At 38.6% G+C, this 120,750-nt stretch overlaps 1 protein-coding gene across 2 annotated transcripts; it reads right to left on the reverse strand.

Annotated features, from left to right (window-relative positions):
* Positions 1-22,166: 22,166 nt before the first annotated feature.
* ZNF366 (zinc finger protein 366) lies at positions 22,167-55,269 on the reverse strand. 2 transcript variants are annotated; one of them, XM_079330031.1, is made up of 6 exons: positions 55,112-55,269; positions 36,774-36,910; positions 34,338-35,666; positions 32,101-32,292; positions 26,311-26,485; positions 22,167-24,392 (listed from the first exon to the last, which is right to left on the reverse strand). In XM_079330031.1, the coding sequence occupies exons 3-6, from the start codon at positions 35,634-35,636 to the stop codon at positions 23,857-23,859; spliced, it is 2,202 nt and encodes a 733-aa protein (XP_079186157.1). In that variant the 5' UTR covers positions 35,637-35,666; positions 36,774-36,910; positions 55,112-55,269; the 3' UTR covers positions 22,167-23,856. The 2 variants fall into 2 exon arrangements, with proteins under 2 accessions (XP_079186157.1, XP_079186156.1); XM_079330030.1 differs by lacking the exon at positions 55,112-55,269 and adding an exon at positions 40,167-40,293.
* Positions 55,270-120,750: the final 65,481 nt, after the last annotated feature.

Raw genomic sequence — 120,750 nt, forward strand, 5'->3', positions numbered from 1 at the left:
ACCATAACCAAAAACTCATGTGAGAACTGAAATCTATTCCTTAGAAACACCTGAGCCATCCTGATTCCTCAGCTTCTAGCCAGAAACACCAAGGGTCTAAGAAGTAACATTCATGTGAAGGAATTATTCCATGTATTTTATGGATAAATATGTACTTACAGCCAAAATGTTGGTATCTGCCCCTGAAAATTTAGGGGCAGAATTTCAGATACTGTTTCATGTGGGTTTTCTATGCTCCCTGGCAGCTCAGAAAATTGAACAAGGTAAGGTGTCCCAGAAATAAGGCAGTTCAGACTGGATGCCTTCCTTCAAATTGTTGTCGACAGTTTTGGCTGGCAGCTATATGTATCTTGGTGAATTCTTGCTGTGAAATTAATTAATAGCTCTTGGCAGTGAAGTCGCAATCAAGTCACTCTAAGTGTACTTAACCAGGGTGGTTGACTTCACAAGCCATTCCTTGTGCCAGAAATAAATGTCTGTAAGGATGATGGGAAGCACTGTGGTCTTGTATTTTTCTCACATACCTTGTAAATCCAAAGATCATGAAATCTTGACAATTAATCTAAAAAGTCCATAAAACATACATTATTTTGAAATAGAACTAATTTTGTCTTACAGTATTTCTGATGACTTCATTGAGATACGTGAAGTACCTGGATTTTTGTAGAAACTCAAAAAAATATGGAAGTCAGACACATTGGTGTACATTACTGTGTGCCACTTTGCTTCATTTCAGTTCAGTTCTACTGTAAGAGAATTTTTCACTGGGTTCACCAAGCACCCAGTCTGTAGACCTTGCAAATGTGTTTAAAAGCCCAGCTCAGCAAGTGCTATTGTTTAAACAATAAGCAGAAACTTAATACAAGAAAATGCTTCCTGTTTCTCTAAATGACCTTAAGGACACAAATGAAAGTATAAAAGTGAGAATATCAGACATTTCTAAAAACTGCCTTTTTGAGTAATAGAGACAAATTCAGTCCAGAAACATGGGAAAGAACATAGCAGATGTGCAATTGATTGCACAAACCTAATTTGGCCTGGTCTAACTTAACTTATTCTCCTCATCATGTGAGTCAATAAATGCCACATTTCTTTTCCCTAAGATTCATGCCTCATCATTGGCAAGGTTATTTTGGTATGCCCTGACCTTCAAGGAAGCAGTTCTCCCTGCATTGATATTTATCTGTGCACACAGATTTCTCTTTCTCTGTGAGGGCAGTGTTACTGCTCAGCACTTTCCCCCTGCTCTGCAATGGAAGAGGCAGAGACTTTTACCTTTGCTGTAGAGGGATCTTTCTAAATACACTGCACAACTGCAGCTGCTGCTGTTGTATCTGCAGCCATTCTTTATTTCTTGTTCCTTTATATATATGGACTGAATTGAGACTCTGGATTCACCATTTTTACAGCAAAACAGTGGTAAAGGTGTCTTGTTACATCTGGACGCATCTATGTCTTTTTCTGCAAGGCTAGGGAGAGACCGTGATAAAGTTTACTGATGGATTCAAATGTTTGAAAACTAGTAAGGCCAAAGGGCTTTCTGAGGAAAAAAAAAAGTTCTGCTTGCATACTCCACTGAAGCCAGCTGGTGCTTCGTGCACTTCCTCTCCTTAATGATGAATGTGACACTGCTGTTCTGGCATAGAACATCTATTTGTCTGCGTAAACTTTACACTGTGGTTGTAGGCTATAAATTTTGGCAGCATGGACAGAAACTGGGCAAATCCACAGAATGGTGTTTTGCTGTTTCATGGGACCAGGTAATTGCATGTGCATTTTGAAATATGGTAAATGAAATAATGTGAGATCAGCTTACAGTATTACAAAGCATTTACATCTGGAATCAGACCTGGCAATACAGATATCATAACCATGCTGAATCAGCAACAGCAGAAGGCAAATGAAGGCAAGACAAAGACAGAACTTTTCAGGTAATGAAAAAAGAGCTGTATCTCAGACTGACCAGTTAGAGCAAACTGTATCTACACAGGAGAAACTTTCTTCAGCTGGAGACCCACACAGCAAGTGCTAGTTTTACTGGATATTCTGTAGAACAAAATCTATACATACAGTCTAAAAAACCCAAACCAAACCAAAACAACCCACCCCCTGGAAAAGCAAAACAAAACAAAACAAAAACCAAACAACAACAAAGAAGAAGAAAAAAAACCACCACCAAAAAAACCCCAACAAACAAACAAACAAACACCAAAAAACCACAGACCAAACAAAACCAGAAACAAACAAAAGCAATAACAAAACATTAAAAACCACAACAAACCCCAAACAAACAAACCCCTAACAGCTAGAAAACAATGTTTTATTTGGCCAAAACATACTTAAAGTTTACTGTGTCTGTTGCATGACATATAAAATTAATTATTTACAAACTTTGGATGTAAGGAGGAATGTAGTTAATATTTTTTATGTGTTAGAAGGAGAACTGCAAGTTTGTCATTGACCCAGTAAGCACAGTTTACATAAGTCAAATTACTTGCCATATTTCAAGTGATGTATTAGGTTTGCATAGTCTGGTTTTTGGTGGAAAGTGGGCCACAGAGGTGGCTTCTGTGAGAAACTGCCAGAAGCTTCCACCACATCTGACAGAGCCAATCCCTGAAGGCTCTGGGGATGGACACACTGCTGGCCAAGCCTGGGCCAATTAGAGATGTTGATAATGTCTCTGTGATGACATATGTAAGAAGAAATCAAAACAAAAAGTTATTGTGCAGCTGTAATTGTGGCCAGAGAAGAGCAGAGTGAGAACATGTGAGAACAACCCTGTGGACACTGAGGTCAGTGAAGAAGGAGGAGCAGGAGGTGTTCCAGATGTTCCAGATGTTCCAGATGCTGAGGTTCCTGTGCAGCCCATGGTGCAGCCCATGGAGATCCGTGGGGAATGCAGAGATCCATCTGCAGCCCATGGAGGAGCCCATGCTGGAGCAGGTGGATGCCTGGGGGGAGGCTGTAATCCCATGGGAGATCTCTGGAGAGAAGGGCTGTGCTCCCAGGCTGGAGCAGCCTGTCCTTGGAGGACTGCACCCCGTGGAAGAGTGACCCATGCTGCAGCAGTCTGGGGAGGACTGTGTGCCTGTGGGATGGACTCACACTGGAGAAGTTCATGGATCCCATGGGAGAGGACTCCACAGTGCAGCAGGAGAAGGAATCCTCTCCCTGAGCAGTGGGAGAAGCCACGGGTCATGAACTGACCATAACCCCACTCCCTGCCTCCCTGTGCTATGGGAGAGGAGGTGGAGCTGGGAAGGAGGAAGGGTAGGGGGAAGGTGGTTTTAAGAGTTTATTTACTTCTCATTATCCTGCTCTGATTTTTTAAATAGTTAATTCACTTCATATCTCTAAGTAGAGCCTGTTTTGCCTGTAGTGGTATTTGGTGGATGATCTTTCCCAGTCCTTGTCTCAACTTATGAATGCAAATTTTCTCTCCTCTGGGCATTTTGCAGAGGGAAATGAGTGAGTGGCTTTGAGGGGTGCATGGCACCAGCATCAACCCACAAGATGCATTTTCAACATGATTCTTCTCTCTGTTCAACACCTGTACATGAATATTGCTGTTGTGGATACTTTACAGGTAAATAAAACCTTTGGTTTGTATTGCATAATTCTGAATTCTATAATTTGCTGATAGAACAGGCATCCACTGGCTACAATAAACTTGTAAGTACTTAGAAGATGGTCTACTTAAACTTCACTACTGCTTTTACAACTTCATGAGGCTATGACCTTAGTTTCAGCTATCAGAAGACAGCACATTAAGGAAACACATTCTTGTAGAAGCTTTTGTTCACAAAATTAAAATTTGTCTTACTGTGACACTGATAAAATAAAAATATGGCCTCTATCATTTAGAGCATGAGATGTTTACTCTAAAGAACTTCATAAACTGTTATTCTAGCAAAGTGATTGAATTTTTGGTATAGTTTCAAGCAGTAATGGAAATAAGAATAATGCTAGAAGTTATTTATATATGGCTTTAAAGATGCCCCAAAAGTTATAGTGACCTTCATCCATCCACCTCTACACGTAAAAGAGCAATTAGAAAAATTTTGTGGTTCCATATATTTACTTCTCTTGACTCACAGGACAAGCATTTCCAAAATGCTAAATGAAACCAAAAACTCCTGTCATATGTACTAAACATGATGGGATTTTCTATCCTGAATGCATGTTATACTGTTTTGCACTTGTGCCCCAAGTTTGGTGTGCATGGTTCTCAGCAGCCAGGAGTCAAATACTATGTGAGCAATATTGCACCTTGAAAAAAAATATCTGAAAGATGCTCACATGCTGTACAAACATATTCCAGTGGACAAAACTAAAACTTTATTTCACTAAATGCAAAGTCAGTCAGAGTTCCTGTTCTTGCACCTTGTCTCTGCTGCAGGATTAAAAATAGATCTTCATGCATCACCTTAATTACAAAAGTTCCGTTTTCTAACTAAGGAATTCATTCTCAGGAGTTATTATTAGTTCATAGGAATGATATTTTTAATGCTTTCTCCAAAGTCTTATATCATTGTATGAAAATGTTATTTTTCCAACATATTTAGGATGCTCAGCTATGAAGGCTGGTGCCATATGGAATCTGCAGCTTGTCCAGAGAGGTGCTGATATTCTCCCTCACATTTGCTACAGGAGTGACTAGAGGTGCTTTAGACTCCACAATAAAAAAGCTTAACCATTCCAATAACTTTCTACTGATACTTTAAAAACAAGCTGTTTAAAAGTTGTACTCTTGAAATAATTTCTGTGTTGTATGTGATTGGAAGGACTGTGGATTTCCTGAGACTAAACAGCAGTACAATATAAATAGTTACCCTTTTTCAAATTAAGAGGAAAACTGACACCAAGACACGTTGACTTCTCCATGCTAAGTAATTTATTATTAATGCAGTTTTCCAATATACATTAATGTAATTTCCTTTACTAGGTGCCCTCTCTTACTTTTCCTATATGGGAGAACAATAGCAGGAAGGAGAAATATATGCACATTATTTAAACTGAGGAAGGGACAGGTGCAAAATTAAGTGATTTTTAGCTGAATAGCATAAAATATTTACACAAGTTCAAATAGGAACTACTTATAAATGTGTTAATAAGGGATTGCAAGAGCTGATGTCATGCAAGGATGACACAGGACCTAGAATTCAAATGCTTTGCTGCAGTTCAAGGAATTAAGTACAAGGTCCTGAGAGAGAATGCAATGGAGATTTATTAGAGCAAATGGACCATCCACACTGTTTGATGTGTTTTACAACAACAACAACACTGACAATAACAATAATTATTATACACTATTATATAACATATAATAATCATTAAATATAATTATATTACTATATAATAAATATAAAATAATAAATTATTAAATTTTATGAGTATGTAATACTATAACAATATAAGTATTATACATTCTTATAATTATATTATTATTAATAATAATAATAATGATAATAATAATGAGTATTCAAGCATGTGCTTGAAATATTTATTTGAATAACTGCAATGAAAGTTTCGATAGTAGTTTGCAAGCAGACATTTTATTAGGCATGCTTTGGGGCATTACAAAAAGGGTACATAAGGGTCATCAATCAGCTCTATCTTTACTTTTAAAGAGAGGACATGACACAATTTTCAAATAGCTTCTTGGGACTCACCACACCTAGCCTCAGCCAACATATTTTCTGGTTAAACTGGTCTTTGGCAGAATACTAAACTTTTAATAGATATTTTGGCCAAGTGCATTCTGTCTTCCATGAAAAAAAATGAACCCTTGTTAATCATTAAACACCATGTTGGAGGGCATGCTGAGAAAAAGCTGAAATTCTCAAGAGCCTGTAGAAACGAGGTGCCAGGAGCCACAGAGAGTTTAACAAGGACAAGTCCAAAATACTGGTGCAACACCACAGAAAATGGAATGAATGGCTGGAATTTATCTTTGATTGAGCCAAAGCCAAACCCTTCATGGAAGTGAGCAGTGACAGGACTGGAGGAAACAGGAACAAATCAGAGCACAGGAATAAGAGACTGTTTTTTGCTGAAGAATTTCCACTGCACAGTAACAGATTTCCCTGAGAGATGGTGGAGTTTTCATCCCTGGGAGATATTCAAAACTCCACTGACATCTTCCACCTGATCTAGTTGGATCCATTTTGAACAAGGTGTTGGACTAGATGACCTCCAGAGGTGCCTTCCAATCTCATTTATCCTGCGATTCTCCAGCTCCACAAATACTGTGTTCTCTTCAGATGCTGAAGTTACTAATATGGCAAATTTATTTTCCTTTGTCAGTCAGACAACTTATAGTTTCCATGGTAACAATGGGAATAACTATATCTCAATTTTTTCCCACTTTTTAGATTGATTACCATACTTTAGGAAGGTCTAAGTGAAGGTGAAGGAATTCCTGATTACCACAGGATTTTTTTTTCTCACTATGCTGTTTCTTTATCGGATGGGGATTTTGGAAAACAATGTTCAGTAAATTGTCTGCATAAGAATTGCTGCCAGTAAAACGTGTGGAGAGACACTTTACCATCTGCTTATTGCACAAAAGTAGCTAGAGAAAAGGAAATTACTCTTACCTCTTTTACCAGAGTTTCATTAACAGCCTGTCATGTTAGAAAAACTCAACATTAAGTTATTATTCCTGGTTTATACCATAAAAAAAGACAATGAAGTTATATTCCTGGATTTAAAGGTATTACTAAGAACTAATAAATAGTTTAATGTCTGCTTGCTTTGGAAAGGAGCAATTAAGTATCTACTATATATATCCACTGAAATCCCTTATTCTGTTTCTCTGATTTGTGTTGCTTTCTAGATGATTTAGAAACATACTCAATTTCAGCAGTATCTGCATTGCTGTAAAACTAAGTCTTTTTGCTATTTACTTTAATGGTTTTCAGATTGCATCTCACGTAGTTACAAAAAGGGAAACATCAGCTATATTTACAATGTCAAGAATGACAACTTTTTTTTTCCTTAAGCTTTCATCTTGTTTGCTCCCTTAAAAGCACTAAAAATGAATAGAAAAGAATTTCCTGGGGAAAACCCTGAAACACTTAGATAAAATAGAAGGAAATGACAGTGAAAGAGAATGACAGGCCTGTGTGTCATGGATGGGGGTGGGAGACTCCAAATTATGAAGCAGAGGGTAAGAAGCAAAGTCTTTCTTCACAGTCAGTGGCTAAATGTCATGACATTGCTAATCATTTGTATAGGACAAGAAATGTGCATGGCTCTGTGCTGTCAAAGATAAACAAATAGAAGGATCTGTCATGGGTTTACATTTTAAAGGAAGGGGAAAAGTCAGAGAAACACAGTACTGTACATGTAACTAGCACAGCTTTCAAGTTTTACAGAACAGTTGGAGTTTTTATAAGATTGGGAGTAGCTACAATTGAAAATTGCTTTCTATGTAAATTCTATTTTAAAAAGTTGTTTCAAATCAACCTGTTTCTATCCTGCCAAGCTGTACAGGCTTCAGTGAAAATTCCTGCAGTCAGAAAGATTTTTAATTCAGAAAATCTTCAGACTGCATTTTGGAATCTATTCTGATAAAAAAAAAATTACTACTTGATCATTATATTATGTAAGTAATTTATATTGATTGTTGATTATAGATGTTTCTGGGCACTGAATAGAAACATCATAGCTCTTTATTTGTAGTACAACATGTGACTTAGATTTGCATTATACTAAAACATTTCGTGGACAAGAAGTTTGCCACAAACTTTTATCCAGGTGAGTTGGGTGCTCACTTGGAATAGTTTCCTTACGCAACCAGCAGAGAGAGTGATGTGTGTGTCTGTTTTCTCTGAGGATGAATCACAGGAACAGGGAGAGTAGATTTGGAGGCTAAGACAATTACTGCCGTCCATTTGCTGAAAGGGAATCCTAGAAAAGCTTGAGATCAGAAAACTTCTTTCTGAGACAATATTTCAAATTTCTCTTCAGTTAACTAGATTTCAGCTTTAGTACCAGAACACCAGCTTACTCATGCCCCTTTCCCACTGATGGATTAACTAACTCTTCTATTTGATTCCTAGACTGGGAAATGCAGATCTTTCAAGCAGCCAAGCATTTACTAATTTGGAGTGGTTTTGACTCTCAGCTAATTGCTGCTAAGAGCAATTTTGGCAGAGGGCTTGCATTGTTATACCTTCTGGTTTGTATATCATCAGCTGGAGTAATTTTTCAGAACAATTCTGAATGCTTGTTGCATACTGCTTCAAGTATGTCAGTATATATTAATATTACACTGGGCAGACATTTCGTTTCACAGAAGGAATCAGGAAGGTTTAGACATAAAAGATTACACTTGAAGATGTGAAACAAGGTAATTTTAAAGCACCTGAGGTACTGAGGTGAGCTGCATTTCACCTTGTTGTGTGCTGTTTTTAAGAATCAAAATTGTATCTAGTGTAATTCATATTCAAAGAGAATTTAATCAAGTCCTATTCACAATACTTCATCTAAATCTTTAAGAATGCTCCTTTTATATACATACTTGTATATAGTTCATATTCAACTTCTCAATACTTAACCTGCCATTTGAACTCCTGTATATGTAAATTTTCTTTCTTTTAGCAATATGACACTTCTATGCTAAGAGATGCTGGTAACTATCAAGGTCCACAATTGGACATACTGGTGGTTCTCAAACCTCAGTATGGCTGGCTAGTAGACTCTCATATAAATCTCACTAGGAAAATTATCAGATACCTTTTTTTGTTTAGCAAGAGATGAAACAGTAGAAACTGCTATCTGAGTCACAGACCAACAAAGTTCTAAGAAAAGCCTGGTCTGTACCAATGAAAAAGCTTCTTTGGGACACTCTGCAAAGACAGATGACTGGTTGAGTCCACATCATAACAGTCCATATGTGTGAGTGTGACACGAATCTAACAAAAATGCAGTAAAAAAAAAAAAAAAAAAGCCAGAACCAGCCAAGGAAGTACCAGCAGCATGGATGGTCCTGGAAAAGATCCAGAGTGGGAGAGAAAGTTCTAATTTTGGACAGAATGCTGGCTTAAAACAGATCTTATTTTCTGAACAAAGAAACTGCCTCCTGTTGCTTGTCCCTACTGTATTCAAAGAGAGAGAATTTTGTGTACTTTCTTTGTAGACAGAGAGCAATACACACCCCAAGTTGCAAACTTTCCAGATTTAACATATTTTATGTAAAAGCTGTTGGCTGAAAGCAGATATATACACCTCAGGGTACTTGATTGATTCAAATCTACCACTTGTCTAAAGTCCACTGCCTTTTCAAACTCTCTTCCTCAGCTTTTTTTATTTTTTTTTTCAGTTATGAGTGATCTATCCTAGGCAGATTTATTTCTTTGTCCTAGGCAGAAAAAATTATTTCAAGGATCTAAATGAAACTTGCATTTTTTCCATGGATACTGTACATTGACATAAATAGCAGAACATGTCACTGTACCTTTCTCTTCTTACAGTGCTCCTTGGTGATGTCAAGCATGCCTCCAGAAAGACATGGAATCACAGAATCTACGTTGGAAAAAAACCTTGAAAATCATAAACTCATAACATTGCCAAGTCCACCACTAAAACATGTCCCTCAGTACTATATATTTTAAACACCTCTGGGGTAGTGACTCAACCACTTCCTGCACAGACTAGTCCATACTTGACAGCCCTTTTCATGAATAAATTTTTCATAATATCCAATCTAAACCTTCCCTGGAGCAACCTGTGTACCTCTTCTCTTATTCTGCTATTTGGAAGAAGGTGATGATGCCCATATGTCTACAACCTCATTTCAGGTAGTTGCAGAGAGTTATAATGTTCTTCAGAGCTTCCTTTTCTCTAGTCTAAGCAGCCCCAGATCCCTCAACCACTCATTACAAGACTTGTGCTCCAGACCCTTCACCAGCTTCATTGCTCTTCTCTGGACACACTTCATCATGTGAACATTGTTCTTGTCATGAAGGGCCCAGAACTGGAAGCAGGATTTGAGCAGTGGCCTCACCAATGCTGAGTAAAGAGGGACAGGAATCCCTGCCCTGCTCCTGCTGGCCACACTATTGCTGGAACAGGCCAGGATGCCATTGGCCTTCTTGGCCACCTGGGCACTGCTGGCTCATGTTCAGCTGCTCTCAGCAGCACCCCCAGGTCCTTTTCCTGTGGCAGCTTTGCAGCCACTCTGCCCCAGCCTGTGGCACTGCCTGGGGTTGTTGTGACCCAAGGGCAGGACCCAGCACTGGCCTTGTTGAGCCTCACACCACTGGTCCTGGGCCATGATCCAGCCTGCCCAGATCCCTCTGCAGAGCCTTCCTGCCCTCCAGCACAGCAACACTCCCACCCAGCCTGGAGTCACCTGCAAACTAGCTGAGAGGATTGGCAAATACAGTCTTCATTCCTGAGGAAGTTCCCAGGTGCTGGCCTGGGCTGTTTTAAGCCAGTGTGGACCTACATCCTACTGTGCAACTTTGTGAGAATGTCCCGTGTCTTAATTCACCTCTCAGGTTTCTGGGAAAGTGGTGGGAACTAGTGGAAATTATCACCAAGAGGTAAAAGATTCTCATGGGGTCCTGACTGCAAAATGCCATGGTCACAGTGATGAAGCAGCTTGGAGGGAAAGTTATTCCGCCAAAAGTATTATATTCTTCTATGAATACTCTTATTTCAATCCTGTTGTGGATTTCTTATCTCTCTGGCTTAGACAAATTCAGAGTACACCACAGAGCCTGTAGCTGGATATTACATACCTCAAATTATTCCTATTTCCTTAAAGTCTTTCTTATCAGCGACTTTAATTTCCAGTTGCTCAATTGAACAGTAAAAAATATAACTGTTAGGGTATAGGCTGTAACAGTTTATTTTTTTGTTTGTTTCAGTTGGAGACTAAAATAAGGCTCCCCATTTCTTTCCTGCTGCTGTTCCTAGCTTCTCCTTCCCCTTCAGATAAGAACATAAGGAGACCCTTATTCAAACACATGGCTTATATTGATGTCATGATGTTCTTAGATGGAAAAGTTACTCCTTCTAACTTGCTGTCCTCCAGGAAGAATACTGTATATCAGCTCAAGCAACAAGATTAGTGAAACCCATTTGTGAAACTCATTGCAGACCTTTCTTTAATAAGATTAAGAGTTTCTATGAGGACAGAAAAGAAGAGGAAGAAAGTGATCTCATATAACAAATTTAACCAACAAGGGATGAAGTCCTTCCTAATGGGTTAGTATCTCTAATCAGTAAGATAAATGTAATCAAACTCTGCAGTGCCACCTTGAATTCCTGTTTTGATTACCACCTTTCATGGTCTAATTTTTCCTAGATGTTTGCAGGTCACAAATTTACATCTGAGTATGGAATAAGTGCTTCTCTAGGAGCTGTGATTCCCTATTGCAAGAACTAATTTTTTTCTTTTCTGGTTTGCCATGGATAATGACAGTTTTTTCTGCTGGCTAGCACAATAAAGCTGAAGTAAAGCCTTGGGTCAAGACCCATGTTTTATAGGGTCAAATTGTTCTTTATCTAGCTCAGCATCTTTGACTGCACTTCTGCTCAGGGCAGAAGAAGAAGGAAGTTTGCATGTCAGGAAGATTGCTTCCTATTGCAGCATGAATAGCCCAACTGGTAGCAAGTTGGCTGTGTGCCATTAAAAATTGAACAGCCAAGTCAAACTGGGTCAGGTTTATACTTTACCAGGGTAATGCTGTCCAGTCATACACCATCACAGGAGCACTTTCAGATCAGAGTCTGCTCAGCCATGGGAGAAGGAAGAGAGAGCAAAGGAAGTTTGGCTGTCAGAAACCTTATTCGATCTTCTATTGTAAATACACAACTGACAGCTGGTCAGGCATTCAAAGTTGAAAGGTCTACTGGCACCTGTTTTAGGTACATCCCTTCCTCAGAAATGGGCTGAAAATGTAAGCTGCAGGCAGCAGCTTCAACTGAGAGCTAAAGCTGTTTTCTGTCTGAGCTGTGGGGTAGACTATGTTGTTTTATAAGCTCTGCCTGTGTGCTTTGCCTAAGGACAAGCAGCTCAGGTTGGTATCTGTATTGCATGCATGCTATTGCATGAGATGACCACTGCTCTGGCTATCTAGCCCAATCTGCTGCCCATTAAAGACAGGAGGCAGACCTGACATGCTGCTCAAGTATGCTGAACTGTCTCCATGAAGTCCTCTTTACTCTCACATGTGTTACACTTGGCCTGTGGTAAAGCAGGCTAGTTCTGAAAGTCAATTCAACTTTCCTTTAAATTACCCTTTAAAAAGCAACAGTAATGGAATGGCTGAAGACAAGAGAATTAAAATTTACATTTAGACATGGAGAGTGCAATCTCATCCACCACAAATATCAAGCTACTCATACTTTCTCACTCAGTGAACCTTAACATGCTTTGGAGCAGAATGCAGTTTTTCTCTATATTTGGTCTTACAGTCTCACTAACATAACCGCCTACGGCTTCACACTTGTCAGGAAGAGGATGTGCCAGTAGCAGCTGCCTAGAGGAAAGAATAAGCAAAAGAAAGATAGAGCAGAAGGGGAAATAAATTGCTAGAAAAGACAGCTGATGGCACTTGAGACAAGTGATGTTATTCCCTCTCACAAAAGAGAGCTCCACAATAACTAAATGTATACCCAAAAAGGACATTATTCAGGTTGTAAAGTCAAACACAGAAAGGGTAGCAGAAATAAAGATGTGAGGAAATTGGTTCAGATGTCTCCATCAGCATGGAAACCAAGAGAGCTCACACACTCAGTGAGGGAGATTGGTCACTCACCTTGCTGAGGGAGTGGCAAGATGGATAGAGGCATTCAGGGGGGCTGAAGGGAAGAAGTGCTGTTTCCCCAGAGCCCAGAGCTAAAGCTGAGGGTGTGGTATGTTTGCTTTACAGATGTTGGAAACCGATAAACAGTTGGAAACAGTAAAATGAGAAAAGGAGCACAAGGACTGGAAAACCTTGTCAGATGATTGCTGATGGTGTTATGAGAATGGTTTTTAACATACAGTGGTGAAGGACCTGAGAAAATGGAGGTAGAGCTAAGTGAAGAGACAGGCTAGAAGAAGTGAAATACACAGCTGTGTCTCAGTTATGACTGCATTTTTCTCCCCTGGTTGAGCTGTGGGGCTGGTTTTCAGCCCAACTGACTGCTCTTGAATGTATTCATGCTCTCCTGAAAGGCACCTTTCCTAAAATAATTCCAGCCACAGAACAGAGTGGGTCTAATCAAGACCCTGCTTCTTGCATCCACTCAGACTGAGCTTTATGGGAGAAATTTTAAGTGCTGATTCATGGTAGTCATGGCGTACAGATGTAGTTCTGTTTTGTACACATTTTCAAACCTTTTTGTCCCTAGAGCAAGGCTGACCTCAATTTTGCTGTGTGGCACAGGGCAACGCTGACCATTTTCTCACTGGAGCCACAGGGTCTGGAGCTTGTGACCCTCTGTCACAGTGGGGAAAAGCCTCACAACTTTCTCCCAAGCCTGACTTAAATGGCATATACCCCACAAGACCAGGATGAAAAGGTTTTACTCTGTAACCAGCTTGTAAAATGCTCTTTGGCTGGAGAGGATAGGGCTACAGGGTGAGGGAGATGTGTTTCTTCTGATGGCCTTGACTCCAGGCATCCTCCTGTGCAACTAAATCAGAAAGTGGCAGGAGGGTCAGAACTGAGAAAGTACAATATAGCAAAGAAAAAACACAGAGTAAGTCTTGAAAAGCCACATATTTGATTAAATGGTTTTGAAGGGCTTTCAGGTTTGAACAGTGTAGGACAGCTTTCTACTTGCTAGGTAGCTAGTCCTTGTCTTCATGTTAACAACATAGAGCAGCTCTAAAACAGAAGGGATTTTAGGGATGTTTACTACAGAGTTGGGAAGGCATTTAAATTGGTAAGATTATCTATTTTATTAATCAAGCAGACCTCCAAAATTATTATGCTGTCTTTCCCTGCTTCCCTAACTCTTTTTGTATGACTCATGGCTATTTGGGACAAAATTCTAAGGTGAAAAGTTGAAGATGCTTGAAAACAAAAAATCAAAATGGAGACATTTTTTTATATGCAAGCAATTGTTCCTCTTCTTTAGACAACACTGGAATTGAGGTGCTTGACCTGCAGAAAAGAAAATTACAGCATCATAGAATGGCTAGAGACCTTCAACATCATCGAGGCCAACCCATGGCCTAACATTTCAACTAAACCATGAACCAAGTGCCACATCCAATCTTTCTTAAACACATCCAGGGATGGTGACTGCACCAGCTCCCCAGGCAGACCATTCCAGTACTTTATCACTCTTCTGTAAACACCTTTTTCCTAATATCCAGCTTATATCACCCTCAGCACAGCTTGAGACTCTGTCCTCTGGTTCTGTCAGCTGGAGAAAGAGACCAACCCCACCTGACTACAAGCACCTTTCAGGGAGCTGTAGAGAGTGATGAGATCACCCCTGAGTCTCCTTTTCTCCAGGCTGAACACCCCCAGCTCCCTCAGCTGTTCCTCACAGGGTTTGTGTTCCAGCCCCTCACCAGCCTTGTTCCCTCCTCTGGACACACTCAAGGGTCTCAAGGTCCTTCCTAAACTGAGGGGCCAGAACTGGACACAGCACTCGAGGTGTGACCTCACCAGTGCTGGGTGCAGGGGAGGAATGACCTCCCTGCTCCTGCTGGCCACACTGTTCCTGACACAGGCCAGGGGCCATTGGCCTGCTTGGCCACCAGGGCACACGGCTGGCTCAGGGTCAGCCAGCTGTGCCAGTGCCCCCAGGTCCCTTTCTGCCTGGGCACTTCTACAGAAGATGGCAGATAATTTTTGGTGAGCAGATCTTCAACTGTACAACAAACTCACATATGTGGAAAAGCAAGTGTAGGTTTGCTGACCATGCAACTTTATAAAGCTGTTGCATATGAATGATAGGAACCGGATGAGATCACTCTTAATAATCTGATTGTAGGATTTTATGGTTGCTGTCAATCCAAAGGGATTTTTGTTTTCATTTGTCTTTGAAAAAATTCACATATGGAAATTGATGCATTATGAATATACTCTGGTTGACTGGACTGTTAATTCATGAGATCTAAAAATAAAAACGAGATTAACAATTCTGACTGCTCCATGCAAATCTGTATGTTCTGACTGTGTGCTCTTACTCACAGACTCACTCTTCAATCTGAAAAGTGCAAACCCTGAAACAATTTTTTAGGATTAACCTAAATTTATTAAATTTAATCTAAAATTGATTAAATCTTTATTTTGCTTAGTAGTAAGGACTGTTGTACTGAACTCCATTGTCTCTTGAAAATGTTAAGTGCACCTGTGCCAGTTTGTCTGCTCATCCATCACACTGGACTGTTCTTTTTTCTTTCAAGTATTTAATAAGAAAATTATAGAAATGGCTTTGCAGCAGTGTTCTCAGAGATCATCCTGATCTCTTAGAATCCCTTGTACAAAGGTGATTGCTGGTCTAAGCACTAGGCTTCTAAGGAGTTAATAAAAAGTAAAATGAAAAGAGAAGAAACTCTTCTTTTAAATAAAAAAAGAGCAGAAGAATAAGAAAATGTATTTTGCTGTTTTGCCACTATCTGTCAAAAACATATGCAATTAATCTTTCATACTCCTCTACATGCATAATAGGATCCACACAAAAATTGGCTCTACATGAAATGCGCAATTAAAGCCCTAGAATAAAATAAATCTGTAAGTATCCAACAGGAATGAGTAGCATTCCTGTGGCATGGTTTAATGCTGTACAGGTATTGGATCTGCAGGTACAAGTCAGGTAGGAAGACCACTGATGTCACTGCTGAAGTCAGGAATGTCAGTGGATGTCCTCAACAGATGTTCATTAGCGAACTGGGTACAACTATTTAGAATATTTCTGTCATACAGCTGCATGTTATGGAAGAGTGGCAGCACAAGCATGCCTCATCCCCTTCAGAGTGAAAATAGACAGGTTTGCTTAACCTGGGGATAATATATTTAAAATGAAGTAGCCACAGCGTGAGGGGTGCATTTGCACCACATCCTGATCCATTCTGCCAGCTGGCTGGGGGTGGCTCCTCCCACAGAGAGCTGTAACAAACATGTATGAGCCACTGTGATCGTGAGCAGCCCCACGCTTTTCTGTAAGAAATATTTCCATGGAATTAGTTTTGCTGGTGTCTACTCTTGTCTGTTCATACAATCCTTTTAGAACCTGCTATGTAGCAGCTTCAACAAAAACTCCAATTAGGGAATGGCTTTAAATTCTTTCTACCAAAGTAAGGTCAAGCTTCCAGGCAGTGTCTGCATGCATGTTTATCACACCTATATAATTTTGGACCTCTCTGATCTTGGTGCTTCTCTCACAGACCTCCAGGACATATTGCACTAGACACAACACTGTTTCAATTTTTAGTGTAACTTTCTTCACAGGGAGACTTCACCACTGTTGTCAGTTATCATTATATTTATATTGCTGGCTAATTTTATAACCTGGTTTTGAAAAATCATCTTGGCCTTTGAAAAACTAGGAAAAAATAATGATTTACTGTTTCCAGAAAAGGCTTATAATTTGGGAAGAAATTCTATAAAGAATAAAGCAGCTTACAGAATTCCCTTGCAACATATCACTCTGTATTGAAAAATACTCTTTTGGGTTTATCTCTGCCACTTATCGTGTATAACTGTATTTCTTCAAGAGACATTTATGTGACATCTCCCCTGACATTTTGACAGTTCCTATCTCCATTAATTTCATAATAGTTCTCCACAAGGTAGAAGTACCTTTCTAGCTTTCACACAACTCCATCATTGTCAGTTTTACAGCAACCCATTTTTCAGTTGGCTAATTAGTGTCTTGAACATAATTTATTCCTCAGTGATTTTCCCTTCAGAAGTGTAAGAGTATTTAAGTACTGAAAAAAGTGCAGTATGATCAGAGAATCCCAGCTCCAAAAACACAAGCTAACATTCTCCGCTGATGTAAATTGATAGAGGTGTTTTGAATAAGGTGTTCCCACTACAAGAAAAATGTCAGTACAGGAAATAATTCAGTAAAGAGAAAGTCTGGCTTCACCCAAATTAAATCATTTTTGTGATGGGATAGATGTAAAGTATTTTTTCAGAAAGGCAAATCAAAATGATAGGACATCAGAACACTTATTCATAATGTATCTGTTCTCTGTTCAGCTGTACTTTCATTACAGGCAATCATTAGGAAAATTTATGCTGCATGATTCATCATATAGCATACATCACCATATCACACATTATAACACAAAGAAGCAGCATTAGCTGTGTGTTTCATCATTGCTGAAATTACTGACATTCTGCTTGTATTTTTACATCAGATTTTCGCTTTATGAACCAGTGGGCAAATACATGTAGATGTATGACCTACATGAGCCTAACAGTGTAATAATGGGACAGACAAATTCGATAAGAGGGTGTGTACTAATTTAGCTGTTACCTTTAGATACTCTAGGCCTTTCAACACGTCACTACTATCACAGAAATGCCCCCCCCCAACTCCCCAGAGCATTTGAGAGGCTCTCTTTCTCTTCTACTTAATTTCTGATAGTTTGAAAATGTAAGTGAAAACTTAAGTGAACGTGGCTCAGTTTTGAACCAAGTTGAAGAGGAAGTTTGTGAAAAATACCAAACATGTTTTTCTAAATGGTATTTTGTGACTGACAAATGAGAAACTTTGAGATTCAGTGATACTGAGTCACATGGGAATGAACTAGGTCACTCTTCAACATATCCTCATCCTACTCATGCTGAGGTAGTCTATAATCCTAATAGTGGTTGCTACCTACATTCAAAGCATCAGGGAAAACAAAAGGAAAAGGGGAAGAAAACAAAGGCTTAGTCCTGAGGTTTTCTTAGCCTTCAGCATGTATTTCTAGTGTTTACATAAGCCTTCTTCCACTTTTTGAGGCATATACTTCAGAGAATTAGGAATGGAATGTCTGTCTTTATTATTCGTTATCTTACAGCAAATATTCCAGTTGCTTTCTCTGAGTTCAAAAAGTTTGAAATGCTCTCTGTGAAGTCTGATGATACCAATTCAATCAGGATCTCATTCAAACAAACAAATTCAAGAGGTTAATTAATATTTAAAAGTGACTTTTCCTTTAGAAAAAGTAACTAAGTAATTAATTCTTTTATTCCTATCTTCTGCTTATTCCTCAATAATGGTATTTCTATTTTCTTAACTTCAATATTACAGTACATGTTTTTTGCCTTTCTTTTTACATGATGCAGTTCTTTGAAAAAATCCCTAAGAGAAAGATCTTTCTCTTTTAGCCTGTCTGAAGCCATACAAACACTGTAATCACTCCAGAGAACTTTTTATGTCCTCCATGTGGTCTGCAATAATAAAATTATCTCTCTGCCTTAGAGAACCTGGCAGCTCTTCTGCTCTTGTATTCTAGCTAGTCCTCCATCACTGATTTAGCCTTCCCTTTACAAATACCACTTTTCAGTGGTGTTCAGTGAAGAATGACTTTGTCAGAACAAACCCATGTATTTGCCATATAAAATTCCTAGAATGCCAAGAACTCCATATCTATTTCAATACAAAGTACAGCAGCTTCTCCAGTATATATTTATTTGCTTAAATTAATACAATACATCATACATGCTTTTGGTATTGAGACAGTCAGAAACTAAAGATCCATGTATAGTTGGTTCACTTCATGAACTGTGGGTTTAAATAGGAACTCCATGTTCTGCGTGAAATAAATATGCAACTCATTATTTGCAAAATCTGTTAGGAGTACAAAATGTTAGCTAGGTTACATCTTGTTCAGCTAAGCAGACATGACATTTTCAAAATGGTTAATAATTATTAAAACTTCTAGGAATAATAAATACGGTACTTATATTACTTCTTAACTGTACAGTCAGAACAGCAGAGTCCAGCAGCACCATATGAAGAGAGAAATCAAAGAATAGGAAGTAGACAGAGATGTAAAAAGGTGAGTGCAGTAGCATTACTTGGTCTTTCCAGTAATTTGTCTTACAGGAGACAGCACAGGATAAACTCTAATTATGAAATTATCATAAAGTATTTTACCCTTTTAGCTTCTGAACACAGAGCACCTGTCTTTGCTGCCACAAACTGAAGGCTGTCTGGCAGCCAGGAAGACCCAGTTCCACGAGGAGATGGCTGAGTCCTTGTGGCCAGACTGAAAACACCTCATTCCAAGGCTTCACTTTCCCTGTAAAGGGAAAGTTGTCTATCTTAACCCTTAAACTTTACCAGCCCAGATGGTGGCTTTTCCTTCACCTACTCTGTGCTCCAAAATGTCTTGCAGAACTCTCCCTGCTACCCTTAACATCAGAAAAGCCTCTGACTTAACCAACCACATGCCTTCACTTGCCAGACTCATTATGGTAATGCAAATTTATCTTTCCTCAGTCTGACTTTTGGAAGCATTTCAGCTGCAAGTTTGTAGCCATTCTTACTTGCTGTCATGCTCTCCAAAATGATGAAACAAGGCTGCATAAACAATGCAGGGAAATTGTATAAATGTGGTCTTATACAGAGGTGGTGAAGACTGGGTTTTAGTTTCATGTGTCCCCATAAACTGAAAACCCAAATAAAAGTGAATAATAGTAAGATAAAGACCTTTTTTTTCCACAACATAACTAGAAGATGATAGAAAAACCTGTATTAGGAATGAGAAAAAGAAAAAAATATATCCCCCAATGTCCAGGACACAGGCAATATACCTGTCGGACTTCTGAGCCTCTACACAAGGCAAAATAAGGAAGCTAATCCCTTGAAAATTACAAATGGGAAATAGCTTCGTTATGAGAGCAAATTTCTATAAAGCATTTTCAAAGCTATTAAAAAGCAAAGGCTGTTACTGTCTGTTCCCAAAGCGGTGCCAATGTAAATAGTGTGAAAATAACTTACGTTTGAAAAGCAAGGTGCTTTACAATGGAGGCTGTTATTTCATTTTTAATTTGCCCCTTGAGGCCTCTCTGTAACAAGTGTCTTAAGACCCATCTGCATAATGTTCTAGAGTAGGGAAGACTGTCATCAATCTCCTAACAACTTAACTTGAGTCACTTGGCACTGCCTTTTTACCTCAGTAATATTTTTGTTTGTAATTTCTCTTATTGATAATTTACAGTTTTAAATGAGTTTTTAACTGTTCCAACATGAATTAGACTTGTGTGTTTGAGAATTAGCTTAGTGTGACTTTGTGACTGAGCAGAATCTTAAAGTATCATTGTAAAGAAATACTCTGTTTTCTAGAAAAATGTGATGAAATGGGGTTCATATTATGAATTGCTTGCAAATAGTATTGCCATTCTGGGACTTTTTTCCATCTGTCTGTATGTGGTTGTCAGGTGCTTCTGCTCCAATGAGAACTGCACCTGTAGAAGTGGGTAAATTGACTGCAGTGTGGTTGAAGGAGATTGGATTAACCATTTAGAAAGTTCAGAACTGTCTGCAGTGATTTCCTTTCCTAAGGACACATCTGACACATTCTCATACAACGCCAGTAAGGAAATTCTGGACTGCATGCTTCCAATAGACATAATTTTTGCAGTCACAGAATCACATAATCAGAAGTATTTAGGTAAGAAAAGACCTCTAAAATAATTAAGTCCAACCTTTGACCAATCACCACCTGCTTATATAGACTAAGTGCCACATCCAGTCATTTCTTGAACACCTCCAGGGATGTTGTGTGGGTTGCTGCCTTTTTCTGGACATGCTCCAGAACCTCAATGTCTTTCTTGGAGTGAAAGGCCAAAACTGAACACAGTATTTGAGGTGTGGCCTCACCAACGCTGAGTAAAGAGGGACAGGAATCCCTGCCCTGCTCCTGCTGGCCACACTATGCTGGAACAGGCCAGGATGCCATTGGCCTTCTTGGCCACCTGGGCACTGCTGGATCATGTTCAGCTGCTCTCAGCAGCACCCCCAGGTCCTTTTCCTGTGGCAGCTTTGCAGCCACTCTGCCCCAGCCTGTGGCACTGCCTGGGGTTGTTGTGACCCAAGGGCAGGACCCAGCACTGGCCTTGTTGAGCCTCACACCACTGGCCCTGGGCCAAGAAGCTGCAAATGACTGAAGGGCTCCCCATCCTCTCATCCAGATGACTAATAAAGATATTAAACAGGGCTGGGCACAGTACTGAGCCCTGGGGAGCACCACTGGTGACTGCTGCCAGCTGCAATGAACTCCATTAACCACCACGCTCTGGGGCCGGCCAGACACAGGTTTTTACCAAGATGAAGGGCTCATCTGCCCAGGCCATGAGCTACCAGCTTTTCAAGAAGGACATAGTACCAAAGGCTTTGCTGAAGCCCAGATAGAATATTTCCTTTTATATTAGTGGCTGGGAGCTAAACTCTGCTGAAAACGTCTCCTCTGCTTACCTTGTCTGGACAGCAATTAATATATAATACTTGGTTTCTTGTTAAGGATTGTCTAGCTGTCCCATAGCACTCTCCAATCAATAGACAAGACTTTGCAAAGGAAAGGCTGTGTACTTTCCTGCTTTACACACACAGGAATGAAGGATTTGCTGAATTCCACCCACCTGCATGATCACCTTTCTAGAAATTGCAAAGATTCCTGATTTCTCGCTTGTTCTTCTTATCATGGAAACTAATACATCTGGAAAGGTGACCTTGAACCATGTACAGCTGGAAACTACACCACCAAGAGGGAGAGAATTCTAAGAGTTAGTGACTCCCAGCTCTTGGCTGTGTACATGCTCCAATGGGAGGGTTTGTCTGGCAGAGACAAGCAAGTGCCAAGAAGTTAACTGAAGGAATTGCTGCTGTTTCTCAGGGACCATCTTCTAGACCATGCTGAATTTCTACCTACCCCTATACTCTAAGAGAAAATATAGTTATACTCGTTATTCTGAAAATTTTCTATTTTTTTTTTCTTGACTGCAATGTCTTCCTGGAAAGAAAGATGGATCTTTCTTCAGTGGGCATTTTCTTATAGCTAAAGCAAGGAAGAGGAATGTTTGATGGAACAGTTCATTCCTGAAGAAACATGACTCTATACCTCTAAAATACACCTCACTTTCAACAACTTTTTTAATTCTAGGTTTAAAGTGACCTGCCTTCCAGTTCAATTTGGCATAACATTTTTATTTTAAAAAAATATGCGCATCAGACATAGAGTTAATTTAGAAGAGTCACCTGGATGTTACTCTTTTTTTGTCAACAGCTTTTTCTGCATGAGCTTCCACATGTGTTATGCCCCATTTGAGCCTTGAAAAAGGAAAGCACTGCCTGCAGCCTTGGACTGCACAAATCTAGTTTTATATGAGGAATAAGGACTTTGCCCTATGAAGGCTGATTAACTGGTGAGGATCATAAATTTGAAAGGTGTGTGTTTTCTTATAGAGGCAGAGAGCTGCAACTACACGACTTGTCTGAGCAAGCCATAAGTAGATGACTATGTTTAATTATAACTTGATATATAGAGAGCATGGTTGCAATGCATTTCAAATCAAGAACTTGGCAGGTAAGTGAAAAAGGTAGTAATATCTGGAAGAGATTGACCATATTCATGGATTTTAACCTTTTGAGCTGAGATGTCCATAGGACAAAGGACAAATTTTATGATTAATTAAATTTTTATTTCCACATAAGCAATAGCATGGTGCAGGGCTGCTTTTTGTCTTTCTTGAACATGCAAGAACTAACATGCTGTTCAAAGTATTAATGCAATTAATTAAAGTTTAATGGAATATGCTTTTTCCATGTTTGTTATAAACTTAAAACTGGATGAGAATCTGAGGGTGAAAAACTGAGTTGGGCTCCATAAAAACAGCATGAATGAAATTTGTCAGAAAGGCCCTCAGCTTACTGCTCGATTTGTGTTTGTTTAATAAGAGATTTCTGAACCAAATAAGAGAAAGGTTTCCTCTGTGAGGTACTGTTTCTTCTGTAAGGGTGATTTTCACCTTCTGAAACAAAAATTGATCAGATCTATATATTTCAAATTTATTCTTACTAGTCATGATAAACTGAAGAGAAAAATGGGAAAGCTGCATAATTCTTTCAATTAAATGACTCATACTATGTTATGTGTAACTATGGAAAGATTCTGAATGCTGCATGCTGATGTTGCCCAGTAAATTGGTCTAAGCAGGCAGTAGAACAAGATGACAACACAATCTATGCTGTTACACTTCAAGAATTTCTGAAAACTCCCATACTGTTTGAAACACAGCAAAGCACAAACATTCCTTGTGCCAGAGGGCTAGCTTTTGTAATAAATTCCAGTCCTTTCAAAGCCTTACAGAAATTTACTGCCTCACAAGACATTAGTATTTCTTATTAATTTGTTTCCCATTTGTCATTGTAGGTAATTGAACTAAGAGTCACTTCAGTAAATCAGAGTATTTGGACTGTATTAGTTCTGAATGTTGGCAGCATTTTCATGCATGCCATTTTTAATAGTACTCTGGCTTAAAATGTGAAATACTTTGTGTTTTCAGATATTTTTGAGGCATATGGTTAGAAGTGTTCATATATATTATTCATAGATAATAAATCAGTTGATAAAGTATGTTGCTTTCTGCTAAGTAGAAAATTGCTTGTATCTATCCCCATATAGTAGGAAGTAAACTTCTGTACCCAACCCATTGTCTGTTATACATTGAATGGATAAATATAAAAGTGTTATTTTTCAATATCTCTTTCATTTCTTGACGATCTTGAACTGCTTTATTCTTGCAATGTATGTGTTTTACCCTAAATTATTTTCAATAGTTTGGCTTATTTATTTCTAAATACTATTACAGACTTCCAGGCTTTAGTAGCTTACAATTCATGTTAAAATCTATCTGGTTGCCATTTTCCAGCTGTTTTCAAATGTTCATTTTAAATGCCTATAAGCATTGTTTGTTTTTCCATTTTCCTTTCCAGCAATTCTTTCAAACTTTTGTTCCTGTGCTTGAAATACAAGTAATCAGAGAGAGAGTGACCAAGTCTGGCCTTTTCAAAGGATCTAAAGCTGAGATGTTCTTTGTTGTTTGCAAGCTCTCCCTCTCCACATCTCTCCTCTTTGTCTGAATTTCCTATTCTCTTCCCCAGTCCTCCCTCACTTAGCACCTCCTCCTTCTCATTGCAGTAGGACTCCCTGAAGTCCTTCATCACGCACTCAGGTTTGCCAGAGAGATCTTGAGCCATGTACAGCTTGTTGTCATCGTGATGATACGTGGCAGGGCTGTACTGCTCTGCCTCGTAGCAGTTGTCTTCCTCTTCCTCCTGGCATGAGCTTCCCTTGGCACTCTCACCATCAGAATGAAATGAGATTCCCTTCCCTTGGCTTTTCTGGGAAAGATCAAATGGCTCTTCCTGTTCCAAGCTTCTCAAGACATTTGTCTGGGACAGAGAAATCCTTCCTCTTCCAAAACCTTGTAGTGGTTTGAGGGGAGGAGAAAAGGAAAAATTATATATAAGAAATTCTTGATACGTGGCTAAAAACAAAATCTGAGGTGTCTTTGTATTTCATATTTTACCTCTGTCTTCCATCCAACTATCTCCAAGTACTTCATTGTTTACATCTCATGGCATCTCCTTTGAGATTCTACAAAAAGCAATGCTAATGCATACACTTCACAGCCAGGTTAGGACACACAAAACATTGTTTTGTACAGCCAGTCTCTAGATGATGCAGCTGGGAAGTAAAGTGAGGTGTTCTGGCCTTTTGTAAACTGAACCTACTCACTTCCTCCTTCCTATTCTTAAAAAAAAAAAAAACCAAAACCAAAAAACACTTGGTTCTAAAGGATCACAGTCCATAACCCAAATCCCAGGTTTTGTATATTATTTTTCAGAGGAATGAAAGAGACTAAATGCATGGTAATGTATTTGTTCTATGGACACTGGGGCTCAAAGTTAATACTTTAAAAATGAAAAGACAACAGTCTCAGCTGCCTATGAGTCTCCTTAATTTCCCCCCTTTCTTTCACTGAGGAACAATCAACTGAAAAACTCTGTGCACTAGATAGTGCTTCAGCTTGAGGAAATAACTATTAACAAATGATGATTTTGAGCAGTGTGTATAAATACACAACTAATCCTGGATCTGGTTTGTCTTAGTATTTGTCAGTGTCTCCCTCCTTGCTAGAAATTCAGATTATCAAAGAAGCATGTGTGGACTCTAATATACTCCAATCATCATCAGGATATATATATATATCTAAAAGAATTTTGATGCTGCAGGCACAGGCCAGTTTCATGAAAGACTAGTGACAATACAAGGCGAGGATTTCACCCGATAGGAAATACTTATGAAAGTCACTATTTTACTTGCTTTTGGCTTTTGTTTTTTTTATTTTCTGCTCAGTAATTGAATCCAGTTCCTAAAGTATCTATGCAGTCTCACTAGATAGCAGATGTTATTTTGCTACAAGGTGTATTTGTTAAGAGGATTCATAAATAGGTGTTGGGCCACACAAATTTTCTTATATCTGATAAGCCTCAAGGGCCGCAGAATCTCTGTACCATGAAAAGCTCTTGGGCAATCCCCAGTTATGAGCAACTGTCTAACTAGCATGTTGCTGTAGGAGATTTGCAGAATAAACACTTATTAGCCATTAGGATCTTCCTAGATTTTACACCAAATGTCATTAGAGTAAGTGTTTTACATTTATGCTAAGCTGCCCTAAAGCTTGAATACGAGGAGCATCAAGAAATCTTGCCCATTGAGGAATTATTTATCTGCAAAATCTTAAATAACATATATTGGATACCCAAGTCCTTAAAAAATTCTCCCTAATTCCCCCACTTCTTTAGATAGCATTGTTCTGTGTACACTCACAAGGATGACTTCAGGAAGTATATATGGTAGGTGGCAGACTGGAAATGTTTTGCAGGATGCCCTCAGTAGTCAAAAAATCCTTATACTCTGATATTTATATTTTGAGGAATATCCCCTCTTTTCCATGTGCTTCCTTGTAAATGGGCTCTTGAGCCTATGGCCTTCATCTGACACGAGCTATGCCAATACAGTACAGAATGACCAAGGCTCCTAGATGTAGACCCATTGAGGATTCCATCCCTGTTCCAGACTGGAATCCAATAAGCAGTGAGAAAGGACCATGAATGTTCCAGGTTTTCTTTTTCTGTCAGTTTAGGATTAATTTATGATTTACTTAGGACATACAACACTATAGTTATGTAGCTATATAAAATCTTCACAGGCTTATGGGATTCTATCTAGTCTTGGATCTTTGGCACAAGTTTGTGGATCTGTAGTACCCAACCCGTTTGTGTTTACTGATAGCATATTCAGATCTCACAGAGAATTATCTTGCTGAAAATTATTACCTTGAGAGTGAAATCCTCTTTCCATGACACCATGTTTGACTTTCATGTGCCTGGTTAGGTTCCCCTTCAAGGTGAATTTGCTGGGACAGTAGAGGCACTTAAATGGCTTACTATCTGAGTGCAAGTGCATGTGTCCCATTAAATTGTGCATTCTGTTAAACTCCTTTCCACACAGCTGTAAAAATGGTAAAAATGAAAATTATTAGTTTGAAGCAGTACTTTCAAGGACAACATATTTAAAGGAAATATGCATTTCTGAAGTTAAAAAGTTGCATTCCTCAACTTAAACCCTGGCAGGTTTTGGCTGCAATGTTCTTTTCAAAGTTCTAGGCAAAAATTCTACAGGCAAAAATATATGGTTGAGTACCTAAGATATTCTGAATTGCTGACATTTTTTAATATTGGTGACCAGCACATATAGTCAAGGATTCCCAAAAAGTAGTCAATGTTGTTGTAAACAGGGGAAATACTTAAGAGAGTAATCTGGAAGACTCTTAACTCTAATTCAAAGTACAAGTTTCTGCCCTGGTGAATATTCCATTTGTAGTTTATGCATGTGGCCTTTAACTAAGAACAATGTCAGGCAGAAATGGAATTATAAAATTAAACCAATTATGGGTTTCTGTGAAACAGTCAGCAGAATATTACTTCTCTTTAAATGGAAATTAAATTACTACACATTTTGCCTAAATTTAGAAAAAACAATTCCTTGTTTTTCTTTGTTTCTTGCTCACTCCTTTTTTTCCTGTTTCTTTCATCATTTGCTTATCAACTCTTGTGTTTTTGTGTCTCTGCAATTTAAACAGTCATGAGGCTGCAAGAATGACTCAGCTTTCCCTGAAGTGTGTTCCTGCCAGCTCAAGCCATTGATCGTGCAATTTTCCTTTGGATGGAACAATAAGGATGAGTTTTATTCATTGTTGTTTATTTAGATGGGTCCTTTTATAGTCTGGACTCTTATGTATTCTTAAGACATGAGAGTTTGGCATCACTATTATAGGCATTCAGTCTTACTTGTCTTCTGGTCTTTCCTTATCAGGATTTATAATTTTATTCACATTCAAGTGGTCATTTCCATCCTCCACAAACTTCTGTGTTTGCTTTCTACTTTTTTTCCTGACTTTTTTACCCTTAGATTTTAATTTTTTAGCATTACTCTTGTTACTATATGAACCAGAGTCACCATTACTGAGTAACTGAAACCTTCATCTAGCAGAGTAACCATCTGGCAGGCAATTACTAAATAGAAATTACCAAGAGTCCACCAGATTATTTTGTATAATATGAATTACAATTTTATTTATTTGGGTACTACAGAAGAACTGATCCAAAACTTGTAGATGTAAATTCAGAAAGTCATCATATGGAATATCTGGATGAAATGCAGATAGTGAAAGGACCCTCAGAGAAATTTTTATGCTTTATGTTTTAAGCCCTCTCTTGAAGGAAAATTGAATCAGTTCAGTAATACAAAAATCAGCAGGTGTACTGTGTTGAAATAAAAACCAGAGCTGAGTCATTGCTGCAAAAAGAAAGAGTCTGAAAACATTCAATTGCTTTTCAAAAAACTATTTGCTTCAGCTGCATATGTACCCTTTTGTGGTTTTCTGTCTGTGATTTTTACTAAAATGAAAACTCTGGCAAATATATTTATCAGCAAAGTGTTAGACAAGACAGTTCATGATAAAAAAAGAATACCCACTGAAAGTGAATAATTAATTTTTAAAAGTAAGGTAGCTGTTTGCAAGAGCCATCCATCCACTGAGGAAAAATACTGCCTTCTTCACATTCAAAGAAACTTAATATGCAGGATTATTTACACTCAGAGAAATGATGGAACCACAAAATAGCTTTGACAGTGCTGGGAGGAAACAGACTCTCATCTACTGAGAGAACTAATGAGCACAGAAAATTTGCAATGAGTAACAGCAACCAATTGTATCTTGACAGCTTCTGGAACAACCTGTCAATATTACTCCTGCTACAAGAATGTCAACAATAATATCTCTCTAACACCTCTTTGCTGAAGGCTTCTGGTTATCTGTTTGTATTGTGGCTGACATATGTTATCACCAGGAGTTGCTTTTCTATAGCTGGGTCTTCTCTGTCTGAACTGGTAAACAAGGAAAATCATGTTGAGTAGATGAGTGGCTTCAGTACTTCATGAAAACCCTCATCTTTATAAGGTCTTGATTAAAATTGATTTAGGAGTAGCATTTAGCTGCTTTCTGTTAAGGTGATATTTGTTTTTCTTTTTCATGCTGAAAAGACAGGGGCTTAGTAAAAATCCAGTTCTTTACAGCATAAATGTTCTGTGTCTCTGAATAAAGTTGACAGGCTTTCCATTTCCTGGAGTCAAGCACATCTTAGAGATGTGTAATGTATTCTTGTCCTGAAATCTCCTCTGGGGACATGAGGAAATGGTACTAGAGTGCAGAGGTGTGGCAGGAAAATTAAAGAAATGCAGATAGGAAAATTGTTTTTCTGAATGATGAGTCTCTGTGGCATAACCTCTGTTTTACTGGTCATTTCAAAAAGGCATGAGACACCTTTCAGATGAATACCTGTGATCCAGATGTAAAAGAAAGTAGGTTTCTCACTGGTATGCTAGAAGTCTGCAACTCAAATCTAGCTGGAGTACACAGCTAACACTCAGCAAAGAGCCTGAGTCTGCAGATCAAACTAGAAGATTGTACAAGATTTTCTTTCTCTCTGACATGGCAGGCTTGTGAGCACTGATGAGCAGAGTGTGGAAGATGACCCTGAAACAGCTGCATGGGAGGAGCTCCAGCAGAACCCACCACAGTGCACGGTGCACTCAGGGAGACGAGAAGTTTGCAGGAAAACTTGGGATATCAGGAGCAGCATGGTTTACTTGCAGACTTGCTGTTAGGCTGTCTATTTTACACAGAATAAAAATAAAAAACTCAAGTCTTGAAGAGAACATCTCAGCTGCAAGTCTGCTGAACAGACTTTGTTGCACTGGCTGGTGAAATGGAATTCAGTATAGTTTGCTAGAAAAGACTACATTAGTTCAACCCTAGATTTTGTCCTCCTAAGACAGCACATGAAGTATCATCCTTCTAGATTTTGTCACCTGTTTTATTTCTTCTCGAAGGACTTCTCTCTCACATTTTCTTTGACTTTGACTCCTGTTTTAAATGCACATTTTTAGATGGTGGGGGGGGGTTGAAAGCGGTGTTCAAAACATCTGTTGCAGTTATTTGTCTGGCCTGAAGAAAAATCCATTGCATTCTTTATTGGAGATCTGAAACATTGATTACTTCAGCACTAAAATCAACAGTAAATTTCATGCAGCCTTTGTCTATAAGTCCAAATTAGTACTGTTGCATCAGTTGGTGGAATATCTTTGTAACTCTTCAGGTTTTTTTCTTAAACAGAAATAAAAAAGGCAAATGGGCTCAGGCCTTTAAATGCTACAGAAAACTTGACTCTTCCTAAGAAAATCAAACAGAGATGCAGGCTGCAGCTGGATGAGGAAACAGAAGGGACAACTATTTGCTACTCCCTCACTTTTGATACTATGTGCTTAGCTGTGATTAGACACATAGGAAAGCTCATGTTTTCTTTTGCTGTGAGAAAAAGGTAAAGAAAACCATTGCATGTGGTGAAGTATAAAGGCTACTGCTGTGCTCTCTTTCCCTTGCATTCTTCTTCTATTTTTTTTTTTCTCTTCATAAGAAGGGTGTTCCTTTCCTCAAAGAAAGAAGGAGAGGGAGAATGACTGTAAACTGTCCAAAAGGACCGTGAGAAAACAGGAAGCTTTGAAAAGTACAAGAGAAAGCAAGATGAAATCTATTTGCAGGCGGTTCCCCGGGGACATGTGAGCCATTGTTAAGCAGGCTGTTCATACAGCTATATCCTTCCTTCTGCTGAGGAGGAGCTTGGTGCCAAAAGGCTGCTATCTGGTCATTGCCTTAACCCTCCAAGTACCAGCCAGAAATATTTGCTTTCAAGAGTCTTTGAGAGCTCTGTCAGAGAGGTAATGTCAGGATGTTCCTAATGCAAAAAAGCAATTCCTGATTCTGCCTCTGCTTATTGTTTCAGTCTTCACTGTCAGGGGCACTGATGTTGATTCATAACCCTTCAGCCATATGAGAAACAGATTCACTGTGCTTACTTGTTTCTTTCCTCAGAGGAACACTGGGTGGGGACAGAAAAGTAAAAAAATAAGAAAAACAGGTGTTCCTGTAGAGCTTTTGTTGCTGTCTGGAAAACATACTGGTGATACTCTGTTTCCCAGTTCCAGCTGTTGCCCTCTCCAACTTTCAATAGTTTATCATCCTCAAACACTGAGCTGGACTCAGCCTTCCAGCTAATCTGCACGTACCCAAAACATCATGTGGATCCACATACTGCACCCACAAAATCTGATCCAAAAATTGAGTTTCTTATCTGAAGTTTGGGGAGTCAGAGGAGGATGTTCTCAAAGAATGAAAATCTCCAGCAGACCTGACATTTTACACCCTAAGAATTTCAGCAAAATAAATTATTTTATCAACATTGAATAATGTAAGCACTACTATACAAAATATTATTTTCATAAAACATGAATTAAAACAAAATGCTGAACTTGAAAGGCTTTGCCCCTAGTTTTTCAAAGTAAAATTTTTTGTAGTTAACAAAGCAAAATTAGTCAGAAGGATTAATTTTGGCATTTTCTTACTAAAACTAATACTGAATATCATATATTCCTATGGCATTTTAAAATTCTACATTTTTTCAAGAAAAATAATTCCATTTAAAATTTTTCATCCATCTCTGCTTCTTCATGAGGTATTTATTTTAAGAAAATATTCAACTACATAAAGATGGAGGATGAAAGAGGTCTAGAAATTGCTTCCAAATCAATCTTCAATTACTCATGCATAATAATACAGGTAATATTCTACACTCTATATGTGTAGCCATCTTAGAACAAATTAAAGTGGAGAAAAAAATCTACAGTCTTTCACTTCACAAGGTATGGCTGCAGTAATGAACCAGACAGGCAGCAAAAGAACTTATGTAGCATCCAATACTGAATAACAATATAGATATGAATAATTAATAAGGAATCTATTGGAAGTAAACAGGGTCAATAAAGTCCTAAAGGTTTATGGGGAGGGTGGAATAAAGGGAATACCAGCCTCCAGTGCTGGGGGGAAGCAGCAAATTCAAATTTTCACAGGATTGTAGAAAGGCCAGGGGGATCTCAGAGGCTGTTTTGTTAGCTTACTGGTATCCTGCCCTGAATTTCAGTCTGCTAATTACACTTGGCCCATTCAAATCCCTTCTGCAGTTTTATTTTGCTGTGGCTTTTTCTGACTCCTTTCTTGAACTGTTGCATAGCATCACTGTGTGAAGTTGTGGCTGCTGCTTTTCCATGATCCTCTGCAGGGTGCATTGATTTCTGTTTTGTCAGTGTTTCAAGCATAATACTAAGTGCTTAAGCTTCTGTTTGGATGGTTGTACTAAACAAATGTCAGATATGTTTATTGTCCTCAAACATCTGAGACACTTAATCACAGGGCAAAAAACCCCAAAACTATGTGAGGATGAATGTTGATGAAGGCAAAGAGAGTAAACCACAGGTATTTACATCCATTATTTTGTGTTACTTAAGCAGAATCTGGATAAAGAAAGAAAATCGGAATAGTTTATGCTAATTTTTGAACAGCAACTGCAGTATGTGTTAGCAGGGTTTTTTTCTGATTCTACCATATCACAAGGCAATAATATCAGAGAAATGTACTGTAGATTAATGTCTCTGCCACCAAATGCTCTTACCTTGCATTTAAAGGGTTTAACATCAGAGTGAACAATCATGTGGGCCTTGAGAGTCTGCTTTTGCACAAAGCTCTTGAAGCACAAATGGCATTGATAGGCTCTGATATTGGTGTGGATCAGGACATGTCGCTTCATATTGGCCAGCAGGGTAAATTCCCGGCCACAAATTCCACATTTGTGCTCTTTCACCCCCTGAAAGAAAAGAAAAATTCTGTAGATGGAAAAATTTCTTGATAATTTGTCAGTACAACAACTTATGTATTATTCATTCTGCTTTAGCAGAGTTGATAATAAATAATTTAATTTTTAACATTTTTCAAGGTACTTATGTATTTTCTCCTGACAGATTCCTGCAATCTTCTGAGAAACAGAGAAGTAAAACAAAATGTAAGCTTAATGAAAAAATGAAGTCTGTTTACAAATCAATCAGACATAGTCAGTGTCAGAGCTTCCCTTTCCTTCTCTGATGCTTAATTAAAGTATTGATCAAATGTATAAAATTACTGACCGAGAATAAAAGCCCACAAGTTAGAAGACTAAAGCAATGTTTGCCTTTAATAATTAAATGTGACTGGATTATGAAAAGCCCTATTTTAAAGAAAATCACAAAAACAATCTGAAGTAACTGAGAGTAGTCAAGCAGTATCACCAAATAAGATTATGCATCTTACATTTATTGCAGAAAGAAAAAATCTGTTCATTCTTAGTGGGATTTTCAGTAACCATAATGGAATGATTTAATTTTATATGAGGTTTATAGAACATTTCTATCACTTTTTATGCCATCCACTCAATTTACTGCTGCATAATTCAATATTCTTACTCACACCTGTGTGGTCTGTCAGGTTCTCAAAAGTGATTTAGATACTATGAAAATCAAAGAATTTGGTATTAAACAGCTTAAAAGTTTCACTTGCTGAAGGTAATAAGGATTTACTAGTGAGGTGCTGAGAGCAATTACTCCTTCCACAGGCCTTCTTTAAAAAGATGTGAAATGACTGTCAGTGGTTTTCACAGTTAATTACAAAGGTAAAAATGAACATCACCAGCAGTTTCAAGTGCCTGCTCATCTGATATGAGACTGCATTTAGTCAGCTAAATACTATAAATTATATTCACAGCTGAATCCACCTGTGGCTGTCGACAAAGAAGCAGAAGGCCTCTGAGGGCTATGGGGCATTTCATTTCCTGTGACAAAAAAAACCCTACCAAGTCTTCAAGTAGTGGAATCTTGCATGGTAAATCCAAAGACCAGGGAATCTCCAGAAAGAACAGAAATTATAAGCATGAAGCAGAAAATAAAAAGCAAATGTGGAAGTAGAGGTTGTCTGGTTTACAAAGAATACGTGACTGTAAGACTCAAATGCTGTAGCTTTCCATATTTTTAATGTTTTTCATTAAATATGCCAAAATTCAAATGTTAAAAATATGAAAATCTGGAAGCAAGCTTTTATTTAAGTGAAAGGTTTTGATTTGTCTTATTAGTTTTGTAGAAGTGAGTAGTCAATTTCAGAGCGTCTTGAATAGAACAATTACATTTTTCCTATTTTTGAAAGCAGTATTTTGGGAAATGTTCCAAAGCTTTTTCCTACCCTAAGCTGACCCTGCTGTCACCACTCTAGGCAGTGGCAAGACTGCCACTTGATATGAATTGGCTGTGATTATGATCCTGTTTGTCCATTTCTATTAAGTGGTATCCTGGATAACATATGCACAAAGGGGATTTTTTCTTAGGGTTATTTAGTTTTTTAAATGTCTCATTATAATGATTCTTCAAAATCTGATGAGTAATAACCCTTTTTTTTTTTTTTTCTGCAGTCCACTACAAACCCATGTACTTCCTAATTAAGGGAACAAAGTATCAGAACTGGCTCTCAATAAAAAAAAAGAAAAATTAAAATTTCAGGATGGGGGTGGTTATACAGCCCTGCAACATTTTACAGAAGTTCATTCCAAAAAGAAAACCCCAAGAAACAGAGACTTGTGAATCCAGTTTGGGGAAGTGATGCAGGAGGTTTAATTGAATTCCTGCTTATAACCAAGTTGGGTTTGTGTGTGCTTTCTTCAGTGACATATGGCAGATACGAGTGCCAGCAATGCTGGGCTTTCTGCATAAGCCCCTGCAGCTGGTAAGACACCACCTTTCTGAGGAGGTACCTATATGTATATATGTATCTTATCTTTAGTAGGCTGTAATGCTTGTGCTACGTTCAGGAACAAGGTGAGAGCTGCCTTACCTTGTGGGTCAGGGAGTGCTGCTTCAGGTGGTGGGGCTGCACAAACTCCATGCCGCATTCAGTGCAGATGTACGGGCGGATGTCTTTGTGCTTCATCATGTGGTTTTGCAGCTGGCTTGGGTACTGGAAGGTCTTGTCACATTCAGTGCAGTTGTACTGTATAGGGCCACGGTGGGTGGTTAGGTGTCTCTTCAGCTGTGCCAGAGTTGGAAAGTCCAGACCACACTCCACACAAATGTTCTCTCGTCCACTCTCGTGCTTAGACTCATGTGCTTTCAGCTCACTGGGGTAGGCAAAACCCCTGCCACAGATCCTGCAGTTGTAAGGTTTGATGTCACTGTGTTGCATCATGTGTCTCTTAAGGTGGCTGGTTTGAGTGAAAGCCTTGTGGCACACCTGGCACTTATGTGGCCGAGTGCCCTGGTGTGTCAACATATGCGTGTGCAAGTGGCTCAGCTGCTTGAAAAGCTTGCCACACCGGGTACAGGCGTGTGGTTTAATGCCACTGTGACCCAAGATGTGGGTGACCAAATTGTACTTGGATGTATAGGACTTCTCACACATGGGACATTGCCAGCGTTTCTGTTCACCCCCCACATCAACATAGTAGCTGTCATCTATCTGAAGGTTGACATCTACTCTTTCCACCTTCTGTTTGTTTTCACCACTTTCTCTTCCTTCAGCCCTCCTAAAGGGTGGTTCTGGAGGTCTTTTCATTTGAAAAGGGTTCCTGAAATGAAAGTTTGGTGGTACAATGAAAGGAAACATTAAGCCAGGGTGGACTTTAGGATAATAAGGGTAAGGAGCCTGCATGAATGCTGGGCCGCTGGGCCATGCCATGTTAGGCTTCACTGGTTCTTGCTTAATGGGCTTGGCTCCAAAGTGCTCCAGAGTTCTGTAGAACTGAAAACCAAAGTTGCAGAGGTCAATCATCTGGGAGCTGTACTTGGGCTGAGCTGGCTGTTGGAACACCAAGGGGAGACTGGAAGAGCCTACATCATTGTGGTCTTCAGGTCTATCTGGTGATGATGAGGAATCCTCAAGGGTGATGGGAGGAGGCATTTTTGTTGGCATGCTCTTGCGTTTACGAGACCCTCCTTCCAAGGACCCCGGGAATGTTTCCATGTTTTCAAGAGGAGGAGGACCATAGCGGAAATGAGAGAGGCGTGCCCTGAATTCTTCATCAAATTGAGTTGTTTTGTGTGGCTTTGTAACGGGGCTGAGTGGCTGCAGGCAGCGAGAGAAGGGAGAGGCTCGGGTATTGTCCACATTAAAACTTGTTTCTTCGTTCTTCATCATATTCAGTTTTCTTCTCTGTGGCCAAAATCCCTTAAATAAGCAAAAGAAACACAAATCTGTTTATTTATTCCTGTTTTTCTGGATTTAACATACTATTGACCATTTTATTATTTTGAAGGATGCAGGGTTTTTTACATAAATACAACTAAGGATTTCTTAGGTCCATATAAGACAAAGGCCTTTTAAACAAGAATTAAATATGTAAGCTAAAAGCAAAAAGCTCTTCCTGCAGCAGATTTGACCCACACAATATTTTTGCAACATAAGCATTCTGTACTGTGACACACTGCTTCACAGATGAATCAGTATGGCGATGTTCCTGCCTAACTGAATTCAGTCAGTCTGTTTGTGGGCAAAATTCTGTCCTTGGCTGTGCATGAACAGGCTCTAGAAATTGGCGGTGCATCTAAAGGATATGGCAATACAAACAATTATGTGCACATTTGTTATGGTTGTGACATGAAAAGCCAAAGCCAAAAAATGTTAAACTTCTTTGTATCATTAACATGTGCTGCTGTGAGAGAAAACAATGGCCAAGTGATCTAAGGACACTGTGTACCATCAGGTTTTGCGCCATGTTTCCTGGCTGCTCGCACTTTGTATTGTAATAAGAAGGCGGAGATTAATTTATTTTCTTTGTTATAATCACAGAGATATTTGCCTGGCAGATCTGGGGGAGGAAAGACATTTGACAACTCTCCAAATTATATTCAGTTTAATAGACTTTATCTAAGGTTTTTTTTTGTTTGTTTATTTGTTCCTAAACAGGTGGGCAAAAGTACCACTATAAAACTAAATAAAGAACTTTAATGTCAACAAACCCCCTGGGACTCTAGAGTAACTAACACCTAAAAATGTTCTGAGCATATCTGATGGCACAATGTGATGAGGCACACTAATAATTTTCTCCTGGCAAAATTTTGTGTTCCACTGATCATATGGGGACCTTCATCAGAATTGTGTTCATCTAAAACATTGGTAATAAATTTTGTAAATAAGGTTGCTACCTTTTCCCTTGTCCTTCTAGAATCATAGAATCAGAAAATTTTACTTAGAAAAGACTTTTAAGATCATCAAATCCAGTATTAATGCTGAATCCACCAAAAAAATCTACATGTAAGTACCACATCTACATACCTTTTAAATACCTCCAAGGATGGAGACTCGATCACTTCTGTAGGCAGCCTGGTTCAGTTCTTGACCACCTTTTCTGTGAAGAGCTTTTTTCCCTAGAACAACTTGAGGCCATTTCCTCTTGTCCTGTCACTTGTTACCTGGGAGAAGGGGTAAATACCCACCTGATTACAACTTCCTTTCAGGCAGCTGTAGAGTGATAATGATACCCTGAAGTTCATTTTCTCCAGGCTAAACAACCCCAGCTCCCTCATTACAGGACTTGTGCTCCAGAGCCTTCACCAGCTCCACTGCCCTTCTCTGGACATGCTCCAGAACCTCAACATCTTTCTTGGACTGAGGGACTCAAAACTGGACACAGCATTGGAAGTGTGGCCTCACCAATGCTGAGTAAAGAGGGACAGGAATCCCTGCCCTGCTCCTGCTGGCCACACTATTGCAGGAACAGGCCAGGATGCCATTGCCCTTCTTGGCCACCTGGGCACTGCTGGCTCATGTTCAGCTGCTCTCAGCAGCACCCCCAGGTCCTTTTCCTGTGGCAGCTTTGCAGCCACTCTGCCCCAGCCTGTGGCACTGCCTGGGGTTGTTGTGACCCAAGGGCAGGACCCAGCACTGGCCTTGTTGAGCCTCACACCACTGGCCCTGGGCCATGATCCAGCCTGCCCAGATCCCTCTGCAGAGCCTTCCTGCCCTCCAGCACATCAACACTCCCACCCAGCCTGGAATCATCCACAAACTCAGCCAGGGTACACTTGGTGCCCACATTCATCAATAAAGATATTGAACAAAACCGGCCCCAGTACTAAGCCCTGGGGAACACCACTGGTGACCATCTGCCAGCTGGATGTAAGTTCATTCATTATCACTCTCTGGGACAGGGCATTTTTTTACATGGGAAACAGTGCAACCATGAAGCCATGAGTTGTCTGTTTCTCCAAGAGAATTCTGTGGGAAATGCTGTGAGAAGATTTGCTGAAGCCTAGGAAGACAGAATACATAGCTTTTCCTTCTTGCACTAAGAAAGTCATAGAAGGGGTTCCTGCTGGGGAAGTAGGACTTGCCTCTCATGAACCCATGCTGGCTGAGGCTGATCCCCAGCCGAGATGTTCTTTATGTGCTGTGTGATGGCACTCAGGATGAGCTGCTCCACAACCCTGATTCCAACCCTTCTTACAGGTGAGAGTCAACCTCCAGTCGATTGGGACCTCCTCAGATATTCAGGAGTGCTGGTAAATTATGGAAAGTAGCCTGGTGAGCACTTTCACCAGTTCCCTTGGTGCCCTTGGGTGGATCCCTTCAGTCACACAGACTTGTGCATGTGTAAGTGTTGTAGCAGGTTGCTGACTACTTCCTCTTGGGTTATGGGGGCTTCATTTGGTTCCCTGTCTCTGTCTCCAGCTCAGAGGCCTGAGTACCCTGAGAACAACTGGTCTGACTATGTGAGACTGAAGCAAAGAAGGCACAAAGTACCTCAGCCTTTTCTTCACCATTTGGCACTAAGTTTCATACGACATCCTACAAAGAATGACGATTTTCCTTGGCTTGCTTTTTAATGTGAATGTATATATAGAAACTTTCTGTGTTATTTTTTGTGGCAGTAGCTGGATTAAGTTCAAGCTGGGCTTTGGGCTCTCCAGTTTTCTCTCTGCATAAGTTTGTAACATCCTTGTAGCCCTCCTGAGAGATGCACTTATATGAATGTGTGTGTTTGTGTGCATGACCAAAGATTGGGTTGGAAAACTAGACACATTTTCCCTCTATCATCTGTGACATGTTGATTCTATTTATACCATCATTCTTGGAAATTCTGGGTGGAGAGCATGAAGGTGAGTGAAGCACTAAATACACTTCTATTTCTATTTCAGGAAACTCCATGCTGGATAAGCTTTCATCTAAAGATAGATGAAAGCACATCTCTGTGACCTAGTTAGGCCATGGGCAAGAGAAGGCATCTTAAAAAACTTTCTGCAAACAGATTGTTTTCTTCTAATAGTGTAGACTGAGTAATTATCTTTAAGATAAAAGTGTGAAGCTAAAAGCTCAGTGACAAAACTCTAAGATGGAAAGTTTAGACAAAAGGATCAAACAACTCACAAAGAAGGAAGATTAACTGAAGGAAAAATTGAAGGATATCTAAACTTATGACTCAAAACCCACATTGGATAGAGGAAAAAGATAAAATAATTGCTTACGACTTGGTCAAGTATCTCATAATTATACCACAATATTACTTTCAGTCACTAGTGCACTGACTGGAAATAGTGCATATCTACGCCACATCAATTCAAGTAATCATGGGATATCCTGATTTTGAAGGCACCCACAGGATCATCCAAGTCCAACTCCTGGCTCTGCAAAGGGCACTCTGAAGCATTACACCATGTACCTGAGAGTTGTCCAAATGCTTCTTTAACTCTGTCAGTCTTGGTGCTTTGACCACTTCCCTTCCCTGGGAGCCTCATCCAGGGCTGGACCACCATCTGAGTGAAATACTTTTCTTTGGTATTCAAACCAAATGTCTTCTGTCTCTGTGTGAGGCTGTTTCCTCAGTTCCTGTCACTGGTCACCAGAGTGAAGAGATTGGTACCTGCCCTCCCTCTTCCCATCATGAGGACGTTGTGAACTGCAATGAGGTCTCCCCTCAGTCTCCTCTGCTCCAGACTGAACTGGACAAAGGACCGCAGCTACTCCTCTTATGGCATCTCCTCAAGGTCCTTCACTGTCTTCATTTATATCCTCCATATAATGTGGTACCCAAAACTGCACACTGTGTCTGCGTGTGTGCATACATGTATATGCAATATTTGTGTACATGTTCCACCAGAGAGAATTTTTACTGGGTATTCACCCTAAGGTTTCCTCATCACCCTAGCTTCCTGGTCAAAACAAAGAGCAGTTAGATCTCGAAAGCTCTTTGGGAATGAAGGTTTGGCTTATTAAAAAATGAGAAGGGGAAGAGAATCCCCTGAATACTGAAAAAATTTCAACTTTCCAAAAGGAAAAAAAATGCTTTTAAGAATCCTTTTTAGCAAAATAAACTCATGCAGTTTGAACAAAATGCTTATAGATCAAAATCTTCCCTACAAAGTATGTGCCTCAAACATCTTTCAACTTTGTGTCTCACTTTTCTCCAGCAAGAAGGGTATAAAATCCTTTAGAAAGCCCATAGCAATTGAGGACCCAGCTATGTTATTTGCTGCTCTTGCTGGATTATTAAAATGCTGCCAAAAGTACACAGAAATGACAGTGAGCTGTTTCTAACTGTTCTCTTGTTTCTTGGCTGCCAGTTGCTCCCTTCTTCCACAGAGTTTTCTGCAAAGTTTCACTCTTTTTTGAACACAGAGCTGCAGAACTCCTTGAAATTACTAGAAAAAGCATTTTCCTTGCACTACTGACCTTTGACTGCTTTCACTGAGCATATGCACTTGTTCCACTGGTCACAGCCACAGGCACCACAGGACCAAGCCTACAAAGGAAAGTGCTTAGAGTCAGTGACCAGCACAATCAGAAACATGCTGTATAAGAGGACTTAAAAGGAAAGGGGAGGTCTAAATGTGGATCAACTTTTTGGTTTTGGGACATACACACACACATATACATACATATATATATATATATATATATATATATACAGACACACATTATTTATTTCCTCTTTCATACTGGTGGCATAGCCTTGCTGATTTGAATGGAGGCATGATCTTAACTATGTCCAGGACTTAATTCCACAAAAGCGTGAGTTCTGAGGAAGCAGAGAAGAGACAACAGGTTTGACCCCAATGCAAAATATACTTAGGGAACAGTCCCTTGTTCTTTAAATAACTTCAGCAGACAACATCAAAGATTCAGTACACGACAACAGTACTCTTTTTCTACTTTGCTCCAGAGTAGCAGATGTCCTTTTGATATTCAACAAAAAATAAAGCAGAGAGGGAGTTTGAATTTAAATTTTTGGCATTATTTTAATGTTAATTTTTATTTAAATTTTTTTTAATTCAAATGTCAACCAGGGGCTTTTTCTGTTTCTTCTTATATAAGAACTTTAAAACTCCTTTCTTTCTGCAGAACTTATTATTTAAAATGTAGTGCTATGTAGTGTGATTCTAGAAATTGGATGGTCGTTGAAAATTCTAGCTTTAATCAGTAATACATAAGCTACTAGGTTTTGAAAAATTGGACTGGAAACTCACTGAAACAGATTTCCATTATATATTGGTCCTTAAACAAAAGAAGCCCCAATAAACTGGGCACTCCAGAACTAAAGTCAGTTTCTGTAGAAGAGATAATCATCTCAAATTTTATTTCTTTATGTAAATGGAAATACAGTATTTTGAAGAATAAGACCGAGAATTAACTATTCCTGCCCTTTCAAAACATGAAAAAAAAGTTATAGTGACTTGATATAGTTGTGTAGGAATTTCTGAAATAGAATATCTCTGCAGCAGCTAACAATCTTGTTAACTTCCATGAAAGAGGAAGAGAGTTTAATGCAGAATATATATCACCATTTACTTCATGTGGACTCATTTCTAAGACAAAGGATTAAAGAAAGTATGTAAATGAAGCTATTTATTCAGTCTACAAGCAAATATGTTCTTACAGTCCCCAGTTAATACCCAGTATTGGAGTCAACAGCTTATTTTCTTAAGAATATAGTAGAATCAAGATTCTGCTTCCTGGATGAAAGTATTTTCTGTCTATAGACTAATAATATATCCAGTCATAAAAATGTGAGGTTATGAAAGTTTCTCCAATTTAAACACTGGCTACAACTCTTATGATTTTTCTCCTGGGCAACACAATCATAAATCCAGAAAAAAGGCTAAGATGAGTGAAAGAGATATGACAAAGGTGAAAGGGTTACTTTATTAGGAGGTTTGCACTTATGTTTGCACTTTCAGAAGAAGATGAAATAGACAAAAGCATAGGAAGTCTAAATGGGGCCAAATTGGCTGTACAGCTTATTTTCTCTGGAAAAGAAATTTCATGTTTAGTTGAACATGTAGGACTGTAGAAACTACACCCTTTAAGAGTGCAATTCTGCTCTCCTTTTGAGGCCTGAAATATGGGCATTTACAAGAAAAGAATTAAAACTAACAGCTGTTTCTGTTGGATATCATAAGGATTACTGACAAAATTAATGCTATTTTGTTTCTTGAGCAAAAGTTCAGAAGTTGGTGAGCTTCAGCTTTATTGAGCAACCAGCTGGGTTTTTTCAAATCACTGATTTTTGTCAACTGGTATTATGTCAATAATTATCATTATCTTAATAGGTTTCATGAGCCCTTAGTCTACTTTTCAAAATATGTTTTGGTTTTCAATTTACTCAGTTATACAGCTGTTGAACTCAGCAGCAAATTATTTACACAGTTTTCTCTCATTTGCTATTTATGTAATACTTGCATCTGTCTCAGGATCTGACAGAGGAACTTTATTATCTGAATTAATTTCATTTCAGCAGTGAAAATCCCTACTGAATCTAGACTGCTTTAACTAATTTGTCAGACTTTGAAAATGCTGAGAATACCTGCACTAAGGTGAAAATGTCCATTACAGTAAGCAAGTATTTTTGGGTAGTGTGCATCTGATCCCTCCTTACAATTTTCCTAGTTATTTTCCTTCAATGAAAGCATGAATCCTTCTAGGCAGAAGGCAATAAAACATGTCCAAACCCACATCAGAATTTCCCTAAGATCAGTGTCAAACCTACAATCCTATTCTTTAGGGAAGCCAGTGCAAGGTATATTCTCCATACGTGTTCTCCAGGCCTAAATATCCACATTTCTAGCAGAACATTTTGAAAAATGGACAGTATTAACATATATGGAGTGTATGGTAATAAATTCAATCTGAGTATACAAGCTCTGTGCATATTATATATAAACTAAGTATATATTAAGTCACCCAGATCAAAGCCTTCAAGTTTCTATGCTGCAACATTTGAAGTTAACTTCAAAGATTATTTATGTTTCAAATGAAAAGAGCATTTCTTCTGCCATAGTCTGGAGCTGGGAGAAGTCAAAATTTTGGACTGCCTTGTGAAATTTGGACTGACTACCTTGTAAAAATAACTATGGATTTACAGAAAGTATCCAAAAATCAGGTAGTGAAGATGCTGATGAGGAGACACAAATATACTGCAAGTTTTTAGAAAAACAAACCCAAGCTGGGAATGATAGTCATTGCATTTAGTCAAATCATTTTCAATAGCACTTACTACAAACACTTGTTTTCTCAGTCTCACATGCATGTAGACCTAGTGTCAAATTAAGTCCATGATTTAACCATTAACTTAATTGTCTATGGATATAAGGTTTCTTTCTCCTTGCCTTTTACAAGGGATATGTCTGCTTAAATGGAGAGTGCTACCAAGATAAAAATACTGCCATAAACATTCCTCTTCCCTTTTTGGATTACCATCACTAATGGACCTGGAATTCTAAATAAGTAAATAATTGTTCATGAGCATGATCTGGAATGACTGAAAATGAGAAGTGGACCAGATCAGGTTTTTTCTTCCTACATTAGTATTGTAGTACTAAGAACATCACTGTCTTTTCACTTCTCCCTGGGAAATTACCTTTGTCTGCTGGTAGCAGGCTTCAGGATAAAACTTCTTCTTTCCATCAACAGATGTGGGGGTTTTTTCCTCAGTGAATACTTGGTAAAAGAAAAGTAATAACCTCTGTAATTCTTTATAAGATATAATCAGACCTCACTAAGGGCTGTGGGAAGACTTTCAATGGACCTGAAAGTACTGTTCACAGTTTTCCTTATTATTTGTTATGGGTTCTACTGCCCAATGAGATAGGAACCCATATATTCCTTAAACAAATGAAAAAAAATACTTGTATCTACAAAACATATGTCAGCAAGTAGCAACCTTTGCAGACAAGCTTAATGATAATCAAACACAGTTAGTTGATTAAAAATCTGAAATCTTGATGTGACACAGTAAACAGAACAACAAGACAACAGTAAACAGAACAACATATCCTTTCAAGGATATCTAATTTATTAAATATTTTTTCCTCTTCATTTGCTATTTTGGTATCATCCTAGCTTCATGTTGGAAGTTCAGTCATTTTAGAAATTCTTTCTGATCGAAGGACTTCCTATCCAGCATAGCTTTATTGATATTGTCTAGGAGGTCTCACCAATACAAAGAAATGGGTCTTCTCACAGAAAACTGTGGAGTAGAAATAGTCTCCCTGAATTGTCTTTGCTCCTCCCAAATGTTAACATTTTAACTTGCATAATTATTTGTACATTAGCTGAGAAATGCAGAAGTTTAACATACCCATTTGCCTACACTAACTGTAGTCTTTAAACTCATCTTGGATTTGTGTTTAACTTGTTTTCATTTGTTTCATTCTTTGTACTCATATTTAGAGAACAAGACACTATGAGGCACTTCCACAAGAATATAGTTACTTTGGTATTTGTTATAATAGCGACAAAGCCTTAAAATAGTATCAAAATGATACACATTCACTTTTCCATAACCTACAAATTATTTTTGTTTTGATAACTGCTGAAAGTATTAAACTAGATCTTCAGATTTCCTCTGAAAGTCTGGAGCAGTCCCACAGTGCAGCCTGGCAAAGCTGGAGTGCTCTTTGTGGTATCACATGCATTTATAGGGTTTATAGCATAATTTGTGTTCCATGTTTGCATTGATTAGATTTAAACCAAAAAAAAAGTTGTCAAATGTTGTAGCAAGGTAGCTGAAGATATATTTCTTCTTTCCAGAGTGAGTGCTTAGCTGCCAGTTTAGCAAAATTATTTGCTATCCCTCTTGTTGCTTTTACGTGTGCTTATTCTTGAGACACCTTTGCTATCATTCTCTCTACTCTTCCCTTGCTTAACAATGGAGTGGGTGAGGGTGGCAGAGCAGTATGTCTGGGTTACCCACAGATCATCTACCCTAGCAGCTTCCTGGCAATGCCTCTAGCAGTACTTAGCCCTGTGCACCTCTCTAGTTTTTTCAGGTTATGAACAACGTAGTTTTTGAGTTTAGTTTAGGCTCCTGGTTTAGTTCTTTATTTTTATTTTTCTTATCCTCCTTCCTCCTTTTTTTCCCTTTTTTTCTTCCTCTTTGTGAGTTTTCTTAGTCCTCTTACATGTTCTTCCCCCTTCACTTCTGTATTCCATCTGTTGTTCACTCCCTCTCTATTTCTATACTCTGTTTGCTAAAATGATCAGCAAAACAGAGACAACCTGCATAATGAAATGAATGTTAAGTCAACAGACTCTGAAGTGTTAGCTGCTCGCACAAAGTCACCCTAAACCATAGCTACACATGATGGGAGCCTCTAAGGCACAGCAAATTATATGGTCTAAAAATGTGTAAGGGGACAAAGATTTTATGTCCTGAGCTGAGCACATGCATCTGCCTGATTTGCTGGTACTAAGATAAAATTCAGAATGGCTTTGTGGTGCAAAGGAGAGGGAACAGCAGACCCCTGAGTCCACTGTGTAGCTCTGCCCCATCCCTGCCCACAGCAGAGTGAAGTCTGGCCCAGTCTCCTGCCTTTCACTGTTCCTCCACAAAAACCTGCAAAGGGTAGCTTAGAGGAAACAGATCCTCTGGAGAGGCACAGGAGGATGTAAAACCAGGCATGTCAGCTCAGGCTAGCAGTGGAGTTAACCCAAGACACTGGTTTGTGAACAACACAAGAAACAGGAAGGCATACTATGTTAATTTTCCAGCCTGATTTTCAGGCATCTTATAAAACTTCCTGCAAACAGATTGTAACCTGAAGTTTCACCTGGGACCAGTCCAAACTCCAGAGGATTGGAGTCTGCTGCCACTAACGATCACATCTGACTTGCCTCTGCCCCCTGCCCTTGGCACTTGCACTTTTATTTATCTAAAGGTCCAGCTCCAGACAAAGGAGACCAGAATCGCCAGTACCTGGCTTCAGCCAGGGAACTCCTCTAAGAGGTTAGGGATGTTGGTCAAGACTTCTCAGGAGGGAAATTAAACAGTCTCCCATCTTGTGGCTGTTGTTTTTTCCCCAAAATTTGATCTTGTCAGCATATATTCAGTTACATGTAAGTATTCTTACAGGACTTGTTTCCCAAGAGCACATGGGCATAGCTATCCTGGGTTTTCAGACTCTGCTCAAAGCTCGGGGCTGACAAGGTTAGCTTGGCCCTAATGGTGACATTTGTAGCACATATAGTAGAAGAGTTCAAAATGTGCAAAGTGTATCTGGTGCCAGCAGACAGGGTGGAAAATGCAATTTGATCCTGCCCTCACTCAGCATTGGAATTAATGATGGATTGGCCAGTTCAATTAATTACCCATCCTAGGCAGCTGTCTTAATTTTCTCTCTGACATCATCTGTGTTGTACTGAAATAATTATGGGATATCTGGGGTGTAGCTGAGAACAAGATTTGGGATTAGACTACTGTGAGATGATGACAAATATACAAATTTTTTCCTTTTCTTAAGTTGATAAGGTGATTTCATGTCACAGGCAGGAATCATGGATGTGTCCCTGCCTTCATGAAGTACGTGGAGGCACTTTAATCATTGTTTATAGAAGTCCTATCACTCCATCCCTGTTTCCTCTCTTTCCCATATCTGCCCTGCAAATTAAAATAATACATTTTTGGTGCTTTAGAAATACTGCGTGTTAAATAGTTTTTCCTCTGGGAAATTATCAAATAACATCCACGAAGCTTTAGGATTTTTTGTCTCCATATAGATATGAAAAGAGATAGGGTGAAGAAAAGAACAAATTAATAATGTAAATATTGGGAACAATTTTGTAGTAAAATAGCAATGTTTGATAGAATGTAGCATCCTTAAAGAACACTTTGAGTATAATCTTTCCACCTACAATGCACAATCTTTAAACACAATAAACAGAACAGAGAGGGTATGAGCTGTTATTTTAAGAAAAATAACAGAGCTATGAAGAACATCCAAAATTAGAATGATCAAAAAAGCATGCCCTTCCATAACCCTCCTATTTGAGCTGTTATTTTGAAAGCAAACCTTTCACTGGCATTCATGACCTTTTAAAAGGAAATACACTGAGCTTTCCTTCCTACTGTAATCCCAGTGTCCTTATCACCTATGTGGAGGCCAGAGAGATGGTCTGCTCTCCTCCCATCTCTTAGTTGTCTTAAAGGGAGTCAAGGGCCACCTTCAGCTTGGTTCTTCAAGGCAGACAGCTGGCTCCCCCACCAGCAGTTAATGGCACCTTATGGGCACTGTGTATGCCTCAAAAAAGAAGGGACCAGATAAAATGTGCACACGTTATTGGAAAAGGGGCAAGGGGAAAAAGGATTGTATGGAAGGGATTCCATAAAAAGGTTCCAAAACAGATAAAGTTTTAATGAAAGGCTATGGTTTTTTTAACATGGAAGAGTACTATTAGTCCTCAGCAGGACCATTGCTTTTTGCATTTCTTTTGTGCTCAATTCCTTGTTTCACACAATTCAAAACTCATAGTGAAACTGAAGGTTGCTAAAGCAGTAGGTACCATGTGTTTCAGTGAGACATGCTATATCCTACAAGAACTGAAAGAAGAGAATTTCACCCACAAAGTGATAGAAAGGATTGTATATTTGTGTGTGTGTGTGTGTGTGTGTGTGTGTGTGTGTGTGTGTGTGTGTGTGTTTCTGTTTATAAAAACTTATCTGCTACCAAACAGATAGCACTTGTCTTGGTGTCCAGTTATTAAAACTAAATACCAGATAATGCTTTCCTATTCATTGAGGAAAGATGAACAAATTTTATTTCAGTTAAAGACTGAGCAGATTTCTTGCTGGAAAAGCTGCTTGGCTGTAAAGACTGATTAATCCTTATTAGCCTTTATTACTCTCTTGTAGTTAAGCTGGCTTAGTAATAACTTAGATATTTCCCTCTGAACCTAAGTGCAACAGAAAACACAGTAAAGGAATTAGGCATATCAGTGCTGTTCTTAGGACACAACTGTGTTTATTTTGTTGAGACCCAACAAGAAAAAAATAAGAATCATATCAACAAGACAGCATTTTAAAAGGCTCTTAAGGCAAATTGTGGATGCATTGGGAGGAACTTCTTTTGATACATCTGCACTCAGATTAGGGAGTTCTGCTTTCCAACCTTTTGTGCCAGAGCACAAAACCTCTGGTAAAGCTTTGAAACTGTTCTGAATATGTATTTGTTGTCCAGAAAAATGATTGCTTGCATATACATCTCACAATTTCATTCAATGAGGGTTCATTTTTTAAAGAAAATTTCATTTACTTTGAAGATAAAGTGTTTACTTCTTCAGTCCCAGCACAGAATGGCACTTTTATCTGATCATATTAAGTGTACCTGAAAGAGCAATTTAAGATACCTTCCTCTCTGCCTTTGCCCTTCACTTGTGATGCCAAACTTGAGTTCATGTCCTTGGCATGAATAACAAAAATACTTTCCCTCTCTGATCCCCAAAACACATCCTGCATATTGCTCTAAATAATTTTGTTAAGTTGTAGAAAGTTTTAAAAATAAGCACAAGTTTCTTGCCAAAACTGTAGAAAATCTGAAATTCAAAACAAATTTTATCTTGCTTCTGCAATTTTCATCGATTAGAAAACAAATTCCTTTGGTCAATATGGAGAAAAATCCTTGAGGTTAATTATTTTAAACTGAAACAGCTTTAAAATGCTAGCTTTACTGAATTCAATAAACTAGCATATTGAGTGAGAAAAACAGCTCAAACTTAGCCAAGTATCACCAGCAGATACTGGAACATTGACTAGAATCACAAATAAATAAGCAATTACATTTTGAAAAAAAAAAAAAAAGTGAGAAGAAAATCAGTGTAGTTTGAAACCTGAAATTCTGACCATTTCCCACTCTAGTATTAGTCCTTCACCATGAGTACAATGAAGACTTGCTCTGCATATTAACTCAATTCAGATCTTCATCAAAAACAAAAGGAAACAAAAAATCGCATCAAACCCCTGTGTCTGTACAGCCTGCCTAAGAATGGCCAAGTAGCATTATAAAATGAAGTTTTGTGAGAAATCACCATATGTATTAATGTAAATGTCTCTACCAGTCCCTACCCACACCTCCATAACCCCACCACCAGGACCTTTTCCCTGGAAAAACAAGTATCACATACGAAAACCTGGAAAAATTAAGGAATTATTGTCGTCTTTTAGGAGGAATAGCAGGTAAGGCTCTGGTCTGGGCATTGGAACATTACCCAGTGGATTCTGCCATGACTTACTGTCCTAACCAGATTCACTGCCTTCCACTGGGAGCCTGTTCATTGTTTTTTAGCAGGAAACAAACTAGTCAAAATTCTTGTAGCAAGTCACCAGGGTTCACCTGAGTCCTGATCATGGTCCTGCAGAATCCAGTAATACTCATTTATCTGTTTTCTTTGTCTGTAGCTGTAGTTTAGGTGGAGTTCACTTTCTGTTGCATGTGAAGAAATCAATTAATGTCTTAAAAATGAAAGATTGGTATTTCCATTTTTCTGGCAGAGGAAAGAGGAGTTGGTGAGCTCCATTTCTCTAATATATGTGACTCTTTCTGTGGCATCCTGACAAAATGCTTCCTACACACATAAAATTATTCCAGAAATCTTGGTGACTTCATATTGTGAGTGCAGAATTATGCAGGAAAACTGTTTTATATAGCATTCATACTGGCATGATTCCTGACTCAATGGTTCTATAGAAAATATGTTTTACTGCTCATTTATAAATGGATGGGCTTAATTTCTGGTGAACCTAAAAAGAAATTGTTGTCAGTTTGCTCTTCCAGGAGGTCCTCTACAGTTTTCTAGAATTTCTATCACAGGATAATGGTTTTGGACAAATACAGGATGATCTTCACAGCTCCAGAAATCTGCACTAAGGAACTGACCCAGCATGGGCTGGTGCCTACCAGATGCTTCAAACAACTTCTGCTGTTCCTTAGAAGCTGACAGATGCTCTAAAAACAGGTCATTCCTTCCCTTTCCACCTCCTGATATTGTTTTCATTATACATGTACTCTAAATACTTTTAAGAAAAAGCAGGCTAGTAGAAAAACATTCTGCTAACTTGAAGTATCATATGACAGATGCCTCCTTTTCAAATAATGCCCTCCAGGAATTTTTATCTGGAGCTGGAACACCAAGCTGAAACACTACATGCCTTACTCTTTCCAATTGACAAAGTCTTTAGCAGCAGATTCAGCACAGAGCCCACCATGAAACAGGAAGTTTTCATCACTGCAAAAAGGGTCCAACAGTTAGAGTGCAACCCTAAAAAGGGAAGACTGAAGTATAAGTGGCTCTTTCACAACTAGGAATAGCAACAAATGAATTAAAAGGAAGGCTAGAAATCTTCTTTTCCTTCCCAGTCAACACTTGTGGCTTATCAGAGGGGCTGGTGTCAGAACAGGAAGGGGCAAAAGCACAGGCTTCTCTCCCAGAGCCACCACATCCAGTCCTCTGTTGTGGGAAGACCAAGACTCTTCCATGCAGGGAAATTAAGCAGTGTCTATTCTTCACCAAGCCACCAGACAGAGACTGTGTGGGTGATGCACTTGCTGTGCATCAGCGTCCCTTCTACTACAGCATCATTCAAAAAAACCAGCTAAAAATGTATGCTCCTTCTCACAGCCTTACTTTCCATTTCAAACCAGTTATACCTGTCTCAGGCTCTCAGTAAAAGGTGATGTTATCAGTGTAGGACCTCCCTTTACCTTGTCGCTTTTAGTAATTAAGCCAATCTTCAACTTTGTATTTTTCACTTTTCTCTGAATTCTAGTGCTTCTAATGAGCATATGCAGATGAAAAGTTGAGTGTTTCCAAGTTTACTTTTTTGAAGACTGACAAGGGAAAAACAGGTTTTCAGGAAACACACTTTTTACCCTGAGATTTTTTCCTTTAAATCAAATGAGTTCCTGCACATTCACAAAGTAGAAGGAAAATGTGTTCATGTTTTAGATTTCATGGTAGAAGAGGGAGGAAGGGAAGAGAAATTAAAAATAGAGTGGTATTTTCATCCTATATTTAAATTATAATGAGTTTTTTCTAACATAAAAAAGCAGGAAATTAGAAATTAAAGTTAAAAAATATATATTCACAGAATTTCTTCTCATAAGCTCCAGAGCACAAAAAATATTTTTGTTTGCTACATTATTACTTAGTTTAATTACTACCAGTGACATTACAAGTTTTTACAGTACATTAAGAGTTGTTGATTGAAAAAAAAAAAAGCTGTGCTTCACTTATCAAGAGCAGAGTAATATGTATAAAACCATTTGTTTTACAGAAGCAAATCAAAATGTTTTTGCATTTAGAAGGAACTAAACCAATGATTAAGTAATATTTTCACTGGATCATTAGTATTTTAGATGTCAAGCAAGAAGGAGTAGTCCCTGTCAGGTAGATATACACAAAAAATGCACATCCAGCATGCAACTCAATGTATGTTTTAAATAACTGCTGAGGATTTACTTAAGCCTTTTCATTGGATAAAAATCTGAATATAATTTATAAAATGCCAATGCATTTTTGCAGCAATGGAAAACTGCAGTCTTAATTTCAGAATAACAAATTTTCAGCAAAAAATGAAGAATCCCAACTAAATTTGTATGTCTTTTTCCCCCGGGTATGTTCCTTTCTTTTCAAAGACTTTGCATTATTTGTGTCTCCATAATTCTTTCTTCTCCAGGATGACATTCATTTCTTTTTAGTGATCTTCTGAGATCGTAAGCTAGATCAAAGAAAACTACTGCACTTAAGAAGAAAGTAACTGTTTGGTTTTAATAGGTGGTTTGTTCTTTAAAGTTTGTTGGGTTATAAAATTAGGCCATCAAACAAATTAATAATTAACAACCCGTAGCAGTGTCACAGCACTTATAAGGTCTGTTTGAAGGAGCAGTTTGATTGGATTAGTTGGCACTGAAGAACATGCATTGGTGATCAGAAACTGTGGATCATTTTTTATCAACTAGTAAGTAAGATGTTGCCTTACACACCCCTGATTTGTGTCCTTTAACCACAGCACAGAAAATCCCTATTACCTTATGCAGCTTTTCTGCTTTTGTTTCTTATGGTGCCATTCTGCTGACATGTGCACAAGAATAGAGCAGCCCACTCAGAAATATTTCTACACCATTGAGTCGTGGCAGTTTCAAAGACTGAAAACAATGTAAGTGCTGTCTGAGACACATACTCTTCTGTCTCTGTGTATGGGGCTTGTCTTGGATTGCTTCCATGATTCAACCTCTCATGCTAATCCTGTTCTAAATCCTGTATATCTCTTTAGCACTACTAGGAACAAGACCTTAAAGACACAACACTGCATTTATCTGTGACATGCACATCATGTCTTTCAAATCTCCACTATCTTCTCTAGACCTTGATAGTCCTAAAACAAGGCTCTTGCTGATGTGCTTGTTTGTAAGAATGAAAAACAATTTTAAAAACCAACAAAGAAATCTCTTTGACATTCAATGCTTCAAATTATCTCCCAGTTAGAAATGTACAATACATGTGCCAAAATGTTACTAGGAATGTGCTACTGTTCTGTATCCAAAAAGTCTCAATAGTTCACATCATTAAAGAAGCTGGTCTTAGATATAAAAAGACAACTGACATTTACAGAAAGATTTCTCTTAGCTACGATGCTTTTTGTACCAGACCTGTTCACTTGGGATTTCCAGGGCTACATATTGCTTCTGTAACCTCTCTGCTATTACTGGTGTAGCTTTATTCTTCTATTTCCAAATAAAGGTAATATTATTCTATATTTTATTTCATTATAACTGAGAACATATCAAATGGAAGTAATGGCTTTAAATAATTCTCTGAGCAAATACATGCACTGACTGACCATTTACTTATTTATGTTATATACATAAATATGGCTATTAGCATTAGAAACAGTAATATTTTAAGCAAAATAAACACAAACTGTCTCTTTTTTTTCTTGACTTCTTTTGTGAGTATTTTTTTGTAATTTTAAGAGTTGAGTCATTAACCATTAACAGTCCAGTCTCTCACAAATATTGGGGTGAATAACTGAAAATTCATCGCAGAGATATTCAATTTGTGCTGTAAACTAGAAGCAAATCTGCACCCAATACAGACTCAGACTGTACCTTTCTCTGCTGTAAATATCTCAGTGATGTAGGAATAACATGTCAGCCAAAAAATCATCTTCCTGACATCTCTAGAAAGATATTAGCTCTGTCACAAGCTCCTGTTGTACCAAATCATGTTACAGTAGTTCTTGCAATAAATTATATAAAGCAAAAATAAATAAACTTCAAAGGATTGCAGAGATGTATTTTTAAAGGAAGTAAACCTAATAGGTAAAATATAAGAATGAAATGCAAAATTCAAGGTCTGTTTTTTACTGTCAAATTACTAAACATTCCTTTAAAAAAGCTCTTTGGACTTATTATTGAGAATTGGGTTTTTAAAAAGTGTGTTTTTGTTCACCTGCTGTTTTCACCTGCCTTTGTTCACCTACTATGATTTGAAAAATTTGTTCATATTTATGTATTTTATGTATGACAATGTCTCAGAAAAAAAGATTTATTAGAGAATACACAAATGTTTATAGTCTTCAGAAATAAAATCTGTACCTAAAGGCTGCAGCTTGCTTTTACCTACATGGCAAACTAAATTTCTGAACCAACCAGACCAAAAACTTACAACTGATTACAATCCAGACTAATACCCTGCAGTTCAAATAAAATACCACCACAAACCCAGAGCTTATGTAATTTTCTGTGTGTGTTTGGAAGACTCCTATAGGTCTCACTTGGTGTAAAAACTGGTATTCCAGGTGTCTGACACATAACTGTCAAAATAATTGCCCAAATCATGTCTTTAATTTGCATCTGTATATAGTCACATAAAAATGAACTCAGACATCCCAAGGAGAAGGTGTGGTAAGTGGTTTTCACAGCAAGACCTGGCACACCTTTGTTATGAACAGATAGAAAATTGTTTGTGACTTAGTATAACCAAATAAACCATTAACTCATACCAAGCTAGAGAGTGGCAACATTCAGCTAAGGAGTTCAAGAAACAAGTTATTTCCACCTCCTTTGGCAGAACCCCCTTTGGCTGCTCCCAAAGCAAAAGGAATCTGCAACTTACCCAGAAACTGGGCTGAACTTGTGGTAGTTCATTCCTTGTTATGGAAAAACCCGCAGAAAGACACCAGAGAGAGGGAGGCAGAAAGTCCTTTCCACTAGTTGTTTCAGTGAGGGGTGGGAGCAGGAGGCTGTACCAGGGCAGAAGCACAGGAGCAGGATTTGGAGTGGGGCAGCTGGAGCTGCCTGACAGCCCTCTGCAGTGTCTGCCCACCATTTGTAGCCTCTCTGTCTAGGCTCTGGGCATCCTGCAGAGGACCCTGCACTTCAGAGAGCAGCAGCTTGAAGAAGTACTTAATCATAAAATGAGCCAATTCTCCTTATGCAAAGAAATGGACGTCTATCCTATTTCTTGCCCCACCTCTGCATTCTGTTTCAATAAAAGTGTTCATGCAGTATTTGAAACACTCTTGCATTCAATCACGCATTTCACATGGCAATTCTGATCATTCTGATGCATTTATGATCAACGTGAAAAACATTATTGATGTCTACGAAAATGTAAAAAAGGGATATGCAATTGAGTCCATCCTACTACTGATGTGAGTGATCAGCCTCAGAGTTGTTATGTACTGCACGACATGAACTTTTTCTTTTGTTTTGTTTTTTTCCAAGTGAGATCCAGGAACCATCTTACCACCTCTTAAATGTCATTGTTCCAAGACTAATCATACACACAGATGAGTAGAGATAAACATGTGTAATAACCCTAAACACAATGCAGTTTGAAGGGAACAAAAACAGCCCCAGCAATTCTTCTCCCAACACAGCACAGGCTGGTGTGCTGGAAAAGACTTCAATACTGGCAGATGATAAATGAAATACATTGATTCCTATATGACACAGTTCCTCTCTATATTTTAACAATGGCCCAGTGAATCTTGCTGAAACTGTTGGAATAAAGTTAGTGAAGCCTGTAACAAGATTCTGGACAAGCAGGACTTATATATGCAAAATTCACAGCAGATTATATTATGAATATTATCAGCTCCATTAGAAAATACTTCCTTATCTGCATAGGTTAAACCATATGGTTGTAGCACCAGTATCTAAAAACAGGACTATAGGTATCTCTGGCGTAAAAAGACTGCTTGTTAATGCATATGGCTATTATTCGTTTATCAGTTAAACATTTTTCTGATTAACGCCTGTTCTTAATACAAAAGCATATATATATATATATATCTATATTGCACTTCTAAAGAGTTAACCATAAAAGCATTTTACTTAACTTACCAGTTGTTGAAGCTGGAAGGAGTCTTGCCCTAAACACTACCTGCTCTTATGTTTGTCATATCTGTCTCTCTCTCCCACTGTACCCCCCGTGCAGAGATTGCAGTAAACTTAGAAAACTATCAGGGACAATGTTTGAAATGACTTAAGAAGGAGAACAGGAACAATCATTTCGTTCTCTTTTTTTTCAGATGAGTACAGTACCTTCAGAAAGAAGGAAGGAAGGGAGGGGAGAGGAAGTCAACAACCCTTTGCTTTCCTGCAAAAAAATAAGGAAACAGCAGATAGCAATCTCATTTTCTCTCAAACAAAATGTTTGGAAAAATAAATATATCCAATCCAAAAGGAATTCCTCAAGCATTATATCTGCATTATTGGCTTCATAAAACCTTCTTTACAGCTTGTTATGTGCAACTACATGAAATGAATTTCTTAAGTAGTAGGTAGGAATAAGACACCCATATCTTATGCGGAACAATTAGCCGTAAGCTCACATGGATAATGAAGGCTTTTACTCTAGAGAAAGACTAATCATACATGTATACATAGATCTTGTTTCCATGGTGATATAGGTAAAAAAATGCCTAAACCCCCTGTTTACAGTGATCACAAGAAAATAGCACATTGGCTGTTTATAGAATGCTGTGGGGAAAAAGAAGGGTGGTGAAAGGGGTCAGAAAAATGGCAAGGATCATTGCCTGATACTGGCAGTGCAGTAATGAGCAATTGATCTCCAGGAGTGGCATTATGGAAGGCATACTGATTTATCCAAACAGAACCAATGTACTATGTTCTAGAAGAGATTTTATGCTTTCTTTTTCTTTCTTTCTTTCTTTCTTTCTTTCTTTCTTTCTTTCTTTCTTTCTTTCTTTCTTCTTTCTTTCTTTCTTTCTTTCTTTCTTTCTTTCTTTCTTTCTTTCTTTCTTTCTTCTTTCTTTGCTCTTTCTCTCTCTCTTCTTTTCTTCTTTCTTTCTTTCTTCTTTCTTTCTTCTTTCTTTCTTTCTTTCTTTCTTTCTTTCTTCTTTCTTTCTTTCTTCTTTCTTTCTTTCTTTCTTTCTTTCTTTCTTTCTTTCTTTCTTTCTTTCTTTCTTTCTTTCTTTCTTTCTTTCTTTCTTCTTTCTTTCTTTCTTTCTTTCTCTCTCTCTCTTTCTCTCTTTCTCTCTTTCTCTCTCTCTCTCTCTCTCTCTCTCTTTCTCTCTTTCTCTCTTTCTCTCTTTCTCTCTTTCTTTCCCCATTAAACACATTTTGACAATCATGTACTAGCCAGCTGGCTGGAGTCATACTTGGGATAAGTTTAGCCCATTGTGCTCCACTGTGTTTTTGTTTGCTTGTATCTTTCCCCCTAACTTTATCTATCATCCGAAGGTCACTTACAATGATTAGATGCTCCCCTTTTTTTTTTTTGCCATTAATTTTTTTCATTCTAACATACTTGCCAGTAAACACCTTCACACAGTCATGGAGCTGTGTGTTTAGCTGGTCTGGTAATGCAGTAGTGAATATCGAGCTGCTCCTCAACAAGCAATTTGTGTTGATTTCTGTGAAACACTTTTTTTAAAAAAAAAGGCTTTTCAAAAGCCTCTCTCCTGCAAGAATCTCCTTTTCAATAAGATTTTGCTCTGGAAGCAATATCTAGGTCAATGCTGTTGAAATAATTTAGATTACTGCTCTAAGTCCAGTTTTATTGGAGGAACAAGCTGCTATGTTATCCCATAAAGATTACTATTTAATTTATTGTACAATAACAAGAATTGATAGGCTTTAAACCAACACAGGAAGTTGTTCCTTAGCACCTGTGTTCCCTTATGCAATTTCTGGTGCTATTTCCTGACGGTATCTAGCTATTATTTGGTTGGAGAGGCTTTTATCTAAACATTCAGAAAATGAAATTTTTTACAATGGACATCAGCATTTGACGGAGCAGTGCAGGTGCTATGAGTGATCTCTGGCCTTACAGAACCAACAGAGTTTTCTGAAACAGGCAAAACCATAACTTGAGGGGGAATTCTAAGAGCAAAAGTGTGCAATGCACTTAGATTACATACTGCAAGTGAAGTCCTTAATTCTCCCTTGGGAATGGAGTTCCTAATCAAAGAGATCTCCTCTGCATACTGAGCACAAGAAAAGTAAGGAGGCCAGCAAAGCAATGTATTGTCCTGCAGGGTCAGTCTAATAGCATAAAGCCTGTAATTTTGTTTTGAAATTGTTTTTCATGATCTTGAAGATAGTGGCAGCTTCCAGGCCAGTCCAGACAGTTTAATTTATTTATTTTCCAGGCACAGCAGGCTAAAGAGACCCTGTATGCTGCCATTATGTAGCACCTTTGTTTCTCTCCGTTGGGAACCCAGTGCAACAGCCTATTTGAAAACCTGTACTGATAAAGTTAATATCATTCCTAAGTAAGTCTCTGAGCATATGTGATAGTCTGTGTAGTCCTCTGTGAAGGACTTAATTGTTGCAGCTATCCTGCGCTTCTACAAAGAGCAGCTTCTCTTTCCTAGAGGACTGCAAAGGTAAGGAGCTGGACACAAATACCTACTGAGTTCCTTTGACAGGTTATGAGACTTTACTATCCTGATTAAAGGGAAGACCCCCTGTAAGAGACCCCTACTTCAGCAAGGACAGCAGGAGATGTAAGGTCTTCCTTCACTTAATTATACCTCAAGTTCCATTGTCAGGAGCTCTTCCACCATTCAAGAGGTCAGGACTGACTCACTTGCCCCAATCAAGTCCCAGAAAGCAGCCACTGATGTACTTGACCTGTTCTTACTTTGGCCAATTTCTTCAAACTGCTGCCAGAAATCACAACCCAATGAGGTAAAGGCACTAAAACTGATTTTCATGCCAGAAAAATACCTTGCAAGGTCATATCTTTTGCAATGCATGTCTTTCACATGTCAGGTCAATCTACAACTACTGACTGTGGAGGGAAAAAAAAGCATGTACAAAATTATTAGTATCTAGAGTCATACAAATCAATTAACAAGGCACAACACTATGATAATTAACCAAATTGTAAGGGACAAGTTGTGTGGTTTTCAGAACATTTCTGGAGGAAATATTTGCCTGCTCTTTTGTTGCTTTTACTTTAACCTTTTCTCACTCCACTGTTATCTAATTGAAGGCACTGATAAAAATTCAGAGAGGTACAGTGTCAGCCTCAATGCAGTTAGATGAACACTATTGAGTAAATACTTCCTGGGTCTGGTACATGGTGTAAGGAGTGGCCATGAAAAAAGCCAGTATTGTGCTCATTGTGAAGATGAAGACAAAGAAGATTCCTCCAGTACCAGTCTGCATGATTAGACTAGACTTTTCATTTGATTAGTGTATATGAAGTTAAGACTCTTATTTTTTTTCTTTTTTGCTGCATTGAGGAATAAATTCTGCTTCACAGTCTCTTTACAGTGACAGCAGGGATATTTTCCTATATGTGAAAAATAAGAATGTAATAAACAAGTTCAGCCTCTATCCAACATAATGGAAGAGAACACAGAGGTAAATGCACCAGTAATAATATCCCACTTCATCCTGAGAAAATGAAACCAGACTTAAAGCCTGGACAAATTGACTGGTTTTCTTCATTGTTTTAGGACAATAATTATATATATCTGAACTGCCTGCTAAAAAATAAGATTAATATCTTCCTTCTGGTCTAAAGCATAACTGTGGCATTTTAGCAGAGTAAAAATAATTCAGTTGTCATTCAGAGACAAAAGTACTGAAGGACACCCAATTGTTTTGCATAAACCCCTCTCTTCTGTGCTTTCCTGGCCTCTTTTCTGCAATGCATGTTCAACACAGATTGTTCAGGAATAATCTGGCAGATCACTAATGCAACCAGAGACAGATACAGGATGAGTCTAGAGAACTCCTGTGCTGCAGCATGTGGAGGACATAACTCTAGTGACCAATATTAGGTCACTAGAGTTTTGCAATTTATTGTATTGTGACACAATAAACCTGCATACACTGGTACTCATTTAATTTAGTTTCTCAGTTTATAATATATTAGAATGCTAGGAGATATTACAAAGATTTTATGCTACTGCCTATCTTCTATTATTATAGTATGACCAGAATATTCTCATGAGAATGTGTTTGCACAGCCAAATTTACTACTGTTTTATCAATGTATTTCTTACTTTTGAGACAGGTAACACTCAATCATCACTTTAAAGAACAATTAATATTTTCAGACTATAACCTCTGGACCAACCATTTGTATGTCAATTGTTTTGGGGAGTGAAATGTGGAGATTTGTACCTAAGAGAGTAGTGCTCTTGGCAATAAATACCTTATTATAATTTAAAGTGGCCTTTATATCTTATCCTGAGCCAAGATAATTTCTGGTAAATGACATTGGCTGCAGTCTTTTAAAGACATGCTTTTCCTGTACCCTGTATGTAATCATCACAAATACCTTTACTAAAACAATACGATCAAAAGCTGCTTTAAAATTTGATGATCTGATTAAGAGGATGTGTTTTCATCTTTTAACATGCATGAAGTTATGAGAGCAGAATTGTGAGCCTTATTCAGGTCAGAGGTGGACAAGAACTTGGCTTTGGACAGTATAATTGAATTTGGTGCCATATTGAAGATCTATAACGTGTGGAAATTGACAAAATATCAAGTTTTTTTGTGATTTCTCAAAATGGCCATTTGACAGCAGTTTCACCTGCAGTTTTATATCTCCTCAGACTGGAAAAGAAATCCAGCATTTTTTCTGCTCTTTCTTGGTTATCTTGCTCAATTAAGTATGTTCATGGGCTTTGATGTCCAATTAATGTGCTGTAGTACTGAAATTGCTTGATAGGTTTACATGTGAAGGCTGGGCAACTAATGTTGCAAAATGTGTGACTCTTCAAAAAATATGAAGAAAAGGCATGTGTACATATTCTTCCCTGTATAGTGATGTTTCTTACCTTTTTAGATCTGATAATAGAACTGCTTCTTTTGGAAGCCTGATATTCTATATCAAGATTAATTTAAAAAGAGTATGAATTAATCTTTTTTTTTTTCCAATCAGTCTCCAGCTGCTGTCATTTTAATTTAAAATATTTTAGTCAGTTAAGTAATACAGTCTCTGTCTTATATAAAATGATTGGCAGTATTGCTTCTTGAGACATGCTTTCTGTCCTGACACTTTTCCCAAAGAATCCAGTGATTGTGCTACAGCTGAAGTTCTGTGGGCACTTTACTTTTCTGAGAGCAAAATGAAGAAGTGCTACCTAGTGGTGCACCTCTGGTTCATGGATGCCACACTGTAGAGACAAAAATTGTGTTTTCAAGGCCATTTTTACAGCCTGAGTGTGGGAGGGTGAGAGAGAATAGGAGATTATGAGAATAAGACAGGAAAAGGGGGGGGGAGGGAGGAAGGAAGGAAGGAAGGAAGGAAGGAAGGAAGGAAGGAAGGAAGGAAGGAAGGAAGGAAGGAAGGAAGGAAGGAGGGAAGGAAGGAAGGAAGGAAGGAAGGAAGGAGGAAGGAAGGAAGGAAGGAAGGAAGGAAGGAAGGAAGGAAGGAAGGAAGGAAGGAAGGAAGGAAGGAAGGAAGGAAGGAAGGAAGGAAGGAAGGAAGGAAGGAAGGAAGGAAGGAAGGAAGGAAGGAAGGAAGGAAGGAAGGAAGGAAGGAAGGAAGGAAGGAAGGAAGGAAGGAAGGAAGGAAGGAAGGAAGGAAGGAGGAAGGAAGGAAGGAAGGAAGGAAGGAAGGAAGGAAGGAAGGAAGGAAGGAAGGAAGGAAGGAAGGAAGGAAGGAAGGAAGGAAGGAAGGAAGGAAGGAAGGAAGGAAGGAAGGAAGGAAGGAAGGAAGGAAGGAAGGAAGGAAGGAAGGAAGGAAGGAAGGAAGAAGGAAGGAAGGAAGGAAGGAAGGAAGGAAGGAAGGAAGGAAGGAAGGAAGGAGGAAGGAGGGAAGGAGGGAAGGAGGGAAGGAGGGAAGGAGGGAAGGAGGGAAGGAGGGAAGGAGGGAAGGAGGGAAGGAGGGAGGGAGGAAGGAGGGAAGGAGGGAAGGAGGGAAGGAGGGAAGGAGGGAAGGAGGGAAGGAGGGAAGGAGGGAAGGAGGGAAGGAGGGAAGGAGGGAAGGAGGGAAGGAGGGAAGGAGGGAAGGAGGGAAGGAGGGAAGGAGGGAAGGAGGGAAGGAGGGAAGGAGGGAAGGAGGGAGGGAGGGAGGGAGGGAGGGAGGGAGGGAGGGAGGGAGGGAGGGAGGGAGGGAGGGAGGGAGGGAGGGAGGGAGGGAGGGAGGGAGGGAGGGAGGGAGGGAGGGAGGGAGGGAGGGAGGGAGGGAGGGAGGGAGGGAGGGAGGGAGGGAGGGAGGGAGGGAGGGAGGGAGGGAGGGAGGGAGGGAGGGAGGGAGGGAGGGAGGGAGGGAGGGAGGGAGGAAGGAAGGAAGGAAGGAGTTTGGGATTGTTTGTTATCTTATTTTGGGGTTGTATTTTCTTACATTTCAAGGTTTGTTTTTTCCCTCAAAATATTGGGCAGAGCAAACACTCCCGAAGTTGTCATTCATTTGGTGCTCCTATTTCATACATTTTCCCATATTTGCGGATAATAGTGGTGGCCCCATGCATGTATTAAAGACTATAGCTAGTAGTCACAATGTAAACTAATTGACTGTGATAGAGCATACGGATTGATACATGAGGTTACAGCACTTCAAAACTGTTATCAATAAATAAAAAGTGTTACGATATGTGGCCAAGAATAATTAGGGGAATAGAAAACCAGACCTCTTAGGTTTGTTAGATTAACCATCTTCTTCCAAAAGTTTAAATGGGTTTTCTTTTCATACCTTACTCTTTTTTATTTTGACATAACATTTTTGCTGAGACTGTTATTGTTTTGCAGAAAAGCATTTGATTAAGATTAAGGGAAAAAAAAAAAGAACCACAGGAAAAACCTCAGACTACACTAGAAGTTTTGTTACTAGGGTTCCATCAGCTCCACATTCACCTTTGGTTCATCAAGGCTGCTTGCTTTGGCTCACACACCATAAGCATACCCTGATACAACTCTGCTAGTTATCATTCTGTATCAGCATACTGCCAGAACACCCCTTCTGAGAAGTTACCTTCTTCCTGCAATGTTGCAGGGTTCCTGAATATTCCTGAGGAAGCTGTCTGTCTTTAATGTAATAATTTAAAAACAGCTCATAGATTATGAAGATCTGTTTCTTTCCTTTTCTTTTAATTCTCCCACATCTGCTTGAAATTTTATAGACTTCCTTTTTATCTTCCTTGCCAACAGGTGTCACTGAACCAAATACATGGAGAGATAATCACATGAAGATCATCTGTGTGTTATCAATAACCATTTGCTCCTCTAACCAACTAAGCAAACCAACTAAGTCTTCAGTTTCTGGCGCATCTCATTTGCACATCAACACAATGACCCTGAAGGGTAAGATTTGAAGCACTTAGCATTTGCAAGGCAAAACCACTCTTAGAAAAGACAAGAAATGTTCGTGTCATAGGCTTCTTATTGGATGCTGTGTCTTTCTCATAAAAACTCTAGCCTCACTAATCCCTTTGCCATTCCCTTGGGACAGCAGCTCCTGTTGCTGGAGTTCAGCAGAGTGGAGCTTCTGCACATGGTCTCAATATTTTTGACTACTTTGGACTTGTAACTGCAGGAGACAATACAGAAGAGCCTGGGGAGAGCCTGTGTGCCTGAGCTCCCAAAGAGTTAATGGAGAAAGAGACAGGATTGTGCAGAAGACTAGTCAGAGCACATATATGAGATGTCTAAAATTAGACAGTGTGAACACATCTCTAGGGAGCTTATGCTGCCTTAGATAAGCTCTAATTGTCTTATGAAGCATCCTAGGAGTTGATCACAGCTCGAAGGAGAAACTGAATCCACAAGAACCCTCACTTCTTTTATGGCTGTATCACTTCCCTCTCCATCTAGCCCTAAAATGTCTCTATGCCCTGGGCCTGTTGGAACATGAAGAAGAGCATGAGAGAACCTGCTATGTGTCTGTGAACTCCCTATCAGGCTTCTCAGTGCTAGCAGTCATTCTTGCAGCTGGGTTGCAATGGGGCAGGAATGAGCTACTGGTGACAGAGGAAGTGAAAATTTAGGAGAGACCTGCAGTGCTTTGGGAAGGAAGTGCTGAGGTCCAGAGACTGTGTGCTTATAAGTCATGTCTGGAACAATGATTCATCCATCCCAAACTAAAGGAATAGTGTCTGTTTGCCGGGTCACTTAGAAACTGCAACACTGCCACACACGATGCATGTAGCATGGTGAAATCAGGACTGCAACATCTTGAGCAGGTTCTGCCACCAAAATGTCATGTCATGAAGCTGCAGATGCATGAGTCAACCACTTTCTGAAAAATGCATGAGGGAGAAAGGGGAGAGATGACATTTTAGCCTCTCATCTCAAGGCCACCTGGCAGCCCTGCAAAGTTCTTGGATCAGCAGCTCCTCATCTAGAGCAAAGAGAGCTCGTGGGACAGCCAGGGACTCCTACCCTCTCTTTCCCTTGGGCAAGGCTAGAGTCAAGAGGTCTTTAGCTATGCCTTTCTTTAGCTGTCTTGCTGGTTTGCTGCTATGTGTCTTGGGGCAGCCCAAAGAGATAGACTTCCTGTTTTTATATCCTTTTTTGCTACAGAAGAAACATAGTATTTGGCTTAGATGTACTTGTGGGGTATTCCCCAAAGAATCAATAGATTTTATTTACATGTTTTGGATAAACCCTTAGGTAAGTAGATTGCAGCATATAGGCCTGGTTCTTACAGTCTAAAAATTTTACTTTCAGTGTGCAAATAATTCTCCCACCATAACTTACTGAGGGAAGATTTTCTCAACCTTACAGCAAAACATAGGACTGTAGTTCCTCAAATATAACCTAGTTCTTGCAAGGTGCTGAATTCACCAATCCTCATTAAAAAGAAGAAGTGAGGATGTTCAGCCCCATGCTTTGTGGGGGTCTCTTCTATTCCCAACAGGGAAAGTGTGATTTGAAGAGTGAAATAGTGAAGTTAGAACTCCAAAGATGAGTCATTGTCTTCATTGTCACAGCAAATGTCTGTGCTTCGGTGTTTTGCATAATCTGTTCCCAAGCTACATCTTCTCACCAGCTTTTAAAAGGTGTCCAACCTGGGATTTGAAATTCTAAATTCAATATTTAAGTGCTCAGGTTTGGTTTATGTGATTTGCTATTGGATTCAAAAACATATCAAGAGGTGAGTCTAAGAGTCTGGCGTAAGAGTCCTGTGCTAATTCTTCCAGCCTCTGATCTGCTTTTGATGACTTGCCCCATCTGCCTTACTTTAATGCATCAAGTGTTCATTTTATCCCAAAGTGACACATTTGATAAAAACAGTGTTCTATTGCTGCTGGATAGAAACTCTGTAGTTTAATATTTATCCTCCTCTTATAGGTTTTATCTGATGATAGGGATGGATTTTGCTAAAATAAACATAAATGCTCAATAAAATTATTTTCTATGTAGTATGCAGTGGAGATCCTACTGCTAGAAATTTTGAGGATGAGATGTAGCAAAGCACTGAGCTTCCAAAAGCCTGTAACATCTTTCCTTTTTGGAGATTACATTTTCCAGAATTAATAAAGGTCTCCCTGGGACTTGAAATGGGTCACAATGATAGACTGCAACAAATTGTTTACAACCTACCAGCATGAAAATACTACCAGTTAAGCTTTGTGAAAACTCACAGGAAAACTCTTCCAGCTACCAGCCTCAGCCTTACATGCTTACCTTGTCACACCCAAGGGAAGAAAACTATGTTAATACATAATTATGCTATTACTATATTACTATATTACTATATTACTATATTACTATATGCTATTACTATATTACTATATCTGTTTTGCACACAAAGTGTCTGTAGATCTCTATTTATTTTTAATTTCACTGCTTGGTAGGCTTTACTCCAGACAAGGCCCTTTCCAATTGGTAGGGCCGAGAGCAGGTTTTCCTCCTGAAATCCACAGAAGTGCCCATCCCTTGTGGCCACGATCCAGACATGTGCTCTCCTCATCCACCCTGAAATCAGGGTCAGCAACATGGGTGTCTGTCTGTCTGTCTGTCATTACTGACTGTGCCCTGAAAAAATGCATCCTGTCAAGATGAATTGGGAGAGGAATAGGTACCCAACACTCTTAGGCATGACTTAGGGTTGGAAACAAATCCACAAATTCAGCTACGCATAACGCAGGGAAAACCATGTTTCAGCAATTAGTTGAGTGCAGCTTCTCTGTCCCAAAGTGCAAAAAATAATAAAAATAACATAATTTTTTGGTATTTCAGTTAATACACCAAGGACTCAATAGTTGGTGTATGGTGTGTTTTTTGAAATCAATCAATTTTTTAAGACTGATCGCTCCCTGGAGATCTTAAAGAAAACAAGATTATTTTAAATGCCTGCCATTCCATTTGAATTGGAGCATTTTTAAAGGTTCATTTTATTTCTGTAGGATTTTGACTGTTATTATTTTAGTCCTTTTGAGTCTCAGTTAATACCATGCTGACTTTTCTGCAATTGAATCTGACATAAGCATGATATACGGAATAACACAAGTCTCTGAAGAGCAAACTGTGAACAGCTACATATTTCAACAAAAAGTGTCTATACCGGTAAATTTCCATATGAATAGATCTTTTTAATTTCCTGCAAGGTATTTAGAGGTTGAAGTATCTCATCCATGATTCCACTTTGATGCTCAGTGTCTGCGATACATGTGACCAAACCCGCTGCTGTGTACTCAAAATGCAGCACACTCATTTTTGGGAAGAGGTGTTAAAAACCACCCCTTTCAATTTGAAACTACAGGAAAATTGAGTTAACACAACACAGGTAAATCAGAATTTAACCAGGACAACATGGAGTAATTTCTTATTATTGGACAAAGTGCTGATGACTTTTAGTTGAAGCTCTGAATCCAGCAATTTTTACCACTTTGCCTGAGTGTAAATCCTTGCTTCAACAAATAATCTGTTACCAGTAAGTCATCAGCAAGAAGGCTTTGGAATAACTTATTAACCACTTCAGAAAGCTGTGCTAGTCAGGCAGTCTCACAAGAAGCTCCACAAAACATTGGGGATATTTAAGTGTGGCAATACATTTTCAAAGAGTGATTTAAAGACATGTTTGTGACATGATATATTTAGTATGAAAGAGAAGTAAAGGCTTTTTAAAAACCTTAGAACTTCCATTTGTCTTTAATTGCTTATTTATTTTCAGTTCTGTTTCATGTTTTCTACCATATCCAAGCTCAAAATAACTGTATATATTAACATACACATCACTTCAAGTTTGAAAGAGTATTGTTAAGAACCTCCATGGTGCTAGTTTTGTATTTATCTTACAGGCACAGGGAAATTCAAGTTCTTTTTTTTTTTTCTTCAGATTGCATGCACTTGAAAGATCAGCCATAGTCTGGCTCAACTTGTGGGAAGGAATTTTTTTATGGGTATTTAATTAGGAATAGTGAGATGAAATTAAGAGAAGGAAATTTTAGGATGGATGTCAGGAATGCCTCTGTGACTCTGTGTCTGCAAGACATTTTGAATTGTGAAATAGTCTTCAAAAGGAAAATCTGGAAACTCCAGCACTTACGATTTTTATGGACTACTATATAGTGGAAATTATAACACTGGAAACAAGCAAGCCCTGAGGGCAGAAAGGTGTTACACCTGACATGACTCTTGTGTTCTATATCCATAAGAGCACAAGCACATAAGCCTTCTGCAGCACTGGGGAGCCATGGCACAGCTGGGGACAGTGGGAATGCAGAGACAAGCACCAGGCCACTTTCACCTTTCTTGCTGGATGTGGGGGAACACATCTGTGTCTCAACACTGCTAGAGCTTCACTTCCATAAATGCATGTATCTCTTTGCTGTCTCCTCCCACTGCTGTGACAGTGGTGGAAAACTAGCATGAACATGCTTTGCTTAGAGCCAGGTCTCTGGTGGTGAAAGTTAACTACAGGAAATGTGTAAGTGTACAAAAGCTCAGTAAAATTGATGAAAATTTCGGTGCTGCTGTCTCTGATTCTGACTCCTAAATTAACTTTGCAGCTTTCCTCAGAGCACTTTGTCTCAACAACAAAAATTTTGTGTTCCTCTCTTCCTGTACTAGAGCTGCTGAAAATGCCAAAGGATAAGACTGAAATACCTGCACAGGAGCAGTCCCAACTAGGGAGAAAGAGAGCTCGTCTGATGCTGTGAGCATGTTGTTAGCCTTTCCATTTTGTTCCCCAGCTCCTGTCCAGAAATACAGGATCAACCCAGCACTTCACAGCAAACAGGTTATTGCCCTGTATACCACAAAAACCATTGCTATTTCCCTGGAAACTGTTTAAAATTCAGAGGTCATTGATGAGTGAGTGGTTGGTTTTTCCCTGGATGTGCTCTGCAGTATGTCAGTGGTTATCTAAATATGACCTCTAGTGTTCAACTCGCATGACAGTAATTTAAGAAAATTATTGTCTTACTAGACTTTCCTTAAGAAGATGGTCATCTTTTCTGGTTATCCCAATATCTTACTTGAAAAAGAAATTATTTAATTATTCTTGATCATAAAGTAAAATTTGTTGAAGATACTGCTTTCAAAGCACAAAATACTGGAATACTAGAGACTCACTTGAGGGTTTTAGAAGCAGTTGATACAAACCGGGAATAATCTACATTGAAAAATTATATTCTCATCTGCACCCAAAAATATTGTTAATGGTAGAGTATCAGTGTAAGCAATTGCACACTTTTATGCATTGCATTTAAGAACAGTGATGAGAATTCTATAGCACAATGGCTGGTACAAGATGATTGCTGAGAAAGGGCTTCTTTATTTTTTGTTTTGTTCTTGGTGCTGCCACTGATTTTCTGGTAAGTTTTTAATTTGATTATCTAGCTTCCATGTCCTTGTGTTTTCATCTTGACAAAATGCAGACACATTTTCTTGTATGAGGTTTGTGAGGTTTAGAAATTTTCTGTAAAGTTGCACAAAATTTGGATAAAAAGCAAAATAAAATTGACTGGTGGTCTGGTATTTTTTAAATTATAGGAAAGGACTGAGAGAATCTACATATATTCTATTTGCTTTAAACAGTCCATGACACAACATGGGACCATAGGCTGCAGAAGAGTGCAAGGCCACTAGATAACACTGGCAGTTGCGTGGTGTTAAGTGAGGAAGGGGAAAGGCTGCAGATGTCTAACACCTGCTCTGCTTTGAGCAGGGATTGACACAGTTGAACTTCTGCTTTAGTGATGTCTCTTTCTTCCTGCTCCGATCTTGCAATATTGCCACATGTTTTCCAGAAGGACAAACAGCAACAATATGGTCAAAACAGAGGTCACTGGAACCTTAGAGAATCTGCAGTGCTTTGCAATGCAGTCCTGTGCTGATTGTGTGAGTCTGTGGATACAGTTTATCACACCATGATAGAGAGGAATATGTGTGACATGTATTGTGAAAACATGTAATAGAGCCTCCTGCTTCCTGATGGTGTTTGTTAGCTCTGTGCACACAAACTCTACTACTTTGCATTTGTCCAGATATGGAATAGCTCCAGCAGGCTTGTTTCCCATCTCATCTAAGTGCCCTAAGCAGTAATGCATATCTTGGATGTGCTCTCAAAGCCCTGTGGTTTATTTGCTGGAGTATTGTTACCAGCAGAAAAATCGATGTCACTTCACTCTGGCCTACAGCTTCCTTTTACAGTATGCTGTTTCTTACAGTCTTGTTAGAAGCAGCACATTTTGTTTTCATGTAAATATTTATTTGTACCTGTTTAAATTTGATCTTCCTAGTAGGAAAGCATGCATCTCCTGGAGGTAGAAATCTTTTTTTTTTTTTTTCAGTGCCACACTCTTCTTAATGCTTTTGAGCTTAAAACTGGAGTGCTCTCATCTTATTTGCCTATGTCAGTGAGATAGGAAATGGATACAAACTGTTACTTTGAATAGTTGGTGGTGGTTGTTGTAAAGGCTTTCTTCCTTACAGCTTTTTCCTTGATCCCTCCTGCCACAAATGGGGAGGGACCACAGGGTCCCTTGCATATAGATGCAAGACATACCTTGCATATAGATGTGAACCAGTTTGTGCTTACAGCCAGGGTGAGGGTGGTGCTCAATCTTGGAGTTTATTCTTCCAATGAACATATTCAATGTCCTTTCTGTCTGATAATAAAAATCATTCTGGGTGCACTCAGTGTGAGAATCTTTTGCTTTTGACATTCAGCTCAAGGGTCACATACCTCAGACAGCTTGTGGCATCAGAGTCAGAGCTGGGAATTGTCACCAAGAACATAATTTGTGACTTTCCCTGCAAGGAAACATTTTGCTGCAGGATCAGAACCAAAGGGTCAGCAAGGAAGATAACCAACCCACCCAGATGATCTCTCCTGCCCTGACCTGTCACATTTTGGTACAGATAGTCCTGGCACCCCAGTGTGAGTGCAAGTGTGGAAGTGAAAACCAAGAAGGGCCAAATAGGACTTTAGGAGAAGGCACAGAGCCACAGACAATGGGGGACATTGCCATCAACAGGACATCCAGGGCTCACTGTGGTGGGTCACATTACGTGAGGAACACCATCTGCACAGGGTGCCAGCTCCAAGGCCAGATCTTGTGGAGTTAGGGGATTATGCCTGGGACCTATGATACAAGTAAGAACTTTTAGGGAATTGCAGTCTGCTGCAGAAACACACAATTGTTTGGTCAAGCACAGGTTCTGACACCCTGCTATTAAAGGAAAACCTGCTGTGGGCTTCAAAGTCAGCAGTAAAATGTCCCTCTTTTCTTTCTCTTTCTTTCACCAAGGATGATGAAAAACACTGAAAGCAGCAGCCAAATTATGATGCTATCAGCAGAATCTGAAGTTCTGTGCCCTGTCTCCAAGGAGAGTGGCTGGAAGCCAGCAGGGGTTTTCTGCATGCCAAGCATTCCCAAACATTGCATAAAAATTTTCTCATCCATTTTTCCCCAAAACTGCCTCTTTTCCAAACAGTGATTGAGTGCTGGCAGTATGTTTCTGGGTGCTTGGATGTGAGCAGACCTGTTTGTGCTGATGCACTGCAAGGTGAAAGCTATTTTTTGCTTCCAGAGGATAAAAATTGCAGAGTTTTATTCTCACATTCTCAGTCCAGAACTTCTATTGCTGACAAGTGTTAAGCAGACTGTGGACGTACCTGTAACCATTGCAATTACTGCTGGGTCTTTCCAAAAGGTTCTAGATTAACTGCCCCCCACTACATCCCCATAGAATTACTGAGGAGATTTTAATCATTTCAGCTTGATATAAAGTGTAGAATTTGGGAAAGTTTTGAACACACCTCTGCTGCTCTCTCATTTGCCTGTGCCCTCACCCACATGCTGAGCTGCTGTGAGGCTTTTGCCTCACTAAGTCACAGGCAGTTCAGTCACAGCATTCACTTATGCTTACCCTTGTCAGTGCCTGATATTGGCAATAATTGTGACTCCATACATTTCAAGGCAGGGTGGAAAATGTTATAGCAGAGACAGGTTGTATAACATCCCATACTGGCACTACAAAGCCAAGCTCTCTATGTCCAATGACTGGAAGAGCCTCTAACATTTACCAAAATTTTGCTTCTCTCATCATGTCTGATGAGAATCTGGCAACATTATATCTCCATCGTTGGAAGGGTTGTGAGGTCTCTGGGTTGTCTCAGCAATCTGCTGTCCACAGCAATTTCTCTGCCTGTGCCTGAGAATCTTAACACATTGAAAAATTAAAAGCTTCAGTTAATGCATTAAATTTTGAGGACTGAAGATAAAAATTCTGCTACAGACTGAGTGATTTAAGGTTTAGAGGTAGACAAAACACAAAAAATATAGCAGAAAGAATATTTAAGGTATATCTGAACTTCTTTTAAAATGTTTAGTTTTATTTGTTTGTTTGCTTGCTTTCCTGCTGTAGTGCTTTCATACTGCCAGAGATTTTAATACACCTTCTGAAATCTGCTCTTTGGCCCTGCAATTAAAAGAAGGCAGATAACTTGAGTGGATGGATTCTTTATTTTAAGTTTGATTGAAAGGCTCTGCTCATATAAATTAAGCTGTGCTGACTTATACCAGAATATTTGGCCCAACAACTTAGTACAACATCACAGATGGCATATTATCTGTGATCTGACAGTCATTTGCTATTCCATTATGGTGTGAACCACAGTTCGTTAAATAAGACATAAAACCCACATTTTTCTCAAGTTACAGAAAAATGAAGATAAATTCTGAAAATAATGAACTACAAAGATTAAGTGGTTATACTCAGCATTAATAATAACAAAAAAAAAAGAATTTGCATCCTAAGCAGAGCTTCTGTGTGTCTTTCTCCTGGAGACTGATGGCACAGATAAAACTTAATGTCAAAGAGAACAGGATTTCCTTGAACAATACAAATGAGAAAGACCTTAGAGCAGTATTGCATTCAGTCACAAGTTTAAGTTCAGTGTAATGTTTTCCATTCAACAAGATCAGAAGTTATATAGTCCTGAGCCTGTACATTTCACAATCAGTATAGAACATTGGCATGCATTACCTATGCCTGTGTGCAGTGCACAGCCTGGAAACAGGACAAATTCACATCTTAGGAGTCTGAGGGCTTTGTGGTAAAGCTTCTGAGGTAGTGTCAAACCTGGCTCTGAGCCCAGTAGGCACCTGGACACAAAAGTGATGGAGAAGTAACTACATGGAGAGACTAAAAAAATTAGAAAAGAGGGAATGGAGCTCAGGCACTTCAAGGCAGCAACATTTCCCATCAGGTCACAACATGAGATAAGCAGTGGTAGAATAAAAGCAATCTCTGAGGAACCAGAAGCTACTGCTGTTCCTGTCCCAGATCCCAGAAGTGGTCTTACTAACCATAATTGTTTTCAGGCAGGCCACCATAAAGTTCCAGTTTCCCACCTGGATGTTACAGAACACTTTGGTCAAAGAATTTCTGCAAAAACCAGTTAAGATGAGTGTAGAGGAGAGTGAGTACTTTCCCTCTCAGATGAAAATATCACTGATCAAAAGGGGAAAAAATTGTTATTTTGTTATGCTGAGAGCATCTCAGATCACTCCTCCTTCTGTTGACTGGAGCATGTTTAGCATAAATCCACATAAGTCATCACTTTTCCTGGATTTACTGGTTAGTAACCAGTAGAGAGGAAATTTTCCATGTTTCTTTTGCTTCTGTATTTTTCTCTTTTCTTCATGACTTCATGAAGAGAACAGCTGTTCTCTTCAGCTGTTTGGCCTTGTTTGAATCCTTTGAGCCTCTTCAGACCCATATTAAGACGGAATACTCCAGGCACAAAAGCTGAGATCTCACTTCCAGTGAAACAGAATGAGTGCTTGATAATTACCAGATAATTACCAGATTTGAAGGTGATCATTTTATTGATCATTATTGAAACTGTTTCATTACCTGTTATTTCTCTAAGAAACGCACTATATCTCAAGCTCAAGTCATAGAGTGTTCTTTTTTCTCTTTTTTAAAAGGTGCTTAAACTATAAGAAGAAGAAAAAGCTTGTAGTGAGTTACCCACCTAGCTAAATCTTTTCAGACATGTCACTTCTGGTGGCTCCTCCCTCTCTAACATATAGCAGACAAAATTTAAGTGTGAAGAAGAAGAAAATCTTCCTTTTCATGGGCTTTCTATAGGCCTCTCTGCCTTCCATTCAGCATGACAAGAAGAAGTCCCAGATCTGATCACTCACAATGATTCTACAGAGCTCCATGATGGATCTTCAACACAAGCCTTTTTCTTCTTATTCTGGTTATTATTTAAACCCAGCTAGCAACTAAGACCAACTCATCTGCCCACTCACTCCCTCACTAGCAGGACTAGGGAGAGAATCAGAAGAATAAAACTGAGGAAACTCATGTGTAGAAGCAAAGACACTTTACTTCAGTTACCACATTCAATGGGCAGGCTGTTGTTCACCCATCCCAGGAAAGCAGGACTCAAGCATACATAGTGGTGATTTGGGAAATGGCATCATTCCAAATGTGCCATCCTTCCTCCCTCTTCCTCCAGATTTATTTGCTGGATATGATGACATATAATATAGGAAATCCCTGTGCTGAGCTGGGCTCAGCTGTCCTGGCTATGTTCCTTCCCAACTCTTAGTGCACCCCCAGCGTTCTTGCTGCCAGAGTTGTGCGAGGAGAAGAAAAAGCCTTGATGATGTGCAACAGCTGCTCAGCAATGGCCAAAATATCCCTGTGTTATCAACACTGTTTCAGCACGAGTCCAAAACATGACCATATTAGCCACCATGATGAAAATTAACTATGCCCAGCACTTGGATGCTGCTCTATGTTTCTTGCTCTTTACATCTCCTAGGGGTTCTTCTGCTTTGCCTCAGATCAGTCTCATCATCTGTCTTCTTGATACCTACAAAAGACTGAATCTTTTCTAGAGCTAAGTTACTAAGCCTTCGGCTTATCAGGCAGGATCTTCTTCTGCCTTCTAGTTCACTGACAATATGAATTTGTTTGTCTTACATTAGTTGTCAAATTTTTGTTAATAAAGTCTCTATTTGTACACAGCTACAAGTTTTGGGACATCAGTTTGATTTTGGTTCTCTAAACAGGAACACTATCTCCCAGCAAGAGAACTGGAGAAGAGCACCACAGCTGAACAGCTGTCACTGCTATCGTTTACTGAAGAAACAACACACAGCAAGGCTTTGAGAAAATCAGTGCATAGTTACACTGTGGAATGCAAAGAAGAAATAAACAAGTGAATGGAGAAAACAGAGAAATAGGAATAGGACAGAAGAAAATTAAGACAGTACAGGAAAAATGAAGAAATATGAGACAAATAGGAAAGAGCAAAGCTGAAACTGAAGTAAGAACAACAGGGAGCCCAGGGAAAAGGCAATACAAAAAATCGAGTCTCTGCTGTCTCTGGAAGCTCATTTCACTGATGCACCACCCATATATTATCAAGTTGAGCTGTTGAATGTTAGACATTTTGCCACGTTTTTACTTCCTGTAGAGATTCATAAAGTCATTTCCATCTGCCCATGAGCATGGCAGCACAGCCTGGATCCTCTCTCACAGTAGCCCTGTCCTAGGAAACTGGTGGAGCTCAACATCAGATCCTTCCATGAACCCCTGTGCTTCCATCCACACACTTCATCTACTTCTTGGCTCAACACGGCTAATTTTTATGACACTCTCTTAGTTTGGATACTCCCAGTCTTTCTTCCCCCAATTTTCCCTGTACAAACAACAGATTGCATTGCATCTGACATGTTGATTTGATCTACAAAGGAAAAAGCAGACCAATAATCCTGCTTTTCTGTTCCTTCTGTCAGGCCTCCCATGCTTCCTTTGCCAGATGTTTTTTCTTGGACTTCTTCCTAAAGATTTCTATTTCATTTTCACTACAGGTCTTTAATTTGGCTTTCCATTAGCTGTCTGTGTTTCTTCTACATTGCTTTACAAACACCCTACTAGCTCTTCCATTCTGCTTAAAACAGTGAGACAGTGCTCCCATTTCAAATACAGGGAAAAGGAAGGAGAGACAGTGTGAAATTCACAGAAAACATTCTGTCTGCACCAGACCATAAAATCACAGTATGATCTCTTATTATTATTATTGTAACAAAAATTTTGTGTCAGCTTCTCATTTCCAGATTTCTCCTTCTGAGTATCATGCACACAAAGACTTCAGTGCCTATATATTTTGGTCATAGACAACTTCCTTTGAGTCTGGGCTGCAGGGACATTCATAAGTTAGGAGACGTTCAGTGAGCTCCATATTGCCTGGCAATACGAGTGCAAAATCAACTACAAGTGCTGCACCCTGGGGAATTGAAAAAACCCTGTGGTTTCACTCTGCCTTTTTGCAGGAACAATGAAGTATTGAAAATGTGGAAGGCTCAGGTTGGTGGCTTGGGTTTTGCTGTTGTTTTTTATTTTTGTAGTCTTCAACCAAATGGAAGTGGAGAAAATTTTCAACTAATGGCATAGGAGAGCAAAAGCTACTAATTCAGCTTAAAATACTTAAGTATAAAGCTGACTTCTGTAGATGATTATTTGAAATATGAATACATGTGGAACTACATATTTGTCAATCAAATAACATAAGTTCATTTTTTGGCCAAGTTGGGTTCCAAAATGTTATTGTGACTACTACAGATTTAATTTGCTTCCACCCCTCTCAATAAAAAAACCCAGACATACCTGGTCCCTTCTAGCTGAAATAAAAAATTTGGTAATATGTTCGTTTCATATTCTCTCAAATTCTCTTGATATGAGCTACTCCCATTATCCTTCATGAGTAAGATTGCCTTTTTTCATGCTTAACCAAAAACTGAATTTTATAATTGTTATCAGAAATGTTGTCGCATTTGGGAACAGAAACAATATTACTGTTGTGATTTCACTGTTTCATAACAACTGAGTAAAATGGATAAGATTTAACTAAATGATGGATAATCCTTAAAATAAACAGCACAAACTGAAATTGACTAAATAAGTTTGAAAAAAATCCAGCCTTGGACATTTCTACAAAACAAACTAAATTATCTGATTAAATTGCTTGGTCTTGTTGATCTTTTACTACTAATGTATTCTGGATGGTCCGTAAATTTTTGGGAAGCGCACAATTCTTATTCCACTTACAGTAATGCACATTCTATTCTTCTCTGAAATTATCTATACAACGAAAAAACATGTTTGCTCTGTTGAAGCATATTTTTTAAGAGAAGATTGTTTTTTAAAATCTTGTCTGTCCTGCAGGGTGTTGGAAAAGGCTACTTTTTCTCAACAAATATTACAAGCACTTGGAAGGCAGATTATTTGATCAGATGAAGAGTAATGAAGTACATGTTATGAGCAAGTTGGGAGATATTTGTCAACAGTTGTTTTTTCACTTATTTTTGCACTATTAGAAAAGAAGCAGTTAAAGTTGTCACCTGCCTGACAATATACAACTGAGTCAGCTCTGTAGTACATTCACCATCACCATCATTACTGCTGATTCATTGACAATTTCTTTACAATAGTAATGAGTATACTTATTATACTCAGTATACTCATATATTTCATTCATCATTGGACATCACTTTTTTTTTCCAGATTCATCCAGTCTTTCATGACATACATATCCCTAAAACACAGAACTCTTTTTTTCCTCAGATCTTTGGAAGTGAATCTATAAAACACTCATGCAGAAAAGCAGTATCAGATTAGACAACCTGAAAGGAGGTCCCATGTTTCTCTTAACACAGCTCTATGACACAGTAATGTACAGAGAGTTCAAGGTAGCACTTCTGGCAGTAGAAGCATATGACACAAAATCTTGGTGGCTTTCAGAGCTTTCTTGAATTTAGAAAAATTGAAATAAGATAGTTAATGTATTTTCTAAATTAACATGCAGTTTCAAAGATTTAGTCCTTGTCTTAGTTGCAAATGCATCTACTTTTCTATCTGTCTCAAAGCAATTAACTCTATACGTAACTCTAATAGGAAACACATTTCTTCTTCCCATTTTCTGTGGGAATAAATAAGAATTACATCTGGCCCTGAGGGATTTCCCCTGTTTATAGTTTCTAGCATTGTGTGGGTCTGTGTTGAAAAAGAGATACTGTGATTATCATCTGAAAATTTCTGCAGCAGGAGGGCTTTTGCAAATTCCCACCAATAATTTGACTGTATAATAACATTTATACGTTCATTTAATGACTATTCAGACTAGTTCAGTCCTGTAAAGTCATTGCTTTGTGATCTGCTTGTAGTCACTGCACTGGAGCCCATGTTTAGCTATATTCTCAGGTTGCTCCAAGAGAGTGGGATGCTTTCTTAGACTGCTAATGTCTTGAAATTGGTATGATGATGTATTACAAACGGCACAGACAAAGACTTTTCAGCTAGGTTACTCATCAAATGCCTGTCTTCTCATTCAAGAATCTAAGCCTTCATTTCCTGATAAAAACTGTTGCTTTTCTCTTTGTATTTGACTTAAGTTTGGAGTAAAAAATCCCACCAATTACTTGCAAATGTGACCGATGGTACTTATTTTTTCAGAGCTGCACTGCCTAGCTGTTTGCTACTGAGCCAAAGCAAATTTTGGCTGTTTGTTTGTCTTTGTAAGGTGGGCTTGCATGTGGATCAGCTGCCTCAGGTGGGAAGGTACCAGGATGGTCATGGGTCTCCAAGAGGTGATGGTTTCATTGGCATCACATCATGGTGAGACACATTGCCAGAAGGCAGCAGTGAGACTTTTATCTTCCCAGACCCTTCACAGTGAATCCTCTCCCCAGCACATCTGAAAAACAGACCATAAATGTTCTTCCCATACTCTATTCCCTTCATTGTATTCATCTAAAACACGATTAATACATTCATATCTGCAAGACCATCCATCTGTGAACTCAGCTGTGTGGAGGCACCCATGTTGAAGTATCTCCAGAGGTCTAAATACACATTGTTCAAAGCTTTCTTTAAAGACCAATATGCATAATAAATATTTCAACTATTATTTTTTTTATTTCTATGCCCCTGTAAGGCAGCTGAAGTGAGGGCTTCCTGTATTTCTAAAAAGCCCCTTTCTCTCACAGTCAGTATTCTGTTTTCCTGAAGCTTCAAGTTGTGATTTTATTATTTATAAAGAAGCTCAAGGATCTCTCAAGCAAACAGAAGGACAGTTGCTCACATCAGGAGTTCACAATATGAATAATGAAGCCTTGGGGTCAAACCCACTGCTGACAAAGACTGCATATCTCCACTTCATTTAACTGAGTTGCACTTGCATATTCTAGCAGCAAAAGCTTAATCTTGTGCTCATAAAATCAGGTGTTGCTACTGAAATATTTTTGATGTAGTGAATTTGATTAAATTAATTAAATTGATTGAGTTAATTAAATTAAATTCTTCACAGCAAGAGGAAAAGACTATTTATCTGTTGAAGTGTCCTTGTTTATTTCAATGAAGTTCCATAACTAAGATCTGAAACAGCAATTTTTAAAGCTAAATAATGATATACTGGCTTCATCAGGGGCATACAACTTAAAAAGCAAAGTGTTTACATTGTTCTTCTTTAAGTGAAAAAGCAAGGGCTAGAGATTTAAAAGATATAAGTAAATTAAGCTAAAGCAGCACTCTTGGTTCCAAGTGTGTTTGTGAGCGAGATCACTGTGATGAGCTGCAACTTCCATTTATCTTGAACAACTTCAACATCTTGATCTGTCTTTCAGCCTATCCTTCTGCCATTGACCTCAAAGAAGTAAAAATGTTTTACATTCCTTATATTCCATCAATCATCATTACGTCCTTAGTACTGCAAGTATAAATATTAAATTTTGAAATGTGTTACAAGTTGTGAGAATTAATGTCTTCTCAGTGTGCATACCACAGGCAAATAACAAATTTTAGATATTTCATGTTTGCAGAGGAGATGCAAAACCGTAACTCTCAGGACTGCTGTCTCCATGAGTGAAACAGTATATTGTACACTATATATTTTCCAGATAGAATTTTCACTGTTTGACAGTTTTGGACAGTTAAGATGCTTGGTTTACTTAGCAATTACTGTCTTTTTTCTGCAGTAATTTTCATTTATTTGTTTGTTTCTCTTTACCGGGTCTTGATGGGCCATCACTGCCCAAAAAGATATCTAAGCCAGACTCTGAAACTATGCAGTGTTGAAGGAGTGCAGTCAATATTTGCCTCATTCTGGTGGAGTGGTTTTTGGTCCCTGCTGGGGGGACACAGTCAAGGCCCAGACAGAAAGAACAGTGCACATCTCTGTTCAGCCCTGCCTCAACATGATGCAGTTGAGTTCCTGGAAGTCACCACAGACAATATTTTTCAGAACAATTTCCCCACATTTTGCTTTTTATTTCTTTGCAGAGAATAGGAAGGCTGTAGCACACAGGGCACCCTGCAGGAGACCCCACTGATGATATGGCAGGATAGAGTGTCAGAGTGACTCATTTCCCAGGGGGAGCCGCTGGCTCTTTCTCTGAACAAAAGAAACAAGAATTATACAAATCTCCCCTTTTCATTCTTAGTGCACTTATAAAAATTCTCAGAGGATAACAGTAGAATCAAACCCACATAACTCCTGCCCTGTTAATTTGTGTCTGGGTGATGGAGAATTTTACCTCTGAGTACTGAACTAGAATAACAAATGCAATTCTTGCATATAGTGTGTATATTCTCAGCCATTTCTCAGATTTTCATTAATCTCAGAATATTGATATCATGCTTTTTCCTCAACAGACATACCCTAAGTCAAGAATGACAAGTAAAATCAACAAACTATTTCAGATTCTTCTATCATTTTCACATCACATTCACATTCACATCATGTATCTTTTTGTATCTTATTAATTTCCTTATTGAGCACTGAAGGAGGATGTTTACGCTGCAAAATATGCTAAATAAAATGAAAACCACCACTAACAATGTTTTTGCAAATTTAATTCAATTACAAAGAACATAAGTTTATTGCCCTGAGATCTACCTGTATATTTATATTCTGTCAGATGATTTTATCAGAGGCTTAAGCAGACTGCATCATTGCTGTGCCTCTCTCTCGGGCTGTGCTCTGGGGTGTACCTTCTCCCATCCCAACTACTGGAAAACTAGTCTGTTCACAGGTCTGATCCCAGTGTGACACTTCTACTTTATCCATCAAATCTAGTGAGATGCCAGAGTCCTAAAGAGCAAGAGTGAGATCAGCAGACCTTGTCTCTGAGTGAACTAGCTGGAGTATACTCACCAAGGAGCTTTCCGCATCCTTGGTGCACCCCCATTTGGTTAAATTAGTTCTGTGCTCCCTCATGCCAAGTCTGACCTTGTCTGTGGTCAGATGAGTGCTTTGTCATATAGCTATGAACAGATTTCTACATCTAACAATTTGCAGGCTCTGATCCAGGGCTTGGTGGAATCACCACATTCCAGACAAGTTTTTAGATTATTTCTTTTCAAGAGCTTAACATACTAGGCATCTCAGCTACAATTTTTTGTTTACATTAATTAGATATTAATCGCTGCCACCACTTGGTCACCATGATGTCATTTAAACTAGAATCTGATCTATTGAACCACAAAGTCTCCAGAGTAATTCTGAACTAGCTCAAAGTGGCTTGGATTTGAGTGAAAACATGTTTATGTAAGCATATTTTGCATATTCTCATAACAAGTTTTAAAGTCATATTCAAATTCAATGCTCTTGCTCATATGCCTAATGTGACCTGTAGACAAATTATGTTATTAGAATGTCATTGCAGATTTTGCTTTGATCTCTACATTCCTTTTTCTGCAAACCCTACAGGATCAGAAACATATCTGAAAGGAAAAAAAAAATTAAAAGCAGATCATTTTTGTTAAGACTTTTTCATTATTATTTCTACATTTAGTTTATTTGAAGAGGGAGGGAGAGGTGGTATCCATATGCAAACAGCATATAGGTCCAACCTACCAGCTAATTGTCATGAAACTCAGGAAAACAGCAACACATAAGGCCCCCATTTATTTAATAGGTAACATGCTGTACTTTCTGTCAACTTTATAAAAAACCTAACACTGTTTTCCTGTAGAAATCTAGATGGACTGGAAAAACAACAGAGGGATGAACAGAAAAGCAAACAAATTCTACCAAGTGGATGTTGATTTTACCTCTCTCTGAACAGTGTCCAGGAATTAAATAACTGAACCATGAGATTATAGCAAGTAGCTGAAGCTTCTTAGATCCATATATAATCAAGTCTGGTTTTGCACTTTTTCTAATATATAGATTATTATCAATATTAAAATGAATGAGAAGATATTTATAATTTGGAGAAATATATTTGCTATCGTGTTCTAGCAACACATACAATCCATGCTTCTGGACCCTGGAGATCTGTTGGTAGTTTCTACAGCTCCCAAAAAAAGGAGTTAAAGATTTCATCTCTGCGGGCAATAGGTTTATCCACTCCCAACATTCTCTGGAAAATTTTGAGAGATCCTGAAACTGTGCCTAGTGAAACCATAAGTCTCCTTCTATGCTACTTCAAAATTAGGGAATCTCAGACGAGGCATCAGAAATAAACAGTGAAACAATTAAAAGTTTGAATTGCTGGAGGCCCTTTTCTTTAGGGGGCAATCCTGATCAGGTTTGTACAGAGGTAGAACAAACCCATGCAAGATGCAAGAATCCCAGCTCATAGGCAGTGTAATAAGTTCCTCCCCTGCCGGGGCCCCTGCCAGCCCCCAGGATGCAGATGAGGGCGTCTCCTGGTCCCCGGCTGCTTTCCCAGGGCCCCAAGCCCCTCCTGCAGGCAGCTCTGCTGTGCTGTGACTTCCCAAGTGCCTCCCTCGTCAGCAGCACCCCAGAGAGCAGAGGGCTCTGACCTGGGGGTGCCGCGCTGAGACTGCGGCGGCTCTATCCTGCAATGGGGTCTGTGTCCTGCAATGGGGTCTGTGTCCTGCAATGGGGTCTCTGTCCTGCAATGGGGTCTGTGTCCTGCAATGGGGTCTCTGTCCTTCAACGGGGTCTGTGTCCTGCAATGGGGTCTCTGTTCTGGCAATGGGGTCTCTGTCCTGCAATGGGGTCTCTGTTCTGGCAATGGGGTCTGTGTCCTGCAATGGGGTCTCTGTCCTGCAATGGGGTCTCTGTCCTGCAATGGGGTCTCTATCCTGCAATGGGGTCTCTGCCCTGCAATGGGGTCTCTGTTCTGTCAATGGGGTCTCTGTCCTGGCAATGGGGTCTCTGTTCTGGCAATGGGGTCTCTGTCCTGTCAATGGGGTCTCTGTCCTGGCAATGGGGTCTCTGTTCTGGCAATGGGGTCTCTGTCCTGCAATGGGGTCTCTGTCCTGGCAATGGGTCTCCATTCTCTGCTCACTCGTGGGGCACAGGGGCACCAGCTCTCAGTCTCTCATGCCGAGAGTGCCAGCAGCATGTGGTTTTTGTATTTCACTTCAGCTAGGAGTTGCATGGCCTGGCTGAATGTCAGAAACTGTGTAAACAAATGTACAGATGATTTTTTTCCCTCTTACACAGCAGAGCTGTAACAGCTGTGTTCATGTTAGCTCAGCATGAGCATGACTGTGATGCAGTGACTAGAAAGTTTGGGAGGTTGGTTTAATTTTTGTTTTTCTTTCTTTGGTTTTGTTTTGTTTTGTTTTTTTTTTTTCCTTTTAAATAGAGAGGAAAGAATGGTTTTAACCTCCCTAGAAGCACAAAAGCCTTTCTACATTCCTGTTGACAGTGCATCTCTGCCAGATTTTTTTAACTTCTTGAAGTACATTATCTGATGTCCAATAAAAGAGTATTATTTCATCTTATGCATTTTTCCAAAACACAGGGGTTTTCCCAGCATCAAGAGATGGGATCAGTCACTAGAAAATGTGATGTTTTTAGAGTCATCATTTTTAATATGGAAAAAGAATATTCTGTCATGCACAGAAGGATCTGTGTAAAGCTTATGCACTAGTGCTACTTCCTTGATATTGTTTTTCAAATGTTTTCTTGCTGCACTCTATGTGTTCCTGGAGTATTTCTTTGAAATAGAATATCTATTATTCTGATAATTCTAGAGTGTATTTTTATTATAGTCACTGTGAATCCCTAATTGTGCTTGTAGAATTTGCCCAAGATGCTTTTATTAAATTTTTAAAAAAATAGATATTATATGAAAGAAAATTTTGTCATCATGTAAATTAATATCACATCATGCATCTTACTGGCTACATAACAAGTGAATGACATAGGAAGAGTAGCATCAGCTTCTCTATTCATTCCAGCACTTGGAGACACCGAATCTGCATTTGACAGAACATGAGTGCCTCCGAAGAATGAATCCTCATAGTCTCATCTGATCTAATTGAAGAGTGTTCAATCATACAGATCTTTTAAGAAATACTGAATTCATAAAAATATGTGTGAGATCAACAACTATTTCATCTGCCACAGAGGATTATTTCTGATATTACATTGCATCCATTAGATCCCATTAGAGAAGCACTTTATTAAAACCAAATATTTAAAAAGTGATAAATTTATTATTCTGCTGGGAAAAAAAGATGGAAAATGAAAAAGTATTTCAACTAGAGGAGGGAAAATTAATTTTCCTGTTTATATGTGCAGTGAAAAATGGCAGTATTTTGAAGTAATCTGATTTACTGAAAAGTAATGAGGGTAAAAATAATAAAGCAATTTCCCAGAAAGTACTGATGCATTTCTTTTAAAAGACATTTTCACTATTTGAGTTCAGAAGAAGTTTACAAGAGGAAAGCTACTACTACACAGCAAAATCTAGGACAGCTTTGAGTCCTAGAAAGTTGGTTTTTCTTTATTTTTTTTCAGAGCTCCAGTTCATTTATAACTGATTTGTGTTGCCATAAGAATGCTTGAATGGTTGTAAAGTACCTACAATCCTGAATTTCCAATAAATAATTTTATTTGTGAATTTTGTTTTAGACTATGAACTACCTTAGCTAAATGTACCAAGTCTGGCTAATCCATTAAATACTTACCTGCAGAGAAAATACTTCCTCTGGTTAGTCACGCTACAGTTTGTATCTGGTGATGTTAGTTAGATCTCCACACCTCCACCTTGTGTGCTTCACACAGAGAGCTTGTCCAGAAAGCTTGCTAGTCTTGAGAAGACACTGTAATTTCCAGTCCCCTTTGGCAGCACGAGTTAACCCGTACAAAGGTGAAGCTTTCGGTGAAGTATAAACGTGGCCACAAGAGGAGCTGGAGCACAGAAGCTGCTCAGCTACAACCACGCTGGGTTTTTTCTTTAACAATGCACCAGACTGAGCCTTGCAGCTGCAGAGCCAGCACAGGAGGTGTGCTGCACCTTTCCATGGGGAGGATGGCCACGAGGAGATGAGCAGGGCTCTGCACAGTGGTGCTCTGCTCCTCTGAATGCTTTGCCAGTGGATGACCCACAAAGTGGGTGGAGAATTAGAATCCCAGCCACCTGTGGGCAGCTTTGAAGTTGAAGTAGGTGGCATAGTTGTGTTCCCATCTGCCTGCTTTTGTGGTGCACAGGGCCATGCCACAGTGCCATTCACACTAGGATCTGCTGTGTAACCTGTCGTGCTGGTAAGGCTCTGAGACACGAGTGGCAGGAGACTAGGCTGTGCAGCTGCTTCTGTGCCAGATTCATCCCAAGCTGAATTAAACATCATCACCATTGGGGTACTGATGCATAGCAATGACAGAACTACTACTGGCCTTCACATTTCAAGCATTTATATTGTCTAAATACTGGAAAGATGGGAGGGTTGTGATCTTTATGAGCATTAGCAAGACAGGGGAATGGAGTGACTGGGGTTAATGGGAATATGATGACAACTCAGTAGCAGCTTTGTCAGGGCTGCTACAGCTGTTTGTATCATTGCTTCTGCTCTTTAGCCGAAGAGCTTTCATGATTAAAGCTCTTCATTCTTCCCTGATGGTGTAGTCAGCTTAGCAGATATTTTTTCATAACACTCCAAGATTTACAGCAGCAGCAGCCTTGCCTATCACTGGATCAAATCCAGAAAACAGCTCTTAAACCACTCCATGGAACAGCAGCCAAATTCCATACCAGTTAGAAAATTCACACAACACAGAGATCATCCAAGTGCTTGAGTGTTCTGATACTGACAAATATATTCAGTTACTCCATTTTAATTTGCTGCAAAATCTTGGCAGAGCTTGAAATGTATTCGCTTTCAGACTTAGAGTCACTAGAGCCTGGGGTAGGCAGCAGATAAGGCTCCTTTTGCAGGACAGCATTCCACACCATCTGTGCTTTTCTTTGGGTTGTTGAGATCTGACAACTACAGTTTGAGAGCACAGCCTATTGTTTTTAAGTATTTATTGGGTTGTTTATTATATTCGGAGTAAGAGAGATTTTTCTGCTCTTATTTCACTGTTTTCATAAATTAAAATAAAACACGGCTGATGTGAAGCCAACCTTAATCAGATTTTCATTTTACACCAAAACTATACTTACAAGTCACTGATTTCCTGACAATTTCCTTAAACTAGAAGCACAATATGTGCTTTGTAAAATGCCTATGTCTTGCAGTTAGAGAACTCTGAGGCTATCATGTGCAATGGCTGTTACGCAGGAGAACTCACAGTAGCTGTTAAAGACAAATGTTCACGTTTCACAACTAAGAAAGACTTTTTTATTATTTTTGTGTCTTCTTCACCATGTAATGCAAAGTCTCCGATCAATGTGCAAAGCACTATTCACTTCAAATAAGATCTCTGCATTAGCTGTTTTTAAAAAGAAAATGGTTAGTCAAACCATTGTAATGTAGCAGTTAATGGAAAGACTTTATTACATCCTTGTATTTGTTAAGACTAGAGGAGAAAACTGTACTATAGAGCCATGTACTTGGGAACCAGGGTGTTTAAATCATAACTCAGATGTAATCATTTAACTAAGCAGTCACCACAAATACAACCTAACACCTTGGTGTTCTTTTTTACTATACACTATACTGTACTGCCACTTAAAATCCTCATTTTAAAAGAACTGTGGGTTGTAGCACTATAGGAGCTCCTGATTAAGGCCCATTACATTTCAGCAAATATGGGTAACATGATTTATAGTTACATCTAGATAGACAGATAGATAGACAGATAGATAGATAGATAGATAGATAGATATAGATATAGATATAGATATAGATATAGATATAGATATAGATATAGATATAGATATAGATATAGATATAATATATATTAAATATATAATCATAGAAACAAAAGAAAAATGCTGCCTTCTTAAGGTCCTGATAAGAAATCTAGGACCATGAAAGTTTAGACAAGCCATTGGCATGGAAGGGATTTGACAAAATATCAAACAGCTTCCTGATCTGTTGTCCACAATTGTAACTCAGCTGTTTTGAAAACTAGATCCCATTTCATATGATCTGTGCTTTCAGCCTGTTGGTGCCTTTCTGATTTACCCAGCTCAGTGAGAGACAACCAAGATGCTGGCATTTATTTCCAAAGTCACCCAATTCCCTTAAGAGCTGTGAAAGCCAAGACATCTCTGCTAAGTCACAGAATGGTTGATATTGGAAGGGGCCTCCTGCTCAAAGCAGGGTCACCAAGAGGAGCATGCTGGTGCCATGCAGAGTTTGGGTTTGTGTTTATCCAGAGATGGAGAATCCACAACCTTCCTGGGCAATCTGTTCACTGACCTGTGTATTGCCCCCAGCCTTTATTCAGAATAAAGTTTCACATAAGTCACTAGGATATTCACTTTTAGTCCCACAGACCTGAGATCAGAAAATATAATGACAGTAAGTCAGTTTGAAGTAGTGAACAGTGAGCTAGCCAGACAGCATAGTCTCAGGCAGATATATTGCTATATATATATATATATATATATATATATATATATATGATATATATAACAAAACACAGGAACCAACAGGCAATGTTCAGTGTTTAATATTAGATGGTTTTTTAAAGAGGTTTTGTGGGAAGAAGCTATAACACATAAAGAAAAAGTGTATTAGTACTATCATCTTATTTGACTGATAATTGCATTACAGTTGACTTATTGCACTGGCTTTAACCCTTTAATCACTGTGTTTAGTTCCTGTATACTTTCAGAACCGTTTCATCCTCAGTCCAGTTGGTCCTTGGTTAGAGATCTACAGGGCAAAAAAGAGAACTGTTTCCTGCTAAAAAGCAGGTACTATGATGTCTAAATACTCAATCTCTTTCTAAATGTTCAGCTTTTATATCTGTAAAATGGATCTTCTGGACCATACAAGTGGTTGCATTCTTAAATTCTCTGTCTATAAAAGCTTTTCAAGCCCATTTTTTTTCTATTATTATCATCCTGGAATTTGACAGTGTTTTGCAACAATAGTAAAAGCACTTAGCATATATTTCTCAGACTTAGGCAGGGAAGCTCTGTAAGCCATCACTGTAACTCTTGATAACAACAGCTTAGTAAAAAAAATAAGTTTTTCCTCTGCATATATAGTGTGCATTTTTTGTTGTTGTTGTTTTTTTTTAAGCTAGTAATTTTAAAGTGTCATTGTAATTGTCTTTCTGGTTTTTTGTTTGAGATTTTAATGTCCATTTCTCCTGTCATTCCCAGTTATGGAACAGTTACTTTCAACAAAACTGTTTTAAAATAAAATTTAAATGAAATAAAACATCACCTGCTATGGATAACCAGAAAATAATACCTCTGTAGTAAAATGGAATTTTTAAGTGACTCAGAAAAAAAATGTATTTTTCCATAGAAAAAAGAAACTGTGAAGGATTGCTGACATTTTCCGAAAAACATAATTTTGACGTAAAATTCTCAGATGGCTGAGCTAATTAGCACTTCCTGCTAATGTTTTCTAAATTGGAAAAGGGAATGACAGCACAAGAAACAGTAACATTCCTTCTAAGCACAAGATGTAATACTGGTACCTGAATCTACTTTAGCTGGAAATGTACCTGAACCCATATACACCTGTATCTAGATCACTGCTCACAGTACAAATGTTTCTCTACAATAAGCAACTTCCACATTTATGGCCATTTGATATTGCTTCAAAAAGCCTCACAGGTCTTTCATTTTTTGTCATCTTCAGAATATGATGAGATGTCAAACCTAATTCTTCTCACATCTCCTGTACACCACAAGTTTGCCATAAGAAGAGTTGAACTTAATCACTATGCAATTTCTGCCACCAAAACAACAACAAAAAATTGCAGTAGGGGTTCTTGTCTTCAAATAGATGGCAAAAAAATGCAAAAAAGATGTAGTTCAGCAGCACAGGGTACTGCAGAGTTTCATGGGCATTGCTGTGTTTTGTCCTGGGAAGCTGTATTTGTTGTCATTAGTTACATAAAATATTAAAAATTTAAAGACTGGTTAAAACAAAACAGAAGCTTGCTTTGTACATGGCTTCAATTTGCCAGTTGCATGTAAAATTCTGCAAGCATTTCTGGTAGGTATTGGCTGCTTCACTGCCAACTCTTCCATCTGAACACTGGTACTTCAAAGCTGGTGAGCTTCATTTGGTGGAGATCCACAGCAACAGAAAGAATTAATGAGAAAAATGCTCCAAATGCATACTGGGTTTGCTCCCTGGGCATGAGCTTGCTGAGATGTGGCTTGGCATCTCCTCCTACAGGTTTTGGCAGACCTGGGCCAGCTCTCTCACAGCCTGGTGGATTGTTGGTTGCCATCAGTGGTTGGGAGCCACACAAACCTGCACCCCTGCTGATGCCAGGTGAAAAGTCTGTGGTGCAGGGACAGGTTGCAGGGCTCAGGGCAGAAAATTCTGATGTTTTTCTGGAGATTATTGTGGTAGACAACATCTGCAGGAATCCTGCTTCCAAAAATCTCTCTGGAAAAGGAAACGAGTTGTCAAAGTTATTTGGAGAAGAGTAAGACCTCTAAAAATGCCGGCCCTTGGTCTCACCTTGGGGATGTGATTATAGAAAAAAACGATTTTAAAGATAATGATACAGTAATTGAACATTTGGTAAATGCTTAAACACTTAATGGATCATCATATTGAATGGTTAACAAACATGCTCTGTAGCTGAGGGAGTCTATGAACTTTGAGCTCATTGATATCTACCTGGGCCCTTCAAAACCACTGTGTGCAAACCCACCTTTGCTCGAGCAAAGGACAAGAGGCAGGGTGAGAAGTTGAGGCGAGAAAGAGAAGATGGAAGGGGTCCAAGAATGTAATTATCCTTACAAAAACATGGAAACAGTTTTCCTATCATCACACACCAAACAGATCTTCAGCGACAGCTTGAACACCCATAACTGAGGATTACATAAGACTTGCATCAGGGCAGATGTGAAGTTTCTATACTCATTGTCCCAGTAACTAGGCATTGTTCCCCTAATATAAATAACTGCATATATTAATTGTCCAATTATATATTGTATTTTATGTACTGATATTTCATAATTGGATTTTAAGGCATATATTTTCCAAACATGCAAATAGATACCTGATTTCCTTACATTTTTAAAGGTACTATTATAGTAGTTCAGGTATTCACATGCCTGTGTATCTTGGCAAGGGCAGTGAAGTGACTTCCCTTTGTGTAAATAATTGTGGTATAGTGGTTTGAGCCTGTGTAACATAGTTGAAAAAGACTGAGAACAAGATAAGACAAAAATCACACAGCTATGTGATGGCACCAAGCTTGCCCTTGAAGTGCTGCTGTTTAGATTTCTTTTTTCTTTACTATTTTACAGACAATAAAAACACAAGTGAAGTTATTGAAGCAGTAAATAAACAGAAATAGAAGGATAAAAAGACCTCAGAATTTATCCTGAAAGGAGATAGTCAATATATTTGTTTCTCATACAGTCAAAGCTTATAGGCAAAACAACTCATCTAAACAAAAAAGCTTAAAAACATTTGTATGGCAATACATAGGTGTGTGCATAACTCCACATGCACACATAGACACACACATACAAAGTACATGTAGAATTTTCATGTGACAAGATGTTAACTTCATCTGCTTATATTGATGAGATCATGTGGGACATGAAGTCATAGAAAACAAATTGGAATAACAGGTTTCTCATTCAAAGACCTACTACAAGGTGTTTTGAAAGTCATTTTGTTTTTCTCTTCCTCTTTCTTTTCTATTTAGATACTAACAGAAGCCCCAAGCTCTTGACAGAGCTTGCTGCATAGAATGCTTTACTCTATGGAATCCCAAACTAGTAGAAATATCTTGGCTTTGATGTAATAACAATAACAGATAAACCCATTTTACTATTTTCATAAACACAAGTGCATTTTCAATAACTGAATATCACACTCTCCTGGATATTTTGCAGATGAGCTGCAGTATACCACCTGAATTTAACCTTATGTCAAATTCTGGATCCTTCCAAGACTGCTTGGATACTGCAAAATGTTCAAGTAAATGAACAACTAAAGTCCCTTCCAAAACAGGCTGATTTATCATGCCATGATTTAGCGAATGAAATTTGGATCTCTATATGGCAAGTGACAGCAAGGATTGAACAGTCAGCCAAGCTCATTCCTCAGATGCTGGATTTTGAGGGGACTGTAGAACAAGTTATTTCATCTAGTGTCTATCAATATAACTTTACCTGTTTTGTTTTACAAAACATTCAGCAGAAGCAACTACAGGATTTCACAGAGTAACCTATCACTTAGGGAAACAATGGCAAATAGAATGGAGGTCATCAAAATTTTAATGAAATGCAGCTTCTATATAAATCCTATTTCTCCTATTGGTCTTAGCAAATGTAGTGACAAAGACAAAACTGAAAACTTGAACAGATTTCTGGACCTTGTGAATTTCATTTTCTGAATTAATAATGAAGAGAAATTCTGTTTGAAAGTTGCCCCATAACAGGACATTTGGAAGACTAAACAAGGCAATGGGGTTAAGTAACAGACTGAATAAAAAGGAAACAAATAAATTTAACTGATGGAATGAGGAAAAAACAAGGCAATAGGAATTCTTCTATGACTGGATCTGCCTGATCTTCCTGGATCTCTGAGATAATGGTAGTAAACTTGAGATAATGGTAGTAAACTCTCAATCATCCTCAGGTAACATGTTCAAATTGGTGAAAGGTATTGTAGAAGAGATGTTCAACACTTAAAATAGCAGACTGTTTAAAAACAAAATCCAGATATGTAATTTGGTGACTTGAAAAACTATTTGTCTTGTTTTTCAGATGCATTGAAAAAGTACCATAACCTTCACAATGGTTATCACATGATAGTTTGAAAAACAAACTGAAGTAAAGGTTTCTACATCTGTGCATTTATTTCATTAATCACATCTAACATCTGCAAATCAGGATTCAAGCAGTTTGAGTTTACATTATCTCTTTGCATGGGTTTTCTCTGAAAAATAAGCATGTTTCAGAAAATGTTGAAGACAGCTTCAGTTTATAGTTTTGTGATTTCAGTGAGGTCTTGGAAAGCTAAGAATGCCAGACTTCTAAAAAGGAAATGCATTTTCACAGACAAAGCCAATGACTATGTTTTCAGGAAGAAGCAGAAGGAATAGTAGATGAAATTGTCCCACGTGTTTCTCTAACAGGACACCTTTCTCACATCCCTCTTTATTACCAGGCAAATTCAAAAGTTATCATCACCACACCTAATAACTTGACAAAAATTCCTTCTTCTTCTTTCCTATAATACCTTACCTCTCTGCAGACAGGCGACCCATTCCTCATACTGTCTCTTTGCTACCTAACAAGGTACATTTGTTACATTCACAGTTTCAAGTAATGCAGAGCACTAGCACAAGTCTGTCTGCTTGTCAACATCATGGAAAGGTTGAGAGGTGCTTCTGTCTGTAGAGCCCCTGGGAAGTTGTGTGAACTGGTATCCAGTCAGGATTCTGGCCTCTAACTAGAACACTAGTCATGTGCCACTGCCCAAATGAGAGGCATTCTCTTCTATATATCTACATTTCTACATGATGCTATAGAGCATTGCTTGCCACCAAGATACTACTCCAGTTGCTTTCATTCTGCAGGGGTTATCCCGCCTGAAAATTGCACTGCAAGGTGTGCCTTACATGGGTGGCTCTGAGCACACCCGTGTGTGTTCAAAGGGTGTGCTGATGGGTTCAAGTACCAAAAAAGGTTTCTATTTCTATACTTCTGGTCTACAACACGACAGGCTTTCTTTGAGAAGCTCACCTAGATGATACATTGAACTCCACGAGTTGCAAGTGCCCTGAGCAGATGATACCTGCTGCCCCATAAACTGAGGACAGAAGTTAATACAACTGACACATAAATTTCCAGGTCTGAGCCATGCAGTGAACATTCTATTGGTCTCAGAAGTTCAGAGACCCTGTATGTACAGTTATGACCTCTGAATGTACACTTAGGCATTCGGAAACACCCGGCACAGGAAATTAAACATAGCCTGGATGGGCAAGATATTAAGGCAGATTTAGACAGGCCAAAGTTCCTATACCTACAATGTGAACATGGCTGTTGTCTATGACAGTGATAGAATTAACTGATACAATTTGGTGTTTTAAGTAGTTTACTGCTAGTTGTAATGATTCTTCACTGCCAGTGCATTACCAGATAAATGGCTCAACTTATGGTACAAGCAACTTGCTTTTCAAGCCACTCTTTCAAGTGGGCAGGAAGCCAGCTGCTTCAACAGGCATGCCAGAGTCTCTGATTCCAGCACACCACCCCAGGAGCCTCTAGCTGAAATATGATGAGCACAATCTGCTTCAAATTAGTCCCATGTACAGATAATCTTCCATTACATTTTTAATACACAACTAAGAGAAAGTTGCTCCTCTACAGCACCTTGTCTGATAAAGGAATCTTTCAGAGCACAAACTGCCTATTGATTAAAATTAATAATTGATCACAGCTTTACCTTTCACCTCTGAATGAAATGTGCAACATTTCCAACTTCAAAGCTGTACTAGGTTGCATGTTCTCATGATTTGCTGTTGTTGGCAAGGCTTGGTGATCAGTGCAGCATAAGCCCCTGTAAATGCCAAGGCTGCAAGCTGATTACAATGCTGGAGCTGTTGAACTATTGCCAAAAAAGCCATGTCTCTACAACTATTGCACTGCTGTGCACTTGCTAAAAGGGTTTGGGATCAACAACACAAACTGTTCATTCCTTTTACTCACATATTACTCAGCTAAGTAGCAGTTTGTTTCTAAAATGTTTCTAATGTTTTCAAGGGTCTACTCAAGGAATAGCTACTACTGAGGATTACTAATAGCAGTACACTTTGGGGCATTGTTCTCAGTGGTATTTTGCAGCTTTTGGGATCTCTCCTATTAAAATCATGTGGACATTTTGTAGTCAGTTTCAACATGACTGTGTGAATATTAAGGAACTCAAAATTAATGCAGTGATAGAGAAAATGCTCCATTAATACCCTGACAAGGCAAGAATTTTTTACAAGGATATTGCCCAAGGGTGTTCAAAAATTTCATCTTTAGAGAGTATTACCATGTATGTTTTGTGACTTTCTTTAGTCAGCTTCTTCTTGAACCAGTTTTGACAGACATACGGCAAAATTTGTCCTTCTGCCCAGAATGCAAAACAAGTCCCAGTTCTCACATTGTGGCTTTCCCTCAATCCTTACAGATTTTTCTCTTAATGGTTCCTGTTATAGTACTATACATAACTTTAATATGTATCTACCACCTTCCATCATATGGAAGGTTTCAAATCAAGGATTCAATTTGTATTTATATTGGTGGTCTGCTTCAACTGAAATTGAATAGGTGTTCTACTATTAGGAGGTGTTTCATATGTTTTTCTGCTCTCAAAAATTGTCTCCTGAACAGTTCCCTGTATCTCCACATAAATTACTACCGCTGTAATTTCATGGTTTGTAATAGCACTCACAAAAGGAAAATATATAAGCTGTAACAGGGAGGGCAGTTGTTTTGCTGCTTAACATTAACTAGAGTGACAGAACTTTCTTAGCCCTTCCAGAAAGCCCATTAGCAGAGGATTTATTTCACAAGATTTTATTCCTTTGTGTAAAATAAACCTGTGTTATGTATTTTTAGATTAAATAATGCCACATTAATATGACCTTCTGCTGACTAAACTGCAGGAAATCAGACGTTTAAAGTGACACTAACAAAACACTTAATAAACAAAATAGCAGTTAGAAAACTTCAGCACTTACACTGACAGATTCAAATTAGTTCTAGTTTTAGCAGAGAAGCTTGAGGGATAAAAGTGCAAAATTTATGATGAGAATTGGTATGAAGGCATACTCTTACATTTTCATATAATTCTTTTTGCTGAAGACATGTACAATACTAAAAATTCAAAATACTGGGGCTCTACAGTGGTTATTCTTGTATACATTATTAGCATATATATGGAGAATTTTATATTTCTGTTTTGATTCTCGTGGGTACTGCCATGAAATAAATCATTACAAAGTGAATGCAGCTGGAGAAATCCTGTAGAACTGTGGGACTGGGGCACAAAGACAACTGCACAGAGGTTTTCATGCCGTTTTTAGATGACTAACTGTGCCTATGCAGAATTGCTTTGGTTGAAACTCTAAACATTGCAGCAATACAAATCAACAAGACTAGCAAATATCTTTTCTGTCTGTGTTTCAGGAATAAGCATGACACTCAGGAAGTTTTTATGTGCTGGTCAGATGCCTTACTGCATCCAGGGTCAGGATGAAAATCCTGTTCATCAGCAACACCAAGAAAATAATAAAATTGTGGCAACAGAGGGTTGGTTTTACTTTCCTGCTAGATGAAGTAAGAAATAAGAAGGAAGAATTATCCTTGGTATGTTCTCAATCTCTTCCTCAGTCTGGCTCTTGAGTTTCAAAAGCCATAAATCATAGTCAGAGCTTCTAAGGTATTTTTCTTTTAAAGAATCTCCTTTAAATACTCATAAAATATTTAATAAATCTTCAGTTTGGGCAGTGAGCCAAGAAAACATTGCTAGGCAATGCTGCAGGCCAGTTCAAGACCCCAGCACAACTTCAGTAGGTCACTAGACTATGGTGATACAGGCCAGGGCACTGCAGACAGGGGTTTCTGTCCCAGAGGAGGAAGGAGCACTGAAGTTTTGCAAGTGTGTAAGCAAAATTTACAGGACATGATTGAACCACAATTCATGATGCAGATTTCTAGTGGGCACTAACAACACCTAGTGTTTTCTGTATAGGTGTACCTTCCACTATATTCCTGCAGGAAAATTGTTCTAAATGACCAAAACATTAGTTTTGTTTATACCACTCACATCATATACATATTATATGCATATTATATACATATCATGTACATATACATATATACATATCATATCCATATCCATATCCATATCCATATCCATATCCATATATATATATACATACCATCCCACAGATAAAACATATCTTTGGATTCTAATGCATTGAGGTACTTTCAAACTAAATTTGAACATTTAATCTTCCATTCAGCCCCATCTTGTGTTGCATTCAATCCTCCCCACACTCAATACAGAGCTGTTAAATATGGCAGTGTAGCATCAACTTATTTCCTCTCTAGTTTTCTGAGTTTCTCTGTTCATACAGCCTTCTTGCCTTCTTTCTATTTAGATCTTTTTCAGAGACCCAATTTATTTATGATCTCACAGACACAGTAATCAGCTGTCTTCACCACCCACATATTTAAGATGAAGAAAGTGAAAGAAAACTGGTGACATTTTCTAAGGGAGTGTCAGAACATTCTAACTTGTCTACATTTATTTCCTAAATAGCTCAGACAGAGACATTTGGGTTTGACTTGGTTTGGTTTGGTTTGGTTTGGTTTGTTGTTTGTTTTTGTGTTGCTTGTAGAAGTTTTTTAATACAGAAGTAATCTTTAAAACATAACAATAATGATAATAGCAATAATAATAGTAGCAATAATAATAATAGTGATGATGATGATGATGATGATAATAATAATAATAATAATAAATTACTATGTATTTCAGAACAATGCAGTCTAAAAATTTGTGTGCTCTATGCAGCATGGATGCTGCATTTATATGTGTTGCATAAGATATAAATATTTATATCCTGTTAATATATAAAGGAATTCTTGCCATGAAAGTCCCTGCCTTAAAGAGTTTATAGTGCATATGGATATGTATTTTTCTGTTATTTCTTTATCAATACACATGAAATCCATTATTTTAATGCCAGTCTAAGAAGGTTTTTCTGGGAAGTAGGATATGCTTATCTGGTTGAGGCAGTGAGAACTCCTTCATCTAAAAGAGTCCAAGGATCTCTGCAATTCCTTTGCATTCCTGCAAGTCATAGAAAACTTCCCCAGTGAACAGGGGCATAATTTGTCTTTTTCCAGAGTATCACAGTTGCTAAGATCCTGCTGGGAAGATTACTATCAGTGAAATAACCAAATACTGGCATGAAAATAAACTTGTGACACATTCTGCACTTCCCTGCAACTTTATTTCATTATTTCATCAGTATCAAGCATCACCCTGCTTTCTTACTGCTGCGGATGGCGAGTTGGAGCCAGTTGCTGCTTCTGACAGTAAGGAGGAGCATTAATATGCAACTCCTCCTGCTCACAACTCCAGTTATGACTGCAAAGACAAGCCACCCAGGGTTTCAAACCATGGAGTTGCTAACATGGTAACTTACTTTCTGCTATAGCAAGAACACCATGCTCTATTCTGGGATATGGCTGTTTCCCCCAAGTGTTCTTGTTTGCCTAATGCATTTGGTAAAAGAAGGATAGGACATTATCATCCTACGCAGAAAATGTAGAAGTGATGTTATTTCTCCAATATGCATTATTCATTTGGAAGGAGAAAGCCTTTTTTGTTGAACAGAAGTTTGTTGGGCTGACTTGATGTGTCTATTATTAATAAATAACTGAAACATTATTTTAGTCATCTAAACAAAGAACAATGCATTTTATTTGTTTAAAAACCAGACCCAGGAGAATATTCAAAAGGTTTTTTTTGTAGAAAAGAATACAGTAAGTTCTATAGAAAGACAAGTCTGCAACAACACATTTTTACCTGCAGAGAGGGAAGTGGAAAAAAAGAAACAGAGTTCTGACAAAGTACTGAAATTTTACTTTTGAAATTACTCTTTGTGAAAACAACAGGGCATAAATGCCTGCTTTTTAGGCATAAAAGACAGGAGAAGGCCAGGATCAACCAGAATAGCATCATATAATGGTTTAAGTTGTAAGGGACATTAAAGATTGTCCAGTTCCAAGCCCCTGCCATGGGCAGGGATGCCATTCTCTAGATCAGATTGCCCAAAGTCCCATCCAACCTGACCTTGAAAAATTCTGGGAAGGGGCACCCATTGTTTCTATAGGCAACCTCTTCCAGTCTTTCATTTTCCATCTTTCATCTGAGTAAAGAGTTTCTTCCTAACATCTAATCTAATCAAGCCATATTTCAGTTTCAAACCATTACCCCTTATCCTGTCACTACCTGTTCATATAAAGAGTCCCTCTACCTTGCTTTTATAAGCCCCATTAAGGTACTGAAAGGCTACAACTGATGCCTCCCCAAAGCCTTCTCCAGGTGGAACACACTAGAGATTCTAACCTGTCTTCATAGGAGATGTGTTCCATCCTTTGGATCATCTTTCTTGTCATCTTCTGGACCTACTCCAACTGGTCTATGTCTTTTCTCTGCTGATGACCCCACACCTGGACACAGCAGGTTTTACTTCCAGGTTTGGTCTCACGAGAGCAGAGAAGAAGGAGAGAAACCCCTCCCTCACCCTGCTGGCCACCTCCCTTATGCTGCAGCCCAGGACATGATTGGATTCTGGGCTGTGAGCACACACTGCTGGGTCATGTCCAGCTTTTCATCCAGGAGAACCCCCAGGCCCTTCTCCACAGAGCTGCTCTCAATGAGTTATTCTCCCAGTCTGTGTCTGTACTCATATCTGGGACTGCCCTGACCCAGGGACAGCTCTTCACACTAGAACTTGTGAGACTTCCTGAGATTCCCATGGGCCCACTGCTCAAGCTTGTCCAGGTCCCTCTGGATAGGATCTTGTCTTTTCAGTGTCTCAGCTTTTTGTCATCTACAAACCTGATGAGGATGCATTTGATGTTCCTCTTGACGTCATCAATGAAGATACAGAAGAATACCAGACCTCTGTCTGACCTGAGGAGCACCACTCCTCACCAGCCTCCACCAGGACAGTCCATAAGATCCTCCACAACTCTCTGGCTATGTCCATCCACCAAATCCCTTATCCACTGAATAGTACATCCATCATAGCCATGCCTCTCCAATTTGGAGATAAGGATGTCCAGTGGGACTGCATCAAAGGCCTTCAGAGCCATAGGTGACATTGGTCAGTCTTCTTTTGTCAAAGTTGCAGCCATTCCCTCACCGAAGACCACCAGATTGGACAAGTGAAATCATGCTGACTGTTTGAGATCACACCCTCCTTTTATGTGGCTTAATATATCTTCTAGGAGGATCTGCTTCATGATCTTCCCAGGCACAGACAAGAGGTTGTAGCTTCCTGGATCTTCCTTTCCTCTCTTTTTAAATATGGGAAAGCTGTTTCCCTTTTTCCAGTCATCAGGGACTTCGTCTGACCACCATGACTTTTCAAGTACAATGGAGCGTGGCTTGGAAAAAATATCTGCCAGCTTCACCAGGATCCTCATATATCCCATTGAGTCCCTTTGAGCTGTGGCTATCACAGATTATCAGAGCCAGGCAATGGGCTGCAGAACAGGCTCTCAAGTGTTTATTCTTACATCCCTTCTTGTTGGCCTGCAGCAGCAGCCAGACTCCCAGAAGTTCAGTGCATCTATCATGGTTTAGAAACAGCACTACACTGTCCTTCCTCTTTCCCCCACTCCCACCCCCTCTCCCCTCTCCCCTCTCCCCCCTGCCCCATCGAGACAAACAAAAGGCAGAGATTAAGGGTTGAGATAAGAACAATTTACTGAAATCAACAATGAGATAAGAAAATTAACTGGAACAGCAGCAGAAAATAAAAGTGTACAAAGACAGGGTGATTTACATGCAAAATATGCTCATCATGACACACTATAGCACAACTTCGAGACAATGCACAAAACAATGAACTACCCCCTCCCCGCCCACGCTTTTCTCTCCAACTGCAATCGACACACCCCTCCTTCTTGGAAGGGAGAGTTCCTCAGCGCAGCCCCAGTGGTGTGTTCCTGGTATGGAATAACAACCCAGACACAGACACATGGCTGCAGGCTACACCCTCTCACACCACTAATGTGGAAAAATTAACTCTGGCCTGGTCAAAGCCAGGGCAGAATCTCACAGGACTGTGACATTTGGCATTAATGGGTTTAGCTTGTGAAATATGTTTTCCACATTTTGCAGAAGCATAAATTTGGTGTCACTCCCCCATCACAGGAAACCAACTACGTTGAAATTAAATGCTTTTCTTTTTGTCCTGCTATCTTTACAGCATTTTACTATTCTGTTTTTCTTAATTAATTCATAATTAGAACTTAAAGCGTGGGAAGAAATTTCCAAAGTGAATGTCTTCTCCAACATTATTTAACTGTGGCTTTGATGGGAGTTCAGAGAAAGTTCAGGAAAAGGTTTTGTCCCCCACTTTTACACATTCAGGTAGTACAAATGGTACTGTGGTGAAAGTGTTTTGAAGAGTGCAACCTAAATCTATCTCTCTGTCAGTTTCCCTTCAGTAGTATAAAAAGAAGTATTTGTGATAATGTTTGATATTTAAAGATATAAGAAAGCTAGATGAAGTAAATAAAATTATTGTTTGATACTTTTAAAGTATGATTTGATATTTCAACATGCAAGTTTAAGATAAACTGTGTTGGCCAAGAATTTTGTTCCTAACATGTCTATCTGCTGTATTTCCTACAATCTGGTGTATATATGTGCTTCTGTAGTTATGGTTGCAGTGACATGTTGCAGTGATATTATGCCTGTTAACAAGTCGTTTTGCATGATACACATGGCAGTAAATAAATGGATAGATGAACAGTCTGTCTAAGCCTTCTTGCACCAGCTTTCCAGTGGGAAGTCCCTTCTGTTTGGTACTAATGCCACAGTGATGTACTATGGCTTTGATTGTAGCTGTGAATAGTTATGTGATATTATGTACTTCAGAAAGTGCTGAACTTATGGACTTTGAGTAATAATACATTTTATTTCTTTGGGAAGTCTATTAAGAGCAAACATGATACATATGTAAGAATTCTGCAGAGTACGGCCAATTTAAGCAACAGCTTAAACAAACAAAACTGAAGTGCATCCAGGAATTAACCACTCACCCAAAAAACTAAGCATAGACACTTCCTTCAGGCTGGTATTTGACAATTAATCCTTTTTATGAGATGCTTAAATTGGTGGATTTTCCTTATTCCTAAAGCACACATAATTTCAAACTATCAAGTAGAAATAAGTTACCAAAAAATGACTTATTTAAAAACAAAAAAGCATAAAAGAGTACAGTACAAACATCTTACAGCCTATATGTTATGAGTTATGTTTTGACTATCTCCTTTCCCTACCCCTCACCATGGAGCTGCTGGCCCCTCCCCCGGGCTGTTTTATCTAGCCGGGTGTTTTCGGCTTTTGGGGCTTTTTGCTGCTGCTCGCTGCTGCTCGCTCACTGCTGCTTGCTGCTGCTTCTGCTGCCCCCCTGCCAACCTCCCCTCAGCTGCTCAGCTGCTTTTCCCCCGGCTGCCTAAACTGCCCCTCTCCCTTCCCCCCCCCATCCCTAAGATTTGCACCGGCTCCAGAGGAAACGGATCTGAACTTCGGAGACCACCTCTGGAAGTCTGCCAAAGAAGCTCTGCTGCCCTTCCCGGCGAAGATCTGCCGAGTTCATCTCAATCTGGGTCTGTGCTGGGAAGTGTTTCTTTTGTATATTGTTAATAAAAAGTTTTTTCCACTTTCCCCTGAAGAAAATTCTTTCTGAGCTTGGTGAAGGAAGGAATTGTAAGGGGGGGAGGGGGCCCTTTGGAGGTCTTTTTCCTAAAATTTGCCCCAAACTTGGACACTATACATTCGAGCACACATTGTCCAGACTATAACAGCAGGTCTAACTTGAAGGTACCTGTAGCCCATTCCTTCTTAGGAAAAAAAACGAGCTAAGACACACATGGGTATGTGAGAACTCATTTTCACAGTAAAGTACAGGTAAGCTTTCCCATCTCAGCAGACAAAGCACCTGTGTGGTTTCTGTGGGATCATGGACTTTTCTAGTCACAGCTAATTTCAGAGGACAAGGGAGCATGTTTACTCGAGAGACTCCTCTCTGCACACCATAGGCAAGGCACTATAAAATAAACTTTCTAACCTCTTTTTTTCCCTGTGGATTAGAATTTGGTGGGTTTTTCTTTGTGTTTCTGGTTTGGTTTGGTTTGCTTTAAGGTTTTGTGGGAGGTTTCTCTAGTATAGCAGTTCCAAAAATTGACATATACTTTTCATGTTTGTCCTGGTTTGAAAGACAGGTGTCTGCTAAGAAAGGCAGGAGCCTCTCTTTGAAATGGAGAATGTAAACTCCCTCCCTTCAAATTATAATAATTTTGAAATTAAAGGGCTCTCAGGTAATGATATGGGAAATAAGAATAACAGTTCTTTAATAGGAAAATTAAAATAGAAATACAGTATTACAAAGAACAAATGCAAAACACTGACAGAGTCAGAATACAACCTGACACACTGTCAGCCAAGGTACTGGTAGCAGTCCCATTAAATGGTGGCTGCATTCCTCCTGCAGTGACAGATGTGGTTCAGCTGAAGCAGTGCTCCTGCAGAAGATGCAGTTTTCCTCTGAAGGTCCAGCAATGATGTGGAAAGGTCTGGTTTTCCTCTGGAATCCAGTGAAAAAAAAAGGCTACTTTGGTGTTCCAAATCTCAGTTTTTATCTAGGTAGGAAAGGCTTGGCTCCTCCTCTTGTGTGGAGCATCTCCCATGGGATGATGTCATTTTATCAGTCATATGGTGGAACTCAACGCCCCATTAACAGACGATATCTTCCTGGAGGGAGGATGGGTTGTGGAAAAGACTACGATGACTGCCCCACCTGGTTTCCACAAATGGCCCATTAGCAGAGAATATCTCTCACGGAGATAAGGATCACTGCTTCGTCTGGTTTCAACAGATGATGATAGAATACACACTTTTGGTCACATCGTGTATTGCAACAAAAGACAATGTTTTAGACAGAGCTTCACTTGTATGTAACAATCTTTAGTACCAGCTCTGCATACTAAGTTGCTTTATTTAGCTGCATATTAATACATCTGCCTGGACAACTGACAGGCTAGCTATCCCCATTTTATGTAATTAATAAGGCCTGAAAACCCAGACCTGGATGAAGAGGAAGAAAATGCTGGCCATGAGCTGCATTTTCTTCTCCCATATACTGTGTTATTTGGGTACCGCGGATCCTCCTTCTATTTCTTCTATACCGCCTTGGTATCTGCTTATGTCTTCCTGACTTCACTGATGTCTTTTCTTTTATCATGGAGCCTCAGTTCCATGCACATCAGTTTTGTAGCTGCCTGACCTTCAGCCTTGCCTCTGACCACAGCTCCTGAACAAATTCTTGGAAAGTTGCAAATTTCTCAATTTCTTTCTGGAGATCTCATCCTGCTGAGCATGTCACTTGTCACTAGCCATGTCTGCTGTTATAGATGGGTAACGAGATGGCTGGCTCTCACAATTAAGGCATGATTATTATGTGTATGTTAAGAGAAGCTTTGTTGCTGTGTAGTTATATTATTGCAGTTTATTGTTTAGGTGTCCTCTGTTCTCCCCACAGTCCCCTTGCCCCCCGTACTGTTGCCACCCTCCAGCCTGGGTTGTCAGGGACATGTGGAGGGAGGTGTGTTCCTGTACCCCTTGCAGGGGATTGTTACTGGGCATGGCAACACCTGACCCCCAGTCAGGGTGCAAGAAAGCGCCTGCACTAATGGGCAGCAGGAGGAGGTGACGATGGACTCTGGGAGGGGCTGGGCTGAGGGACCCCGGGGTACAAAAGGGGGAGCAGCCGTTCTGTGGGTGAGCACGCGGTGGCTGCTCACGCGTTCCCAGGACGCTGCCTTTTTCCTTATTCAGTCCTTTGTTGTATTTGTTAAAGTTTTAATAAATCTTTGAAAATTTTAAAGTGAGTGACCTTTTCTCACATCTGCCCATATCAAAATAAATATTACCTTGCAACAGCAAGCGGGTAATAGTGTTATATTTTCCATGCTGAAAATGAAATGCTGAAAATGCTGTCTGTAGTGAGTGCTTTCACTTGTTCCTTTTTCTTACATAAACTTTCAGCTCAGGGTAGCCAAAGGAGTCAACTGCTAGGGCATCAGACACAATGTGAAATTAAATGTGATTTTTGACAGGTCATGGAATTGTCTGAACAAACATATTTTATAATACACCTCCATACTCATCGAGGCAGAGTGGAAGTGAGATGCCTTTCATCACCATCAAAGATCAAAATCCCAAAATGGTAGTAGAAACAGATCCCTTGTTGCTGCAGCAGCTACTACCCTTCACTGTCTTTTCAAACCTTTCACACATTTTTGGTGAGAAACAGACTAACAGAGTGAGAAGAGAAGGTAGATAAGGGTGGTAATTCTGGCACCAAGTGAGCAAGCAGGCTTTCACTTGGCTATGAGCATAGTTTTGCAGGGTATCTAGAATAAAATTAGCTTCTAAGAAGTTTTGAAGGCAATCTTGCATGCCAAATAATAGATCCTTTCATTTTTACCTTCATTTGCTGTCTGTTCTCCATCACTTAATTATCCTTGTCTACTATGCTGTGAATTCTTAAAGCAGGGAATACAGTCAAATACAGTGAATATAATTCTTGAAGCATTTTGTTACAGTGGGTGTAAGAGACCAGAGCCTTATGAATTTTGTTTTCACTGACTACACTAAATTCTCCTCAAAGGAGCAGAGCAAGTCTATCAGAACAGTTTCTGGGATCAGAATCACACTTACCCAGCATGAGGCAGACTTGCCTGACAAATGATTTAAACAGCTATAGCCAGGGTTAATCTGATTCCTTCTTCCTTAATTTGAATAGATAAAGGTTATTTGTCTTGTAAATGCTCAAGTGCCTCTGTCAAAGAGATGACTAATAAACCCAAAGAAGTCCTATATTTATTAATAGAGTCTAACAAAGCTAATTCAGTGCTGAGAATGGAGTGAAGGCTGAAAAGTAAAAGTCTTCCTCTTCTAGGCATCTTATGTAATGCAAACCTGTACATGAAGAGGAAGTAGAAATTCACACTACTGGCAATCTCATACACCATAGATGTGTCATTGTTGACATTCCCAGAGAATTAATTTTGCCTGCTTGGGCGTGTCAGCAGTAAAGAAATAAAATGTGGATTTGCTATTCTGGTTATTGCAAATAGAGATCTTTACCATTGGAAGCCAGACTCCTAAATACCCACTATTTGAAGCAGTACCTCCTTTTCTTTCACAAACCAGTCTTTTTGTGTTCATCAGCACTCTTATTTATGACTTTTTGGGATATTTTGGAGGATGGTTTCCCCAGCATTATGCTGCATACAGGCTGCCTTAGAATTGACCTCTTGAAGTTCCAAAAGATAGAGAGAAAATAGTGGATGCATGGAAGAGGTAGAAAGTGCATAGATATGTATGGGAGAAAGGAAAAGAAGCTGAAACCATTTTTAAAGAAATTAACTATACCTGTAGCTTTAGTCAGTCTCTGGTGTCTCATTCTCCCAGCAATGCAAATACATATCTTTTTGTTCTATTGAGTTGATATAATTATGTACGCCTGCGTCATAGCCTGTCTAATATTATCTCCAATGATTTCTTTTTAGATGGAACTTCCCACAGTTGAATGGTCCATAACTGTAAATTTTTCACTCTGGTTTCATTCAAAACCTCATTAGCTCATTCTTGATTGCTCCAAAGCCTCAAATAATTCCTTAGCACAGAGCCAATGTAAACTTTGTAAGCAAAGTAACTGGAAAAAAAAATCAATTTGTCAATTTGTCTAAAACTGCTTTTTTCCTTTTTATACTCCAGAGAATCTCCTGCAGAAGATACTATATTATAATTCTGCTAATTTCTAGGTCATTTTACAAGCTTGCTTTGGTTTCCACGTTAATTATCAGGTAGCTATGAATTAGGAAAAAATTGCTCTTAAAAGCATTTACCATTTCAGCAAACACTTCATGATGTTATCAGCACTGCAATTTTATACTCTAAAATTAATAACTGGAATTGTATGCTATTTTATGTCACAAAATTATGCCAATATTAGGGTAAACTGTTTCCTACATTTTTATTGCATTTTTATTATATTGATTTCAAAAATATATTTAGGAATTTGCAAATCCAAACATCATTTTTAGTGTCTCAAATTTGTTGAAAAAATGGATGAATTATTGCCCTAAGAAACAAACTACATAATAAATCTGTCAGATTTGATAACTCAGATACTTACTTGCAGGGAAACAGCAGAGTACTTAGAAAGATATATTAGTTATTTATTTGCAATTTTTTTCGTCATAAAATAATGCAAATTTCTTATATTCAACCAGTGGTGGTTCTTCTCTTTTTTACATTTTCATGTCCATTACAATGTCTATAAATACAGTCTAAAAAGTTACTTTTAGAATGTAAATTCCTTCATTCTATTATTAGGGGCTAAAACACATCCAAGCAATTAGGTTAATGTGTTTGTATATGCTAAAACAAGTTAATTTTTAGAAAGTGAAGTTATTTCTTATCCTATGGCCAAATATTCTTCTTTTTTACTCAAAAATTAGAAGAACCATTAAGTAAGAAAAAGACCCACAAACAGACATTTTTTTAATGATAAAATGGGACAAGGTGCTTCATCATAAATAAATACTGTTATGTTGCTGTTGCTGTCATCTGTCTTTCCTCATAGGCTACTTTCAGGCTTAATTTAATTAATTTATTATCAGTATATGTTTATTTTTTTAAATTGTGATGTAAAGCTGTGCCTTTTTATTTATAGTAAAGACTGTTCTCTTAATTACATTGTTAAAAATAGCTTCATGAATGGACAGGAGCACAGAGTATAACACAGTGAAGTCTGGGTTAGGGTCATCAACAGATTATCTCCAGATTATCAGGATTACGTGATTACCCCTGTGAAATGTAGGTGTGTTACAAATTAAAAATTAATCAGATTTTTACAAAAACTATTATTAAGTCAAGATAACAACTGTTGCCCTACATGTATTTAAGTCATGATGTATTTAAGGGTGGATTTGATCACTAATACAGTGAAGCACAAAAAGGAAACTGAAATTTTTAAAAGGTTTTGCACTGACTATACTGAGTAGTCTTGGTAATAAGAGTTTTGTTGTTATTACCCTATCCATTCCCAAGTGAATTTCAAATATGTCTTTATCTTCACCATTTTCCCCTCCTACAACATTCTTCCAACACTTTTAACAAGCCAACTTTCTTTTTTCTTGGTAAATTGGAGATTTGATTGTCCTTGGAACACAGTGCAGAAAAAGGCTCAGGCATTTCCCCAGTTATGTGAAATTCAGTGTAATGGATCAAAAATGTTGTGAAGGGAAATAACTCCTTTGGAGTTCTTGTGAACCAGAATGCCCCTTCCATAAGATGTCATGCTCTGACCAATGAAGCAAGTCCATTTCAAGGGATTCTCCAGGAAGACTGGATCATAAAAATACTTTATGCAGTCCAAAATTCACTTATGCCTCTTCTTGGGGAGAAGTTATTTGATGAAACTGTGGTGAAGACAGAGTTCTTGACTGTGCACATATCTTAACATTTATACACACAGATGCTGAAACCCTTTCTGCACCTATCATGTAACAAAAGTTACCTTTTCAATGAGGGACTGGAAAATAAATCAAAACACACCTTCAAAATGAAGTATAAAATTTCCTTGCACTCTTCACTAGGAAACAATCCATGTTACAATGGTATTGCTAACATCACTTCTTTAAATAGGACATGTATTGGAAAATGTAAACACAGAGATGGTTAATGCTACTCTGACTGTGCAGTTTGGGACCTCAGCCAGCTAAAGGAACTACATGAAAATACTGACTTGGATATGAAGGTCAAATTTAGTTCAGTCAAATTTACAGTGAAAAAAATGTGAAATCAGTGGAACCACTCAGAAGAGACAGTTTAATTACATGGAAATATATGAAAATAATATCTTTTTGTTCTTAATCATTAAATACTCTCTGTGAAGGGAATTGTATTTCTCCTGCAAAATAATTGCGCTCAGAGTCTGTGGGTTAGCAAGGTTAATAGAGAAACACATAAATGGATCATGATGGAGTTAACTTGAAAGCTCTTCTGGACATGCTTAAAAACTACTTGCTATTTGTAGCTTACCTATATGTGATTTATTAATTATTTCACTGTTTTTAATGCAATTTAATTACTATTTGCATATCTACCACTGAAGATTTTCTCTACTATTTGTTTTAATTTGCATGCTACGGTGTTTTTGGCAAAATAATTTTGACATCCTCAGATGTTATCTTTAGGAAGCACTTCGTCAAAGACAACAGCTGTCCGAGCAACCTCAGAAGTCCTGGGAGAGATCAAGAGGGTCACAGGTGATTCAGGATTTACTTCTATAATACCCTGTTAACAGTGGTCATGAAATTCTGAATTATTTATACATTATGACTAGGCCTGAAAACCAAAGTTTTTGGCTCATAGCCTTGCAAAAATCAGGCTACAATTTTCTATCTGTTTAAGTTGAAAATCTTATTTGGACTTCAGTAAGTTAAGAGCTTTCAACCTGCAGTATATACTACCAGCTGTTGGATACTACTATAGAATATGAGAATATCAGCACTTCAAGTGGATATAGGCAGAATCTTTCATGCCTGCCTTTGTGCATAAAAAGCTTAATGGCCTAGACTTTACTGCCATGTATTTATATTTTAGCTTTTACAGAGAGAAAGCCAGTCATGTATTTCACCATTGTAATACATTATTATCTGGAAATAGTACATCATTGTTATATAATCTCTTACTTTGTTGTTTTCATTATTAGAATTTTTATTAAAAGGAAAAGCATTGGTAGACTACTGCTGTGATATTTTAATTGCTACACTGGATAGGATTTCTGATACCATTTCATGGCACCAGCAGACATGTATGCAGGATTTATTACTCAGCTCATGTCTGCTCTTTTATGGATTTCATCCAAGAGATGCTTGAATGCCAAGCTCTTGAAATGTCTCCCTTGTGGTGATTCAACTGCACTGAGCTGCATCAGCAAATAGCATTGACACGAAGGCAGCAACTGTTACATTCCAGCATAGTTTGATTTAGAGCAGAATTTTTTTAGACGTATTCCACTGTAACCCTTTTCGACCCATTACTTAATGCAAGCCAAGTCAAAATATTAGTTTAATAGCTTTAAAAAGATTCTAGTATTCCTTTGAAATTTTATCTTGCAAGTAGGAAGAAATAGCACAGGTATGATTCATCATGTGAAAAATAATCCAAATGCGCTATATTTTTTTTCAAGTAATGCTTAAGTACTTAAAGAAAAAATGGTTTAAGAAATCTCAATTATCAGAATCTTTTTAAAGGTACCTCAAAATATGGTACTTCAAAATCTAGAATGTGAGGCACAGAATCTCTATGCAACTAGTATTTTTGTTTACATCCTCTGTTTCAGTGACAAACTGAGGATATCAAATAACATTCAGTAAGCCTGCTGCATGCATAAAAGTAGTTGTGGGTGAAAATTGGGACGTGGAATAATTGACATCATTAAATATTTGGCTCTAAGCTTTACACTGGTAGGTTCAACATGCAGTGAATATAAAGCAGGTTAAAGGAAGATGTCAGTATACTGCTAGGTCACTAATCAGCCACTGGCCTCTTACCAGAAACAGCACGTAAATCTCATTAAAGTGCTCTTTATCTAAGTGAGGGAAGAATGTACATCAGCTGCCTTCATTGAAGGACAAATGGCATACAAGTGCTAAGATTCTTACTGTTCTTGGTGGCCAAGGCAAAGAAAAAAAATATAAACTCAAATAGCATCTGCCAGGTGTTATATTGTAATTGTCAAATAATGGAAGACACGGGAACGAGTAAAGACAGTGGCTGAAACCTGGTGACAGATACGAATGAAGCATTCTCAGTTTTGTAGTTATAAAATGCAAGTCTCAGTTTTGATGGATTTAAGTTTTACCATGGCACAAGTTTCCAAAGCACTGTATGAATTTCAGCACTAAATTCTGCATGTCAATAATAATTCATTTATGGATTTTGTTCTGGGAAATTATTAGTTGTGCTGAACTACAAAACTGATGCTCTAGAGGGATATTACTTGAAAACTACCTCTAATTACAGGTTAAAGAGTGAAGTAAATCCTGTTTATGATTGTTTAAGAAAAATTTCTATCATTACATTGTCCTTGAGAAAAGCACAGACATAACAAAAAGAATATCCTAAATGCTGGGGGTGGGGGGTGGGGAGGTGGAAGGAAGCTAATTTTCTACAAGCAACTCTCTTAAAAAAACCCCAAAACAACAGAACAAGGTGATTTCTTATGTAAAGAGCTTGCTACAAAGAAGGCTAATGATACTGGGCTGTATTAGAAGCATTGCCAGAGAAGGGATATGGAAATGATGAGTGGAGAAGAGAATGCTCAAGGGGAATGTCATCACTGTATTCAAATGCATGAAGGAAGGAAGAAGTGTCCAGGCTCTTCCTAGTGGGGCCCAGTGACAGGACCAGAGGCAGAACCAGAGAAGATTCCTTGTAAATGTAAGGAACAACTCTTTTTACTGTGAGAATGACTGAGCAGCGGCACAGGTTGCCCAGAGGTAGCATTATTTCCATCCTTGGAGATTGTCAAAAGCCATCTGGACATGGTCCCGGAGAATCAGCTCTAGATGACCCTGCTTGAGCACAGAGATTGCATCAGATGACTGCCAGAACTGCCTTCTAACATCAGCTATTCTATGTATGAAATACATTAGGGTTTGAACAATATCTCCAAAAGAAAATAAAGCCATTTCTGATGTTTATATGGAATCCTATGCTGTTATGTATTCAGAAATTAAATTTTTCTCACCTAGAACTGCCATAGCCATATGCTTCTTCTCTTGACAGCAAATTATTTACTTTATCAGCTCTAAAATTAAGCATACCAAAGGAATGAATGAAACATATTAAATTGACTTATTGTACCTAGACACACTTTCTGGTTCATATTTTTTTTTCTAATCAGCATGTTGATGGAATTTTAAAATTATTTTTCAAAATACAATGTTTTACAAAATTACAAACCTGGGAAATCAGTCTTGAAGAATTATATTTATGAAGAAAATAATTAGCATAGGTTTTAAAGAATGAAAAAGAAACCCTTCTCTAACTGGGCAGTAATGCAAATCTTGTGAGAAGAAACTTCAGCAACAATTTCATTTTTAATTGCTAGGAAAGTGAATATATTTGTATGTGATTACTAAAAATTCTATTTAAAGATGACAGGCAGAAAGGATACTCACCTCCCTCTGCAGAGAAACAATTAAGTTCTCTAGTATGCAGTATTTCCTATGGAGTAAGCACACTGGCTGTTGAGCTCTGCAGCAAGCTGATGTCTAGGGAAATTATTTTCAACATGAAACCACTGATGATCCATGTAGTCATAATAATTGGTCTGTTGGGAAGGAACAATGTAAGCCAGTAAAAACAAAGATGTGGCATTAAAAAATGTAAGGTTAAATTGTGCAAATAAAGGGAAAAAAGGCCGCATGAAAATTAGAAAGGTCAAAAGTCAAAGTCTGTAGCAAAGAATTTGCAGTAATGCCATGAAATTGTTAGAGTCTAAGGTCTGCAAAATTATTACAAGCTCCCCTTATGACAAGAGGATCTACATATAAACTAAATTCACTATTTGAATGTAAAAAGGGGTGAGACACTTAAAGAATTTCTTAAGACACCTAAAGAATTTTCTTAAAGAACAGAGAACTGCTTGAGACTTAAAACTACCTTGTTAGGAACTTGGAGAAGAAAAATAGGTTTTCACAGCCTATAAAGATTTAAAATTAGAAATGTTAGTGGTTAATTTTTTTTATGCTTATATTGATTTTTTTAATAGAAACAAAAATTCTGGTATTCTAAAATTTTGCCCACTGTAGCTACTCTTCCTTTCAACAACCAAAATTAGAAAATAACACTGGATGAAGATCACAGGAGCCTTTTACTGTTGGCCAGTGAAAGAGAGACACAAATATTGCATATAAATAGATTAAGCGTACAGATTTTCTCTGTTGTAAATGAAAACATTATCTAATAGCAGTGCTACAAAGATTGAAAGATACAGACAGCTGACTTTCATCTCTGATGGGGCGCATTCCTTTCCTCAGCTCCCACATCTCCATGGGAAGTGTGCCTGGTGCAGAATGAAATACCACCCTGAGGGTGTTTGCATGTCTTCCTGGAAGTATCATTTCCAAAGTCCAGGCTCTCAGAGGCATTGGAAAGGCATGTGGGGTAGGACCACAGCTGCTGTGTCCTCCTCACTCCTTTACCTTTGAGATGGAGGTGAAAACCAGCCATATTACATGTACAAAGGCAAAGGGAGTGAAAGGCTCCTCTTATATCTACAATACGATCAGGCACAATTTGCTCACAAACAGTGAAATTATCATTGCTTTCAAACTTCAGCAGTGAATTCAATGCAGATTGTGCAATAAATGTCATCAGTAATCTCTGGAATGGTTCTGGGCAGCAGTCAGAATGCCTCTGGAGATCATGATGAAACACATATCAAATCATGAGCTTTGCTGCCATTCAACCAAACTTAATGCCTCACATATTGGAAATTAACTTAGCTTGGTTAACATCTGTTAAAACTATGATGTTTTTTTCAGGCTTATCTCTGATATTTTATAAAAGGATATTTTGCAAGACAAAGGTCAATAAATATATTTCCAAACATGTTTTCTTAGCAAGAATGTTGATAGCTTTTAGTGGAATATTTTCCAGGAATGCTTGTCCATTGACAAGGGAGAGATTTTTTCCCTCTCATGCCTAACATGTTCATAATTCTGTCTTCTTTTTTTTTAAATCAGATTTTAATTCCCTGTTTCAACAGCCATTTTTACTGGGAAGAAAAGAGAATTATGCTTTTTAAATTACAGGGATTGTCTTGCTAAAAAGATGCTATTAGACTAATCAAAGGTTCTTGCCACCGCAGTGCTGTGATAACATAGAGTTCTTTTGGAATTATTTTTCTGATTTAAACATAAGCATTTTAATAAATATTTGGCCTCATGATTATATCGAAGTGGATATTCCCATGTTTGAAAACTTCTTGCCCTTGAGAAATTAAATTCTTTGGCCTTTTGGTCTACACTGAGCCTGAGTGAAATCGTGGTACCACATAAAATGTGGGAATGCTACCAATGCCTATGGTGAAGTCAGAATTTTTTAGGAACTACGTCATAAATTTATATTTACTATACAACTTTCCTGACTATCTAGACCCAACCATGACTTGAATGCTGCAATATATTTTCAATTGCAATTGTGAAACACATATAATTTCTTCTTTATATTTTCAAGCATAATAAAAAATGTTCCACAATTTAAACAGAAGAAAGAAGTAACCTAAGTTTGCTTGTAATACAGAGATGTTTGATAATATAGTTCTTATACTTCTTGAAAGTTACATTTGCCATGTCATCATTTTAGCTTTCAGTACTAAGTTATTTACAAACATGACATGCTGGGATGCAAACAGTTGATTTCTCTATTTTTATGTCATCGTGGCTTGGGATCATGTATCCTAATGGCTCAGTAATTGTATTTCTTAATGCAGCATAATGTATAAGAGGGCACACAAATGCAGCAAACCTGGCACAAATCTAGATGGTCTGTCTACAGATGGAATTTTATGGTTTAGGGTTTTTTCATTTATGAAATGAAGATTTATTGAGCAGAGTTCTGAGAAAGAAATAAAATTATTATGTTGCTTGAGAAAAATACTGCAAGTATGTATTTTTATCAGAATATTTAGGAACACATACAGGTGTGTCCTTAGATATCTCTTCTACTCATAACCTTGAAAATACCCCTGATAATTTTTTTAAGTATTTGGTATTCACTCTAGATGCCAAAGACAGTGCACTGTGTGTGGGACTTCCAGTTACCCCACAAACCAATAACCTCTGAAATTTCTAGGCCACTCTTTCCTAAAATCTCTTTAACGAAAGACTCTCTTAAAAAAATTAGTAGTGCTGCAGAGTGCTCATTCAGCATCTCATTCCTGTCACCACCTCTCCTTTTCCTGTCAGCTGTACTGCTGGTGCCAAGAGAGCTCTCACCCAGCCAGGCTGGCCAGGCAGGCATGCAGGATCCTGCATCAGCATTGCAGACAGGCTGCCCTGGCTCGCAGCACACCTGTCCGAGGAACACAATGCAACAACACCCAGGCTGCTTCTCCAGGCCAAAATAGCTTCCCCAAGTACATTCCATATTTCATCATTTGGAATATGGTGCTTTTGTAGAATCACAGAACGGTTTGAATTGGAAGTCCAAAACACTTTAAAAGTCATTTTGTCCAACCCTCCTGCAATGAACAGGGACATCTTTCAACAAAACTTAAGTGAGGCATAATAATTTTTGATTCCTATTGTTACCACAACCATTCTCTTGAATAATTATAGAAATGGGCAATAAAATAACTAACCTCTCAAAATCTCATGGAAGATCTCCATTTTCTATACAGTTTTCCACTGAGCTGACATGGAATTGCAAAACTTGGTAATTTAAATATTTCTGAATTAGTAGTTGTCATGCATCATAATTCTGAATGTAATACTTGAATCATCACAAGCAAGTAACTGAAAACATGAGAAAAGCCTAACCTGAAACTTGATCCTACAAACAAAGAAACAAAACTACTGAAGATGAATAATCTTGTTGTTGAACTCTGTTGAAATCAAGCTCCTTTTAGGTTTAGGTTCTAACAATTCATAGAAATGGTAATCAAGGAGCATCAAAATAAGTTATAAAACACTTTATCATAAGAAAGAACTAGGTAAAGTAAAGGGAAAATGAGAGACCTGGCAATACTTCTCTTTCTCTGAGTCCTTGTAATTCCCAGTTTCACTTCTCACAAATCTTAGCTAACTACCTGACATCTTCACTAAATAACTCTAGTTATTTTCTATATTTTTTTTTATCTTTCTCAAGTTAGCCAATCTTTAACCTCTCACAATCTTTTCTTACAATCTCCCCGTGCACAACTATCTTGGAGATAACCCACGTACAGACCTTTCACCATTGGTTAGTATAGTCACTGGCACTGCTCCTGAAAACAGGAAAAGGTACTTTCAGCACTCTTTTACTGCTGTTGCCTCCACTCCCTGGAGGAGAGAAGCAAGAGGACTATGCCTGTATCTATACGTCACTCTGTAAATTTTGTCATCCCCACAAAACAAATCTTTGACTGGCAAGCACTTGTGTCTTTTCTGCTGGTTCTACTACTCTAAGCTCATGGCAAAGGAGTTGAAAAATAATGCAGTCATAGTGACAACAGATTACATTTTTCATGCAGCTTATTCAACCCTTATCCCCAAAGATTTCTTCTCAGAATTCCACTGTTTCCAAATGGACAAACTAAGTTTATGAAACATAGAATTTCAAACAGATTTTAGTGTTCCTGAAAAAACTTCAGTGGCCAACCAAAAACAATGTGATGATTTCTGAACACTTTCATAAACAATTTTCTATTAAAATTGGTATGTAGACAGATGATAACAGTTTTTTTAATGTCTGCCACTGCTACTGACCTTGATTTATGTGTTGATGGCCTGCTTCACAAGTTTTTCCCATCCATTTATTTAAATGCCATCTTTTAACCTTTCTGATCTTCAGCCTGCCCTATGAAACTATATGCTTAAAGTATATCTTTAAGTTTTTTTAAAGTTTAAACACATTATAATCAATACAGTTTGACATTTATTCCAGAATATTTATGTTTTAAATTCCACTTAAAATGTACTTGGCATACTGTGATTAATCTCAGAAAAAATGGCTGGTGTAGATTGCTTCAGGCAATAACAGCTCTAGTTGCTACTGCTAAATTTATCTTCAATTGTGAATCAAAACCTTCAGGAAAGCTGCTCAATCCATTGTAGTGATAAAAAATAGAAACTATGTCGAAAAAATCTCAAAAGCTAACACTAAACACCATCTTGCCAGTATGTAGTCAAAAGGATATTTTTAGCTAAAAATAAGTGGATTAAATTCTTACAAGCAATGACACAAACACAAAAAATCAATATGTAATTTCTCTTAACAGTGATTCCTCATATAAATAGAGATAGTTCATGAACTTCACTAAAGAGAAATACTCTTTCAATAGGCAAAATAGCAGTAATATATTCAGATTCTTGTAAACCAGGAAATAGTTATATTTGTAACTTTGCACATACTGAAAATCTATTCCAAATTCCACACTCAGGCTGTAAAAATGGCCTTGAAAACACAATTTATAAACATTTATGCTGTTTACAAAACAGATTTCCCTACAGTTTTCTGTCTCTACAGTCTGGCAGCCATAAACCAGAGGTGCACCACTAGGTAGGACTTCTTCATTTTGCTCTCAGAAAGGGCCTTTGTAAAGTGCCCACAGAACTTCAGCTGTAGAACAATCACTGGGAAAAGTGATTTTCTTTGGGAAAAGTGTCAAGAAAAAGAAACTATAGGACAAAAAGCATACAGCAGCTGATTGAAAAAAAAATTAAAAAAAAAAAGAATTCATACTCTTTTCAAATTAACCTTGATATAGAATATCAGGCCTCCAGAAAAAGCAGTTCTATTATCAAATCTAACAAGGTAATAAACATCACTATACAGGGAAGAATATGCACACATGGCTTTTCTTCATATTTTTTGAAGAGTCACACATTTTACAACATTAGGTGCCCAGCCTTCACATGTAAACCTATCAAGTAATTTCAGTACTACAGCACATTAATTGGACATCAGAGCCCATGAACATACTTAATTGAGCAAGATAACCAAGAAAGAGCAGAAAAAATGCTGGATTTCTTTTCCAGTCTGAGGAGATATAAAACTGCAGGTGAAACTGCTGTCAAATGGCCATTTTGAGAAACCACAAAAAAAGCTTGATGCATACTTTATCAATTTCCACATGTTATAGATCTTCAATATGACACCAAATTCAATTATACTGTCCAAAGCCAAGTTCTTGTCTACCTCTGACCTGAATAAGGCTCACAATTCTGCTCTCATAATTTCATGCATGTTAAATGATGAAAAGATATCCTCTTGGCTTTGGTGATAAACAAAACAGTGATATTAGCATTGAAACATTGTCCATGAGTATGTAAAATGATATCTCTGATATGTATTGGGCAGTAATACCTCTTCCACCTGTTGCTTTCAAAATTGCAAACTCATGCAAATACCAAAACACTTTTACATTAATTTCTAGATTTTATTCAATCCTAACTTTACACTTACTTACAAATGGAAGAGAAAATTGAAAAAAATACAGGACACATTATCAGCATCTATAGAGTACCTCAGGTTGTTTCTGATTCCTCTGTATAGCAACCCAAAAATTCAATTAAGTCATTCTTTGTAAGCTGGAGGGCATATTTTCATGGGAACTGCACAGTTTCCTTTCTTACTAAGAAAACTGCCCTTGCAGTTTCAGATGGTGTATCTTCATGCTTTTAGATGATAAATTGCCATGCTTTATCCTGTCAAGAAAAATCAGGTGCTTAAAAACCAACAAATAATAACAAATTATAGTGAAAATAACTAAGTCTGTTCCTAAAAACAATCTGCAGTCACATAGACAGAACTGCAGACTCAAATGTTTAAAAAATTAAGTGTATGGCTGTATAATGCATCATCAGCACAATATCACAAGATGTGATTAAGCTGGTTTCAAATAAATTTAGGACTTTTTTAACACAGACCTTTGACTTTCTCAGTCAAAATTGTTTTACTCAGAAAGCAGATAAATTAGCTCTGGTTTGCTGTGTGCTGTTATGACTAGGCTGCCTCTAATTCCCAGGTACCTCATCATCCCAAAAGACTGTATGTAAATATTGACACTGCTGATTTTTCAACAACCTGTTTCCTTCACATTTTGTTGATGGAACATAATCAGCAGCTGAAATGGACAACGAGGGAAGGACCTTCCTGTTTATGGAAGATGCCTTTCACAAATGATATCAAATGTGAGTGGAATTGCAAAACTATTTAAACATACTCTGCTGTAATCTATCACTACAGTAAAATGGATACATAGCTTTATTTGCCTTGTTTAAATACAGACTAGTGCATCAGGTCTGAAAGTGCATTTCAATGAAATCCAGCTAACTGAAAATGCATTGGTTGTTTCTAATATTTCCTTTTATTTAAACAAAGAAATCAGAAAGTTGTCAGGAAGTTTTGCAATCTGAATTTGACTGCTGACTTAGACAAGTGGCTGAGAGAGCAGCCCCCTTTATGGAAGACACTGTCAAAAGCTTTTGTTTGTTGTGAAATCCTACTAGTATGTAGGGTTGTGGAAGGGTTATGTGTATGCCAAAGAGGCAGACTGAGAGGATTGTTTAAACAAGGACTGAGATAAGACCATGTGTTTCCAAGAACGGGACCATAAGCAAAGGTACCAGCTGAGTTTGTTTCAAGAGCATGTTGTTCTATATGGTCTGTAAGCTTTAGAAATTGGGTGAAAATCATTAGTTTTCATTGTTTAATAAAAAAGTATCTAGTGCTTACAGTCGAGATAGGATTGCAGCACAATTAGAGATTGGTATTGCAACTAGCTGGGATGCCCACAGCCATGAATGAATGTGCATTAGTCTCCTTGCCATCACAGCTGGCCACACATCATAGAATTATAGAATAAAATGGTTTGGGTTGGAAGTGCTCTCCTCCAGTCCTGTTCCAAGGTCCACGTCTTCCCTGTGGTGAGGGCTCCAGAGCTGGGTATAGAAGCCAGAGGAGAAGAATCATCTTCCTCAACCTGGTAACCTTATGTTTTTTGATGCAGCCCAGTGTGCAATTGTCTTTCTGGGCTGCAAACACACCTTTGCCAGATCATGTCCTGCTTTTCATAGACACCAGTACCGCCAAGTCTTTCTTCACAGGGTTAATCTCAACCCATTCACTCAATCCATTGGGAAGAGCCTGTATGTGCACTTGCACTGTCTAATAGGAAATCCAGGGTGCTGTACCTTTGCTGTCTAGCCCTCGCCCTCATTTTTGATTTTCTATGATTTTTGATACACGTGTCGGACACCTCCTGCAGGGCGGCTGCGGGCGTCAGGGGGTGCGGGGGCAGGAGGCCGGCCTGGTGATCCTGACGGAAAGGACTCCCGTGAGTAGACCATCCGTGCGCGGCCGGGCGGCCATTTCACCGCCGCTCCATCCCGCCCGCCGTTGCCACGGTGACCGGGCAGCGGCGCCCCCGCCCCCGGCCCCGCCCCGCGGCCAATCGAGGGGCGGTGGCGACCGAGCCGGGTTCCCTTTGTTCAGCCATTTCGGGGGCCCGAGCGGCGCCGCCAGGAGCTGTGGAGGGAGAGGTCGGGCCGCTCCCTCGCCACTCCCCTGCCGCCGGGCTCTGGGATGGTGTGGGTACGTGTCCGTGTTGCGAGGGGCGGGCTGGGACGACCCATCCCCGGTAGTCGCCGCTGCCGCCGCATTCCCCGGCCGATGTCAGGGGCCTGCGCGCCGCTGCTGAGGGGCAGCCGTGGGGTCCCGGCCGTGGGCTGCCTCCTCCGCTCCTACCGGGATGCATGGATGGATGCATGCATGCATGCATGGATGCATGGACGGAGGGAGCAGGCAGCGACTGGATCCTGAGGACCCGGGCAGACCCCCGAGATATCCCTTCTGCCCCCCGTTTGCCCCGGCTCCTCCCGGTGTCCCGGCTGGCGCCGGCTCCGCAGCATTGTAGCGGGAAGTGAAAGCCGCTTCAGGATAGAGGAACGTGGCCCTGTTTGCTACCGTGGTTTCTGGCGTGCGTAGGGTCCCTCCTGTGCAGATTTGCGTAGGTGGGGTTTTAATTTTTTATTCCGAAATATTAGAGAAGCGAGAAGTCTTGTGTTTGTCCAGTACTTTCGTTTGCATATGAAGGTTATTAATTTATTTACTCGGAACTTATGAACCTTGTGGAACTTGTGAACCTTCTGTGGGATGACTGTACAATGGACAGAAGCACTTTCTGGGTTGGAACAAGTGACATAATTAGTATGCAAGAGATAAATATCTTACTGTGAGGGTTATAATTCCTCTCACTTGACTTTCTGTTCAAGACCTGAGAAATGCTCTTACTGTGGGGATTTTTCTGTGATGTATTCAGGCCACCGCAGCTTCTCAACCTGTTTGCTTCTTCTCTTGCACAGTTAAGTAGTCCTTAATGTGGCATTCGAATATATCGAAGGTGTGGTTAAATCCTTACAACACACATTGAACAAAAAGTTGACTTGTGTTCCTTCTGAAAATGTGTAGTTGAACAGAAAAAATAGTCGTATGCCTGAACTCTTAAAAGGAGCCTTTGATAGAATTGGAAACTGAGCCCATAAGTCTTCATTCTACATCTGCTGTGTGAACTGTAGTTATTTTTGGGTGATATGTGGGAGGATAGAGGAAAGGTGCCTACAGTTGCAAAGTTTCTGTATGATCGAAATTACTTTAGAATGCATTTTTCAAGATTTAGCTTGCTTATACTCAAAACAGGATAAGATAAAAGAATAGTTATGATACTGCAAAAACAGGGTTACAAAAGCAGTTTATTGGCTGTGTTAAAGGAGGAGAGCTCTGGTTAGAATGAATATTGACTAAGGACCATGATTACTATATCCATATATGGATATATTGCCTATATCCATGTTGGATATAGGCAATGACCATGTTTCTTTGACTAATACAGGTGCAAGCACAACTGTTAAATTGAGCTATGCCTTGTCACAGGGAGGTTAAAACAAAATAATAATGGCTTTATGAATGAAGGCTTTTACTGGATTATCTGACACTTCTGTTATATTTAGAATCCAGTTTAGGGGTCCTTGTATGTGGGTATTCAATAAAGCAGATATGTGTGCTTAATTTTTAGCTTCAAGGATGGAGTCTGAAACCTTGTTATGGTGAGGAGATAGGTATGCACATAACTGTTCAGCAGACTGGCAGGGCTGTGGTAGAGTATATCCTGTTCATTCCTCAGGCACACCAAGATGCTATGGCTGCAAAGGAGGGCGGAGGGAAGCCCAAGTACAATCCTCTTCCATCAAAGCTGATATTCAGAATCTTTCCAGTTAAAGACTGGGGCTGAAATATAGATTGACATTTTATCTTTGAAAGGTCTTTATAATAAAGATCCTCTTTCATGGATCTGATGTTGTCATTGTCATAAACCAGGTTTTTGTCATGTGCCCTGATCACTGCATTATTATCAAGCTATGCCAGTAACACAAACAGGATTTTTTCATCACTTTGTTTTTGAAAGAGTAGGACTGCTTTTCCATTACTTTCATGCCTTGATATGTTGTAGTTGTGATCAATTTTGATCACAGAAATTAATTTTATCCATTAATTTAGTTCCAAATTCTGCAAGCATTTAAATACATAAACAGTAGGATGTTTAAATCACTGAATATACTGCTTTCCACTCACTGTTTTATAGTGTTTATTGGATAGTTGAGGTAGATTTTCAACATATATTGATAGATTTCAAATATATACTATACAAAGTTTTTATTGCTTGTATTGTATATATATAAATAATAATATATTAATATACATAAAGATATACTACTATATATAATATAATAATATAATACTAATATAATATAATACTAATATTGCTGTATTACACATACAAACTGAATTCTTACTGAAATTATTTTTAATTTCTCATTGAAAGAGATATAGTTGTGTAGATCCACTGTTTGGTTTATGACTTTATGACTTGTCATGTACATAATCAAACACTGTACATATTTATACATGGATGCCTTTGAATATGGCATTATTATTATTATGAAATAAACCTCCAATTAAATTTAAATTTAAACAATTTAAAAGCAATTGTTTGTTAATTTCCTGTACTGAATGTATTTGAAATTTTGAATTTGTGTATATGTCTGCATCTAGTGTGTATGTCCTTGTCTATGTGAGTCAAATCTCTAGGCATAAAATCA

The sequence above is a fragment of the Erithacus rubecula genome, assembly GCF_903797595.1.
Source record: "Erithacus rubecula genome assembly, chromosome: Z".
In the NCBI taxonomy this organism is placed as follows: Eukaryota; Metazoa; Chordata; class Aves; order Passeriformes; family Muscicapidae; genus Erithacus; species Erithacus rubecula.

What these genes read in the sequence shown, in the direction of transcription:
- ZNF366 (XM_079330031.1), bottom strand. Translation starts at nt 35,636, where the DNA reads ATGATGAAGAACGAAGAAACAAGTTTTAATGTGGACAATACCCGAGCC. An exon ending in TTAAACCCTTTAAATGCAAG is followed by an intron (nt 26,486 to 32,100) that starts GTAAGAGCATTT and finishes CCATTTTTACAG; the next exon opens with CTGTGTGGAAAGGAGTTTAA. An exon ending in AAGAGGATTTCACTCTCAAG is followed by an intron (nt 24,393 to 26,310) that starts GTAATAATTTTC and finishes AACCACTACAAG; the next exon opens with GTTTTGGAAGAGGAAGGATT.